The 114,145-nt window shown below is 43.5% G+C and overlaps 2 protein-coding genes and 1 pseudogene across 5 annotated transcripts; all 3 read right to left on the minus strand.

Moving 5' to 3' along the window:
- Positions 1-30,421: 30,421 nt before the first annotated feature.
- On the minus strand, positions 30,422-34,179 carry LOC124697989 (annotated as a pseudogene).
- Positions 34,180-51,130: 16,951 nt separating this feature from the next.
- LOC124702168 lies at positions 51,131-51,854 on the minus strand. Its single transcript, XM_047234285.1, has 4 exons — positions 51,679-51,854; positions 51,511-51,590; positions 51,359-51,421; positions 51,131-51,286 (listed from the first exon to the last, which is right to left on the minus strand). Exons 1-4 carry the CDS (start codon positions 51,746-51,748, stop codon positions 51,173-51,175), a joined length of 327 nt encoding a protein of 108 aa, XP_047090241.1. The 5' UTR covers positions 51,749-51,854; the 3' UTR covers positions 51,131-51,172.
- A 743-nt stretch (positions 51,855-52,597) lies between these two features.
- LOC124702167 (phosphoinositide phosphatase SAC8) lies at positions 52,598-62,240 on the minus strand. 4 transcript variants are annotated; one of them, XM_047234283.1, is made up of 20 exons: positions 62,042-62,240; positions 61,858-61,932; positions 58,981-59,108; positions 58,762-58,853; positions 58,569-58,626; positions 57,675-57,731; positions 57,561-57,594; positions 57,258-57,338; positions 57,069-57,175; positions 56,848-56,934; positions 56,675-56,752; positions 56,056-56,120; positions 55,797-55,895; positions 55,566-55,665; positions 54,155-54,263; positions 54,004-54,076; positions 53,825-53,918; positions 53,349-53,429; positions 53,136-53,202; positions 52,598-53,058 (listed from the first exon to the last, which is right to left on the minus strand). In XM_047234283.1, exons 1-20 carry the CDS (start codon positions 62,223-62,225, stop codon positions 52,931-52,933), a joined length of 1,797 nt encoding a protein of 598 aa, XP_047090239.1. In that variant the 5' UTR covers positions 62,226-62,240; the 3' UTR covers positions 52,598-52,930. The 4 variants fall into 4 exon arrangements, 3 of the variants coding, with proteins under 3 accessions (XP_047090239.1, XP_047090238.1, XP_047090240.1); XM_047234282.1 differs by having other exon boundaries at positions 57,069-57,178; XR_007002362.1 differs by lacking the exon at positions 52,598-53,058 and adding an exon at positions 53,661-53,724 and having other exon boundaries at positions 53,167-53,202; positions 57,069-57,178.
- Between the last annotated feature and the right edge of the window lie 51,905 nt (positions 62,241-114,145).

Genomic DNA, 114,145 nt, shown 5'->3' on the forward strand with positions numbered 1-114,145 from the left:
TTGTTTCCAAATACCGCAAACATCGCTTGTTTCATCGTTTTACTGCATCTTTACTTCCTGCAATATTACCACCATCTATACCACTTGTGTTTTACTATCTTTTCGCCGAACTAGTGCACCTATACATCTGACAAGTGTATTAGGTGTGTTGGGGACACAAGAGACTTCTTGTATCTTAATTGCAGGGTTCCTTGAGAGGACTATCTTTGACCTCTACCTCCCTGAGTTCGATAAACCTTGGGTGATTCACTTAAGGGAAACTTGCTGCTGTTCTACAAACCTCTGCTCTTGGAGTCCCAACACTGTCTACAAGAATAGAAGCACACGTAGACATCAGGCAGCTGCTGGCCTTGGTGGATCCGGCACCACCAGCACCACTGATGGGTACCGGGGCTCCGAGACGGTGCCAAGATAGACACGGTGAGATGCGAAGAGCATGACGCCGCCGTTCCTGGGGAACTTGGTGCCATTGGCGAAGCTGCCGGCGTTGTCGCTGACGAAGTCCAGCGAGCCGAGTCTCTGGATGAGACCAGAAACCACACGCTTGCTGGAGGCGGTGATGAACCCCGTCCGGATACGAACCGCTGCCGGCCCCACGGTGGGCACCAACTGTCGTCGTGGTGATACAACAGATGCCATGGGTAGGCTTAAGATGGGGCTGATGTGTACCGAGGGGAGCGGAGGAGGGTAGGATTAAGGAGAGGAGCACACGAACAAGACGATCTAGTCCAGCATACTCTATGTATTTTATTCTCAACAGGGAACTACAAGGTTTGAACTTAGCCTATGGCCAAAGGTTGAAGAACACGAGGAAGCAGAAGACTTGTACCGCATAAACTAGCCCAAAGCGCCCCCCGCACAAGGGGAACACCCCCTCCTTATATAGGGGAGAGGTGGCTTACAAGGGAAAGAAGCCTAGTGGAATCTTTGCCTAGCTAAGACTACTTTATAAAGCTTCTTTGGCTCAGGCGTGACGTTCCCTTCTGCGGCCCTTGTCTGGTGATGCCCCTTGGTCGTCCTATGGTAGTTTTGCTCGTCATCAAGCTGCTTTGGCTTCAGAGCTTCGTTTAAAGATGAATTGCTTACCTCCTCCGTGTCCTTTGGCTCTAGAGGGAATCTTTGACTAGGGTGCCGACATATCGCCGTTGAGGCTTTGCCGGATCCAAGTGGATTTGGCCGGAGTAAACCGGACTCGTGTCTTTTTATCCTCCCAGACATTGGTTTCCTGGGAGTATCTCCGGCTTAGATATCGCCGGTTCCCCTTACTCCGGAATACCCCTCCCGGTATACCAGGCCGTATCATCCAGTAATCTCTTAACCGAACTTCCATAATCCGGATTATCTTTTAATCCGGTTTACAAGTATCTTATCTTGGCATATTTTCCATAATCTTGACCTACCGGGGGTCACCCCCCCCGAAAGTTGGATATTTTAATTAATTGAGCTAAAGAGGATGGCCAAGTGAATGGTATCATCCCTTATCTAATTTCGGGAGGGGTATCACTCTAACATCATTATAATGTATCATGATTAAAAAAACTCTAAACATGAAACCAATCCTATGCATTTTAGAACAACTTTCAAGGCTGGGAATAAATTCCCATAAGAGTGGTCTTTGTTTTGTTTTGGCAAGAAAGGGATTTTGAAAAACAATATAGGCAACTATTTGGTTGTGAATCTGGAATTTTCCCTTTCAATTACTTGGCAATTCTGATTTATTTTTGATAGCTAAAAAATGACAAGTGTAAACTACGAGAACATAGTATTGCGAGAAAGTTGAGTACTTGGATTGGAAAGATACTTTTTGTGGGGATCGGCTAATCCTCATAAAATCAGTGCTAACCAGCCTACCTATATATATGTCCAAGTTATTGTTTATGAAGATGCCTAAGGGGTACGAAAAAATCTAGATTTTATTTGGTCATGTTTTTTCTAGCAAAGCGGTGGCCACAAAAGAAAGTATATACTAATATGCTTCTTTCAACATGATCTCTCACATTTAATATTCTAATATGAAAATTTCAAGTGTTCATTGGCAGAGCTGAGAGTTGAACAGAGGAATTAGAATAGTTGCTTCATGTCTAGTTATTTGTGCTCGTAAAATCTTTATTTTAACTGTCTTGATTTGATAAAGCTTATATGATGTTCTTGCACTTACTCTATGAATGCTAAGCTTTCGAATGAAAGGAGTGATGCATACATGAGACTAACAATTGTAAGTGAACTTGATTTCTCGTTGTCTCAGTTTAAACGGTGAGTTTCTTATGATATTTTAGTTTCTTGCTCAAGGACAATCAAGGTTTAAGCTTAGAGATGTTGATGGGTGTGAAAACAACCATATTTATCCGTGTTTACATCGTATTATTCAACCAATTGATGAAATCTCTCTCTAGCCTCGCTAATAATGACTAATTATTGCAAATATGTGAAAATCCTTGTTTTAATTGTGTGATACATGAAATTATGTTTTTATGGCGAAATCTGAAGCAAAAAAGAAAGAATCATGAGTTTCCAATACTAAAAAGTCAACTGGGGTCGAAGAGGTGAATCTAGTTGTGTTAACGGGCATGGCTTGTCCGTATCGCCCGCCTGTACCACCCGTCATGAAGGGGCCTATATATTTCGAGACTCCGGCCGCCGCACAGAGAGCCACCATTCTCGGATTACATCAGCAACACACCCAAGGAAGATCCAGCACTCCACCTCCACCATCGGTCATCATCCCCATCTCCATCTCATAGCCATAGCCATAGCATGTAATTGAGGGTACTATAGGGAACGATCACATATGCCTTTATCTTCAAACTAAGAAGGGATTACATCAAGGTGACCTTGTAAAAATATTTGGTATTGATCTAAGTAATTCTACAATGTTTTTTTCGTTGATCTTGTTATTATGAGTGAGTAGTCCTCACTGGTTGCGAGTTGATCAATGACTAGCCTCGTATCGATTATGTGCATCTAATTACATGAGAATATTGTTTGGTGATTCATAGGAGATTTCTATTTGTATCATTGTCTCTTACCTCAATCCGAGGACTTGTCAGGTACCCAAGGCCCCAAGGATTGATCAAGGTTCGAAGTGAGATGTGTTCCTAAACGGCGTCTACGCGCGAAACCCAGTGACATCAAGGGGAGTACAATATTTATTTAGTGATTCACTTGGGAATAACATTAACATCACTAATCTTAATGCGTTGGTCTGTATTTTACTTAATAGTCATTTATACCCAGTGACATCATGTTATGCATGTGGCTTGTCGAGGCTATACTATTTACGTATGAGTTGCTGTCGTTGCGTGTTCGATGAGTCTCCGGTGAGGGGCGCCTCACGGAGGAGAGAGAAGGGAGGGGCCATAGGGCGAGGAGTCACCGGGACAGGGTCACACGAGTTACCTAGCTTCAGACCTCGCAAAGGCAGCGAGATCCTACGTGATGCTTTAATTCTCTATAAGGCAACATATGTGCGGTTACAATGAGTTGTGTCTTACCCTAAGGGCTCCCGATCCGGCTTATAAAGGTCTGGATCTTGGGTTACATGAGGTAGAGATCTAGGCAGATACGACTAAGTCTAGACTATGTACATGATTCCTTGTCTTGCGCGTCACGGATCTGACCGCCTTTGGTCATGGGCCGGATCCGGTAGCTTCGCCTTCAGGACTGATCCTACCTTCAGAATCTCCGGCAACTGGGCCGCCCGGTGGGTTGTATGCCTCACCACCATCTTTAGGCCACCCGGGCTTGTCGGAATCAGGACCCCGTCATGGTATACCAAGTTGGCATATGCCCAACAGTTGCCCACAAATCCTATCTATTTTAGATCATCTACACATGAATATGCTTAACTTTGTCTTTATCCCATATATATGCATAACTGCAGGTGAAACTTCAACCTTGGCCGATCTCCGTTCATCGACATAACTCTAGATACAAAGTAAACTCCGGTAAACGTAAGATAGAACAAATTAGCAAGACTTGTAGACGTTCCTTAACCATCAGCAAGTGTTTCCCAAGGTTTGATAGACATAGGTCTTCTAGGAAAAAAACTACTATAGTGCATTTGTAATTCGGATCAAAGGTAAACTAACTAAGTGAAACATCGTGTGTTGCCCTAAAGATCAAATGAGGCTCAAAATATAGGTGTTGGGTAAAAAAAAATACATTTTCAGTAAATGGATGTTTAAATTATTGAATGAAGGAGTGTGGCAAGAGCTTCTACATAACAAATATCTTTATTTTAAACCATCCAAAGAAAACAAGTTTCTGTGGAAAATGTTTGAGCCATTCTTCGTTGAGTATCACGTTTCGCGGGTAATGCACATACAACTTATTAATGAAAAGGATGTTTTTGTTTGTGGTTTAACAGCTCCACGAGGCTTCACGGTCAAGTCCATGTATTTAGATATCCAAAATGATCATGCTAAATATTTAAAGATGAATATTTGGAAGATGAAGGTTTCATTGAAAGTAAAGATATTCATGTGGTTCTTACATCACAGAGTCCCATTAACAAAAAATAATCTTGCCAAGGGGAATTGGAATGGTAGTAGAACATGTCATTTTTGTGATAAAAATGAATCTATACAACATTTCTTTTGTGAATGCCCACTTGCTAAAATTATTTGGCACATAGTTCATATGAATTTAAGTTTGGCACCACCAAAATATATTATAAATCTTTTTGGTAATTGTCTTAAGGGAATTCCAAAGAAAGATCTAATTCAGATAGGATGGTTTTGCGTGGTACTTTGGGCTTTATAAAAAATATGCGTAATGATTTTGTTTTTAACAAAACGAGACCTTCATCATTTTTGAAAGTTATCCCTATGGTCACCATTGGATCCGTATTTGGTCTTATCTTCAACCACTGGAGCAGGGGAGATATGGAGTCTAGGTGTAACCGGTTGGAGACGATAGCTCGGTATTTATACAACCGGTAGGGTTGGCGGCTACATAACAGAAGAGAAGTGTCGACTCTATATAGTAAGTGGGATTCAAACTTTGCAATGAAGCATAAAGAGGCCATATACATCACTTTGATGAAGACGTGGGCTCCCATTTGGGAAAAATGAATTGCCTCATATGCGAGCTCCAACTTCTCTTCCTTCCTTCATCTTTCTTTATTGCTTAGCTTTGTTCTTCTTTGCGATTGTAAAGTTCAGGTCTAACGATACGCACATATTCCCTTCAACGCACACATGAAGTCGTCATGCCTATTACACCCTTCAATCTAAATTAATTGGTGCTTCAATATACGATATGTAATCTTAAGCTGCGCCAATTTTTTTGGGTTTTGATCCCTGTTGATCTAAGAAAAAATGGGTTGAAGGTTTTTTCATGGAAGTGGGTGAGGGGAAGAAAAGAATTGAATTTGCCATAGTTACACATTTGACAAGAAATAAACCTTACATACAGTCTTGAATAGATAACTTTATGTACTCCAAATACATCATACTACAAGGCATGATTTCATAAGAAAAAGAAGCAGTGCTCAGCCACCCCCAGAGCAATGGCAAGAGTGACCATACCGTGCGTTTATGCAAGAGATCAGGTACCAGGCCCCGACAAAGATTGATGTTAAGGTGCAGTATGGCCCTCTAATTTGCCCGAATTAATCAGGCACGTGGGCAACAGGGACGTTTTGAGTGTTCGTCAGCTCCTATCAATTCCAGCTTTAATTTCCTTTTCCCGTAGTATGGAGTATCATTGTTTGCTTTGTCTTTTGGATTCTGTCGTCGCCGTCAGACCGGGAAAAGGAGTATTTCTCCTGCAATTTCGAGTGGTGAGGCAACGCTTCGACAGCAAAAACACATGGACCCAAACTGTACGTGTAAATCAGTCGATGGTCCCTGATCTGGACTCTCTCGAGTGCAAAGCTAAGCTATTGGCTGGCAACACTTTGCCCTTCTGGTTTTGATCGAATTTATCACGCCGGCGCACATCATCGTGATCTGCGACGTGTTGCGTGTACATGTCATACAGCGCAGTGCTTTCGACCACTTGGATAGATAGTGCCGCAGCTTTCACCGCGACTATGATCGGGTCTAACTCGTAATATATGCATACAGACTCTGTTTCCCGACGAATCAGCAAATTGATCTCCTTTTTTCCAAACAAAATACCAGTACAACTACTCTAGCTCCTTCTAGAAAACGGCCCGAAACTAGATTTTTTTTTTCCAAATGGGTATCACCCGGCCTCTGCATCAAATAGATGCACACAGCCATTTATTAGAAATCTCAGTTTAAGGTCTTACAAACTTAGTCTTCACCGCTCACATATGTTGCTCACAAAGATAAGCCACCAAAAAACAGTAATGCCATGAGAAAATCTAATACATCCATGCATATTGTACTCTAAACATATTGTATCCTATCAGCACGCTGCCAACCACCCTGGCTGAAGATAGCCCGAACGGCCGCCATCGGTCGAGTGCATCCAGAGTCCATATGTGTACGCTGCTCCTCCGGCTGGAGAAATGACCACATGTGGATCCAATAAGTAGCCTTGTGAATAACCTGTAAAAAGAAACCACCTTCCGCTCTGTTAAACACAATATCATTACGACAATTCCAAATTGCCCATAATAAAGCACAAACTCCTACACGAATCCGAGCCTTTGTTTTCTTATCAATCATATTAAGCCAGTTCCCAAATAAGTTCTTGACATTAGCAGGTGGGGAAATACTGAAAGTGAAATGTACAAGTCTCCAAATTAACTTAGCAAAGGGGCATTTAATAAAGAGATGCTCAATAGATTCATCGTAACTACGTAAAGCACATTTCATAGATCCTGCCCATTTCCTCTTAGCTAAATTATCTTTTGTGAGTAAGACTTTCTTATGTAAGAACCACATAAAAATCCTGATCTTTAGTGGAACCTTTAATCTCCATATATATTTCTTAAGGAATACAGTGTGGTCATTCATTAGATCAACATAAAAAGATTTTACCGAAAATTTTCCATTGTCATTGAGCCGCCAAATAAACTTATCTTGCTCATCTGAAAGCTGCACCTCCATTAGGCGCTGCAACAAATCAACCCAAGCTGTCCATTTATCATGAGATAGTGTCCTTCTAAATCTAATATTCAGAGGTATAGATCCCATAACATCAGCTACAGTAGTATTTAAATTTGTTGCAGTATTATACAGAGAGGGAAATTGGTCCGACAGGGGACGTGTTCCCAACCAAGTGTCTTCCCAAAATCGGGTTTTCCGTCCATCACCAATGACAAACAGCCCCCGTTGGAAAAATTCATTCTTGACACTCAATAAACCCTTCCAAAAGGGTGAATCATTTGGTTTAGCCTCAACCGCCGAAAGAGTTTTATTATTAAGATACTTGTTTTGTAATAGCTCCTGCCACACTCCTTCTTCGTTAAGCATTTTATACAGCCATTTGCCAATCAAACACTTATTCTTAATATCTAAAACCTCAATTCCCAAACCCCCATGGTCCTTTGGTCTACATAAAATGTTCCATTTAGTTAACCGATACTTCTTCTTAGTTTGATCACTTTGCCAAAAGTTAGTTAACCGAAACTAGATGACTCCAGTCGTTTTCCGAGATTAAGCCGCCATTTTATATGATTCGAGCATATACTGATATCAGCCTAGCCTGGATAAGTAGTTCCAGGGTGCCCGACAGTGGTCTAGCTGGCCGTTATAGGGTCTAGCGATGGTTTAGGGTTCACACCTTGGAGCATCCCGCCGCAATTCCTCACCGTCATCCACATCTTTGACGAGCAGTCCACCTAGAAATGGTCAGCGGTTGCAGATCTGATCGCCGCCCGCTCGGTCCTAGTGTGCAACGAGGAGGCGGAACACGTCGACAGCGTCACTCGGAGCATGCGCAGGCCCGCATAGCCCTCTCACGCCCACGCGTAGGCGCTGGCAGCCTCTTCCCGTGCGGGGGCAAAGATGCGGAGGCGGAGAACTCCAACGGGCCATGCGCTGCCACCCGTGGAGTATGTGCCTCGTGCCTCGCCTTCACTGCCGTGCAAGCCCTCCCCCGTGGTGTGGATCCGTGGTGCGGGCCCACGGCATCCTCTCCCAGAGCAACCCGGGCCTTTGGCGCAATGGCTAGGACTTCGGCAGCAACGTCATGTTCCCGGCCCTCGATCACACGGAGGATGCGTTGCAGGTGTTCGTCGAGGCACGGGATACGGTGAGGGCGTATCATGGGACGCATCATTGCTGCAGTGCGTCCAGGTGGTGAAGAAGGAGCATGTCGTGCAGAGGGTGATCCTCGAAAGCCTTAACATTAAGCACGTATTCGTCCATCTGCCTCGGCCTTTCGTCGATGGCGACGATGGTTTCTAGGCTTTGTCGGTGAGCGCGACTTCGCAGATCTGCGACTAGGGTTAGATGGTCTGAGAATATAGCTCAGTATCTAGATTCTAAGATTTAAAATCTTATTTTAACAAGTGTTTGTAATGTACCCGATTATCCAGGATCCGCTAGAGTTAATCCTTACCATGAAGATGGGAAAGAGGAGTTTCACCGGTTGACCAAAATCCGCCGAAGCACAGTCAGGCTACTAACCGGAATTTTACTTGGTTTTCATGGGTTCTAGCGTAACTTGGTTTCCACCGAAAGGTCTCTCCCGTAAGAGTCTCCAATCTCCTTTCCCAAAAAATTAACACGGTGTCGTTAATCTGGTGCGCTGGTATATCTGGAAAAAAAAAGTACAATATTCACAGGGGCAGTCGGCGCCAAAGAGTGAGTAAAAAAAGAGCGTATTTCGAAATCTAATTAGAGTACATTCCCCAAAAAAAATACATTTTCTCATTAAAGCTGATGCACCGGTACACCATGGGCTGTTATGACCTCTTATTCGGACCGAATAATACGATACGTGTATACATGATGCCCACAATGGTTCTCTGTAATTGTCCGAACATGAACCGTAAACCCACTCTATCGCCTAATAGGCCTGGCCCAATTTGACGGATTTTTTTTGTTTGCTTTGTGTTTTCTTTTTACCTTTTTTGATTATTTTCTTTATTTGTCCTATAGTAATTTATTTATTTTATTTTCGTTTTCTGTTGCTTTTTTATTTTTGAGTGACTTCCCCATTTTCCCTATAGTGGATTTATGACGCATGTTACCCAATTTTTTACAAATTCTACCCACAAAATCCATCTAGGAAATTTTGGACATGGTTTTATACCACCTTAACGTTTTGCATGTTTCGTTAGGTAAGGCCATCATGTTTGTGGCACGGTAAAATACACGGAGGTGGTCATCCATGATCATGTTGAGCCTTCTTGAACTACATTATGTGTTCGCATGGAGTTCATAGGGAATTATGTCTGATAGAGGTACACATATGTTACTTCACGTTTTGTGCCCCAACTACATGAATTATTGGGAACCAATTTGGAGTTTAGTGCAACCTTTGGACCCCATACTGATGGAAATACAAAAAAAAAAGTAAACTAGGTATTGGAGAACATGTTGAGAGAGTGTGCTCTAGATCATGGGTCAAGTGGAATGAGAATTTACCTTATGTAGAGTTCTTGTACAACAACTATAAATCTAGTATCAAGATGTCAAGATCTGAAGCATTATATGGCGGAAAGTTTAGAACATTGTTGTTGTGTAATGATGTTGGTGAGCGTAGTTTATTTGGACCAGATTTCATCAAGGATGCCAATGCAAAAGTTAGATTGATTTGAGACAAGACAAAAATACTCCTCTGCCTAGACGCGCATGTATCTAGATTTAAAAGATATCTAGATACATCCATATTTAAACAAAGTTGAGTCAAATAGTTTGAATCGGAGGGAGTAGCATAATCTAGACAAAAGAGTTATGTTGATTCTAAGCATAGAGAAGTAACCTATAGGGTTGAAGATGGAGCATACCTCAGAGTTTCGCCAATAAGTAAGGAAAGTTCACACCTCGTTTTAGTGAACCATATAAGATTCTACCACTCAAAGGAGTGGTTTCTTATCAGCTGGAATTTTAAGAATTTTTGTCTCTCGTTCATGATGTATTTCACGTATCTTAGCTGAAGAAGTATCGCCCATAAATGATAGGCACAAGGTTGAGAGACACCGTTCCACAAGATGAGTTTTAATTGGAGAGTGATCTTACATATGAGGAGAATCCTATCAAGATTCTCGACACAACATAGATGATTACTCGTATCAAGACAACCAAGTTATGTAAGGTACAACCGAGTCACCATAGTGAAGAGGAAGCCACGCAGGAGCGAGTAGATGAGTTTCGAGAATACCACCCACACCTATTTGCTAGTCAATCCGGATTTCAAAAACGGGATTCATCTTAAGCGGTTAGTGCATCCCAGTTTTAGATTTGGGAATTCCAGCACGTATTCATCCATATTTTTTGAAAATCATTTTGGAGAAAATCATAGGTCAATTCTAATTACCCAAATAACTATTAGGCTGTAGATTATTTTGAATATTTATTTTGGACATAAAATGGTCCACAATGTCCTAAAAATTTATTTACCAAAAATTTCAAATTTATTTCGCTCGATTTGGAGTCGTACATCAAAATCTACAAAAGAATTCAGAGTAAAGAGGGAAAAAAGAATTAAGAAAAAAAAATCCAACCGACCTGGCGAACTGAATGGGCCGGCCCATCCGGAAATACGCGCGCGCGTGTGTGCCAGCCCGCGCAACCAAGGCAGGCCGCGCGTTGCCTTTTTTTTCCTTTTCCTTTCGTTCTTTTGTTTCCTTTCTTCCATCCTGATGTGTGGGCCCTCAATCGTTTATACCTCTGTCACGTACGGGAAGAAAACTCTCAAAAAAAAAAACGTAAGGGAAGAAAACCAACCCTGAAAATCGCGGTTTCTTGCTTCGATTTCCCCTAGATTTATGGTTCATTTTCTAGGCAGTTTTGCATATAAATAGCCTACGACCTTGCACACTTTTTCCCTCAATTTTCTTTTCGAAACCTAATTCCTTGAGCTTGGAATCAATCTCGCCGCAGCCACCATTGAAGCTTCTGAGGTTCATGTCTTCGTCGATTCCGAGTCTCCAAACCCCTCTAAGCTAGCTCATCAACTTTCTCGTCGCCGGAGTAAGAGACCACCATCTCCTCGTAGCCGCAAGGAGGAGACGTATTCAAGGACACCGTCATGACCGCTGCAAGGATCCGATCACCTTTGTCCACTTCGCCACCTTGGAAGATCGACAAGGAACCTCCAATTCGGACTGTTCAATCGCCACCGCGTTTGTCGTCGTCCATCTATGTTTTTCCTTCGGTAAGCTCCGAAATTTGCTCTCAGCCATCCTCACACTTTTGATTTAACAGTAAAAAAATGTTGTATTGTCCAATGGAGACCAAACATGTGGCAAGCTATTTCTCTCATTAAATTAGAACTTCTATTTTTACGAATCCGCTACCTACATAATCTTGCAAGTATTAGAGTTGTAATATCGATACGTACACGTATGGTGTAGTACACCACCGTACAGGTATCCTCCTCTTGTGCAAACCACGCGAGGGGTTTTTCCTCATCTATATAACACGAAACGGTTGACCGGAAAGGGTACGGCATTCCACCCAACAATCCTATGAATTTCACATGGTATCCGACCACAAGGTTATGTGTTTAAATCCTAGCCAACACAGTATTTAAAATAAATATTTGCGGCCTCCTCAAAAAGTAAAACCAATACGTGAGGGGAGATGTTGAATATAATTGCCTAGACCTCCTCCATCAGATTGGTTTTTTGGTTGAACTGGCTAGAGCATGCAATTCTGCAGCTAGATTGAGACAAGTCTAAATTTTTAAATAATCTATGTTGGTTTCACAAAATTGTATAGAACCGGAATCTGTTATAAAATTTCAAGTTTACTCTAACTAAATTTTCGTGAATTTCAAACTCTATATTTGAGTATTTTTGGAAAATTAAACTTAATGTATTTGATGGAGTTGATGAATTTTTTTTTTGCGTCGGATCATAAATTTAATTAGTCATGTAAGGAACCGGAAACTAAAGTTGCTTAAGCAATTTTTGAAAACAAATCTACAAAATTTGAGTTAAATTTTTATCACATTATATTTGCAATCTAAAAATTAATCCTTCACATTAAAATCTCTCTTGCATGCATTTTCAATGAAATTAACTTTTCAAAGTGTATAAGTTGTTAAGTAACCATGCATGCATATGTTGTTTGTCTTTTTATTGATTGTAATGCCATCGAAACGTATAAATTGCGAGAAGCGCAATTTCCGAGATTGAAACGAGTGTGTGAACAACTCGAGCGACCAATGCAAGTGATGTTCATAAGCTTCCTATTATTTTCTTATGCATGTGCATTTGTATTTTTTTTAGAGTTGATTGTGTATGGTTGTTAAATTTTATATACGCTATGTTATTGTTCCTATATTCCCACCTTGTTTGTCTATCTTTATCGACATCGTATTGTAGCTTATTAGACGCGGTGGGACTTCCAGCATCAAAGATGTTGAGATATAAGTTATTTATGATAATATTTTTTTAATGAATTGCCTTGGCAGATTGGGATCGGATCATCGAGTGTTGGTATGTTTGGAACCACTGTAACACCCCAACTTTTGCAACCTTGATTAATTATCCTGATTACAAAAATTAGGGGGAACAAAAACTTTTTCTAAAGACTAATTAGATGAATTGCCTTGATTGTTTGTTGTGATGAATTTGCCTTGATCTGTTGGTAGATGTATTGTCTTGATTTGCTTGTTGAGTTTTGTCTTGAGCCACCTCTTAGAACAACACCCCTAGTGGTTAAACAAGCAACTCACCAAATAAAACACATGTGTGGCTTAGGAAGAATTGTTTTCCTTCTTACTACATCAAACCTCTCTCCGGATGACAACATGGGTGTGCCATCTTGATTTTCTCTTTGTGGTACAAGATAGCTCAATCATCCTTAATTCACAACTTTGTGATCTCAATGCATGGATCTCATCTCGTGCATCTCCCTCTATAATTTCCACATCCCGCATGTCTCATTCTACCCTTGCATCACATATATTCAACTTGATCTGATACCCTATCCAATGATTCAACTCTAGATCACTTCCTTCACTTTTACCTCTTGTTTTTATTCAAGTTTAATCTTCACAAAACCAAGAGTGGGAATGATGGATACATTTTGTAGCCACCATCTACCCTTGAGAACACTCCTCCCTAAATTAGTTTCCCTCCTCAAAAATCCTACAGCTTTTCCTTCTCTAGTTTTGATCACAAAACTACTTCTAGTTTTATTAAAACTTTCCAAGATTTCTCTTCAAAGAAAACAAGGAACTGAAATGGGTTTTGTTTTTCATCCCATTTCTACCAAGTATTGATTTATAAAACAATACTCTCTATTTTGCTTTCCTTTTTACAAAAAGGCTTGTTATGGTATTTATACCATTTCTTGTTTTTTTTAAGATTGAGAAAACTCTACTTTACTTGAGAAAGTAAGTGGAACATTTTGAACTCCTATGTTCCAACTAGTTCTCTCTCAATATTTTCAAATTCCATTCCACTTGAGTTCATTACCAATTGTCCCCTAGACAATTGACGTGTTTCAAATACTTTTGAAACAAGTTCTATTCCAAATGACAACCCTTGCACATCTTGTGTACATCTCTAATCTACCCATTATGTTCCTTCATCCTCCAATTCTGTATCAAATGGATGATCATTCGATACTTTCAAACCACTCCCAATTGACCTCTTATTTGAAGAGCAACTTATATTTCATTATGCCTATCTCACTCCTCTATTATTTTCCATCATCACCTTGACCTCATGAATTGATGATGTATGTCAATATATTCATCCTTGTGAGTATATGGTTACTTCACTCACCATCTCTCCTAGCCTTGCTCTACCATTGTCTAAATCACCATCACCACCATCATCTCTTGGACACATCTTTTATCGAGTCAGAATGTCACCACCATCTACTTTAGCACCCTTGTGCATTAGTATCACTTTGCCTAAAATTGTATATCTTTTTAGGCCACCATTTTAGTAATTTGTGAGGCACTCAACCTTGGGTGTCATGCATGTGTAGCAATTATCTCTTGTTGATCACTTGTGCATGGCCAAAAATATGTGGCCGGCCATGCCATGGCACACATGCATCATGCCTCTCCATTTCCCTCTCTCTCACATAATTACTCCACCTTGGGAAGCCTCTCCTCCTTTGTCCCTTCCCAATGCCATAAATAAATTCAGCTTGGGTCAAATATCTCTTCCCCAAACCAGCCTCCCAACTAACCCAATCAATGAAGAGGCTACCTCCCAACCAACCCAATCAATGAGGAGGCAGCCCACCCCCTCTCCCTCTATATAAAGGGGCTTGGCAGCCCACCCCCTCCTCACTTGCTCTCACTTTTCCACTCCCCACTCTCTCCTCCACTCCCATACACTCTCCTCCTACCTCTCCCCACGAAATTGCTGCTCCTCCTAGCTTCATGGCCGGCCATGGCCATGGAAAGCTCACCAAGATGCAGCTCCTTCCTCCCTCAAGCTCATCCTCACCATGAGAGCCTCCCCCTCCATCTTCTCCCCAACCTTAGATGGTTTAATCTCCTCTTCTTCTCCCTCCATTGCTAAGATTGGATCTTGATGCAGGTGCATGTTGGTCCAAGCATGGAGAAGGTTGAGCTATCCTCAGATCTGAAGTTCTTGAGCAAAGTTCGTCCAAAACCTTGCAGTAATTTCTGTTTCTTGCTGTTTCAGATTCTGGTACGATCTTGTAAAATCCGCCAAATCTCGTGTGCGGATCCAAATCGAGTGGTTCAAAGTTCTGCAGATAGGTATTGAAAATATCTACAACTTGGCGTTGGTCTCATCCTCAAATTCGTTACGGATTTTGCATGATAAATAAAGTTCTGCAAACATGCAGAATCATTGTTTGTTAGATTTCTTCCGTTTTACAAAACCTTTTTGAGCAAACTCAACTTTGGGTGAAAGTCCTCTCCAGTACCTTCATTTTGGCGTTGGGGTCACTTCAAATGACCTAATGAAATTGAAATGGTTCACAGATCAAGATCTGGTCAGATCTGACTTTGTCGAAATAAATCAGGAGCTTGGAAACGAATTTTTGAATGAAACCATTTGGGTAAGAACCACCTTTTCAATACCTTTCAGATGCAGCTGACCTCATATTTTTATGAGTTGTGTACGATTTTTGGTGAATTAAACTTATTCTGTGTGTTCTGCAGACATGGCTTTTAGCTTTTAATTCATTAAAAATCCATTTTTGAACCTAATTGAGTGATTCCACTTCTGTAGGATTGCTGAATGTTTTCTTAATCATCTCAAACAAGTTTCAAACCTTTATCTGTTCTGCAACTCCATAGTTAAAGCAAATGGTGAAAACATACAAGTAAACTTGTAAATCCATTTGTGAGAGTTTCAGAAATAATTTGAACCCAAATCCAATTGCGTGTGATTCTCTGTTTAATTACCTTTCAAATGCCAGTGGCCTCATATTTTTAGGATGTTTCTACGATTTATGGCTTACAGATCTTGTTTTCTGTACAGTAAGATTCAAAGAAATTCCTAAAATTGTAGGTTTGGTATTTTTGGGTGTTTCCAATTGGGTTAGTCTTGTATTAGTACTGGCCATCTAGGAAAAATATTGTTAGTCTTTGTTCATGCATATTAAGTACTGTTAGTACTGTGTATGTGTGACATGGATTGTTGAACCAAAACTTTTTGGTTTGTTTAAAAACTTTAACCACCTCTTTGTATTAAAATTGTTCAACCAATGTTTTATTCTTGCAAAACAAAATCTCTGCAACTTAAACTTAATTCAATTGTTTGGCTTAAGTTTTCAAACGGTGTGGCATATCATTTACTTCCTATTCTTGTGTAGTGTTTTGTAAGCCTTATAAAATGGAGATGATGACTTCCCGCTTTTCCAAAAATGTTTCGAATTATATATTAAATGTTTGGGATGCCAAACTAATGCACTTGTCCTCTTTATGATGTTATCTACCAGGGGATACTTAGTTGTGCCATGGTGATACCGAGAGAGGCAATTGCTAAGTCATGGCACTCTCATACCTCTACTAGGTAAATAAATGGGGTTTTCTAAATTAAAACTCTTGAAGTTGTTTTGTGATATCTATAAGTCCTTAGTATGTTATCCCTTGGCTGCATGGTTAGTTGTTGATTGTTGAATGTTGTCTTGTTGGTGCAATGTGATTGATTGTGTTCCTTTTATATTTTCCGGCGATAGATGCGAACAATTCCGGAGAAGAAGAAGAAGTGGAATCGGACGAGGATTTTATTTATGTTGTTGGGATTCTTATATTGATGGAGTTGAAGAAGTCCAGGGACAAATAAGCCAAGGCAAGCCATCTTTTGATCTCTGATCCGGTGTCTAGTTGGATGTCATTTGTTGATGTTCAAAGCACCTTCATTCTATGTGTGTTATTATCTCTATTTATGTCATCTATGTGTGTTTGCAAGTGGGGTACTCCCTAGTGGTGATGCTCCACTATTTGTCCTTGTGTTATGGGATGCATGGTAGCATGGCCGTGCTATCCCACTTGGTTATCTTGTATGCTCAACTTGAGCATGTTCCATCTCAAGATAGTAACTTACACCACACCCACCCCATTTGTAGTATAGAGGTATCATTGTCATGATCTTGGTGTATTCTCAACTTGAGAGGAGTATGCCGTGTACCATCTTGGAGAATATGTTGGAGAGTGATACTCCACTATCTAAGTTGTGTAGTTAGCACCACAAATCCGAGAGTATATTCCTCCTTGTGTTGTCATAATACATGCTTACCTTAAGCAAGTATGATCCACTCCACTACCCCTTTATACCTCATCTATGGCGTGATGAATCTCATCTCGGCCGTAGTGCAATACTAGTTCAACTCATGAAACTATAGGTTGGGAACCCCTCAAGGTTTACCTTGTTGTAAATGTTTATGAAAACCTTGGGTGAGGCAACCTTACCCAAGCGTATGGTTTTTGAAAGAAAAGGACCTTGACAAAGATGGTTGGAAAAAGGAAAGTGTGGGTGTGACTTGGGTTTTTTGAGAAAAACGACACATGGTTCTCTCGTATTCGCCCGGAACAATTAACCCGCGCAACCACACTACTCCAACGTGGGCACGGGGCTTAGCTTGACGTTTGTTCTTCTTAGCATGAGGCACCGCACAACTATACAAGGGTACGGTTACCCCCGAGTCCGGGTTGTCGTAGTTGGAGACAATAGTATAACGGGAGGCCTTCGGGGCTGACCCGTCCGGAAGACACTATGGGTCTCCTGGCTTGGCGGTGGAGCCACGCTCAAGAGGAGGTGAGCTGCCACGGTGCCGGGGAGGTACATACTCCATAGGGTAGGACCTCTTGCTAAGTTGAATGGGCGAAAGGCTTCGACCGATTATCCGAGACTCGCATACTTCCGTATGACGAACCGGGGATGATCCCGGCGGATTTATCGGATCTTGTGGGGAAAGTGCGCACACTCGCAGAGTTAAAACTATTCGAATAGCCGCGTCCGCGGTCATGGACGGTTGGGATGGCCGTTACCGAGCCGTGTCGAGTTTTGGTTTTGAAAATGATTTCCAAAGGAAATGCGTGTGTTGGAAGTACCGGAAGGGTACGGGAAAGATGTTGTGCCGACCATGTGGAGATGGTTGAGGAAAAATGAAACAAAATTGGGTGACCCTTCCTAGTGTTTTCATGTAGAGGAACTCTTCTTCAATAAAGATGTAGAGATGTCATAGTTTATCTTTGAAGAATCTTCAATAAAGATATAGAGATGTCATAGACTTCCATCGCATCCGCATCAATTGAGATGCCAACGCTACCTCTTCTTTAAAGATATAAAGATGTCGTAGTCTATCTTTGAAGTATCTTCTCAATGGAGATATAGAGATATCATGAGTACACCATAGTGTCCGCATCACTTGAGATGCCGGCATGCTATATCCACAAGAGAAACCGATTCTCTTTCACATGCCGTATCCACAAGAGAAACTATTCTTCCTCTCTTGTCTCTTTTAGTTAGCATTGTTAGCACCTTTCTTGATGGTTTGCGAGTACAATTCAAATGTACTCACGGCTTTGTCCCCGGCTATTTACTTGGCCGGACTTGAAGGAGTTCGACAGATGAAGAAGGAGTTGGCGACGTCTATGCGAGCTAGGAACGTCTTCCCGGCCGCGCTGCTCGTAGGGTTATGGCGGATGACTTGGGTACTGCGCTGCTGAAGTGATGATGCTACTCCGATGTTTAGTTAGGCCCTTCGAGGCTATTATGTAAGTATTGGTCAGGTGACCATGTTGTAATTTTCTTATTCCGCTTTGTAATGGATGGTGTAATTTGATATCGGTTCGGTTATGTGTTCACGGCACACCGATCATGGGAACGTGAACGGTATACATAACGAGGTATTTCGGACAGCTAGTCCGGGGTCCCCACGGAGCTGGTATCGAGCTATCCCGACTGTAGGAAACCTTAGTTAGCATGGACGTTAGTTAGGAAAAAAGTACTTGGGAAAAACTATTTAAGAAACAAATTCTTTCTTTAGTCGGAAGCATAGCTTCTGCTCCTGCTATTTCTTCAAAGCTTCTAAATTCTTATCTCTCCGCTTTATTAAAATGTTTGAAATTTCTTACTCTATTGTCTCATCCACTTCAAAACCTACATACTGGACGATGTCCCAACTCAGACCGGAGACTCGACCTCAATTAGGGATCAATCCCTCGAGAAGACTCGTGTATCTCCAAACAACAGTTATTGAAGATTGGAAGCCGACTTAGTGTGCAGATAAAGGGATAATAAGATCATGCCTTTGGTTGTCACCAAAGTCTGTCAATGAGCTGACCTTGTTCCTCCGTGGACTTGCACCTTTTCGCAGTCGTCTGGGATCAAGTCCTCAGTTCTTGACTAATAATTTTTCGGCCAGCCACCAGAAGTTGTCAACTTTGGAAGTACCTCGACATCTACCCCTCTGAAGACCTCACGTCCCCGGGATGTTGAGACTGGAAGTTCTATGCAAATCTCGCCTTCACCTCGACATCGACGACTCAACACTAAGCCGCTTCACCACCAACTGCTTCGAGAAATCCTTGTTGAAGACGATGTCAACAAGATGAAGACGCCAACATATGTGACCAGCCCCAAAACTATAGGATGGATAGGACAAACTCAATCGCTTCGATTGAGCTACCCCCACGTATTAGGTATCCCTAGATACTTAGAGTGCCTTGTTTGGTGTGCTGATTGCTTGTAGTTCACTAGTGTGCTGCCTTGAGTGTCTTTTATTTGTTTGTTGTGTGTATGTTTTTCTAGTCTTCGCTGAAAATACCCTAGTGTGATGACCTAGCATAGGAAGCCTCCCAGGATGTTTTCACCCTCATCTACCTCGCCGATGGATTAATTGGGTAAATCAACGAAAGACTCTAACTCTAAACCCGTTGGAAGTTGTTTTTCAACCGTCAAGAAAACTAACCCGACCCCTATCTACGCTGACTTCCTTCAAGATCAGCCGAAGCATCTCCACTACGCCAAGAAAGAAGAAGCCCTACCTTCACGAGTGACCGCACCTCTACCGAAGACTTACTAACTTGGTCTAACCTTGGTATATAATCGCGCTAACCTCGAGGATATCTTTTTGAAAGCCCCCCCTAACACACCGTCTAACTAGATGAGAGAACATTAGCGTCAAAGACAAGCTACATCACATGGTTCATCTCGGTCCTCATCAAGTGAAGACTCTTGAAGATACCTCAAGAACTCAAGACTAGGTGCAACTTACCCGCTCACCAACCGGTATAAGTCAGCACCGACCCGCCAGCTGATGATTGACTTCGAAGACCTCTCGTTGCTGTTCCATATGGATACCAACTAGGTGTTTCATCAACTTACTCACTCACCGCGCGTCCTCTATGGTTTAGTTAACACCGTGAGTGCCTCTTGAAGTTGTGGTCCGCATGTCGCCCCGAAGACTCTTCAACTAAACAAGGAAGATCGACGACTTCTTCGAAGCCCCGCACAGGACCGCAAGGCAGAAGCTCTAAGTTTTTCCGAAAGCCCGATGAAAAATCTTAAGGGTGGAAGACTTCGTCTTCCACTAAAAGTTGGAGCTAACCACCAAATTTATATCTTTCTAAAACAACGTTGGAAACGTGGGATTGCACTAACTCCCCTCGAAGCTATGGACTACACATCAACCTCTGAAGATGTTCGCCTCAAGACGCGAGACTGGTGACTTCTCCAAGGAGCGCCCGACAAGACCCGTGGCGGAAGCTTACGCTTTTAACGCCCCTCCCCGTTGAACAATTTTAAGGGTGGAAGACTTCGTCTTCCACTAAAACCAAGCTAACTCTAAAGAGTTTTCAACCGTGCTCAAGCACCATTGGGTGCACTAACTCTCCCACAGTCTTGAACCTCCACTAGGATCGTGAAGAAGCTACAGATCCAACATCCGCACGGAGTAGTCAACCTCTTCATGAAGCTCGCCATCGGCAGGAATCCATCATGTCTCTCAGAAGCTGAAGTTGCGACCCCTCAACAACGGCACGCCGACAGAAGAATGGAGTCTAACTTTCGTTAAGCTTTACAACCCCTCTTGTTCTGCGCTCACTAATCTCGGGACGAGATTATTTTAAGGGTGGAAGATCTGTAACACCCCAACTTTTGCAACCTTGATTAATTATCCTGATTACAAAAATTAGGGGGAACAAAAACTTTTTCTAAAGACTAATTAGATGAATTGCCTTGATTGTTTGTTGTGATGAATTTGCCTTGATCTGTTGGTAGATGTATTGTCTTGATTTGCTTGTTGAGTTTTGTCTTGAGCCACCTCTTAGAACAACACCCCTAGTGGTTAAACAAGCAACTCACCAAATAAAACACATGTGTGGCTTAGGAAGAATTGTTTTCCTTCTTACTACATCAAACCTCTCTCCTGATGACAACATGGGTGTGCCATCTTGATTTTCTCTTTGTGGTACAAGATAGCTCAATCATCCTTAATTCACAACTTTGTGATCTCAATGCATGGATCTCATCTGTGCATCTCCCTCTATAATTTCCACATCCCGCATGTCTCATTCTACCCTTGCATCACATATATTCAACTTGATCTGATACCCTATCCAATGATTCAACTCTAGATCACTTCCTTCACTTTTACCTCTTGTTTTTATTCAAGTTTAATCTTCACAAAACCAAGAGTGGGAATGATGGATACATTTTGTAGCCACCATCTACCCTTGAGAACACTCCTCCCTAAATTAGTTTCCCTCCTCAAAAATCCTACAGTTTTCCTTCTCTAGTTTTGATCACAAAACTACTTCTAGTTTTATTAAAACTTTCCAAGATTTCTCTTCAAAGAAAACAAGGAACTGAAATGGGTTTTGTTTTTCATCCCATTTCTACCAAGTATTGATTTATAAAACAATACTCTCTATTTTGCTTTCCTTTTTACAAAAGGCTTGTTATGGTATTTATACCATTTCTTGTTTTTTTTAAGATTGAGAAAACTCTACTTTACTTGAGAAAGTAAGTGGAACATTTTGAACTCCTATGTTCCAACTAGTTCTCTCTCAATATTTTCAAATTCCATTCCACTTGAGTTCATTACCAATTGTCCCCTAGACAATTGACGTGTTTCAAATACTTTTGAAACAAGTTCTATTCCAAATGACAACCCTTGCACATCTTGTGTACATCTCTAATCTACCCATTATGTTCCTTCATCCTCCAATTCTGGATCAAATGGATGATCATTCGATACTTTCAAACCACTCCCAATTGACCTCTTATTTGAAGAGCAACTTATATTTCATTATGCCTATCTCACTCCTCTATTATTTTCCATCATCACCTTGACCTCATGAATTGATGATGTATGTCAATATATTCATCCTTGTGAGTATATGGTTACTTCACTCACCATCTCTCCTAGCCTTGCTCTACCATTGTCTAAATCACCATCACCACCATCATCTCTTGGACACATCTTTTATCGAGTCGAATGTCACCACCATCTACTTTAGCACCCTTGTGCATTAGTATCACTTTGCCTAAAATTGTATATCTTTTTAGGCCACCATTTTAGTAATTTGTGAGGCACTCAACCTTGGGTGTCATGCATGTGTAGCAATTATCTCTTGTTGATCACTTGTGCATGGCCAAAAATATGTGGCCGGCCATGCCATGGCACACATGCATCATGCCTCTCCATTTCCTCTCTCTCACATAATTACTCCACCTTGGGAAGCCTCTCCTCCTTTGTCCCTTCCCAATGCCACAAATAAATTCAGCTTGGGTCAAATATCTCTTCCCCAAACCAGCCTCCCAACTAACCCAATCAATGAAGAGGCTACCTCCCAACCAACCCAATCAATGAGGAGGCAGCCCACCCCCTCTCCCTCTATATAAAGGGGCTTGGCAGCCCACCCCCTCCTCACTTGCTCTCACTTTTCCACTCCCCACTCTCTCCTCCACTCCCATACACTCTCCTCCTACCTCTCCCCACGAAATTGCTGCTCCTCCTAGCTTCATGGCCGGCCATGGCCATGGAAAGCTCACCAAGATGCAGCTCCTTCCTCCCTCAAGCTCATCCTCACCATGAGAGCCTCCCCTCCATCTTCTCCCCAACCTTAGATGGTTTAATCTCCTCTTCTTCTCCCTCCATTGCTAAGATTGGATCTTGATGCAGGTGCATGTTGGTCCAAGCATGGAGAAGGTTGAGCTATCCTCAGATCTGAAGTTCTTGAGCAAAGTTCGTCCAAAACCTTGCAGTAATTTCTGTTTCTTGCTGTTTCAGATTCTGGTACGATCTTGTAAAATCCGCCAAATCTCGTGTGCAGATCCAAATCGAGTGGTTCAAAGTTCTGCAGATAGGTATTGAAAATATCTACAACTTGGCGTTGGTCTCATCCTCAAATTCGTTACGGATTTTGCATGATAAATAAAGTTCTGCAAACATGCAGAATCATTGTTTGTTAGATTTCTTCCGTTTTACAAAACCTTTTTGAGCAAACTCAACTTTGGGTGAAAGTCCTCTCCAGTACCTTCATTTTGGCGTTGGGGTCACTTCAAATGACCTAATGAAATTGAAATGGTTCACAGATCAAGATCTGGTCAGATCTGACTTTGTCGAAATAAATCAGGAGCTTGGAAACGAATTTTTGAATGAAACCATTTGGGTAAGAACCACCTTTTCAATACCTTTCAGATGCAGCTGACCTCATATTTTTATGAGTTGTGTACGATTTTTGGTGAATTAAACTTATTCTGTGTGTTCTGCAGACATGGCTTTTAGCTTTTAATTCATTAAAAATCCATTTTTGAACCTAATTGAGTGATTCCACTTCTGTAGGATTGCTGAATGTTTTCTTAATCATCTCAAACAAGTTTCAAACCTTTATCTGTTCTGCAACTCCATAGTTAAAGCAAATGGTGAAAACATACAGTAAACTTGTAAATCCATTTGTGAGAGTTTCAGAAATAATTTGAACCCAAATCCAATTGCGTGTGATTCTCTGTTTAATTACCTTTCAAATGCCAGTGGCCTCATATTTTTAGGATGTTTCTACGATTTATGGCTTACAGATCTTGTTTTCTGTACAGTAAGATTCAAAGAAATTCCTAAAATTGTAGGTTTGGTATTTTTGGGTGTTTCCAATTGGGTTAGTCTTGTATTAGTACTGGCCATCTAGGAAAAATATTGTTAGTCTTTGTTCATGCATATTAAGTACTGTTAGTACTGTGTATGTGTGACATGGATTGTTGAACCAAAACTTTTTGGTTTGTTTAAAAACTTTAACCACCTCTTTGTATTAAAATTGTTCAACCAATGTTTTATTCTTGCAAAACAAAATCTCTGCAACTTAAACTTAATTCAATTGTTTGGCTTAAGTTTTCAAACGGTGTGGCATATCATTTACTTCCTATTCTTGTGTAGTGTTTTGTAAGCCTTATAAAATGGAGATGATGACTTCCCGCTTTTCCAAAAATGTTTCGAATTATATATTAAATGTTTGGGATGCCAAACTAATGCACTTGTCCTCTTTATGATGTTATCTACCAGGGGATACTTAGTTGTGCCATGGTGATACCGAGAGAGGCAATTGCTAAGTCATGGCACTCTCATACCTCTACTAGGTAAATAAATGGGGTTTTCTAAATTAAAACTCTTGAAGTTGTTTTGTGATATCTATAAGTCCTTAGTATGTTATCCCTTGGCTGCATGGTTAGTTGTTGATTGTTGAATGTTGTCTTGTTGGTGCAATGTGATTGATTGTGTTCCTTTTATATTTTCCGGCGATAGATGCGAACAATTCCGGAGAAGAAGAAGAAGTGGAATCGGACGAGGATTTTATTTATGTTGTTGGGATTCTTATATTGATGGAGTTGAAGAAGTCCAGGGACAAATAAGCCAAGGCAAGCCATCTTTTGATCTCTGATCCGGTGTCTAGTTGGATGTCATTTGTTGATGTTCAAAGCACCTTCATTCTATGTGTGTTATTATCTCTATTTATGTCATCTATGTGTGTTTGCAAGTGGGGTACTCCCTAGTGGTGATGCTCCACTATTTGTCCTTGTGTTATGGGATGCATGGTAGCATGGCCGTGCTATCCCACTTGGTTATCTTGTATGCTCAACTTGAGCATGTTCCATCTCAAGATAGTAACTTACACCACACCCACCCCATTTGTAGTATAGAGGTATCATTGTCATGATCTTGGTGTATTCTCAACTTGAGAGGAGTATGCCGTGTACCATCTTGGAGAATATGTTGGAGAGTGATACTCCACTATCTAAGTTGTGTAGTTAGCACCACAAATCTGAGAGTATATTCCTCCTTGTGTTGTCATAATACATGCTTACCTTAAGCAAGTATGATCCACTCCACTACCCCTTTATACCTCATCTATGGCGTGATGAATCTCATCTCGGCCGTAGTGCAATACTAGTTCAACTCATGAAACTATAGGTTGGGAACCCCTCAAGGTTTACCTTGTTGTAAATGTTTATGAAAACCTTGGGTGAGGCAACCTTACCCAAGCGTATGGTTTTTGAAAGAAAAGGACCTTGACAAAGATGGTTGGAAAAAGGAAAGTGTGGGTGTGACTTGGGTTTTTTGAGAAAAACGACACATGGTTCTCTCGTATTCGCCCGGAACAATTAACCCGCGCAACCACACTACTCCAACGTGGGCACGGGGCTTAGCTTGACGTTTGTTCTTCTTAGCATGAGGCACCGCACAACTATACAAGGGTACGGTTACCCCCGAGTCCGGGTTGTCGTAGTTGGAGACAATAGTATAACGGGAGGCCTTCGGGGCTGACCCGTCCGGAAGACACTATGGGTCTCCCGGCTTGGCGGTGGAGCCACGCTCAAGAGGAGGTGAGCTGCCACGGTGCCGGGGAGGTACATACTCCATAGGGTAGGACCTCTTGCTAAGTTGAATGGGCGAAAGGCTTCGACCGATTATCCGAGACTCGCATACTTCCGTATGACGAACCGGGGATGATCCCGGCGGATTTATCAGATCTTGTGGGGAAAGTGCGCACACTCTGCAGAGTTAAAACTATTCGAATAGCCGCGTCCGCGGTCATGGACGGTTGGGATGGCCGTTACCGAGCCGTGTCGAGTTTTGGTTTTGAAAATGATTTCCAAAGGAAATGCGTGTGTTGGAAGTACCGGAAGGGTACGGGAAAGATGTTGTGCCGACCATGTGGAGATGGTTGAGGAAAAATGAAACAAAATTGGGTGACCCTTCCTAGTGTTTTCATGTAGAGGAACTCTTCTTCAATAAAGATGTAGAGATGTCATAGTTTATCTTTTGAAGTATCTTCTTCAACGGAGATATAGAGATATCATGAGTACACCATAGTGTCCGCATCACTTGAGATGCCGGCATGCTATATCCACAAGAGAAACTGATTCTCTTTCACATGCTGTATCCACAAGAGAAACTATTCTTCCTCTCTTGTCTCTTTTAGTTAGCATTGTTAGCACCTTTCTTGATGGTTTGCGAGTACAATTCAAATGTACTCACGGCTTTGTCCCTGGCTATTTACTTGGCCAGACTTGAAGGAGTTCGACAGATGAAGAAGGAGTTGGCGACGTCTATGCGAGCTAGGAACGTCTTCCCGCTCGGCTTGCTCGTAGGGTTATGGCAGATGACTTGGGTACTGCGCTGCTGAAGTGATGATGCTACTCTGATGTTTAGTTAGGCCCTTCGAGGCTATTATGTAAGTATTGGTCGTGTGACCATGTTGTAATTTTCTTATTCCGCTTTGTAATGGATGGTGTAATTTGATATCAGTTCGGTTATGTGTTCACGGCACACTGATCATGGGAACGTGAACGGTATACATAACAGGGTATTTCGGACAGCTAGTCCGGGGTCCCCACAACCACAACATAGGATTAAAAAGAAATAAATTGGTCTTCTTTTTTAATAGCTTGTGTGAGCTATTGTGTGTCTGTTGGTATGGATATGCCTAAGCTTCGTAGTTTGTGGTAAACCAAATTCATACCTCGCCATGATGGATTTGGTTTATCACAACCTAATAAGCTTAGTCACAAACCATATCAACCATATCAACAGACATATGGTAGCACACATAATTTATTAAACTAGTCACCAATCCTATTTTCTTGGAAACCTAGTCGGTGATCCCCACCAACAAAACACTTGATAACCCGATAATACCAATCAGTTTGTGCATTTTATTAATTAATGTTATTATTTTATAACAAAAATAAGCTAATCTTTCATGGTGAAATCTCACCCGTCTATAAGCTAACTAAGCAAGCTACAATACGGTGGCGACAAAGACAGACAAAACATGGCGAGAACATAGTAACGATAGCATAGTGTATACAAGATAAACAATCTACGCATGCTACTCTACAAAAATAAAAGTCTACATACATAGAAAAATAAATAGGAAGCTTATGGACAGCACTTGTCTTGGTTGTTGGAGTCGTTCACAAACTTGTTATTTTTTTTGCGAAATCGTTACAATCACAGTAGTTGCATTCCTGGCAATCTACACATTTTGATCACGCTGCAATCAATAAAAAGACAAACAACATGCGTGCATGATAACTTAATAACCTTCACACTTCAACAAATTAACTTCTCTGATTATTTAGAATAACCGATGATGCATGCAAAAGAGGTTTTAATGTAAAGGATCAATTTTTGATTGCAAAAATAGTGTGTAAAATTGTTTTCCAAAATCTCCTAAACAACTTTTGTTTCTTGTTTCTTGCATAGGTAATTAAATTAGTTATCTTATGCAAAATAATTCAACTCAATCAGATTTTTAAAATTAAGTATATGCAAGAATACTCAAATATAGAGTTTAAAATTCAAAAAAATAGTTATGGTAAACTTGAAATTGAATCATATTCTGCAAAATTTTCTGTATCCGCACATATTTTATTTACGGAAACCAAACGTGCTGATTCATATTCTACACAATGTTAAGGCAACACCAAGGTGACATGTGTCAGGGGTGTTTTAGCAACAACAACAAAAAATACAACACCACATGTCACCTCCCGAATGATTTTAGACATATTGCCCTCTCAAAGCAAGTTTAAGTACTTGGTTGTTTGTCTTGCAAATTGTGGTATTAAACTGATATAAGATGCAAGTAGTGAAAGCAAAAGTGTATATAACTCTGTTAAACAGAAATCCTGCCTGATATATGCAGAAACTCAATTCGGCTCCCAGGTGCGTATGATCCCTCTACCATAAAAACATATTTCCAAGTGTTAAAAAATTTTGACAAAAAAATTTACATGTACATCTCCATAACATTTGTATATTCGTCAAGTTTCACGAAAAAATGATATTTTTTGTAGTCTAAGCGAAAAAGAGAAAATTTATCTTGTGACAAGTCTTTGTTTCAGCACCGAATTTTGTCTTTTTTACACACGCCACATGACATGTCGATTTTTCATGAAACGACTTTGTGAGCGCGTAGCACATGAAGATGTACGTGCGAAATTTTTGTTTCAATTTTTTTGACATTTTAAAATGTGTCTAACATGTATTTCAAGATAAAGGGAGCATACACTCCCATGTGCCAAAACATCACTCCTGATATATGCCTCTACTCTGAACACTCATGAAACGCGATTACTAAAACACGTCGTTTAGGGTGCTTAATGAGTGTACCTTTCCTGTTGTTCAGGATACGTGGTCTGAATTTTCTTTTAGAAGAGTTGGGTCTAAGGCTACAGACCTGTAAATGAGTGAATGATTGTGAAGATGGCTGGTAGGTATTTACAAACCCAGTGCATGATTGCTTCTCTTGGATGTTAAGGTCTGAGTTTGTTGTCGGATGACTTCCTAGTTTTAGCTACCTAAACCGCCTGACCTTATCATTATCATGTTGTCTGCATACAAATACATGCTACTCCTTCTGTCCATAGACAGAAGTATGTCACGAAGTATGTCACAATCTACACACTACTAAATATCTAAATACATACAAATTTAGATAAATATGCGATATCCTTTCATGGAGAGAAGCAGTACCAAACACGTTTCAGCCAGAGATAGTAGACGGCTCTTGCACACTGCAGCAGAGTAGCAGAAGTAGAAGACATTTTTTTTAGATCAACAAGGATCACGAAGTAGAAGACTTTGCGTGACCATGTTTTTTTTTTTTGCGAAAATTCCACCGATCTATTAATAATCATCAACAGTAGTACAAAGAGACCTAAAAATAATAAAAATTACAAATAGGTCATTGGACCACCTAGCGACGACTACAGACACTAGCACGAGCCGAAGGCGCGCCGCCGTCCTCGTCCCTCCATCACCGGAGTCAGGCAAAGCTTGTCGTAGTAGAGCTTGTTGTAGTAGACAGACGGGAAGTCGTCGTGCTAAGGCCACAAAGGACCAGCGTACCAGAGCAGCAACCGTCGCCAATGATGACAACTGTAGATCGGAAGAGACTGACCTGAAACCACACCCGTGAATACGAAAACCGACCGGATCCTAGGAGATTCGCCGGGCACACAACTTCATGCATCCTCCACCGGTGCTAGACACCACCGGAGCGAGGATAGGGCGGGGGGACCTTATTCTGAGTTCAGGAAGTAGCCGCCGCCTCACCATCCTGAAGAAGACACTGAAAACAAACTAAACGAAGAACGGAAACCTTCCCGCCGGCGAGAGGCCGCGATCTGCCACGCCTCCAAGGCCCAAAGGCCACCGAAGACGGAGCAGATCGACAGCGTCGCCGGCGAGAGGGACAAAACCCTAGATCGGTTTCACGATCGCCCTGACTCCTGTGTCTCTCTTCCGTACCGGTTCGGTATTTGCTTTGCATGCATATAGTACTGCTCTTTGTGGAAAAGCCTGGTCAGCTTAGTCCATGCATGAAGGGGCAGAAGGGCATGTCCCGCACAGCTGAGCAGAGTAGGTCGGCACCGGAATCTGTAAGCAGCAAGTGAGAAATTGTGACGAGAGTGGGAACCCACTATTGCCGATGGAAAACATGGCACTATGACCCGATTCTGGAGGAGGATACACTTCAAAAGTTGAGAGTACCACAGAAAAAAAATACTAAATGTATTCACTAATGTAATTTTACCTCCGTTTCAAAATTAAGCATTTTTAAAAAGCTTTAGATTTCTAGAAAGACTTACATTTTAAAACAGAAGTAATACTATTTTAGTAATGTTAAAGTAAACTAGATATGGAACAAATTAAGTGAACCTACACGCTAAAACACATACATAAATGCAACTAGTAGAACGGGTCTAATGAGAATGCAACTGTAAAAAAAAGTTAATGAGAAAGTTTCAGCGACGGCGACCAAAGAAGGTTTACGGGGGGTCGGGTGGAGAAAAAAGGTCTTTCCTTCGTATTCTTCACTGAGTCCTTCCTTCCCCGTCACACAGAGAGTCGCTATCAAATATTCAGAAACACGAGTGGACGAGGAGAATGCGATGGACTGACGGTAGCATTGTGCTGTCGTACATGCGCCGGAACGACCTGGTTTAATACTTGCAGGTACAGCGCGCGCAGCCGCACAAGAACGCGTCAATTTCCTCATTCAAAAGAAGTTCAGTCAACAAACATGCTGCTTGTCTAGTGCCGAACTGCCAACGCCTTACGTCCATTGCTTAGCGCAGCTGTAGCGGTGCATTACGTTTGCACATGGGAAGAATCGGTCGATCCGGCTGCTGGAGCCCACGGTTCTTTCCAGGAAGCGCAGACAGACAGCCGCCAATAAGAGAAAAAGTTGTGTCTGGGAAAATTGGCAATCAGGTCACATATCCTGGCATATACCGTCTATAGAACGTTGTCTCTCTCTTGTAACTGGCGATATGTGCAGCCACGTCTTTCAATTCGACAAAAGACACATGCACTTCATTTGCTGGCATATACCGTCTATAGAACGTTGTCTCTCCCTTGTCCAGACAGTTCAGGGATACCAGCAGATCAAGCCAAGCCTTGTGATGAGCTGCAAGTGCTCTTTTACAATTGTACTACAAGCAGACCAAGCCAAGCCTTGAGGGGAGCTGCAGCTGTTCTGTTACAATGGTAATACGTCACAACTTATATTCATGGTGTATAGTACTATAGTCATGGATCCTAGGCGACTGGTCAGGGTGTTCAACTGTCAGGGCAAATCCTCCTGGGAAGTTGAAGGATAACCTATATGCATAATATGCTAGTGTTCCAGCTCAATCAGAATTATTTGTCTCTGTGTCACTTTGGTAGTAGACTACGTCTCCCGTGTCGCTAACATAGTGGTCGCTCTTCATACTCCGCGATAGCACCCCGAGGAGGTGGAATGGGAGAGGAGCCGACTTCTCCGGCTCTTTGTAGTACTTGCCAAGCACTGGTTTTGCTGCCTCGGTCTGCAGGTTACATTCGAACCAGCATCAAGTTAGCAGGGTGGCTCTAGATACGAGGTCATGTTGCTAGTACAAAATGACACACATGTTTGAGGAAAAAAAAGGCAAGAGGCGAAGAACAGGGGATATCGACGCTTACCGCCTCGACAAGATGGTAATGTGGGATCTGCGGGAAAAGATGATGAATGACATGGGTGCCAATGTCATGGTGGATTTTGTTGATCAGACCGTAGTCCCGATCAAGTGTTGTCAATCCTCCACGCAGATAACTCCATTCCTGTAAGTTCGGAAAGCGATGTTAATAAGCAACCAGGCAAGGATTGTTAAGCAGCTATAAATGACTGACTTAACTATTAGAAAAACTTTAATCTTTGATTTATGACATTCACCACTAGGATTTTGCTGACTGAAGGTTGCCTTCCTTAGTAATGGGTGGAAGGAAGCATTTGGCACTTAGGCACTTGAAAGCACGGATACGGCAGAAACTGCCGATCTGCCGTTCGGATACGGCGGGATACGGGGATACGGCGGGATACGGCGGGATACGCGAATTTTGGTGTATCCCTGAAATTCGAATTAAAAAAATTGGAAAAAATAAAGGGATACGGCTGGATACGTTTGGGATACGGCCTGGCCCATCAACACAGCCTCAGCCCAACACCAAACCAATTATTAGGGCACGAGCCACTCTGCCTCCCTGCGAGGCTGAAACGCTGCCTCCTGGATCGAAGCCGTCACTGCCTGGACTCGATGCCGCCACCGCCTGGACTCGACGTCGCCGCCGCCGCCGCCGGGATTCGACCGGCGACCGCCTCCTCCGGCACCGCAGGTAACCCAGCAGCCTCGGCAGATCCTCATCTACGTATCAGTCCTTCAATTCCTCAGCCTCTCCTCATTCCTCCACATCGATCCTAGGTAGCATGGCATCTGGAAGAGGTGGAGCCGGTAGCTAATCATCCGTGGGTGACAGTAAAGGGCATCCTAGGGCTGTAGATCCTAGATATCATCTACGGATGTGGAGAAGCTTGGTGGTGCTACTGCAGTGCTGCTTCCGCTGGTACCCGTGGAGGAAATTCAAAGTTTCATTGCAATTTCTGTTGCCATCTCAGCCTTGTTAGCTCCTATTTATCATATTCTTGCTGGGTATTTGACAATTGGGACTAGAATCAGTCAGGCACTTGATAAAAGAGACACCAAATGGGGCACTATTCTCTTTTCTGATCTCTTTCTCATTAAATTTTCTGTCATAACTTTATATTACATGGCATATATTTCTTTTATTTTATATATACTCGCCGTATCCCCGAATGGCTGTTTTTGGAAAATGCCGTATCCCGTATCCCCGTATCCGTATCCCCGTCTTTCCGTCCCCGTGTCCGTGCTTTTTAGCTTAGGCATAACAAAATATACCGTATTCTGAATAAGTACCTCACATGTTAATGTTATGACCAAACAAGCTAACTAGTATTACAAACCATAAGAACCGACGATTGCCACAAAATGAAGAAATGTTATTGAAGAGTATCTTTCGGCAGGGTGTGCACTTATGGTACTGTCCATTCCATTAGCTTTAAAATTATACTAATACTACTCCTTAACATTTTCTTTAAGAACACAGCTTTTGTTCAATTTTCTGTTTTCCACATGTAATATTCTACTTAAAACAATGAAGCAGGTTTTCAGTCATTTTAACAAACAATAAACGACTGTGGCATTGTATTTTGAACATTAACTAGTTATCCTAATTCCTGAAGCATTGTCAAATCATAAACCTGATTAATTGATGATATTTACCTTTCCACGATACCATGGAAGCTTGTCTTGATGACCATGATGATGCAAGTATGTGACAAAATCCAGCCACATGACAAATATCTGCACATGGATATGGATTCACCAAAATTAATCACATGAATTCTCCACTGCAGTGTACTTCGACAATGACTTTTATCTGAATTATCAGTTTGCCGAAATTGCACATGTGAATATTGTAATGGAAGGAATGGGGCTCTTACCGCATAAGGGATAGCATAGAGCTTTAGCATCTTAAGAGGCCCCATTGCAAAGGTCAGACCAGCGAGAACACCGATCATTGCCAGCCAGGATGCGGTTGATGTTAGCACATCCTTCTTCTCATTAGGTAGGAACACATCACTGCTTGGGTCGAAGTGTGAGCCTGTCTTTCCTGGGGTTCTGACAAACTGCATATAACAAGAATTCAGTAACATGTTGAACCACCAATTCATACATCGTGGTAAAATCAATCACTCAGCACTCTGTCTCACCAAGTATACGGGGAACGCAAGCATGGGAAATGGCAAGCTGAACCGCAACTTCTTTGTCATGTTATCCAGGCTATTGTAGAGCCTCTGAGGTAGCTGCAAATTGTGAAAATCCAAGGAGCCATCAAACACAATTCGTTCAACTCTGCTGCCTACCTGCAGAATTATGCATGCGTGAACTGTGAATCCACCGGAAAGCAAAGACCTACCGGGTGCCAGGACTCATCTTTCTCCACATGACCGTGGTTCTGGTGGTGCGTCCTGTGACTAATCCTCCTGCAATTACATTGAAGATGCCGCCTTCCTTAGCATCAACAACAACAATTCGTGATGAAAAGGAAAAAAAAACCATCCAAAATGCACTCATCATACCATCCATTGTATGGAACAAGAATGGAGGAATGGAGTATGTGGCCGACCACGCTGTTCAGCTTCTGGTTGCTGGAGAAGCTCCCGTGTCCACTGCAAACACCAAAACCAGGGGAAGAGTCAAAGCTTGCAGCTTTAGGCCAAGAAGTCCAATTGGGTACGGACAGTGAGCAACGGCCCGTACCAGTCGTGTCCGAGCACGAAGAGCGCCCAGAACATGGTGCCCTGCGCGGCCCAGTAGAGCGGCCAGACGAGCCAGCTGTCGGCGCGCGCGGCGGCGGCGGCGAGGCCGAGCACGACGAGCACGTCCCGCAGCACGTAGCCCATGGACCGCCAGGGGTCCTTGACCCAGCAGTGCTTGGGGATAGCCGCGCGGATCTCCGCTAGGCCGAACGGCGGCGGCGCTCCCGGGTTGAACGCCTCCGCGGGAGCGCTCCCGGCGGCCTCCTCCTCCCCGTCTCCCCGGAGGGAGCTGCTTTTCTCCTCCTCGAAGACGGAGGTGAGGCGGGCGGGCGCGGAGACGCGGAGCGCCCAGTCGCGGTGGATGGCGGCGGTCGCGGGGCGACGCGGCGCGGCGGCGAGGTGGGGAGGCGGCGGCAGCGCAATGGCGCCGCCGCCGCGGCTGCGCGCGCGGAGCGGCGTGAGGCCGCAGCGCTCGGGGAGGACGAGCCGGGCCATGAGGCCGCACTGGAGCCGATGGGTAGCTAGCTAGTACGGTCGTGTAAGTACCAGCAGGCACTGCCGCGGCGCTCGCCCGGGATGATTGTGCGTCCGGGTGGATTTGCGGTGGTCGGGATGGGCTAAGGCGAGGTTTCTATATACGCGGGGCGGCGTGTTGATCGTGCGAGCCGGCGGCCCGCGTTGATGAGCCGCCGCGGGGAGAGAGGAAGGTGCGCGTCGGCGCGGTGATGGAACTCTCTCTCTCTCTCTCTCTCTGTTTGGAGTTGGACCAGCCTTCAACGACCAAGTTAGCACACGTCTGAACACTGAACAGCCGTTCTCTCTACTTTGTCTTTGACTCTTTTTTTTTCTAAATTTAATTATACTACTCTTGGTCATACTAGTATCTGTTTTCCACTCTTGGAGTTCAGGAAAAAACAAACTGATGACCGAACAGATGAACCGACTGAAAGTCTTGGTCCACTGCTTTACCACTCGGTCTACACTTACTTTGAGCAATCTGAATCGGCAAGTGCCATTTCTTCGGTTATTTACATGTGCAATTAACCATAGGTCTATGCTACTGTACGTCAACAACAATGCCTCCATGCCCATAGCCATCGTGAAAAAGATCCGACTTTCGTTTTAGTGAAATACCTCACTTGAGTTGAAGTAAATCAACACCTTTCGGTTGAGCAACTGTCTTGCGATTTCCACTACCTTCAGTACGAAGCTTACCTATCTTAAAAGAAAAGATAAGGACAAGAGCAAAAACTGATACCGGTGGGTGCTAAACATTTGGCAGAAATAATTGCTTAATTAGTTTTTTTTTCCTTTTTTGTTGGCCTAGGTCTATGTATTTGCCCCTTCTGTATCGATATAAAAACAAAGCTTTTGCCTAGTTTCAAAAAAAAACATGAGCATAGGGATATTTCTTATCATCTCTCTGCATTGTTTGTTATGCGTCATGTCAATCAGTAGTGGATTGAATTTATATCCTTTCTTGTTAACCCTCGAGCTCGTTGGCATAAATTTATTAAGTGGTGGCTATAACTATTTCTTCTCGGCTAGCTTGTGCGAATGGCCACCTGCAAAAACCTTAGCACAACACTGATAAACAAGAACTTCAAGAAAAAAATGGTGCTTAGCTTCTTGGCAACAGCACCAGAAAATAGATTGATGTCTGCAAGTTTTTTTTTTGAAATGGGGGAAATATCGCCCCAGCTTCTGCATCCAAAGGATGCACACGGTTTTTTTTATTAGATTATTCACAACACCTTACAAGAGCAATACAGAAGATCAAAACTCGAAGCCACCTCGCTAAACCTACAGAGGGATGAAGGGGGTGACAATTCACCAACTTATATCATCCAAAAACCAAATGCCTTCCCAGACCACCCAATAGCAGATGAGAAGCACATCTAGTCAAGCAGACTCTCAGCATACGCCAACGCCCACGCCGTAGGAGTTGCTACCACCGTCTTCCTCGACTCCATCTTCAAGAGAGATCATCGCATCGACCATGCCAGGCCTGTCATCGATGCCTTCAAGTACATAAAATTGTTGTATCTATTTTAAAAGTAAGAGTATCGAACCACTGAAAGACAAGGAAATCCACTGATAGACGAGGAAATGATCTTTTGCTTCTTGTTGTGAGTTTACCAAAGGGGTGCCTATTTCGATTCCAATCAAGAGTGTGTTGAAGGTGTGTTGAAAGTGTGTGTGGGTGTTTGTGTTTGAGAGTATTATATTGAAATAAAAAAAGAGTAAAACAACATAAATATAAAATAAGGAGACGTGAATGACGGAACTGTAATAGGGTTTAAGGATTCTTCAATGAGTTAAGGATTCACCACTATCATGTAATAAAATTTTGTAGGATAATATTATTACTTTAATGTATAACTATGTGCGGGGCATCCCACATAAAAATTTACCCAATGCCTTGGTCACACATCCAACATCATCGATGCTAGCCCTCGACGTATATAAGTTGCCGCTGAAGTATGCTAGAAATCAAGGGTCGTCATGTGGTTACTGGTATGGGTATGCCATATCAGATCCTCAACATCGGCGTCCCTGGTACAAAACTCATGAAGGAATAGGGGAAAGCCCATGAAGAAATCCAGATGAAACCGAAGGTCTTACGTTATAAAAATTAGGAAAGCTAGGCCCATATCGGGTGAACCGACCTATGATGTAACTCGACCTCGAGGAGGACTCTGATACCTAGCCCGCTATATAAGGGCTAGGAGGAGCCACCGAGAGGGGGCAGATTCAACAATATGATACACCATGTAACCCTAGATTCATATAATACAATTTCGGCGAGAGCCTTGTGTCATACTTTTCGTCGGCTGCCTAGTTTGGCTGACCGGTTTGTTTATTCGCCAGTGTCCTCCTTCCTAGAAACCCAAGTCCATCATCATGGGCATTGACAAGGTTAAGCCTTTGTCATTGGCGCCGTCTGTGGGAAATAGGTCGACGAAACATACCGGCGGCGTCGAATGATTCTTGTCGAAGTACTCACAGCCTGGCAGGCGATGGATACTTCATCGGTTGTTGTGAGAGGGTGGTTAGCCGGTGAGCAGTCTTCTTCACCTCATCCTCAACAACATCATCTTTGGAAACACATGTTGCATCAGTTGAACCCGCGTAGTTCCACATTTAATGTGCTCTGGCTTGCAGAGGCTGGACACGCATTCGCACGAAGAAAGCCATGAGTTGGAGGCATGAGATCGAGCTCCTTACCCACCGTGGTCTGCGGGGCTTGGATCTTCTGCATCATCGGCTCCGTCTCCTCCAGCTCAGCAGCAGTCAAAGGAATGTCCCGGGACTTCAGCTTCTTCACTTCGAGCAACAACATCCAAAGGAGCAAGCATGTACATCTATCCATCGACCGGATCATCCTTGACATAGAAACACTTCTTTCACCAATCTTGGACAGAGTCTCGCAAGCGAAGGTCGAAGTAGCCAGATGGGCCCTTCGTATAAATATTGGCGCCTCTGACCTCATGGACGGCGGTCTGGGAGACATTGCGCTGGATGCAAAAGATGCAGCGCTAGAGCCCCGGTGGGGGTCAGTGCCAAGAAAACATTCACATAGCGTGACAAAGCACGCAATGCGGAGTATGGAATTTGGTGTGTGCTGATGAAGCTGCACACCGTAAACAAAAAAAGAAGTCCACGAAGAAATCCATGGACAGGAAGAGAGAGGCCGCACATGAGAAATTGGGAGGACATTACCCGGTAGCACTGTTGAGGGCGGGGCACAGTTTCCTCACCGGGCATCATCACCTATGTGGCGGCGGCAAGGAGCCCGGCAGCGTTGTTCGTTCCAACATGCCTTCCCTTCGGCTTGCCCATGGCGGCGGCGGTGCGAGGAAGGAGCAGCGAGGATGAACTGTGCAGAGGAAGCAAGAGCGGCAGTGCCAGGAGAACGAAGATGCGAAGGGATTTGCTCAGGCAACTGTTCGCATGAAGCGGATCTAGGGCACCATGTGTCCATCACATAACGGAAGTTACCACAGTAACTCCACGTGCCGCGGAAAACGAGGAAGTTACTGTGCCGCGGGCGGTCTTTTTGTTTCTCGCGCAGTCTTGGGCGTCAAATCAAGCGATGTGGCACACTCTACCGTTCGTCATCATGAGGCAGGCCCACAACTGACCAGTCATATCAAGCATCTTGCCAGGACGCAGTCGAGCACGCCATCTTCGTCAGCAATGACGTCATGGTTTGTTAAAATTTCAATGGAAGCAAGGGAAATCATCGGGTTAAACATCCTAAAAGATTACTCCCATCGGCAACGTTTGAACGAGTACTTTGTGAAAAGAATTTCCTTGAAGAAGCTTCTTTGAGCCTATGCTCGAGTATGCATACTCGACCATAACCTCGGGGCTACTCCCATTGGAAGCGCTGACCGCGCACCCGATAGAATTAATAGCGTCCAGGAGTACAAGTAAGCTTTTCATACATATTATAAGTATTCTTGTGTGCAGGATTTTTGAGCCTATGCTCAAGTACACATACTCGACCATATCCTCGGGGGCTACTTCCATCGGGAGCGCTTACCGCGCACCCGATTAAAATATTACAATTCTACTAGAAGTGAACGGACATACTTCGAGCCTATGCTTGACTACAAATACTCGAGTGTAGGTCGGGGGCTACTTCCATCGGGACCGTTGAACGCGTACCCGATAGAAAATAAAGAAGTGACAAGTACAAGAATCAAGCAGGAGATGACGAAAAGCTTCAAATGCATGTTCAAGTGGTAACACTTAACGAACATTACTTTGTCCTTTACTCCCATCGGGAGTGCATGCATTCGAAATAAGTTCAACCCGACAATTTTGAGTAATTCAAAAGCCAAACACGGCATCCGATAAATAAATAAATGCATGGGCCGCGTCTTCGTGAGCCTCCAAATGTCATGCTAGAGTATGAAGGTAAGACCATCAGGATTCCTTCTGTGAGGCCTGGCACCACCACAGACTGCGCTCTGCTAGAAATATTTGTGTCATCGTCGATGTGATGAAAAATCCTGATGGACGCGTCAGGTACCTTTAATTCTCATTTTCTGGATTCAGAACTCGATAAGTCCTCCGTGACAGATTCATATAATACAATCACGGCGAGAGACTTTTGTCATACTTTTTGTCAGCTGCCTAGTTTGGCTGACCGGTTTGTTGATTCGTGATACGTCTCCAACGTATCGATAATTTCTTATGTTCCATGCTACTTTACTGATGATACCTACACGTTTTATGCACATTATATGTCATATTTATGCATTTTTTTGGAACTAACCTATTAACAAGATGCCGAAGAGCCAGTTGCTGTTTTCTGCTGTTTTTGGTTTCAGAAATCCTAGTAAGGAAATATTCTCGGAATTGGACGAAACTTTCGCCCGTGGTCCTATTTTTGCACGAAGCTTCCGGAAGACCGAAGAGTCAACGAAGTGGGGCCACGAGGTGGCCGGGGGATAGGGCGGCGCGGCCCAGGCCTTGGCCGCGCCGGCCTGCCCCCTGGGCCCCTCGTGTGGCCCCCGACCTACCCTTCCGCCTACTTAAAGCTTCCGTCGCGAAACCCCCGAGTACCGAGAGCCACGATACGGAAAACCTTCCGGAGACGCCGCCGCCGCGAATCCCATCTCGGGGGATTCGGGAGATCGCCTCCGGCACCCTGCCGGAGAGGGGATTCATCTCCCGGAGGACTCTTCATCGCCATGATCGCCTCCGGAGTGATGAGTGAGTAGTTCACCCCTGGACCATGGGTCCATAGCAGTAGCTAGATGGTCGTCTTCTCCTTGTTGTGCTTCATTGTTTGATCTTGTGAGCTGCCTAACATTATCAAGATCATCTATCTGTAATACTATATGTTGTGTTTGTCGGGATCCGATGGATAGAGAGTACTATGATTATGGTGATTATCAATCTATTGTTTATGTGTTGTTTATGATCTTGCATGCTCTCCGTTATTAGTAGAGGCTCGGCCAAGTTTGTACTCTTAACTCCAAGAGGGAGTATTTATGCTCGATAGTGGGTTCATGCCTCCATTGAATGCAGGACGATGATGTGAAAGTTCTAAGGTTGTGGATGTGCTTGTTGCCACTAGGGATAAAACATTGATTCTATGTCTAAGGATGTAGTTGTTGATTACATTACGCACCATACTTAATGCAATTGTCCGTTGCTTAGCAACTTAATACTGAATGGGGTTCGGACGATAACCCGAAGGTGGACTTTTTAGGCATAGATGCAGTTGGATGGCGGTCTATGTACTTTGTCGTAATGCCCAATTAAATCTCACTATATTTATCATATCATGTATATGCATTGTTATGCCTTTCTCTATTTGTCAATTGCCCGACCGTAATTTGTTCACCCAACATGCTTTTATCTTATGGGAGAGACACCTCTAGTGAACTGTGGACCCCGGTCCTATTCTTTACATAGCATAAATTCTACTCGCAATACTTGTGTTTTATTATTTTCTTGCAAACATCTTCCACTCGATACGTTTAATCCTTTGTTACAGCAAGCCGGTGAGATTGACAACCTCACCTGTTTCGTTGGGGCAAAGTACTTTGGTTTTGTTGTGCAGATTCCACGTTGGCGCCGGAATCCTCGTTGTTGCGCCGCATCACATTTCGCCACCATCAACCTTCAACGTGCTTCTTGACTCCTACTGGTCCGATTAAACCTTGGTTTCTTACTGAGGGAAACTTTCCACTGTGCGCATCATACCTTCCTCTTGGGGTTCCCAACGGACGTGTACATCTACGCGCATCAAAGCAAATTTCTGGCGCCGTTGCCGGGGAGATCAAGACACGCTGCAAGGGGAGTCTCCACTTCTCAATCTCTTTACTTTGTTTTTGTCTTGCTTTATTTTATTTACTACTTTGTTTGCTGCACTAAATCAAAATACAAAAAAATTAGTTGCTAGTTTTACTTTATTTACTGTCTTGCTCTCCATATCGAAAACACAAAAAAATTAGTTACTTGCATTTACTTTATCTAGTTTATTTTATTTACTGTTGCTAAAATGAATACCCCTGAAAATACTAAGTTGTGTGACTTCACAAATGCAAATAATAATGATTTCATATGCACACCTATTGCTCCACTCGCTACTACAAGCAGAATTCTTTGAAATTAAACCCGCTTTACTAAATCTTGTCATGAGAGATCAATTTTCCGGTGTTAGTTCCGATGATGCTCGCGCCCATCTCAATAATTTTGTTGAACTTTGTGAAATGCAAAAGTATAAAGATGTAGATGGTGATATTATTAAATTGAAAGTGTTTCCTTTCTCATTAAGAGGAAGAGCTAAAGATTGGTTGCTATCTTTGCCTAAGAATAGTATTAATTCATGGACTAAATGCAAGGATGCTTTTATTGGTAGATATTATCCTCCCGCTAAAATTATATCTTTGAGAAGTAGCATAATGAATTTTAAGCAATTAGATACTGAACATGTTGCTCAAGCATGGGAGAGAATGAAAACTTTGGTAAAGAATTGCCCAACCCATGGACTGACTACTTGGATGATCATCCAAACCTTCTATGAAGGACTAAATTTTTCTTCGCGGAATTTATTGGATTCAGCTGCTGGAGGTACCTTTATGTCCATCACATTGGGGGCGGCTACAAAACTTCTTGATGATATGATGATAAATTACTCTGAATGGCACACGGAAAGAGCTCCACAAGGTAAGAAGGTAAATTCTGTTGAAGAAACCTCTTCCTTGAGTGATAAGATTGATGTGATTATGTCTATGCTTGTGAATGGTAGATCTAATGTTGATCCAAATAATGTTCCTTTAGCTTCATTGGTTGCTCAAGAAGAAAATGTTGATGTGAATTTCATTAAAAATAATAATTTCAACAACAATGCTTATAGGAACAACTCTGGTAATAACTATAGGCCATATCCTTCTGCTAATGGTAATGGTTATGGTAATTCTTATGGGAATTCTTACAATAATAATAGGAGTGTACCCTCTGGTCTTGAAGCTATGCTTAAAGAATTTATTAGTACACAAACCGCTTTTAACAAATCCGTTGAGGAAAAGCTTGATAAAATTGATACTATTGCTTCTAGAGTTGATAGACTTGCCTCGATGTTAATCTTTTAAAATTGAAAGTTATGCCTAATAATGATATTGATAATAAGATTACTACTACAGCAAATGCCATCCAAGTTAGAATTAATGAGAATATAAGATTAATGGCTGAACTGCGTGCTAGGTGGGATAGAGAAGAAAATGAAAAACTAGCTAAAGAGAATAATGTAGCTAAAGTTTGGACTATTACCACCACTAGTAATGCTAATTCTTCACATGTTGCTGCACCTCCTACTATCAATGGTAAAATAATTGGTGTTGGCAATGTTTCTACTTCTAGTGCAAAGCGAACAAAACTGCTCGAAATTGCTAAAACTCACTGAAACCGCTTGTGATAAAACTGCTGAAATTTTTTCCAACCTTGGGAACAATGATCCCATTGCTGTAGCTCATAATGATTTAGATTTTGATGATTGCCACATCTCTGAAGTTATAAAGTTCTTACAGAAACTTGCTAAAAGTCCTAATGCTAGTGCTATAAATTTAGCCTTTACAAAACATATTACAAATGCTCTCATAAAAGCTAGAGAAGAGAAACTAAAACTTGAAACTTCTATTCCTAGAAAGTTAGAAGATGGTTGGGAGCCCATCATTAAAATGAAATTCAATGACTTTGAATGTAATGCTTTATGTGATCTTGGTGCAAGTATTTCGTTATGCCTAAAAAGATTTATTATATGCTTGACTTGCCACCATTGAAGAATTGTTATTTGGATGTTAATCTTGCCGATAATGTTAAAAAGAAACCTTTGGGGAGGATTGATAATGTGCACATTACGGTTAACAATAACCTTGTCCCCGTTGATTTTGTTGTCTTGGATATCGAATGCAATGCATCTTGTCCTATTGTGTTGGGAAGACCTTTTCTTCGAACTCGTTGGTGCTCGTTATTGATATGAGGGAAGGTAATATTAAATATCAATTTCCTCTCAAGAAAGGTATGGAACACTTCCCTAGAAAGAGAATGAAGTTGCCTTTTGATTCTATTATTAGAACAAGTTATGATGTTGATGCTTCTACTCTCGATAATACTTGATTTGCACTCTCTGCGCCTAGCTGAAAGGCGTTAAAGAAAAGCGCTTATGGGAGACAACCCATGTTTTTACTACAGCACTTTGTTTTATATTTGAGTCTTGGAAGTTGTTTACTACTGTAGCAACCTCTCCTTATCATGTTTATGTGCCAAGTAAAGTTTCTATGTCAAAGTTGATGTTATATTTGGGATCACTGCGCAGAAACAGCATTGCTGTCTGTCACGAATCTGGGCACAGTTCTCTGTAGAAAATTCGAAAAAATCTGCCAATTTACGAGCATGATCCTCAGATATGTACGCAACTTTCATTAGTTTTGAGTTTTTCCATTTGAGCAATTCTGGTGCCAGCTTTAAATTCGTCTTTACGGACTGTTCTGTTTTTGACAGATTCTGCCTTTTATTTCGCATTGCCTCTTTTGCTATATTGGATTTATTTCTTTGATCCATTAATGTCCAGTAGCATTATGCAATGTCCAGAAGTGTAAAGAATGATTGTGCCACCTCTGAACATGTGAATTATTAATTGTGCACTAACCCTCTAATGAGTTTGCTTGAAGTTTGGTGTGAAGGAAGTTTTCAAGGGTCAAGAGAGGAGAATGATATACTATGATCAAGAGGAGTGAAAGCTCTAAGCTTAGGGATGCCCCCGTGGTTCACCCCTGCATATTTTAAGAAGACTCAAGCTGTCTAAGCTTGGGGATGCCCAAGGCATCCCCTTCTTCATCGACAACATCATCGGGTTCCTCCCCGAAACTATATTTTTATTCAGTCACATCTTATGTTCTTTACTTGGAGCGTCGGTTTGTTTTTGTTTTTGTTTTTGTTTGAATAAGATGGATCCTAGCATTCACTTTGTGGGAGAGAGACACGCTCCGCTGTTGCATATGGACACATATGTCCTTAGGCTTTACTCATAATGTTCAAGGCGAAGTTTCTTCTTCGTTAAATTGTTATATGGTTGGAATTGGAAAATGCTACATGTAGTAATTCTAAAAATGTCTTGGATAATGTGATACTTGGCAATTGTTGTGCTCATGATTAAGCTCTTGCATCATATGCTTTGCACCCATTAATGAAGAAATACATAGAGCTTGCTAAAATTTGATTTGCATATTTGGTCTCTCTAAGGTCTAGATAATATCTAGTATTGAGTTTTGAACAACAAGGAAGACGGTGTAGAGTCTTATAATGTTTACAATATGTCTTTTATGTGAGTCTTGCTGCACTTGTTCATCCTTGAGTTTGCTTCAAATAACCTTGCTAGCCTAAACCTTGTATCGAGAGGGAATACTTCTCATGCATCCAAAATACTTGAGCCAACTACTATGCCATTTGTGTCCACCATACCTACCTACTACATGGTATTTCTCCGCCATTCCAAAGTAAATTGCTTGAGTGCTACCTTTAAACAATTCAAAATGCTCCTCAATTTGTGTCAATGTTTTATAGCTCATGAGGAAGTATGTGGTGTTTATCTTTCAATCTTGTTGGGCAACTTTCACCAATGGACTAGTGGCTTCATCCGCTTACCCAATAATTTTGCAAAAAGAGCTGGCAATGGGATTCCCAGTCCCAAATTAATTAACAAAAATAGACACTCCTCCATGGTATGTGATTGTTGGACGGCACCCGAAGGATTCGGTTAGCCATGGCTTGAGAAAGCAAAGGTGGGGAGGAGTGTCATCTAAATAAAACTAAAATAAAAAGGCACTCCTTCATGGTATGAGATTGTTGGCAGGCACCCAATGATTCGGTTAGCCATGGTTTGTGAAAGAAAGGTTGGAAGGAGTGCCACCCAAAAATAAAATAAAATGGGAGCCGCTCTTTGAAGGTTTGCCTGGCAAGGGAGTTAGAGTGCCCACTACCATTCGTTGACAACGACAAACACCTCTCAAAATTTTATTTTTATGCTCTCTATATGTTTTCAAAATAAAAGCTCTAGCACAAATACAGCAATCGATGCTTTCCTCTTTGAAGGACCATTCTTTTACTTTAATTGTTGAGTCAGTTTACCTATCTCCCTCCACCTTAAGAAGCAAACACTTGTGTGAACTGTGCATTGATTCCTACATACTTGCATATTGCACTTGTTATATTACTTTATGTTGACAATATCCATGAGATATATATGTTACAAGTTGAAAGCAACCGCTGAAACTTAATCTTCCTTTGTGTTGCTTCAATACCTTTACTTTGATTTATTGCTTTATGAGTTAACTCTTATGCAAGACTTATTGATGCTTGTCTTGAAGTACTATTCATGAAAAGTCTTTGTCATATGATTCACTTGTTTACTCATGTCATTACCTTTGTTTTGATCGCTGCATTCATTACATATGTTTACAAATAGTATGATCAAGATTATGATGGCATGTCACTTCGAAATTATCTTTGTTATTGTTTTACACTGCCGGGACGAGCGAAACTAAGCTTAGGGATGCTGATACGTCTCCAACGTATCGATAATTTCTTATGTTCCATGCTACTTTATTGATGATACCTACACGTTTTATGCACATTATATGTCATATTTATGCATTTTTGGAACTAACCTATTAACAAGATGCCGAAGAGCCGATTCTTTGTGTTTCTGCTGTTTTTGGTTTCGAAATCCTAGTAAGGAAATATTCTCGGAATTGGACGAAACTTTCGCCCAGGGTCCTATTTTTGCACGAAGCTTCCAGAAGACCGAAGAGTCAACGAAGTGGGGCCACGAGGTGGCCAGGGGATAGGGCGGCGCGGCCCAGGCCTTGGCCGCGCCGGCCTGCCCCCTGGGCCCCTCGTGTGGCCCCCTGACCTACCCTTCCGCCTACTTAAAGCTTCAGTCGCGAAACCCCCGCATGCGAGAGCCACGATACGGAAAACCTTCCCGGAGACGCCGCCGCCGCGAATCCCATCTCGGGGGATTCGGGAGATCGCCTCCGGCACCCTGCCGGAGAGGGGATTCATCTCCTGGAGGACTCTTCATCGCCATGATCGCCTCCGGAGTGATGAGTGAGTAGTTCACCCCTGGACCATGGGTCCATAGCGAGTAGCTAGATGGTCGTCTTCTCCTTGTTGTGCTTCATTGTTTGATCTTGTGAGCTGCCTAACATGATCAAGATCATCTATCTGTAATACTATATGTTGTGTTTGTCGGGATCCGATGGATAGAGAGTACTATGATTATGGTGATTATCAATCTATTGTTTATGTGTTGTTTATGATCTTGCATGCTCTCCGTTATTAGTAGAGGCTCGGCCAAGTTTGTACTCTTAACTCCAAGAGGGAGTATTTATGCTCGATAGTGGGTTCATGCCTCCATTGAATCCGGGACGATGTGACGTAAAGTTCTAAGGTTGTGGGTGTGATGTTGCCACTAGGGATAAAACATTGATTCTATGTCTAAGGATGTAGTTGTTGATTACATTACGCACCATACTTAATGCAATTGTCTGTTGCTTAGCAACTTAATACTGAATGGGGTTCGGACGATAACTCTGAAGGTGGACTTTTTAGGCATAGATGCGGTTGGATGGCGGTCTATGTACTTTGTCGTAATGCCCAATTAAATCTCACTATATTTATCATATCATGTATATGCATTGTTATGCCTTTCTCTATTTGTCAATTGCCCGATCGTAATTTGTTCACCCAACATGCTTTTATCTTATGGGAGAGACACCTCTAGTGAACTGTGGACCCCGGTCCTATTCTTTACATAGCATAAATTCTACTTGCAATACTTGTGTTTTATTATTTTCTTGCAAACATCTTCCACTCGATACGTTTAATCCTTTGTTACAGACAAGTCGGTGAGATTGACAACCTCACCTGTTTCGTTGGGGCAAAGTACTTTGGTTTTGTTGTGCGGATTCCACGTTGGCGCCGGAATCCCTGTTGTTGCGCCGCATCACATTTCGCCACCATCAACCTTCAACGTGCTTCTTGACTCCTACTGGTCCGATTAAACCTTGGTTTCTTACTGAGGGAAACTTGCCACTGTGCGCATCATACCTTCCTCTTGGGGTTCCCAACGGACGTGTACATCTACGCGCATCAATTCGCCATTGCCCTCCCTCCTAGAAACCCAAGTCCATCATCATGGGCATTGACAAGGCTAACCCTTTGTCAGTTGCAGAACAAGAACTTCCATTTCTATTATTCTCTTGTCGATGGCCAACTATACCTTGGTATTTATCGAGCTAGGCCAGGCCAACAAAAGCCCATGCAACAAATCTAGGCCTAGGCCCGACCTGGCACAGCCGTTGGGCCAAAAAATCAGGCCCAGGGTTCACCCATCAGAGATAAGGCCCGTCAGGATTCAAGCAGCGTGCCGGGCTTCTTCACTAAATTGCAGAAAATCAAGGCCCAGGCCCATCCCGGTGGCATGGTCTGGCCTCAGGATTGGCCCGGGATTTTTGAGCTGGACTTCCCATGCCCAGGTATAGGTACAACTTTTGTCACCACTATGCCCACTAGCCTTGTCTTGCACATGCAATAACTTTCTCCATGCCCACAAATGAAAATAATATGGAGTCGACGCTCGTATAATATCATGAAGAAATTACAATAATTTGTACTATTAAAACTGAATACACTCGTGAAAACTGAAAAGTGATCCCGGGGGCTCTTTTGGGGCTCACCCAACATGTAACACACAATACGTCGGATAGAACAAGGACTTTTAAGCTAAACAATTCATCTTTATGGGTGGTATTGTCTAATAGTAGCTTGTAGCTACCACAATTACCGATGCACCACGAGCTAATCCTCTATAGCTCATTATGCATCACAAGTTCATCATCAGAGGAGGTAGTATATATACCACCTCCCAAAATATTGCATTCCATGCATGAAGTTTTCATCAATTCCTATTTAGTGGAATGGATATTAGACGGGGACATACTTTGTCGAATACCCACCATTACCATACATGGTGTGGTCCAACTAAAGGCCCATGAAGCCTCGAACGCAATAAGCAGCCGAAGCCCAGTAACCTCGCGTGCAACACAAGGACTAGCCCATGCATGGGTATCCGAACATGTCACCGACTAGGAGCCCTGAGACTTGGCCTCCTATATGAGGACCAGGAGGGATCAATGAGGAGGACAAATCCACAATACACAACCTACAGTGCACCATAGCCATCACAACAAACTTGTAACCCTAATCATCATCAATCAAGAGCATACAAGTAGTACATAGGGTTTTCCCTCTAGGGGCCTGAAGCTAGGCAAAACACATTCTTTGTGGTGTGTTGTTTTTACGCCGACAAATACACTAGCGCATCCTCTTCGGTAAAACCCAAGTCCATAACTCATGGACATTGATGTGGTACCCCCACGTCACTCCCAAAATATACATGACCTCAGCAGATCACGACCACCATCAGACACAGTTGCAAAGCAGCACCACTAACAGTGGTGCTTGCACAGCCATGTCCTAAGGGAGATCCTCCTCTCTGACCATGTCATGTTAGCATGGGTTCTTCCATGGGCCTTATTGTCCGCAAGGTAGTTTATAACAGCCACAAGTTTGCGAGGAGTGAAGAGAATCTCATTATGCACGAATGATGGCTCGAAGATCGTCTTCATCTGTCGGTAGTTCATAATGGGTGTGTGTTTTGTGCTTCGGGGTTTGCTGATATTGAGAAGACATTGTGTTAGTTGAACTCTGTATAAAAAGGGAAGGAAGGATGAACATGTTAAACAAAGCAGTGATGTGCAATATAACCATGAGGTACGGCTTCAGCTTCTCCTTGTCCATCATCATGGTTGTGCTCTCATTACAAAATGTCACTCCTGGAGCATTCCTAACCTTGCACGTGACCGCCCACCTCTTTCTCCACTTTCTGAGGTGGCATGTGAAGTCAAGAACATCATTGCGCACACTCTCAAGCTAGTTTTCTTTGAATCCATAGGAACAGTCGATGTCGCCCCTGACTTGCTCACAAGCCCTGTTGAGGACAAACTATGATAGATTTGCTTCCTACACCATATGTTGTTTGGGATGGTATATATTTGGATCAACTCTTGGGTTGTCAGGCACCATCCAAGCCATAGAAGGCTCATATCGGGAGAAGGCGGGATGACCTACATAAGATAAATGAACTATATTAAGCATGACAATCAGTTGCGCAGTGACGTCGACCTACATAAGACATCATGACAATGGTAAGCACAACATAGAAGGCTTACAGTTAGGGGAGTAGGAGTAAGCGCAGAGGTTGGTGAGCTGGATAGAGAAGAAGGCAACGCCACCATGGTTGTGTTCGACGGAGTGGAAGGCATCTGCACCATGGTCATGCTCCACGGAGTGAAAGGCATGATGTCCTACGAAAGATTCAACAATTAAACTGTGGAACTGGCAGTCTAGCACTAGCACATCAGTTATATGGAAATCATGAAAAAGGGTTCCATACAACCTAAATCCACCATCAAGGGTTGTTCCATACAACCTAAATCCACCATCAAGGGCTTAATGCAAAAGAGTTCTATACCACCAAAATAAGTTAATCCACACCGCACCAAACCCAACCATGATTTACGGTTCCATACAAACTCAATCTACCACATCTACGGATAGATCTACACACATTTACCATGCTTACAGATCTAATCTACCACATCCATGGTTAGAGCTTTCTTAAAGACATCGAAGGGGATCCAGCAGAACAGAGGCAGGTAAGATGGAGAAGACACGCTGGTGACGATGGACGTTGAGCTCCTCGTCATAGCCGGCGAAGAAGCTCCCGCCATCGCCTTGGATCTCGAAAGGGTAAGAGCTCGACTAGGGGGAAATAATGAATTTGGATTTTGGCGATGAGAGTAGAGCTAACAGGTGGACGAAATTATGACGGTTACCGGAAATCTCCCGCCGCTTATTTGGTGTACCGTCAGAGCTTTCGTCATCTCAGCCACTTGCAGTCGCTCGTACGCCACGTTCTTAGAATAGCATGCGGCAAGGGTGGCTTCCTAGAAATGACCGACCAGAGCCTGGCATGGGGTGCTTTGAGGGACGCGAGTGTCACTACGTGAACGTGGACTGGATATTTAATCAGACTACTCCCATGAGTGTTGCAGATAGCCATCGCTCCCATGGACGCGCTCCCAGGCCGGCGAGGGAGACAGGCACGTCGACATCCCCTGCACCGCACAATCGGGCATGCCGACCAAAACAAGGTCCCTGCATGTGGCCGACCTCGGAACGCAGCAGGGCTCGCTTCGTTCCTATCGTCTTAAGGTGGGACGGCTCGGAAATGTGCATGGGCGATTGATTTGGTTTAAAGCTCGATCATCTACTAACCGCTAGCACATGAGTAATCAACTAGCCAACTGATGACAGCGCCCTGCTGTTGTGTTGTCTATCCTTCCTAGAGCAAATGTGCTGACAATTTCTCTCCTTTTTCCATGGACGGAGACGGAAGGAGGTGGTTGTTGGTGCATGGACGGCGCGCGGGATGCTTTGTCCTGCCGCTCGGTATCTTGATCGGATCCACTAATAATTAAACACGGGCTAGTAAGAAATTGCTTGGAACGGCGGCTGTGGCCGGCAGCAGGACACGAGGTCCTCGTGTAAGCACTCACCCCGTATGAGGATGCGTCCGATATTCTTTTGGACTCCACTACAAAGCAAGTTTTCCGCGGAGCCAACGCATTCAGTAGCTGCCACGTGGCAGCAATCCAGCCTAAGAGCCATTATTCACCGTTGATTAAAAAATCCAATGCCAAGGTCATGTGCTAAAATCTAAATGTTCGTAAAATCAGCAATGAGTAATTTATATCAAACCAGAACATCGCCCACCTTCAGTCTTAAAGCTCAATCCGTTCTGACACAGGACGACCTGACCTATTCTTAGTATCGCACACATCACGACGTTATCGTAATTTAAACTCAGTTTAAACTGAATAGTGTGTACGACGACCGAATATCGACTAAACTAGAGGAAGTCAGAGTCAAGTAGAAAAGGAGCTAAACTGAGTTTGCATCAGCCGTGCCCTCATGGCTGCATCAATGGACAATTGGTCATCTTCTTCCAAAGAAAAAAAAAATCAATGGGCATCCAACCAGACAAGCCTCCAACCGATGGCTGGTAGGTGCTATACGTGGCCGCGAGCGCGCAGCTCCACGCACCGCCTCCTCGCTTCATTTATGCGATCGTCCGAAACTCAGCTCCTGAAGGTGACAAGTTAAGTGGATGGTCATCAGCCATCACAATCACAATCACACCACAGGGCTAACTCAGCTATGGACGCTGACAGCAGAAAAGCACTTGTTAAAGCCAAGGGCAACGTCTCGATCTCTCACATTTTAGCTTTTGCCCAGACACGCCACAACTTACTCGCTTTGGTATCACATCGCATATATCTCATGCTCTCCAGTTCCACCACCTCTTGCTCTCCATGGATTTCGTAATCTGCTGGGCGAGGGTTGCGAAGTTTTCCGACTCGCTCTCTAGCTCTGCAGATTCTTGGACCATTCTCTGTTCAAGATAGATGAACACTGTCAAGACCTAATCTCATCATCATATGTAAGTCGGGGTAAACTATTTTACCTCAAGTTTTTCCTTCCGCTCCAGGAGCTTTTCTTTTGCATGAGCCGCTGCCGCCGCAGCATCCTGCAGTGCAATTTATAAAGTTAGATAAGTAAATAAGCAAAAGACAAACAATTACTAATAAAGAACATACACGCAGTGATGGAAAATACCCCGTCGTATTTGTATTTAGTGAGGATCTCTTGCGTGCTTCTCATTCTTGGTTTCTGAACATCACTTGGCCCCTCCATCTCTGATAGCAGATAGTTCACATCGAGGTCAGAGAAGGTTCAGTAGTCTGTATCCCTCCAACTGCATGAAGGAAACGATTGCTCCCCTACCTGCTTTGTTTTTCCAATTGAAAATGGACCAAGACGATGTTTCATTCTTCGGATCATCGACATTTGCCATGGACTGGGTCGCCTAGGTTTAGTGCAGCGAAATTGTTTCGATTTATCCCGTTTCCTCCAGTCCGTATCCTTTTTGGTGATCAATCAAGGGAATCAATGCTATCAGAGGCAACAACCGCCAGCTACTAGATCCTGCATTCAGAAATTTCAGGTCAACCAGGCAGAGTATTTGATGCAGAAAACTGAAAAGAGAGAAGATGTCAAATAAATCTCAACGACCAGCATGGTTGCCAAAATCCAACATAATAAACAGACATTTATAGAAATCATTCACCTGAGACGAGAAATGTATGACTGGCACCAAGCAATGTGGGAAAGCCGCACCTTGATCTAAGGTGAATTCGAATTCACAATGCGGGTAGCAGCCAGCAAAGGCATGAAAGCGAGCTGTAGAATTTCTTTTGCTGGCTAACACGTTTGGCCATCTTGATGTGTGGCTTGCCACGAAAAGCTTGGCGTGCTTATTTTTAGGTAGCATGTGTCTGTTCTTCTTCGCTTTTATTAGCATGCTTGAACTGCATGCTGCCTAGGAGCACTGTGCAGGAAGCCACAAAGAAACCGTCCGGTATTGGCAAAGAACAACATCCTTAACATAGATAGGGCACATGAAGCTTTAATAAAAATCTGCGCAAGCAAGCGGCCCCAAGAAAATTGATCAAACCTAAACACACCTTGGTCTCAAGCTAGGGTAATGAGCTGTGACTAATAACCGACTATTGATAGAAAGATCCCCATGTGCATAGAGATTCTGGTCTTTTTTGCGTTATGCAAGATCCAACTACTCACCCTAGGCTGAACACTCTGGGCTAAGAGTGTCAGCCGAACTGTTAATTTTAAGTGGGTCGTTCTGTATTCACAAGATCACAAAATATAAGATATACAAACTGTGCAGTCAAATCCGTATTACAAATTAACTTTTAAAATTTACACTTACAGTACTACAAGGTGGTGTGTCTCTGACTGCACAACACATTTACACTTACAGTACTACAAGGTGGTGTGTCTCTGACTGCACAATACACTATGTACTAGGAAACTGGACAATCTAACCAGTTTACTGGACAGCAAGCCGACCTCTTTCCTTCTTTAATCATGATAATGGACAACCAACTTGCTATGAACTTAACATTCATCCATCCAACAACGAAGCTCTGAGGATTGGAGAAGAAACAAAGGTAACGAATTAGATCAGACCACACAACCGGGGCCTAGAACAAAGCTGCTTTCCATTTGCTTTCACCAAGGCTACCATTCCGGCTGTGAGACCAGCAAAGATAACAGAGGAGATGAGGTGTTGTGCGCTCCGTCCAACTGTAGATGAGGCAATATTAGTAACACATGTGCTAAATAGGAACCATTGGACTGAAGACGAATATATGAGGGCAGACCTTGACTAAGAGTGAATGTTGTGACAGTAATACCACCAACTATGATTGCTGACGCCACAGGAAGATACTGAGTTTGTTTCCAACAAATGCAAAATTAGAGATCAGAACTGCTTGCATAGTTACATGCTGGCTAAGAATAGAAAGTCTTGCAAAGCTCATCACAGAAATGAGAGGATGAACACGAAGGTAGGGAAAATGACCAACTCTGATTACCGGTTCGAATCCGATGATTTGAAAAGGAGAGGAACTGCTTTTGCTGACCATGTAGTAGCCACTGATCAGATCTAGAGCGTCCTAGAGTCCAAGATAGAAGTTTTCAAATAACCATACGTCAGCACAACTTTGTGTACTCCTAAAAGCAGGTGTTAGAAGTGATAATCTAGCAGAAGCACTACATCAAATGGCTGGATTTTGCACACTAAGTGCACTATAATTGTACAAAAAACTTTAAAGCAGTATCGCGTGAGCAGCAACCTTATAAAACATAAAGGAGGCATAGCATATCACAAGGAATTATTGCTACACCTCAACATGTGAAGCTTTGTTTCAAACGAATCAACTGCATTAGAAGCTCACTGAAGAAACACACCTAAAATCCACTCATAAACGTAGGGTTGTTATTCATGATAGCATAGATTGCACGATAATTCCTAAGAAATATCAGAAAAGATTATATGAGTGGAACTTACTTGTCTCACTCCGTCATGAAAATTGTTCAAATAATACCGTGAAAGAGCGCTCATGCCATCTTTAATTAATCCAGGCAATGTCTGCCTTCCATATCTGTGTTATTTGAGTTGGTCATGAAAGTTGCACAAAACAAAGTTGACTCAGGAAACATCGATGTAGAAGCTATGCTAGAAATTACCTCACAAGGTCTCCTTTTAAAGCATAAGAACCAGCATATTCAAGGCTTAGCTCATCCCCATGCTCAACCCACACTGCCAATCATGTATTAAGCATGAATGTGATGCATGTAAAACCATCTAATGCACCAGACAAACATCAGCATACCTTACATTTTTTAAATATATCATGAATGCTATCTGATTGAGAAATACTTTCAGCTGATGACAATGCCCCCATTCGCTGCAGCTGCAAGTCTAGAGATTTTCTTGCAAGGAAACTCTGGAAAGCAGAAGAAAGTGCACTCAAAAGGAATTCACCACACTAATATGAAATGATTCGGCACCATGTTCATCAGATCATTAAAAGTAGGATGGTATAAATCACATGGACATTTAGTTCGGCCCTTAAAATTGTACTACATCAACCATATGTGTATTTTATCTTCTTATTTTATCTTAGTCCAGTTTGGTGTTCATTCATCTTGATCCTTTTTTTGAGCTGAAAACTGTAGGGGGGGCCCCGACAGTAAATTTTATTAAAAGAGAACAATATGTACAAGATTGAGGGAGAGAATGTACAAAAGGGCTCAGCCCAGGGCATAACCCAAAGGAACTACAGAGTGTCTAGCCAGGCTATAAGGGGGGTGATCCTCGGTTTAGTTCTACGGGAATATTTGCTTTAAGGGACCATCTTATAGAAAAAATATTACCCTGGTATAGTAATGCAGAGATGTGAACCATAAGGCAGTAAGGCAGAACCATGCCAATAATTATGTTAGGGTTTTTTAAGTGCAAAACTGTCATTGAGGCCCTGCAAGCTCTTCATTCATTCTGAAAGCTAGGAGAAGGAGATACTTCTTGAAGGGGAGAGACCAAGTGGTTAGGCTAAAGCTAGCATTGTCAAAAATCTAAGCATTTCTTTGCTTCCAGATGTTCCAAGCGGCAACAACAAAGACCTCCACAAAGAAACGCTCGTGGAAGCGAGTCTTTGTGCCTCTGATAAGGTGATCAGAGTCAGCACTGGTGTCCCAGGGAATGCCAATATGACAATTCCCATCTATAGATCTTATAATGCTAATCACTAATACCCTTTAAGCATTTATTAGTCATATATCTGCACTTTGATGAGGCTATGACAGCCACATGATACAATCCTGATACCCCCTTTGAAGAAATCCTTGTCTCTTCAGCTTCTCGACTCCTTCTATGACTGTGTGATGTAAACCCACTGCAATGTGTAGGGAATCTTCTCGGTAATCCATTATATTAATGTTTAACTAATGTGGATTAATTGCAATAAATAGGGTGTGCTTGAGTTTTGCAATAGAAAACTGTCTAATACACAACTGTAATGGTGATGCTTTAATGTAAGAAACTCAACTTGATTAGAGTGAAAAGTCTAGTAGAGTGCAGTGGTAGGAGCACAAGGTTGCAAACAGTAGTCAGGTCAAGTGCGTGTGTGTGAAGTCATGGACTTGCAAGTTGTTAACTTTGTGTTCCAATGAGAATCTATACCAAATTACTGATATTGGAACAGAAATACTTTGTTTATCAAATTGGAAAGAAATAAGGTGGAACAGACCTGTGTAACATTTGTTCGGTCCAGGCAATCTATGCAGTTGGACCTAACGACGCCATTTTGGTCCAACAATATATCTCCTTTAGAGTTCATAAGAAAATATCTACTCCGCTGGCCCAAAATGAATCAAGAGCAAATTACTTGCCACAGTTAAACCTTGAGTAGCTTAAATGGATACTGAAGTAGTAGTATCAAGAAAAACGAAGGGTGATGTAATTGGTATTTAGAAGTTACCCTTGTTTCTGAATAGCTTCCTCGGTCGCATCATATAGAGCTTGCAAGTTATCAAAGTTACCTCCACCACAAATATGATGGAAATCAAAATGCACATACCTGTTAGAAAAGGACAACATTATCAGCAAACAAAAATTATATATGATGTAACACATAATTCCTGTGAGATGGTCAGTATTTCATTGCTTAGAGCTTTTCAAATAAAAATAAATAGAAAGAATAGCTAAGTATTTTCAGGAAATATAAACTCATAAAGCACCTGATATCGGGAAATTTCTCCATTTCAGCAGCAAATGCATTGCTTAAATTTCCTTCATCACCTTGCTGCAATAAAAAAGGTCAGATGAAGTATCATCTGTTTCTGCTGTTACGGCCTAAAACAAATTAATGCGTATGGGGTCTAGATTACTGCACCAAATACAAATCAGGAAAATTTGAGTGGCTACACGCCTACACCTCAATGTGCACCGTACCAGAAAAATGAACTTCCAAACAAATGGAGTTGAACAAGGGACCGTTGAACCTTTTTTCAAGGGTTAATATGACATTTCCATCTTTTCAAGAGGTAATATGACACTTTAATCTTTTCAAGAAGCTAAGACTACCGTCCTGCAGACCATTTTATTTTTTCCTGTTTAATTTTCAATTTACTAACCCAGGCTAGGACTGGAGCAAAGAAAGGACTGATATAATAACACAAGCGCAATTAATGTTCTTTACGGATAGACTGCACAGTCCGTGCTTGATCCTACACAAGTTATTCAATACTTGTGTAGCCCAAAATGTAAAGATCGTATTATAAATCAATATATCCTGAACTGGTTTGCTCAAACAATAGTTCACGACAATACAACATCAATATGAATACAAAAACTTACTTTATCAGTAAGATCAATAACTAGTGTATCTCCATATCTTTGTGAAAGATCATGAAAGTGGCGTTGAACAACTTTCGTCTGTGAGCAATAGTAGTTGGAGAGAGGTCAACAAGCTATTTTCAGTGAGTGGCCATTAGGCAGGAAAATTGATGTCAATGTGAACCTGTTCATACCATTTCTTCATGTTCAATAATGCTGGGTCGTGGTTTGTAGCTCAAATCCACTATTTGCTCCCAGAGAAGAGGAATAGAGCCACGTACCTAACAAGTGAGGTGTTAAATACTAAATATGAATGCCATCACATAACATAGCACTAATACTAGTATCAAGTTCTCGTCTGAATATGTCACGATCATCCACCAAAGAAGCTTATCCCAGTGGATCATGAAATCACCTGTATAAATGAGGACGTTAAACCTTCATACTCGACCAATTGTTCTGTCTCGACAAAATTAGCTGTGGCACCTTCGAGATTTGCACCCCTTCTCCACATTCTTGTCCCTGCTATGCATGAATGGATGTCAGTGAAATGTGAGTTCCCAGTTGATACATTCTGATCAAAATGCTACGAAAAATGCACAACCTAAACGCCTGTTGCATCTCCGAGAGAACAAATTTATTCTGACTGGTCCATCCTTCAAGGTAAATTGCTCTGTCTGAAAACGTAAAATAGTCAAGGTTGGACAAATTCCTGAAGCATATTCTCCTCCAGGTGCTTAAATACAAATATTGGGGACACCATGTGCATTTGCGCAATGAGAAGACATGCCCTCCTGGATACCATAGAGATGCCAATAGGCAAGCACACCATACACACAAGTAAGGAGTGCCAATATAGTTAATACTGTATGATATTTTCAGGGAATTTTTTGCAAATTTAGGATATTTCCTTGGATCAGTGGGGTGATGAACTCATCAAGCTGCAATATAACATATAAAAAGGTAAGTACATCTGAAAGGGACAGTCGGAAAAAGTTGTATTCCCTTCAAACAGGATTACCTTAGCTTCAATAAGCTCCTCCAGCAAATTCCTGTTCCAAACAAACCGTGGATCAGCCTGAAAAATAAACTTAACTACTTGAAGAGCAGTGAACATGAAAAAGGCCCTTTGATGAGTTGCCAGACTCTTTATAAGGAAAGACAAAATTGTCCAGGGCTATAACACAATCTGAAAAGCTTGTGCAGTTTGATAGTTTTAAGCGAGTCTGTAATTCTCTTGTTGATCTTTTCCGAATGCCATGCATATTATTGAGAATAAACAAAACTAAGACGCCGAAGGGTGCGCAGCAATACTCCAAATTTTCAAAAAACTACAGTGTGCATCTTTACTGCAGGTGGTAATGGCTTACCTGCCATCCAACCTGACACCCAGCGTCCACCAAAGGCAATATGTTCATAAATGGCCCATGCAAGAAAAAAATATCCTAAGCCGCTGAAGGAACCCAACATACTCCAATGCTGAAATACTATAGTGTGTGACTGTGTATCTTTACTCCAATGAACATTGCAGTTAGTGGTGATGGCTCACCTAACACCAAAGGCAGTATGCTGATAAATGGAGCCATGCAAGCACACCACGTTCATTTGGGTTATATAGCTATCTTTACGGTTTTAAAATTTTGCAATTTTCCCTTTTCTAAGCCTAGGTATATTTTTGGGCAAACTTCTTCACCTAAATATATTTGGTTCAGTTTTCACTAGGCAGTTGCACATTTCTACACGTAGTTACACACATATTTGTGTGCAACTTTAGGCTTCATGATGTGCAACTTGGTAGAGAAAATCATTTCTCATGTGACTGAGAAATCTCAGATCGGATGCTTTTACGACTGTAGCAGCTCAAGTTAATTCAGCTAGTCAAAAATTAAAATGTACATAATAAACCATCATTAACCTGCTTCCATAATGGTTTATGTACCCTCCCCGCAGCCAGCTTTGATGCCCTCTGCAAACTACAGATAACAGCTCATATGATATAGAACATGCACATAACAAATTTTATGATAATCATGCGCTGCACCAAACTGCATATTGAACAATTTTTTCAGCTGCCTTTTCCTTGAGACATGCATGAAAAAAATACTTACTTCAATGTCAAATCCCTGTCGTACGAGTAATAGAGTCCACAAGTAGTTTCTGCAATTCTCAAAAGAGACATGAAGTATGCCTCATCCCGTTTCTGCAGGCAGATGTATAATCAAGTTAAAATGCACTCCCACCAACCAAAGATACCATATAAAGATAATCATATTCCTGTTATGAACAAATTTATGTAAAATTGCATTGAATATTCATCTTTGACATACTTCGTCTGAAGTTAAATGCTTTATAGCCTCATTGCAGCATAAGAACTTCATCGAGTTCACATGGTAAACTGTGGAAGCTTGATAAGAGCCAGCATCCTTGCGAGAAGTGATGACAAGTACGTAGCTTCCTGATAAAAACAAAATTTGGGAATGTGGAACACCCGCTCCGGCAAAGAAAAAACTGATTTCGAAAAAATGTTCTTGGCAGACAAACTAGCAGTCATATAGTGGAAAGCATACAGAAAAGACACCGGAAAAACTAGAAAAGCGGGGTAATAAATAATAAAACCATCTCATTAAACTGATGGCTGCCAAGTCAGAAAACATTTTCCAAACTTATCTAGCACTGAAATAAGTTCAGTTAACCAAAGGAGCACCACTTGTGATAAACTGGTGCACCCTGAGGTTCATGCACAACTCTGGTAAACTTTACACCACAAAGTAGAGAGTTTGCATGGTAAGACCTGTATTTTGGGTTTTGTTTTTTGTTTGCCGTGGCTATTTTAGTCATCACAGTACCCAAGTCTTTACACTTTCTGGCAATGTGGCACTCAGACTATGCAGCGTTTTTGGGAGATCACAAACCCAATTCAGTCAATATATATTATAGAAGAAATCTAGCTGCTAATTTGTAGTTTTGTAAACACTATCCAGTAATATATATGTTGCCAAAATGGAAGTTTATATAGTACTAAAACTCTACAGATCTTACTTAAAAAAAAAACTCTACAGATCTTCATGCAGTTTTCATTGATGTCACAATCAGTAGCAGTACAGAGCCAGATGGGAATAAAAAAATACAAGCGGATAAATAGTCATTATTCAACCACAAAATGTTGCCTGACACCACCTCTGGATATAAACAAACCAGACGCAATCATTCAAGCCACAGGGAGAACACCAGTTTATAAGATTAGGGCAATTTAAAAGTTTAGAGCATCATAAGCTACATGTACTTTGATCATACGAAAAAGTGAGGTAGAAGGAGGAAAAACTCTCAATTTCCAGTAATATGAACCAAAGGAGTTTACAACTTCAGAAAAAACAAACGAAGCGGAATAGGCATGTAGGCATGTAGGTATAAGACGACACCAACAGGCCAGATAAATGCTTAAGGCCTCGTTCGGTTATTCCCTTCGAGGCAGGGAATGGTCTGGATTGGGGTCAATCTTGGTTTTTTAGCCAGACAGCGGTAAAGACACTAGAAAAATTGTTGCGTTCGCTTAGCCCCGGATGGAACTTTAGCCCGGCCCATCCCGCCCACATTCCACTGATCTGGTCTGGAAAAAAATTATCGCCACCCCACCCATGGAATAATTTCCACGACACTAGAACGCGCGATGAAGACGAAGGCAACACAGAGATTGGGATTAACAGAACGGCTGAAATCTACAAGTGCATTCGTGAAAGGGTTGAATGGGGGTTAGCGAGGATTGGGTTGTTGGACAGGATCAACCCAATCCATGCTTGGATCAATTCCAGATCTGGATTCAATCCCCAACAAACGAACGAGGCCTAAACAGAACTAGTGGGACACAACCACCGGGGGCAGAGCAGAGGCACGCCGCAGGCAGGCAGGCAAGGCTGCGGTCCAGGGCAAGATAACGGTTCTACAGTGTCCTAGAGTAAAACCGCTTGTTGGTATGGCTCAAATGTGGTGGAGCAGTCAAGCCTATGTTAATTTCCCTCGGTGCTAAGACATCTGAATGTCGAGGCATTACTTGACCCGAGTGGAAGCTCTATGTTAGTCGCTCACGATAACGGGTAGAAGCAGGTGGGCAGGTCTGCTTAAAGCCAAGGCACACGAAATTCATATAAATAGATTTTGTAGGGACACAGCAAAAACTAGAAAAGCGGGGTAATAAATAATAAAACATCGCATTAAACTGATGGCTGCCAAGTCAGAAAATATTTTCCAAACCTACCTAGCACTGAAATAAATTCAGTTAACCAAAGGAGCACCACTTGTGATAAACTGGTACACCTGAGGTTCATGCACAACTCTGATAAACTTTACACCACAAAGTAGAGAGTTTGCATGGTAAGACCTGTATCTTGGGTTTTGTTTTCTGTTCGCCCTGGCTATATTTTCGTCATCACAGTACCCAAGTCTTTACACTTTCTGGCAACGTGGCACTCAGACTACGCAGCGTTTTGGGAGATCACAAACCACAAAATGTTGCCTCACACCGCCTCTGGACATAAACAAACCAGCTGCAATCATTCAAGCTACAGGGAGAACACCAGTTTATAAGACTAGGGCAACTTAAAAGAATAGAGCATCATAAGGCTACATGTACTTTGATCATACGGAAAAGTGAGGTGGAAGGAGGAAAACCTCTCAATTTCCATCAATATAACCCATTCAACCAAAGGAGTTTACAACTTCAGAAAAAACAAAAGAAGCGGAATAGGCATGTGGGTATAAGACGGATAAATGCTTAAACAGAAGCAGTGGGACACAGCCACCAGGGCCCGGGCGCAGAGCAGAGGCACGCCCCAGGCAGGCAGGCAGGGCTGCGGTCCAGGGCAAGATGACGGTTCTATAGTGTCCTGGAGTAAAACCGCCTGTCGGCATGGCTCAAGTGTGGTGGAGCAGCCAAGCCTATGTTAGTTCCCGTCGGTGCTAAGCCATCTGAATGTCAAGGCATTACTTGAGCCGAGTGGAAGCTCAATCGGTAACGGGCAGGTCTGCTTCAAGCCAGGCACGCGAAATTCGTGTAGATTTTGTAGTTTTACTAAAGATATATCGAAAAGGATAAGTGGCTTTGTGAAATCTGCTTTTCCTAAAAGCTGAGGGAATAAAGCTGGTGCTGGCCTTTTGATCAAACCCGCCAGCGCGCGCAGAAATGGTGACGGTTGCACTGACTCACTCACCTGCGAGCATCCTGATCATTCCGGCGACTCCGTGTATCCTCGAGACCTTGCAGTCGCTCCCCGACGCGGCTTCCTCTGCACGCGAACAGATGATTTCTCACGAGTCGGACAAACGAGGCCAATCGAATCCAGACTAGGACTTCGCCCGGCTACGCTGGCTGGTGGTTGGGGGATGCGACCTGACCTGGGGAGAGAGCGCGGAGGGAGCCGTCGGCGCGGGCGACGGCGAAGGCGCCGCCGCCGTCGAGCGAGCGGAAGACGTAGCGGTCGCGGAACTCCCGCAGCTCGAGCTCGCGGCTGCAGGACCCCGGCCGCAGCGGCTCCTCGGCGAGCAGCGGGGCGTCGTCGGCGTCGGCGTCGGTGGCCATCGGCGAGGCGGGCTCCGTCGCCGCTCTGGTCTGGTCTGGAGTTCGATCAGGCTGGTTTTTTCCCCCCGGATCCGAAACGGGGATCACAGCGTGAACAGACGATGCTGACGTGGTGCCACGCACGCGTGGTCCAGCCTCGGCTTTATTACTAGGTGGGGCCGCGAGGGTGGATGGAGGAAAACGGTGTGTGGGCCCCGCCGCCAGCGCCAGGTGTCTCTCCCGGCGCCAGGCGTTTTCGGCGTGACTCGCGCAGACAGGTTTTTTTTTCCGTTTGGAGACGGGCACGGGCGTGCGTGACTGGTTCTTTGTTTTGCCTTTCCGAGATCCGCGTGACCCGTTCTGATCTGCTGCGGCCACCCTCGGCCGGTTCAGTTCGGATTCCCAAAAGTTCGCACGCAAATCTCATCTCCTCATTTTATCTCTTCAGGCCCTAGCGGCTAGCGTCAATGAGCCCTTAGTTAAATCCGCATCTTTTCGTACCCGGAACAATAAGAAAATTGCTGCGAAGCTATCCACCCTTAAACCCTAACTAGAAGGGCCTTGCGCGCGTTGCTGCGCCGTTTTTGCTATTTGTGTAATCTTTCCTATTGTGCCCATAATGAGTACTAAGTAAAATTGTTGAAGTAAAATACAAATTTTTTTCTCAAGAACAACAATGTATGTCTTTGACAAAGAATTGCAGTTAGGAAATAATTTGATTTTCAGTTTCAATAAAATTCATTGACCGAGCACAGGGCTCATATGGTTCTGGAGTATAGTTGAGAAGGTAATAACGCAAGCAAAGATGGACAAATAGAAGGAAACCAAATTTATTAACAAATGTTTACTCTTTGGTAAAGGATATTACACATAGAAATCTTGATACAAACATCTGAGATACTTTCACAGTCTCGACTATGAAACGCAAAATTCAAAATATTGAGTCACTCACAAACATCAGAATAAAAACTGTCCTTATCAGTCGAATAAATCAATCATTTCCCTTCTTATGTGTACACGCATCAAGGGCAAACCTGATGGACCACCTTTTAATTTTGTGCTTATCTATATCATAAACCTGAATCAAAATTATATCATGGACATAAGGTGCACCCCCATATCAATGGCATCTAACCAAAATATATAACATACGTGAGACAGCAAAGTACAACATTTTGAATCAAGTTATCCGTAGGGGATGTAAAGGTCGCCCCTTTCAAGTATGAAGACCATAACTATTTATACAACCATAAATAATATATGTTTATTTGTAAAAACGTGAGATTTTAATCTGAGCTCCTTGGTCATTATTGCCTCAGACTTGTATACATTTTTGAGCTCCAAGAATGCAAAATTCAAAAAGAAAATACCATTCGGATGAACACTCAATAGCTCTCACGTTGAGCTAAACATATGCTTACCTAGAAATATTAGTAGCCTAGGTATTTTAAATAATTAAGACTGAGGGCGACAAACAAATTCAAATAATCGATTTGGTACTATCAACATTCATCATTATTTACATAGGCATCCCTAGTCAACTACACCAGCGACGTCAAAGGCTCAAACAAACCTACAACTCACTGGAATGTACTACAGTATCAACATTCACCTCTCGGCTAGAAGGTGTCATTGTTAATTCTAACAAGCTGCCTGAAATCGTTGTCGATACGCACAGAGCTCCTCCAGAAGAGTTTCTTGTTGCAGGCGACCGTGAATCCGTGATACGGACCACCTGCCGGGATGGCTCGGTTCTACAGTAGCACTGAAGCCCGCGCACCACCAAGTCGAGTCGGCTGCACGTGCTGCAGCCCCAAGTGAGCACATCAGGCCAGCTGACCAGCCGCAGGAACTCCAACAGGTGAGCAAGCGACTGCCATGGCGGACCAGCTGCAAAGCAATTTGACTTGATTTTTTCTCTAGGACGACATCCCCTGACGCCCCTCGTAGAGCTAAGCACCTCATCCCGTTGCACAAACACGAAGCCCAGGTCCTGGCCGCCTCTAGTCACCGCAATCTCGGCCACTTGGGAGGCGCTAGAAATCCCCTGCTGCCTGATTCGATCCTCTTTCCCCAGTGCCGCCGTCTGGAGGCCATCAGGCCACGCTGAGGCTGAGCTGCTGCTTCCAGATCGATAGATGAGGCCACCTCATAGCCTCCTCAAAACTGAGGCGGGAATTGAGGCGGAGGAGGCCCGGCCACATCGGGTAGTGAGGAAGGGTCGGGGTAAGAGGAGGCAACAGGGGGGATTGGGATTGTTTTTGCAGCGTCGTGGCAAATGGCGGTGTCGCCGGCAACCGGAGGTAGCAGCCTCGCGCGGCAGGTGGGGTTGGACGCTCACCGCTCGAGCGGCATCCTTGCAGGCGCCGAGTGTCAAGATGCGGCGTTCTTCATCAGTCATCACACATCGGGGTTGCTTCTTTGGAAGCCGCCGCGCGCACTACCAGCAGTCCAGCACCACTACCACACGTGCTTGGTGAAGCTGGAGCCAGTACGGGGCCACGAGCTCTGTCCCAACTGCGGCCACCACCACCGGCTACTGCCGCTCCCTCGCCGGATTCGAGGCCCCACAACCACGGATGCGCCATGGATGTCACATCCGCCGGTTCATCGGGGTCGGGGCGCCTTCACCGCCGGAATAGTTTGCCAGATGGCGGTGCCGCCGCCTCGCCGGCATCCGGGGACCGGGGTAGCAGCATTGCGGAGCAGGGGTACGGTATTGGGCGGAGGGACAAAAGAATATCGGTAGAAAACAATCAGTAGAACGTATCTTTTTCCTTTACGTGGGTCCCACGATAGTGACCTGCAGATTAACCACAGGCTCGTCCAACCCTGGGAGCTTAGAGCTCTTAGGGATAACCCTTTACTTATTTTTTTTCCTATAAATAGATGGGCAGCCATAGATTCAATCTACTAACAAAGAGGTTCTTGCCCTCGCCGTCTTCGTCTTCTTCATCCTCCTTTTTTTTTCAACGTTGCTACTCCATGATCATGTTTTGTAGGGCTTTCCCCCAAGTGGCAGCTCCCCTTTTCTCGTGGTGGCGGCGGCCTTCTTCGGTGGCGTTTCGGCTGCACCGTGCTGCCGCGGCCCTCCCCAGCGAGTCCGGCGCCTCTATGGTGATGAGGGGTGCGCCCCCCTCCGGTGGGCTCCTCCAGATACGCATATGCATCCACACGGGCGGGAGGGTGAGGTACAAAATCGACGAGACCAGTTTTGATCTGTTTACCTCTGTCCATCGCGTTGCTTGCTACCGAAGATGTTGACGACGTTGTCGAAGATGTTGACGATGCCATCGAGATCAGCTCCCTGTCGCCTCTAGTCCCCACGGACGGCGCCAATTGACAAGGTATTAACTTATCAATGCCTACAAGTTGTAGACTTGGGTTTCGCGGAAGTAGAGGGCAAGTAGATCTCGAATGTTTCTGCCGAAAAGGTGCTCGACTGCTTAAAAACTAGGGTTATGTTGACAATGAGATTGATCCCTTCTTTGTCCCTCGACTCCCCCTTATATAGGAGGCGAAGCCGAGGGTTTCATATTACAGAAGTTACAAAACGCCGGGAGACTCTTTGAGTTCATCCCGTTAAGTTACAAGTCTCTTTATTCCTAATCTATCTCTATTTACCATAGTTGATACTTTAGTGGGCTTCCGGGCTTCATAACCTTCGGGTCATGGGCCTTCAATAAACTCCGGGTACCTTCCTCGGCAGGCATCCGGGATGCCTATGTTAGTGGCCTCGGGTCCGTCGGTAGCCTTCGGCAAGGGTTGGGCTAGGGCGGCGTGGCGGCGCTAGCGGCTGCTGCCAGGCACCATGGTGGTGTGGCAGTTGGGGGCTAGTTGGTCGAGGGCCCGGTGTCGGATGCGGGATTGAGTATCTGATCTGGCCGGCGGTTGTTGCGTGGTGCTGCCGGTGGTGGCCATGACCCTCACCATCTTCGATGTTCCTCTCCTTTGGGTGGCGGTGCATAAAGCCAACAGTTTTCTACCTCATCCCCCACCTTCTACGGCTGCGTCAGGGTTGCGGTGATAGCCAGGCAAAAGTCCTGCTCGGCGGTGCCCGTTCCTGATCACGGCGACACCTGCAGGCGTCGTTACCTTGCTGAAGGCATGGTCTTGGCCTTCACCATACATTCCTTCTCCTCTGATGTCGGGGGAAACCCTAGGTAGGGTGCAAGGACCAGGCGGCGGCGGCGCCAAGGTGTCGTTATCTTCTTGAAGACATCTTCTAGGCCATCGGAGAGGGACCGATGCGGCATATGGAGTTCGGGGTGGTGTTGTGCTACAGGTGTTGGTCGCGGCCCAAGGCTTGCGCTTCTGGGGCGCAATGTACGATGTGGCAGACGCTCCGTTCGGTGTCTTCCCATGTCTGTCAAGATCCTCCCTTCTTCCCGCCGACTCCTCTTGGCACATGAGGGGAGGTACGTTGGTTCGGGTTGACTTGGAGTCGAGGTCAAGCTTCGGTGTTGTCTTGCTTGGTTCGTTTTGTGGTCCTAAAGCCATGTGCTCATATTCTCGCCATTCGTGGTAGAATATTGGGAAATGAGAGTCGTTTATCATCGAGTGTGTTGAGAGCATCTCTAGCAGTAATCGTAAAACACGCCGGAACCGAACTTTCCCGGCCAGTTTACGGGTTCGGGCCAAAAGTGGCCCAGATCTATGCCTGAATTCGCGGTTTGGCCCGCAAACCGAGTTCGGGGGCCCGAGAAAATCTCGCCCGGCCCATATTTAACCAGATCAGGGAGGGGAGCTCGGTTCTGAAACCCTACTCCCATCCGCAACTGCACCGCGAATACCCTCCCACTTCAGCGAGGAATTCCCGCCGCTCCGTCGCTCAATCCGCTCCGCCGCGACCTTCACTCTGTTCCCCATGCTGGCACAGGAAGATCTGGTAGGGGAGGCGGCCGTATCGGCGGCGCCTCGTCCGCCATATTTCCGCTCGGAGGCGGAGCGCATGAAGTGGGTGCGCTCCGAGAGAGCGCGCAAGCGGTCAGCACGAAGGTGGACGAACTAGGGGCTCACACCCCCGAGGAAACTCACGCGCTACGCGAATAGCAACGAGGGGTCTTCATCCGGCGACTCGTGTCGCCCGCCGCTTTCGCCTTGACAACAGCGACAACGAGGACGACGCACCGGCGCTTCACCTCAGCAGCGAGGACTACATCCACGACGACGCGAAGGAGGCGACGGTGATCCAATATATCACCGTCATTTCGGAGGCGGAGGCGCGTGTGCTTACGCCGCGAGGAGCAGGAGAACATGCGCTGGGTCATGGCGTACGAGGCGGCGCAGGCGGAGGCGCGCGTCCGCCGCGTCAAGCTCGAGGTCATCGCCCTCGACATGGAGTAAGACTCCTCCAGCCTCCACCTACGTCGCCTAGCCGTCCCCCGCCGTGCGTAGAGGCCCCGGTGACCATCCCGGGGTCAATTTTTGGTCATAGTAGTCGCGTGGCGGAGGATTAGTAGTTAAATTTTTGATTTTATATGTAAATTAAGTTTGTATGTAAGCTCAATCGGAGCATCGAACTCTTTACATTTCGCAAGTTTATCGCCTACAATTTCCCGCGAAAATTTGATTTCATTTTTTCTGTTCGTCCATTCAGTTTCTATTGTGCGCCACACCTAAAATCAATGAAACCCTAAAGTTCGAGTGGATGAACTCGCCGTTTTTAGTTTCGACGAGTTCAGTCACTGCTAGGGATGCTCTGAGGGTGTGTTGTTTGTCGCTTGCCATTGTATCGTGGAGTGGTGGTGTATTGTGGACTAGAGTTATAGTCTTCTTGGCGTTGTATCGGCCGTCTTGGCCTATCTTCTGTATGATTGATACACCTTCTAGGGTGTATTCTCGGAAAAAAGACATATCGGCGTCACACTCTCATGGCCACAACCATAGCACAATCTTCAAATTTGTAATTTAGCTTAAAAATGTTCTTCGTATTCAAAAAAATTACACATTACATGATTTTATATTTAAGGGATTTCTATTTTCGTGCCCTCAGTTCCTTAGTTGTACTCAGTTTTCCCCAGCTCCTTAGTTTTTCCTCAGTTTTACCCCCAAACGTTTGTCTGAAACCCGCAGAAGCAACTCAGACGGCAGGATTCCCGTTTAGTTGACCGTTCGTCACGTGTGGGGCCGCGTCGTGTGGGGCCGCGTCGTGTGGGCTCGCGTCGCGTGGGGCTGGTAGAAAGGGACCGCGTGGGACAGGACGAGAAGCGTTTGGTTGCACGTGAGCGGGAGCTGGGTTCTGTCTCTCTCGGCCCCAAATTGGCATTATTTAGTGCACCTTTTTCCCTCTTTCTCTCTCGTCCTTTTCACCAAATTAGTATAAAATCTAGAGAAGCTTGCATTTCGACTTTCTTCAATTATTTGTGCCTTTTGGCCCTCGTTGTTTGCCCAATATGGCAGCAAATCTAGTACTCCCTCCGGTCCATATGTATGTAGTTAAATCTAGAAGCAAATCTCCAGGATAATGTACGATAAATTCACGATCATAGTAAATCAAGAAAACTAAGTACGGCCAACAAAATATAGTAGACTAGGGATAGATAATCCCTAGATAATATGGATAGATAATAGGCTGCATACACGGCAGCCAACATAGTAACGAGGTTCTTCACGAGCACCATCATATTAACATAACAACAAGGGATCCCTAGCTAACAACAAAGGGATCCCAACAACAAACTAGGAGGCGAGCAGCAGCAGCAGCACACGTCCGGGGACTCCGCCTACCCCATCCGGCTCGCCTCCACTTGTTGCTCTTGCTCCCCTTGGGAGCCTTGGGCTTGAGCGGAGGCATGCGGCCGGCGGAGATCTCCACCCGCTGCAAGCTGCGGAGGTGCATGCCGAGCGCCCGTGCTTGGCGCGGAAGGAGTGGACGTTCACCGTCGTGCCGACGTTGGGGAAGGTGTTGCCGATGTTCTCGGCATGCGTGACGAGGCAGTTGAAGTCCGTGGCGCCGAGTCTCCCGGTGCGAAGGGGCACCTGTACACCTCCTTGGCGAAGTAGGAGATGTACTGGCCGACCTGCGAGCCTCCGCGAGACTCGGCGAGTCTTGACGTCCTCCTCCTCTTCGTCGCTGCCGACGTCGCTGCCGGACATCCGATCCATATCAAACGGAAACTAGTGAATGAGTTGCAACGATGACTAACGTACATGATAACAAAGTTAAGAAAAACAGAGTCGGCCTCGATTAGAGTGGACATGATTATATATCTACAGGGAAGGTGTTAGCGAACTAAAGCTCATGCACAACAGATTTGTACACAGCAATGGTTCGCCGAACCCTCCCTCGTAAAAATTTGTGCCCAACCATTCATCATAGGCAAAGAAACGATTCTAGATCTGAACTAGATCTAAACTTGAACACATTCGAGATTATTTGCAAAATTAAACGGTTGATATCTTTTGATTAGTGCATAAAATAACTGATTGAGATCCCATGATTACTTGCATAAATTAACTGATTGAGATCCAATATTACTTGCATAAATTAACCGAACAGCCGAACCCCAAATCTTAAACGAAATCAAGAAGTGATCAAAACAAAATGGAATAAAATCGGCGCAAATATTAGCCCAATACTCATCCATCTACGGATCCATCTACACCAGCAAAAATAGGGTTCAAAAAGGAATGGGGAACAAAAAAGGAAGCAAACCGTAGTTACCTCGTTCCATGGGTCCTCCAGGGAGGTGTCGTAGGGGTTCGGGGGCGGGACGTACGGCACGGGGTCGTAGGGGTCGACCCATCCCGCCGGGATCCGACCGCCACCGGCGGCAGCAGCCGTCCGATGCTGCCGGCGGCGGCGGCGGCGGCGGAGGCGTCGTCGTCCGTATAGGGACGGCGCCGAAGATGGAGGCGTCGCGCTTGCGCCCACCTCGACGATGGGATTGGCATTCTCCTTGTCCATCTCTACGGCGGAGGAAGAGGAAGAGGGAGAGGGAGAGGGTTTTTTGCTTTGGAGAAGATGATGGGACGTGAGAGAGTTGGCGATGCGTGAGCGAGTGAGAGTGACAGAGAGAGTGCGAGGAGGCGTCTATAAAGGCGAGGGGTGGTTAATGCGACCCGCGTCCTACGCGTGCACCGGTGCACGTCTGCACGTCTTGGACTTCGCAACGCGACACGCGTCCACGATTGCACGTCTCGACTTCTCCACCGCGACCCGCGTCTACGCGTCAACAATTGCACGTGTCCTCGAGTCTAACCCTGGAAATTTAGATATACTCGGGTATACCCTCGAGTCTTATACTAGCATTTTTTGTGTGCTCAATTTTCCCCTCGAGTGCTAATACCGGCTAGTGCAATATACTCAGTTTTACCCTCAAGTGGCTGGTCAACGAGAGTCAACAAATGGGATTAACTAGTTAAATGAGTCATTTAATGTGCAAAAAAATCCTAAAAAGAGTGGCACTTACTCATGGAGTCTTTACCACAAATTGCCACTTCTCAAATCATAGATAAATCATAGATAAATCAAGTTTTACCACAAATTGCCACTTCTCAAATCACCTAGTAGCTATGAAGGTGCATGGTTTTCCACAACAAGCCCTTCCCAAAACAGCTTCCCCCAAATCATACTTTGTCTAAATGAGGCCACAATTCTCACACTGATGTATATTGGTATTGCAAATAGTTTGAGGTAGGCCAAGATGGGTTTCATTGTACAAAACACACATTTTCCATTTTTCAAATCTCAAATTTGAATCCCTTAGTCTGTTTACTACTCGGGTGCCCTTGGTTTCTTGATAGTACTCGGCTTTGCCCTCTCTCTTCACAAATTCTCGCGGACGTGCATCATCGCCCTGATTGGTCTAGCCCATGTCACGCGGATCGTGCCCGCCGACCGTTGATCGTATGATATAGGGAACGGGCGAGGATAACCCCTCTCTCTCTCCGTTGGCGGTTAATTAGCTTCCACCCTCTAAGTATGCTGAAGGGCGGTTTTCACGTATTATTTTTCACGCGCTAAAAATTATAAACTATTTTAGGCGTTACTTTTCACGCAAAAAAATGATAAACCATCAACAATTTGTTGTAGCCATTACTTTTCACGCAAAAAAATGATAAACCATCACCGATTTGTTGTTGCCATTACTTTTCACGCAAAAAAATGATAAACCATCAACAATTTGTTGTAGCCATTACTTTTCACGCAAAAAAAATGATAAACCATCACCGATTTGTTGTTGCCATTACTTTTCACGCAAAAAAAAATGATAAACCATCACCGATTTGTTGTTGCCATTACTTTTCACGCAAAAAAATGATAAACCATCAACAATTTGTTGTAGCCATTACTTTTCACGCAAAAAAAATGATAAACCATCACCGATTTGTTGTTGCCATTACTTTTCACGCAAAAAAATGATAAACCATCAACAATTTGTTGTAGCCATTACTTTTCACGCAAAAAAAATGATAAACCATCACCGATTTGTTGTTGCCATTACTTTTCACGCAAAAAAAAATGATAAACCATCACCTAATTTGTTACAAAAGCTGGTTTCAGTGAGACCTAACCAAGTTTGGCATACATGATGGCATACCTATAACAACAAGGAATATCTAAAAGGGAAAGTTTCAGAAAATTTGAAATTTAGGGTGAAATGATGCCATACATGATGCTTGTTTTTCGAGGTTTTGACACTGAAAATCAATTGGGTATTATAAAGGGAAATAAAAAGTTCGAAAAATGTAAAAACGAAACAATCTATCTATCTATGTATAGAAGATCAGCTGTATGAAATTTGAGGTTATTTAGAGAAGGTAGAAAAAATCACCTTGTTAGAAAAGTCTGGTTTCAGCGAGACGAAACGGCATGCGCTTAAGCAAAGTGATTTTTTCGAACATCTCCAAATGACCACAAATTTTCCATACATGATGCCATACGTGTAACAACAAGGAACCCTATCTAAAAAGTGTCAAAAAAGTTTGCCCAACCGTATAGCTCTATCAAAAAGAACCTCACCATGGCGCTAGTATAATTTTGGGATAGTTACAAACTTTCGTTACCTAACCTTCAACATGAAACTTGTTTCAAATTCATTTTGGCCTACGAGAAACAAATCCCAACTTGATTCGAGCACCACGGACTCCAAACGATGCCGATGCCGATATCGGCATGGTCGAACGGCTATGCTCGCCGCCATCTGCTAGGTCAACGTCGGGATGCACCCTCAATCCCGTCCCCTCATTCGATCACCGACACACCAGGAGATACCGCCGAGGCCAATGCCGAACGTACATGCTCGATGCCAATGCCGAACATGCATGCACGCCGCGCGTGGGCACGCGCCACGCCGACCCGCTATCGTTGGGACGCCACGGACCGCCGCGAGGTCTTTCCCTTCGCCACCACACTCTCCTAGCACCCACCTATACACGCCGGAAAGGAGAGACACTAGTTTTCTCTACATTGCTCGTGTTCGTGTCCGACACGGTCGGTCAAAGTTTTGACGTAGTCTTCGATGTCGTCGACCATTTCTTCTCTTCTTTGCATGGTTAAACGCGTCTAGTTCATATCTATCTAATGCGTCCGGTCTCGCCTCATGCAGTTCATTGTGGACGTCGATCTCATCTCGGCACCCCGCATGCCACCTCCTCCGTGCCATCGCTGTAGAGCTCCATTTAAAAATCTAATCCTACCCGTGTATTGCCCCTTGTATCGGCGTCATGGCCCCACTTGTCATTCGATATACCGAAGCCCCACTCGTTCGCGTTTTGGTCGGGGATACGGCGATGCTTACGGTCAAACAAAGATGGATGGTCCGACGTGTCTTTGCGGGCTCTACGTGGCCCCACTAGTCAGAAGATAACGGTCAACCGTCGGACAGCCGGCCGTTACATCACGTGTGATGGTTTCAGACAAAAGTTTGGGTAAAACTGAGGAAAAACTAAGGAGCTGGGGAAAACTGAGTACAACTAAGGAACCGAGGGCACGAAAATAGAAATCCCTATATTTAATGTCTAGACCTAAGTTTTAATAATCTAGAACATTTTTTATGGAATCGTGAGAGTAAGAGCATATCTAGCAGAGCCCATAAACGGGCCAAAACCGAATAATAACCGCCATTTTACGGGTTCGGGCTGAAAAATGGCGCCGATCAGTGACTGTAAAAGGGCCAAAACCGAAAAACTTTTTTCGGGCCGAGACCGAAAACCCAAAATGGCCTGTATTTGTAGGGATCGCTCGAGCGAACCGAACGCTTGATCTGTATCTAGGGTGCGCTGAAATTCAGCTGACGCAATTTCTCCCTCTCTCCCTCCCAGCGCCGCCACCACACTCCGCCGCCGCCGCACCGCCCGATTCGCCCGAGCCCCGCATCCCAGAGCTAGCGCAGGTCGCCGCGCACCCCGCCCGCAGTTCCTCACCCAACTCCGGGTGCCGCTGATGACCCACAAGTATAGGGGATCGCAACAGTCTTCGAGGGAAGTAAAACCCAATTTATTGATTCGACACAAGGGGAGCCAAAGAATATTTGTAAGCCTTAACAGCGGAGTTGTCAATTCAGTTGCACCTGGAAACAGACTTGCTCGCAAGAGTTTATCAGTAGCAACAGTTTTATAGCAGTAGGAGTAGTGAAATAACAGCAGCTATGTAACAAAGACAGCAGTAATGATTTTAGTAAACATCAGGATTAAAATACTGTAGGCACAGGGATGGATGAACGGGCGTTGCATGGATAAGAGAACTCATGTAACAATCAAGGCAGTGCATTTGCAGATAATAATAAAACGTTATCCAAGTACTAATCAATCCATAGGCATGTGTTCCGTATATAGTCTGCGTGCTCGCTATAAGAAACTTACACAACATCTTTTGTCCTACCAGCCGGTGGTAGCCGGGCCTCTAGGGAAACTACTGGAAATTAAGGTACTCCTTTTAATAGAGTGCCGGAGCAAAGCATTAACACTCCGTGAACACATGTGATCCTCACATCACCGCCTTCCCCTCCGGTTATCCCAATTTCTGTCACTTTGGGGCCTCGGGTTCCGGACAGCAATATGTGTATACAACTTGAAGGTAAGATCATAAAACAATGAATATCTTCATGAATCAATAACATGTTCAGATCTGAAATCATGGCACTCGGGCCCTAGTGACAAGCATTAAGCATAACAAGTTGCAACAATATCATAAAAATACCATCTACGGATACTAGGCACTATGCTCTAACAATCTTATGACTATTACATGATCAATCTCATCCAATCCCTACCATCCCCTTCAGCCTACTGATACGTCTCCAACGTATCTATAATTTCTGATGTTCCATGCTTGTTTTATGACAATACCTACATGTTTTGCTCACACTTTATAATGTTTTTATGCATTTTCCGGAACTAACCTATTAACAAGATGCCACAGTGTCAGTTCCTGTTTTCTGCTGTTTTTGGTTCCAGAAAGGCTGTTCGGGCAATATTCTCGGAATTCGACGAAACAAAGACCCAATATCTTATTTTTCCCGGAAGACCCCAGAACACCGAAGGAGAGTCGGAGGCGGGCCAGAGGGCCACCACACCATAAGGCGGCGTGGGCCCAGGCCTGGCCGCGCCAGCCTATGGTGAGGAGGCCCCAGGCGCCCTCCTGCGCCGCCTCTACGCCTATAAGACCCCTTTCGACCTAAAAACGCGATACCAATTGACGAAACTCCAGAAAGACTCCAGGGGCGCCGCCGCCATCGCGAAACTCCGTTTCGGGGGACAGAATCTCTGTTCCGGCACGCCGCCGGGACGGGGAAGTGCCCCCGGAAGCCATCTCCATCAACGCCACCGCCTCCATCATGCTCTGTGAGTAGTTCCCCTATGGACTACGGGTTCTAGCTGTAGCTAGTTGGTATTCTCTCCCCCATGTACTTCAATACAATGATCTCATGAGCTGTCTTACATGATTGAGATTCATCTGATGTAATCGGTGTTGTGTTTGTTGGGATCCGATGGATTGTTACTATAAAGTTTATTAAATTATTGTTGCTGCAATCTTGTTGTGTTTAATGCTTGTCACTAGGGCCCGAGTGGTATGATCTTAGATTTAAGCTCTATACTTATTGCTTAGATTGTATCTACAAGTTGTTTGCACATGTCTATGTCCGAAACCCGAGGCCCCGAGTGACGACAAGCTCGGGATAAGCTGGAGGGGAAGGCTTAGGTATGAGGATCACATGTTTTCACGGAGTGTTAATGCTTTGCTCCGGTGCTCTATTAAAAGGAGTACCTTAATTTCCAGTAGATTCCCTAGAGGCCCGGCTGCCACCGGCTGGTAGGACAAAAGATGGCGGCTGAAGAACTGGGGAACTTGGAGTGGGAGAGATCCAAAATCTCCCAGCAAGATATCAATATGCTGAAGAAGCTTGGCATCAGCGGGAAGCAAGACGCACTGCGCTTCCCCAAGGAAGAAAGCTACCCAGCCCCGCCGATGCAATATCGGGTCAGTTTCGTCGACCACCTCATCCGTGGCCTTTCCACCCCCATCCATGATTTCCTTCGTGGTTTGCTTTTCATGTATGGACTACAACTTCACCATCTTACTCCCAACTCCATCCTCCACATTTCTATTTTTATCACATTGTGTGAATCTTTCCTTGGGGTCCAGCCTAACTGGTCCCTATGGAAACGTATCTTTCTTTGTCGCCGTAATGGCTCTTCCAGCGTCGCCTACAACATAGGCGGCGTTGTGATCTGCGTCCGCCCTGACGTCGAATACTTCGACGTCAAATTCCCTGATTCAGTTCAAGGGTGGCGCAAAAAATGGTTATACATCCGCGAGGAGAACCATGGCTCTGTTGAAGACAACATTCCTCCTTTTGACGGTGCCGAGAAAATATGTCGCCCCCGATCCTAGGATGCAGAGGCTACCAATGCAGAAAAAGCGGCGACAGAGGCCCTGATGACACGCATCCACGAGCTCCAAAATACTCGTGGACAAGAATTGTCGGGTATCCAAATCACAACATATTTCCTTAGGATTAGGGTGCAGCCTCTTCAAGCTCGCAAAAACCCCCTTTGGATGTATGCTGGCGATAAAGATGTGGATCGCCTGTCGACGGATTTATCGGTCAAGGACTTGGATAAACTTGTCCGAAAGATCTCGTCGTTGAACAAGAAAGACAACGTTCCGACCTCTTGTGGTGTGACGCCGTATAGCGCCACCAACGCACTCCCACAGGTAATATATTGTTAGCATTAGTTTTGGTCACGCATTTTTTTTCTTTTTGTCTTTGTGCATACTTCTTTTTACTTCAATTGCTCCATGACGATATATTTTCTGTCTTTAACAGGGTCATGCGACTGCGTCGCCTCTTCCTCCCCTTCCTGAAGGTGGAGAAGTCGAAGAAAGGGTTGTTGTCACCAACGACAACCAGGGTGTGTCTCGCCCTGAGAGTGAAGCCGCAGGTTCTCAAAAATCTGCGGCATCCTCTGAAAAGGACGCTGAGGCCGAGGCAACTTCTTCGACACGCTCTCCTCCTTCAGCTGCTTCTCCCAGGAGCAAAAGGAAGAGGGACGAGGTTGTTGACACCGGCACCTCCAAAGCCGGTGCTGCCCGTGCCGAAGAAACTGCGCCTGATGCTAGGAAGAGAGCTTTTGATCTTTACGAAGCTGCTCTTATCAGCTCGTAAGTTTTTGATGCACCATATTTGTCTCTTCTCGATACCTTGTCAACTTGCGTTCTTATCCTGTCGCTTTATTTGCTGTAGTGGCGATGAAAAGCAGGATCCACCTATTGACGCGACTGCTCGAACGAGCACGTCTCGTACTTTAGTTGTCTCGGAGACTCATCCTGATGGCGACGAAACTTCGCCTCCTCAACAAAACGTGGAGCATCCAACGCCAGCTGTAAGCCCCCAAGCTCCTTCGCCGAAGAGAGCTAGGGTAGAATCAGCCAAAGAACCAACCTCGTTAGTTGGTTGTTCCTCGACTCCTTTGATGGAAGAGGTAAGTTATTTTCTTTTTTCCTGTATTGATTTTACTGCTTTGAATTTCCCTCTCTTTTTTCTTCTTGATGTCGAACTTTTTCTTCTTCTTATATTGATCCTTTTTGCATGGTGATTTCTTCAGCCTTTCATGAAAGAGCTTATCCGCTTCGGTACCCAATCTATCGGGTACCGCGAGTATGCCGCCAAACTTGAAGGTACCCTCTTTTTTTCTTGTCTGTCTTTTCTTGTCGAGTATATTCTGTCACTATTTTGTGCTGCAGTACTTTACTTGTCTGTCTTATGATGGCAGAAAAACTTGCGGAAGCCAACAAACGCGCTGACGCTCTTGCTGTTGAGTTAGAGCAAAGCGAAACAGCTCGCATGAAAGCTGAAGCAGATGCTGCTGCCGTCGAAGATCTTCAGAAAAGACTCGACGACGCAAAAAATGCTCTGAGCGAAAATGTAGCTCAGCATTCTGCTCACGAAGAAGAAATCCTTAGTCGACTGGAGTCGCAGAGTCGACGTTTTGTTAGTAAGTGTTCACACCCTTGCTGCTTTCTTGCATCGTCTTTGTTCCCTTTTTCCTTTGATCCACTCTTTTTTATGCTTTAAGCAGGGAGAACAAATCAAGAGTATGAGCTGGAAAATCCTGAAGGTGACCAGCTCCTTGATGCGCTCTCTCTTCTTGAAATCCACGGCACTGAAGCCCGTGACGGCCTTGCTGAAGCTAAGATTGGCTTGTCGCGGCTTTTTCCATATTTTTTTCAAGAAGAAAGAGGAACCCGCAATTTTTGTTGATCTCGCCAAGTGCTTCACTTCCCAAGAAGACCTTGGACTCCAACTTCGCCAAGAAGGGTTAAAAGTTGGTGTCGAAGGTACAATTGCCTTGGTTGCTGAGAGTCAACAAAACGTCGACTGGTCAAGTGTTGGCAACACGGAGGAGATCGAGACGAAGAAGTGGCAGTCGCTGATTAAAGCGGCGAAGCCCAAATCGAAGAAAATCCTTGCCACCCTTGGATACAAGCCAGCTCCTACCCCCAGTTCTTCGAAGCCGGAGGTCAAGTAGACCACCTTGCTTTTTCTTGTAGTTTTTTCTCTCTTTTGGCGCTGTCGCCTTAGTATCCTTGGCGGTGATTGCTTTAGTAGTTTTCTAGGGATCATTCTTTTGTAATAGCCATGTACATACTTTGAGAATGAATGGAAATCTATCTTTTCTTAATGATTGATATCGAAACTTTATTTTTTCAGTTGATTTTTGACAATTATACTGCAACTCCTCGTCCTTCCGAGGTTTTTCCTGCTTCATCACGTTTGGAGAAAGCGTCACGTCATTTGTCGAATTTACTTGGAGATTCCTCGAGTAAAAGCTCGAGCACAAGATTTGGAAGAACTTCGCCGGCAGCTCCAATCCACGAAGAAGCAATCACTTATGCTCATGGAGCAATCTCGAAAATCCTCTGAGAGGGAAAAGGTTGCGCTTCAACAGGCTCAAGATGCTATAGCTGAAAAGGAGACCGCGGTTGGTGAGGCTGCTGCAGCTTCTTCTCGAGAGAATTTCATGCTTCAGCTGCTGACGGATGCTAGCTTGGATATGGCAGGCATGCTTCATTAACTTTGTCAGACTTCTTTTTCCTGTTGCTTGTCTCCTCTTTTCTTGCTGATTCTTTCAAAATAGGTTCTTTCTTGGACACTGCTGCTGAAGATGAGCGTGTCGAAGCTCGCTCCAATGCGCTTCTTAGACTTGCGCAGGATCATGGTTCTAATTTTTGGGGCACACCTGATCGTACTCGCCAGATCGTCAGGTTTCAAGATCGCGCGCTTCAAGTCCGTGAATTTCTCGACTTCTGTACAAGAACCTTGTCTCTGGTCTATAGTACCATGTTTCCACGTAACAAGATGCCTTCTCTGATGGAAAAATTTCGGGATGCTCCTCGAATTCATGGCTTTGTGCGGGCCCAATTGGTTCTTTGGCGCAAGGTTTGTTATGATTATGATAAAAGTCTGCTACCCGAAGTTAGACGTGGGTCAAGTTGTTCCTAAGTGCCTTGCCAAGATGGCGAAAAGGAGGAAGAACTTCAGCAAGTATGACGACATTGTGGCCCCTGTTGCAGAAGACATGATGGATGAGCTTCTTCGGATGGACGCCGAGTTCTTCGTGAAGGGTAATTATGCTGAACATAGCACTCGTGCTATAAATAATGAGCGGTCGATGATAGATAATATATTGGGCAACCCTTGAAGGTTTACTTCTCAAGAATTGTCACTAGATTTTTGTTTTTCATTGTCAAGCCCCCGGGCGTTTTGGTGGCGATGTTTTTCTTTTTATAATGCGAGGTTACCCAAGGCAAGATAAATTATATTGAGTGTACTATTTTTGTGGGCGCGAGCCCCCGAGCTTTATGTTGATCACTATTTTGCGCCACCTTATTATTTTGGCGAGGTGTTTTGTGCCAAGGCGAAATATTTTGCAAGTTGTATTCGTCGACATTGTGTATATATATATTTTATCCTCTGGGTGCAAGCCCCCGAGCCTGACGAAAAGATATATAACTCCACTATTTTTTATTATATTGCAGCACCGCGAGCCCGCCTCATTAAAAACCTTTCCCGGCCCCACTCGGTGCCCCAAAAAAGGAAAAGAGTGCGTCTGAAAACTCGCGGGCGTTTCAGTACATTGTATGTTTACAAAGGAGACTATATTTCGGCTTCTAAGCGTAAAAACGCCTGAGCTGCGCCACGTTCCAAGGATTTGGCTCTCTTCTTGTCCTTGATTCTGTATGCTCCTCCTTCAATTACTTCTGTGACGATGTAAGGTCCAAGCCATGGTGATTCGAGTTTTTCGTGACTTTTTTGATTGAGTCGTAAAACCAAATCTCCAACTTGAAAAGATCTTGGTCGCAATCGTCGGCTATGATAGTTTTTCAGGTCCTGCTGGTACTTGGCGACTCGTGACAGCACTTCATCTCGAGCCTCATCGAGTGCGTCGACATCATCCTCCAAAGCTCTTCTGGAAGTTTCTTCATCATATTCTGTAACTCCTGGAGAATCATATATGCTCTATTTCTATCGGCAATATTGCTTCAGCTCCATGGACCAGAAAGAACGGTGTCTCATGTGTCACTGTATTTGGTGTTGTTCGGATGCTCCACAATACGCTTGGCAACTCCTCTGGCCAAGTATGTCGAGCTTTTTCCAACGGTCCTAACAGGCGCTTCTTGATACCATTGCAGATGATACCATTGGCTTTCTCGACTTGACCATTGGTCTGTGGATGTGCGACAGACGCAAAACTCAATTTAATGCCCACTTCTGCGCAATACGCTTTGAACTCCTTGGACGTGAAATTACTGCCATTGTCTGTGACGATGCTATGAGGGACTCCAAATCGAAAAACAATGCTTTTCACAAACTTGATTGCCGACGCGCCATCCGGTGAATTTATCGGCTTTGCTTCTATCCACTTGGTAAATTTATCGACAGCAACGAGCATATACTCATATCCACCTGGCGAAGCTTTGTGTAATTTTCCCACCATATCGAGACCACATTGAGCAAAGGGCCAAGACAACGGGATTGGCATCAATTCTGCTGCCGGAGAGTGAGGTTTTGCGGCGAATCTATGGTACGCGTCGCAAGTTCGCACTATTTCCTTCGCGTCCTCAATTGCTGTTAACCAATAAAATCCTGCTCTGAAAACCTTGGCCGCAATAGCTCGACTGCTTGCATGATGACCGCATATTCCTTCATGTACATCTTTCAGGATTATCCTTCCTTCTTCGGCTGTAACGCACCTCTGGAGCACACCTGAAATACTTCGCTTGTATAATTCCCCTTTGACCACAGTAAAAGCTTTAGAACGTCTAATTATTCGCCTTGCTTCAACTGGATCATCGGGTATTGTTTTCCTTAGGATGTATGATATATATGCCTGCATCCATGGAATTTGCACCATCATGACTAGCTCATGCTCCTCTTCTTCTTTTTCCAATGAATATTTTGTAACACCCTGATACGTCTCCAATGTATCGATAATTTCTTATGTTCCATGCTACATTATTGATGATATCTACATGTTTTATGCACATTATATGTCGTATTTACGCATTTTCTGGAACTAACCTATTAACAAGATGCCGAAGAGCCGATTCTTTGTTTTCTGCTGTTTTTGGTTTCGAAATCCTAGTAAGGAAATATTCTCGAATTGGACGAAATCAACGCCCGGGGTCCTATTTTTGCACGAAGCTTCCAGAAGACCGAAGAGGAAAGGAAGTGGGGCCACGAGGTGGGGACACACCATGGCGGCGCGGCCCAAGCCCTGGCCGCGCCGCCCTAGTGTGTGGGCCCCCCGTGATGCCCTTTGACCTACCCTTTCGCCTACTTAAAGCCTTCGTCGCGAAACCCCCAGTACCGAGAGCCACGATACGGAAAACCTTCCAGAGACGCCGCCGCCGCGAATCCCATCTCGGGGGATTCGGGAGATCGCCTCCGGCACCCTGCCGGAGAGGGGAATCATCTCCCGGAGGACTCTTCATCGCCATGATCGCCTCCGGAGTGATGAGTGAGTAGTTCACCCCTGGACTATGGGTCCATAGCGAGTAGCTAGATGGTCGTCTTCTCCTAATTGTGCTTCATTGTTGGATCTTGTGAGCTGCCTAACATGATCAAGATCATCTATCCGTAATTCTATATGTTGTGTTTGTCGGGATCCGATGGATAGAGAATACTATGTTATGGTGATTATCAATCTATTACTTATGTGTTGTTTATGATCTTGCATGCTCTCCAGTTATTAGTAGAGGCTGCGGCCAAGTTTTTACTCTTAACTCCAAGAGGGGGTATTTATGCTCGATAGTGGGTTCATGCCTTCATTGATACCAGGACGAGTGACGGAAAGTTCTAAGGTTGTGTTGTGCTTGTTGCCACTAGGGATAAAACATTGATTCTATGTCTAAGGATGTAGTTGTTGATTACATTACGCACCATACTTAATGCAATTGTCTGTTGCTTTCCAACTTAATACCGAAAGGGGTTCGGATGATAACTTCGAAGGTGGACTTTTTAGGCATAGATGCAGTTGGATGGCGGTCTATGTACTTTTTCGTAATGCCCAATTAAATCTCACTATATTTATCATATCATGTATATGCATTGTTATGCCCTTTTCTATTTGTCAATTTCCCGACTGTAATTTGTTCACCCAACATGCTTTTATCTTATGGGAAAGACACCTCTAGTGAACTGTGGACCCCGGTCCTATTCTTTACATCGCATACAATCTACTGCAATTGTTCTTTACTGTTTTCTTCGCAAACAATTATCTTCCACACAATACGGTTAATCCTTTGTTACAGCAAGCCGGTGAGATTGACAACCTCACTGTTTCGTTGGGGCAAAGTACTTTGGTTGTGTTGTGCAGGTTCCACGTTGGCGTCGGAATCCCTGGTGTTGCGCCGCATCACATTTCGCCACCATCAACCTTCAACGTGCTTCTTGGCTCCTCCTGGTTCGATAAACCTTGGTTTCTTTCTGAGGGAAAACTTGCTGATGTGCGCATCATACCTTCCTCTTGGGGTTCCCAACGAACGTGTGAGTTACACGCCATCAAGCTCTTTTTATGGCGCCGTTGCCGGGGAGATCAAGACACGCTGCAAGGGGAGTCTCCACTTCTCAATCTCTTTACTTTGTTTTTGTCTTGCTTTATTTTATTTACTACTTTGTTTGCTGCACCTAAACAAAACACACAAAAAAATTAGTTGCTAGTTTTACTTTATTTACTGTCTTGCTCTCTATATCAAAAACACAAAAAAATTAGTTACTTGCATTTACTTATTTACTTTTTGTTTATTTCATCATGTTTCCTCCTAAGTACACTCTAAAAGACATACCGGTAGGCCGAAGATCTATAATTGGAAGAGATAATATAGAAGAATTTTTCACTCATATTAGCACCGCTGAAGATTTTGAAGATAGACACTTGGTAGAACTTGCTCCTACTTATGAAATTGCTGTTGCTTCTTTAGTACACATGCTAGAAACTAAATTTGTTAATCTCAATCCTATAATTCAGCACATGTTTTTTACACTCTCTGATATGGAGAAAGGAGAAGAGAAAGATTTTGTCTTAGAAACTCTTCTAAAAGAATTTGGTGGTGTAGCAAGAGAGGCTAGAAAAGTCTTAACTAAATATAAAATGCTTGGTTTTTACACCAACTTTGCTAGTATCCTTAAGAAGATGGACATGGATAGAATAAGGTACACTAATAATATTAATGATGGTGGGGAGATCAAAGCACCAATACCATGTAAACTCCTAGCTATGAATGATGCACTAGAAAATAACTATGCTTGGCTTGTTCCTGAAAATTTGTTCGATGAGAATAGCAAGCCCAAGACTAATGAAAAGGGAGACGCTGAAACCTATGTATCCAATATACTATGCTTGGTTGAGAAAACTCCAAACCTCGCTGAAGATGTTTCATCTCTTGATAATACTTGATATACACTTTCTGCGCCTAGCTGAAAGGCGTTAAAGAAAAGCGCTTATGGGAGACAACCCATGTTTTTACTACAGCAATCTTTGTTTTATATTTGAGTCTTGGAAGTTGTTTACTACTGTAGCAACCTCTCCTTATCATGTTTTTGTGCCAAGTAAAGTTTCTATGCTAAAGTTGATGTTATATTTGGGATCGCTGCGCAGAAACAGCATTGCTGTCTGTCATGAATTCTGGCATAAGTCTATGTAGAAAATTCGGAAAATCTGCAAAATTACGAGCATGATCCTCAGATATGTACGCAACTTTCATTAGTTTTGAGTTTTTCCATTTGAGCAAGTCTAGTTCACCTTTTAGGTTCGTCTTTACGGACTGTTCTGTTTTTGACAGATTCTGCCTTTTATTTCGCATTGCCGTATTTGCTATGTTGAATGAATTCCTTTGATCCATTAATGTCCAGTAGCTTTGTGCAATGTCCAGAAGTGTTAAGAATGATTGTGTCACCTCTGAATATGTGAATTTTTAATTGTGCACTAACCCTCTAATGAGTTTGCTTGAAGTTTGGTGTGAAGGAAGTTTTCAAGGGTCAAGAGAGGAGTATGATATACTATGATCAAGAGGAGTGAAAGCTCTAAGCTTGGGGATGCCCCCGTGGTTCACCCCTGCATATTCTAAGAAGACTCAAGCGTCTAAGCTTGGGGATGCCCAAGGCATCCCCTTCTTCATCGACAACATCATCGGGTTCCTCCCTGAAACTATATTTTTATTCAGTCACATCTTGTGTTCTTTACTTGGAGCGTCGGTTTGTTTTTGTTTTTGTTTTTGTTTGAATAAAATGGATCCTAGCATTCACTGTGTGGGAGAGAGACACGCTCCGCTGTTGCATATGGACAAATATGTCCTTAGGTTTTACTCATAATGTTCAAGGCGAAGTTTCTTCTTCGTTAAATTGTTATATGGTTGGAATTGGAAAATGCTACATGTAGTAATTCTAAAATGTCTTGGATAATGTGATACTTGGAAATTGTTGTGCTCATGTTTAAGCTCTTGCATCATATACTTTGCACCCATTAATGAAGAAATACATAGAGCTTGCTAAAATTTGGTTTGCATATTTGGTCTCTCTAAGGTCTAGATAATTTCTAGTATTGAGTTTTGAACAACAAGGAAGACGGTGTAGAGTCTTATAATGTTTACAATATGTCTTTTATGTGAGTTTTGCTGCACCGGTTCATCCTTGAGTTTGCTTCAAATAACCTTGCTAGCCTAAACCTTGTATCGAGAGGGAATACTTCTCATGCATCCAAAATCCTTGAGCCAACCACTATGCCATTTGTGTCCACCATACCTACCTACTACATGGTATTTCTCAGCCATTCCAAAGTAAATTGCTTGAGTGCTACCTTTAAAATTCCATCATTCGCCTTTGCAATATATAGCTCATGGGACAAGATAGCCTAAAAAACTATTGTGGTATTGAATATGTACTTATGCACTTTATCTCTTATTAAGTTGCTAGTTGTGCGATAACCATGCTTCTGGGGACGCCATCAACTATTCTTTGTTGAATATCATGTGAGTTGCTATGCATGTCCGTCTTGTCCGAAGTAAGAGGGATCTACCACCTTAATGGTTGGAGCATGCATATTGTTAGAGAAGAACATTGGGCCGCTAACTAAAGCCATGAATCATGGTGGAAGTTTCAGTTTTGGACATATATCCTCAATCTCATATGAGAATAATTGTTGCTACATGCTTATGCATTAAAGAGGAGTCCATTATCTGTTGTCCATGTTGTCCCGGTATGGATGTCTAAGTTGAGAATAATCAAAAGCGAGAAATCCAAAATGCGAGCTTTCTCCTTAGACCTTTGTACAAGCGGCATGGAGGTACCCCTTTGTGACACTTGGTTGAAACATGTGTATTGCGATGATCCGGTAGTCCAAGCTAAGTAGGACAAGGTGCGGGCACTATTAGTATACTATGCATGAGGCTTGCAACTTGTAAGATATAATTTACATAAATCATATGCTTTATTACTACCGTTGACAAAATTGTTTCATGTTTTCAAAATAAAAGCTCTAGCACAAATATAGCAATCGATGCTTTCCTCTTTGAAGGACCTTTCTTTTACTTTTATTGTTGAGTCAGTTTACCTATCTCTCTCCACCTTAAGAAGCAAACACTTGTGTGAACTGTGCATTGATTCCTACATACTTGCATATTGCACTTGTTATATTACTCTACATTGACACTATCCATGAGATATACATGTTATAAGTTGAAAGCAACCGCTGAAACTTAATCTTCCTTTGTGTTGCTTCAATACCTTTACTTTGATTTATTGCTTTATGAGTTAACTCTTATGCAAGACTTATTGATGCTTGTCTTGAAGTACTATTCATGAAAAGTCTTTGCTTTATGATTTATTTGTTTACTCATGTCATTACCATTGTTTTGATCGCTGCATTCATTACATATGTTTACAATAGTATGATCAAGATTATGATGGCATTTCACTTCAGAAATTATCTTTGTTATCGTTTTACCTGCTCGGGACGAGCAGAACTAAGCTTGGGGATGCTGATACGTCTCCAACGTATCGATAATTTCTTATGTTCCATGCTACATTATTGATGATATCTACATGTTTTATGCACATTATATGTCGTATTTACGCATTTTACGGAACTAACCTATTAACAAGATGTCGAAGAGCCGATTCTTTGTTTTCTGCTGTTTTTGGTTTCGAAATCCTAGTAAGGAAATATTCTCGGAATTGGACGAAATCAACGCCCAGGGTCCTATTTTTGCACGAAGCTTCCAGAAGACCGAAGAGGAAAGGAAGTGGGGCCACGAGGTGGGGACACACCATGGCGGCGCGGCCCAAGCCCTGGCCGGGCCGCCCTAGTGTGTGGGCCCCCCGTGATGCCCTTTGACCTACCCTTTCGCCTACTTAAAGCCTCCGTCGCGAAACCCCCGATGCTCGAGAGCCACGATACGGAAAACCTTCCGGAGACGCCGCCGCCGCGAATCCCATCTCGGGGGATTCGGGAGATCGCCTCCGGCACCTGCCGGAGAGGGGAATCATCTCCCGGAGGACTCTTCATCGCCATGATCGCCTCCGGAGTGATGAGTGAGTAGTTCACCCCTGGACTATGGGTCCATAGCAGTAGCTAGATGGTCGTCTTCTCCTAATTGTGCTTCATTGTTGGATCTTGTGAGCTGCCTAACATGATCAAGATCATCTATCTGTAATTCTATATGTTGTGTTTGTCGGGATCCGATGGATAGAGAATACTATGTTATGGTGATTATCAATCTATTACTTATGTGTTGTTTATGATCTTGCATGCTCTCCGTTATTAGTAGAGGCTCTGGCCAAGTTTTTACTCTTAACTCCAAGAGGGGTATTTATGCTCGATAGTGGGTTCATGCCTTCATTGATACCAGGACGGTGACGAGAAAGTTCTAAGGTTGTGTTGTCTTGTTGCCACTAGGGATAAAACATTGATTCTATGTCTAAGGATGTAGTTGTTGATTACATTACGCACCATACTTAATGCAATTGTACTGTTGCTTTGCAACTTAATGCTGAAAGGGGTTCGGATGATAACTCTGAAGGTGGACTTTTTAGGCATAGATGCGGTTGGATGGCGGTCTATGTACTTTGTCGTAATGCCCAATTAAATCTCACTATATTTATCATATCATGTATATGCATTGTTATGCCCTTTTCTATTTGTCAATTGCCCGTACTGTAATTTGTTCACCCAACATGTTTTTATCTTATGGGAGAGACACCTCTAGTGAGCTGTGGACCCCGGTCCTATTCTTTACATCGCATACAATCTACTGCAATTGTTCTTTACTTGTTTTCTTCGCAAACAATCATCTTCCACACAATACGGTTAATCCTTTGTTACAGACAAGCCGGTGAGATTGACAACCTCACCTGTTTCGTTGGGGCAAAGTACTTTGGTTGTGTTGTGCAGGTTCCACGTTGGCGCCGGAATCCCTGGTGTTGCGCCGCATCACATTTCGCCACCATCAACCTTCAACGTGCTTATTGGCTCCTCCTGGTTCGATAAACCTTGGTTTCTTTCTGAGGGAAAACTTGTTGCTGTGCGCATCATACCTTCCTGTTGGGGTTCCCAACGAACGTGTGAGTTACACGCCATCACACCCGAGGGTTTTTCATCCTTCTCCTTCTTCTTTGGTTTTGTCGGCTTTGTGGATCTCTCGCTTATTTCTTCCCAAAACACGCCTGGCGGAATTGCGAGACACTGCGACCCGATGTTTGCAAGAATATCAGCTTCATCATTGCTCAGCCTACTGATGTGATTTACCTCGCATCCATCAAACAACTTTTCGAGCTCATTATACATCTCCTTGTATGCTATCATACTCTCGTTGACTGCATCACATTGATTCATGACCTGCTGAGCCACCAACTGTCAGTCGCCTGATACGTCTCAAACGTATCTATAATTTCTTATGTTCCATGCTACTTTTATGACAATACTTGAATGTTTTATACATACTTTACAGCATTATTATACATTTTTCGACACTAACCTATTAACAAGATGCCGAAGCGGCGATTCTTGTTTCTATCGTTTTTGGTTTCAGAAATCCTAGTAAGGAAATATTCTCGGAATTGGACGAAATCAACGCCTAGGGTCCTATTTTTACACGAAGCTTCCAAAAGACCGAGGGGGAAAGGAAGTGGGGCCACGAGGTGGCCAGACACTAGGGCGGCGCGGCCCAAGCCCTGGCCGCGCCGACCTAGTGTGTGGGCCCCTCGCGTCGCCCCCTGACCTACCCTTCCGCCTACATATAGCCTTCGTCGCGAAACCCCCTGTACCGAGAGCCACGATACGGAAAACCTTCTAGAGATGCCGCCGTCGCGAATCCCATCTCGGGGGATTCAGGAGATCGCCTCCGGCACCCTGCCGGAGAGGGGAATCATCACCGGAGGGGCTCTATATCATCATGCCCGCCTCCGGATTGATGCGTGAGTAGTTCATCCTTGGACTATGGGTCCATAGCAGTAGCTAGATGGTTGTCTTCTCCGCTTGTGCTATCATTGTTTAGATCTTGTGAGCTGCCTAACATGATCAAGATCATCTATTTATAATGCTACATGTTGTGTTTGGCGGGATCCGATGAATATAGAATATTATGTTAAGTTGATTATCAATCTATTATATATGTGTTGTTTATGTTCTTGCATGCTCTCCTTTGCTAGTAGAGGCTCTGGACAAGTTGATACTTGTAACTCCAAGAGGGAGTAATTATGCTCGATAGTGGGTTCATGCCTCCATTTAATGCAGGACAGTGATGAGAAAGTTCTAAGGTTGTGGATGTGCTGTTGCTACTAGGGATAAAACATCGATGCTTTGTCTAAGGATATTTGTGTTGATTACATTACGCACCATACTTAATGCAATTATCCGTTGTTTACAACTTAATATTGGAAGGGGTTCGGATGATAACTCTGAAGGTGGATTATTTAGGCATAGATGCATGTTGGATAGCGGTCTATGTACTTTGTCGTAATGCCCTGATTAAATCACATAGTAATCATCATTGATATGTATTGAATCTTTATTTGTCAATTGTCCGCCTGTAATTTGTTCACCCAGCATGTTAGTTATCTTATTGGAGAGACACCTCTAGTGAACTGTGGACCCCGGTCCATTCTTTTACATCTGAATACATTCTACTCGTTTTTACTTGTTCTTTGCAAACAAACACCATTTTCCACTCGATACGCTTAATCCTTTGTTTTCAACAAGCCGGTGAGATTGACAACCTCATCGTTACGTTGGGGCAAAGTACTTTGATTGTGTTGTGCAGGTTCCACGTTGGCGCCGGTTTCACCGGTGTTGCGCCGCACTACATTCCTCCACCAACAACCTTCACGTGCTTCTTGGCTCCTACTGGTTCGATAACCTTGGTTTCATACTGAGGGAAACTTACTGCTGTGCGCATCATACCTTCCTCTTGGGGTTCCCAACGGACGTGTACATCTACGCGCATCATCGCCAAAGATTTTTAGTCGGGTTGCACCACAAGCTTTCGCCATCTTTATCCCATGTATGAGAGCTTCATACTCTGCCTCGTTATTAGACGCGTTTGGGAACGTCATCCGTAGAACATACTTTAATTTGTCGCCTTCAGGTGATATTAGTATCACGCCTGCTCCAGCGCCTTCTAACCTTTTGGACCCATCGAAGTTCATAGTTCAGGTTCTCGATAAATCTGGAGGCCCTGTATTTTGTAGCTCCATCCATTCTGCGATGAAATCTGGTAAAATTTGCGACTTTATTGCCTTTCTTTTTTCATACGTGATGTCCCGAGGGGAAAGCTCTATTCCCCAAAGGGAGACACGACCTGTAGCTTCTTGATTGTTTAATATATTTGATAGAGGAGCCTCATTGACCACTATTATCGGGTGCGCCGAAAAATAGTGTCGCAATTTTCTTGCTGTTGTAAACACTCCATACGCTAACTTCTGGTATTGCGGGTACCGCTGTTTTGAAGGCGATAATACTTCACTGATGAAATATACTGGCCTCTGTACTCCATGGAGTTTTCCTTCTTCCTCCCTTTCGACTACTAGAGCCGTGCTAACCACCTGAGGTGTGGCTGCGATGTATAACAGGAGGGGTTCTTTCTCTTTAGGCGCCACCAAGATTAGTGGTGTCGAAATTGTGCGCTTGAGATTCTCGAAAGCTCTATCTGCTTCCTCGTTCCATTGAAATTTCTCTCCTTGTTTGATTAATGCATAGAATGGCAGTGCTTTTTCTCCCAGCCTGGCGACGAATCTGCTTAAAGCTGCGACTCGCCCCGTCAACTGTTGTATTTCTTTCAACTTTGTCGGCTTCCTCATTGTTACGATGGCCTGGATTTTTTCTGGATTGGCTTCAATCCCTCTTGCTGATACTAAGAACCCGAGAAGTTCTCCTGCAGGAACACCAAAGGAGCACTTTGTCGGGTTCAACTTAAGGCAGAATTTGTCGAGGTTGTCGAAGGTTTCTTTCAAATCCTCGATCAGCGTTGTTCCCTTTTTTGATGTTATGACGACATCGTCAATGTAGACTTGTACATTTTTTCCAATCTGTGTTGCCAGGCATTTCTGCATCATCCGCTGATATGTTGCTCCCGCGTTTTTCAGACCAAAGGGCATTGTTCTATAGCAGAACACGCCGTAGGGTGTTATGAACGTTGTCTTGGCTTCATCATCTTCTTTTAATCTGATTTGGTTATAACCGGAGTACGCGTCCAAGAAGGAAAGACGTTCACATCCTGCCGTGGAGTCGATGATTTGATCGATCCTTGGGAGGGAAAAGTGATCCTTTGGACAGTGTTTATTGAGACACGTAAAGTTGACACACATGCGAAGGACTTTTGTGTTTTTCTTCGGCACCATCACTGGGTTAGCTACCCACGTGGCTTATGTAGATATCTCTTTAATAAAACCAGCATCTTTGAGTCGATCTATTTCTGATAGCATAGCTTTGCGGTTTGGTTCCGAAAAATGCCGCAAAGGTTGTTTGATTGGTCTCGCTATAGGATCCAAGTTTAGGTGGTGCTCGGCAAGTTCCCTGGGTACTCCTTGCATGTCAGCTGGACACCATGCGAAGATTTTCCAGTGCTCACGGAGGAACTCGACAAGCGCGCTTTCCTATGCGAGGTCCATATTTGTTGCAATGGATGTCGTTTTCTTCGGGTCTGTCGGGTGGATCTGCACCTCTTTTGAATCCTTGGCGGTATTAAAGGTTGGTTCCCTAAGTGGCCTCCCTGTATCTGGCAGCACATCATAATCAGTGAGCCTTGGCGCCATATATTCTGCTTGCATCTCGAAAGTTTTCGACAGTCGATGAAAATCTTTGTCGCACTTATAAGCCAACGCGAAACTTCCCTTGATTGTGATTGGTCCCTTAGGTCCAGGCAACCTCCATAATAAGTACGTGTAATGAGGTACCGCCATAAACCTGGCATATGCTGGTCGTCCCAACAAGGCGTGATATTGCGACGGGAAATCCACAACTTCAAACTCTAGGTTCTCTATCCTATAGTTTTCTCGGGTCCCAAACTGAACGTCGAGATTGATCTTGCCCAACGGATAACTTGGCTTCTCTGGCGTGATCCCGTGGAAACGTGTATCAGCTGGTTTTAGATTTGCTAGGGAAATGTTCATCTTCCTTAATGTATCTGCATACATAAGGTTTAAGCTGCTGCCACCATCTATAAAGACTCTCGACACGTCAAAACCAGCAATTACTGCGGGTAAGATAAGTGCAGATTGCCCTGGTCGAGGAACTTGCTCCGGGTGATCCGCAATTGTGAAGCCAATGTCCTGTCCTGACCAATTTAGGTACTCGACTGTTGGTGGAGGCATCTTCTCTGCCATGAACACTTGCCGCGAGATTACTTTCTGCGCCCTGTTAGATGGCTTAGCTTTCTGAATCATCGAGACTGCACCATTGGAGTTAGGGTCAACATATGGAGGTGGGTGTGGTGCTGCCGCTATTCTAAGCTGGTGTCGATTTTCGCCCATAATTGCGGGAGGAGGTGGGAGGTGGATCTCACTCCTTCGCCCCTGGGGGTTTCTGTTCATCGCTTGGGCATTGGCGATCCCTGCGGCTCGCAACATTGCTTGGAAATTGCGACAGTCTTTCTGGAGATGTCCTGACTGCCTTTTTCCATTATTGTCGAGATAAAAGTGCATCTGACATGGTCCGTTCATCATCTCCTCGGGAGACACATATGGTCTCTGAAACCTTGGTCCACTATTTTGTCTGTTACCACGGAAGTCACCTCTGTTGTCGCCTTGTTGCTCATTACTTCTTTGGTAATCATCTCGACTATTCCCTCCAGAGTTTCCTCGGAAACCAGCTGATATGTGGCCAGGAGCATCATTATTGTAAAACTAGCGAGAAAATCGCCTTCGATTTTGGAAATTTCGACTACGGTCCTCCTCTGGTGACCGATGTCGCTTATTGTGTATAGCATCCTCTTCATCTGCCCATTTGTTTGCTATTTCCATCAGTGCTGATATTGTTTTTGGGTTGGTCCTTCCTAGGTCCTCGACGAAATCTCCTCGTCGAATTCCTGCCACGAATGCATCTATTGCCCTCTCGTCAGATATGTCTTCTGCCGAGTTTTTGATAATGTTCCACCTCTGTATATATTTTCTCATTGATTCATCGTGTTTCTGTCTACACGCCCTCAGCTCTTCCAATGACGCGGGTTTCTTGCAGGTTGATCGGAAATTCTTCACGAAGATATCTTCAAAACTATCCCAGCTGTCGATGGAACCTGGGGGAAGTTTCTTTATCCAAGATCGCGCGGCTCCACTCAAGTGTACTTGGATGCTCTGCATGGCTATTGCCCTGGTTCTGCCTATCAACTTCACCATCTCGAGATAATCAACGAGCCAATCCTCGGGATCTTGTAGGCCGTCGAATTTCTTGAAATTTTCAGGTAACTTAAACCCTTTTGGGACTCGAGTTTTTCGAACTCGTCTCGTAAAGCACGGGAGCCCGCACATATCTTCATCGACAACTTCTGGTGACTGCCGATGTTCTCTTCTTTCTTGTCGCGCTCTATCCACCCTTGCTTGTGCCGCCGTATCCCTTTCTCCACTTGTTCTTGGTGGATCTTGCACTGCTGCTGTGGGTCGTGGACTATTTTGCCTTGGAGTTCCTTCGGGAGGTGTGGCTGCGAACGTTGTTCCCATGACTCCAACTCCTGCCATTGCCATGTTGAACAATGCTTCTCTCGGGTCCCCGGGAGGTGGTCTGGATGCAAGGATATAAGCTTGCGTTGCCATGTACCCAGCTTCCGGTGTTTTTGGGATGATATTTCCTCTTGTATCAATTGTCATGAAAGACATGTCGAGATTTTGGATTATATTTCCTCTCTCTTCTTCAGGTATATTTTGCAGCCGAGATCTTGCTCTCCTCCGAGCTTCTCTATGACTATCTCCCGAAGTTGCTGACTGTCGACTGAGCTCTGCTCGTCGCCTGCTGGACGCGGAGGCTGCCTCATTTCTTCTATTCAGGGATGCTGTCTGTTTTTCCAGCTCCCTGCTCACACGAGCAAGTCTATATTGATACGCTTGTAATTATTCTGCAGTAGCAGTGGTGGTCATTGGTTCTGAACCATCCATGGCTCTTGCGGCTCTATCCCACACTGCCTGCGGGAGCTGAACTCTTGTACGTGGATTGGTCCTGACATATTTTGTGCCTAAACCTTTTCTGAGATCAGAGGGATCAACGTATGGATTTCCCAAATCGTCGAAATCCTCTGACGTCTCCGGTTGTGCTCGGTTTGTCTCCTCAATCACGTAGACCTGATGATATTTTGAGTGTTGAATTTTATCAGGATTGGTGACACCATCATAGAGATTGGTGAAGACCTTTCCAATGGCAGCAGACTTGTCGATGAAGTTGAAGCTGTCGACGCTGTCGGAGTCGCTGCTTATAACAGAGTCCGCAGACGACTCGAAGGATGTGTCGCTGAAGATCTTGGCGAGCTTTTGGCTTGCCTTGGTGTCGACGAAGCGTGGCGACGAAAACTCTTCATCGCTCGATGAAAAGTCAGAATCGATCGCTGAAAATTCCGACGAGATCGGAACTTCGAGACGATAAGATCCTTCCTTGTTGACGCCGAATCGGAAATCTCCGAACGTCATGACGATGGGCTCCTCCAGATACGCACATGCATCCAAACGGGAGGGCGGGTGAGGAATAAAATCGACTAGATCAGTTTTTTCCTGTTTACCTCGATCCATCGCATTGCTTGCTACCGACGAAGTCGACGATTACGGACGTGCCATCGAGATCGAGATCCTTGCAACCTCTAATTCCCACAGACGGCGCCAATTGACAAGGGATTAACTTGTCAATGCCTACAGATTGTAGACTAGGGTTTTGCTAGAAGTAGAGGGCAAGTAGATCTCGAAGGTTTCAGCCGAAAAGTATTCGCTGATTGTAAAAACTAGGGTTCTGTTGACAATAGATTCGATCCTTTCTTTGTCCCTCGATTCCCCCTTATATAGGAGGTGGAGCCGACGGTTTTCGTAATACACAAGTTACAGAGTCCGAGAGGGTTTCATACCCGTCCCGTAAGATTACAAGTCTATATTTCCCAATACAATCTATCTTTCCTTAACACTAATTGGGCTTCCCAATCTTCTTATCCTTCGAGTCCTGGGCCTTCAGTAAACCCCGGGTACCATCTTCGGCAGGCCCATTGGGGATGCCTATGTCAGTTGGAAACAGAAAATGCTTCATATTGTCTTGAATAATTTGATACTTGGCAATTGTTTTGAGCTCTCGAGTAGATCATGTCTAAGCTCATGCACCTTGTAGTTTAAACCTATTAGTGGAGAACTACCGTAGAACTTGTTGAAATTGGTTTGCATGATTGGTCTCTCTAAGGTCTAGATATTTTCTGGTAAAAGTGTTTGAGCAACAAGGAAGATAGTGTAGAGTTTTATAATGCTTGCAATTTGTTCTTATGTAAGTTTTGCTGTACCGGTTCATACTTGTGTTTGCTTCAAACAACCTTGCTAGCCCAAAGCCTTGTACCGAGAGGAATGCTTCTCGTGCATCCAAAACCTTGAGCCAAAAACCTATTCCATTTGTGTCCACCATAACTACCTACTATGTGGTATTTTCTGCCATTCCAAGTAAATACTTCATGTGCTACCTTTAAACAATTCAAAAGCTATTATCTCTTATTTGTGTCAATGTTTTATAGCTCATGAGGAAGTATGTGGTGTTTATCTTTCGATCTTGTCATTTACTTCTGACAGACTTTCACCAATGGACTAGTGGCACATCCGCTTATCCAATAATTTTGCAAAAAGAGCTGGCAATGGGGTTCCCAGCCCCAATTAATTACAACTTTCACTAATAATTCTCTTCACGTGTTTTGCTCTGATCTATCAGTAAGCAACTTAATTTTGCAAATAGACACTCCTCCATGGTATGTGAATGTTGGAAGGCACCCGAGGATTCGGTTAGCCATGGCTTGTGTAAGCAAAATATTGGGAGGAGTGTCAACCATAAATAAAACTAAAATACATTTGTAAACAAAAGAGAAGAGGGATGATCTACCTTGCTGGTAGAGATAACGTCCTTCATGGGAGCCGCTCTTGAAAGTCTGGTTGATAAGGTAGTTAGAGTGCCCACTACCATTCGTTGACAACAACAAACACCTCTCAAAACTTTACTTTTATGCTCTCTATATGATTTCAAAACTTAAAAAGCTCTAGCACATGATTTAATCCCTGCTTCCCTCTGCGAAGGGCCTTTCTTTTACTTTATGTTGAGTCATTTTATCTACTTCCTTCCATCTTAGAAGCAAACACTTGTGTGAACTGTGCATTGATTCTTACATACTTACTTATTTGCATTCATCATATTACTTTGTGTTGACAATTATCCATGAGATATGCATGTTGAAAGTTGAAAGCAACTGTTGAAACTTAAATCTTCCTCTGTGTTGCTTCAATGCCTTTACTTTGAATTTATTGCTTTATGAGTTAACTCCTATGCAAGACTTTTGATGCTTGTCTTGAAAGTACTATTCATGAAAAGTTTTGCTATATGTTATCTATTTGTTAGCAACTATAGATCATTGCCTTGAGTCACTTCATTCATCTCATATGATTTACAATAGTATGATCAAGGTTATGTAAGTAGCATGTCACTACAGAAATTATTCTTTTTATCGTTTACCTACTCGAGGGCGAGTAGGAACTAAGCTTGGGGATGCTGATACGTCTCCAACGTATCTATAATTTCTGATGTTCCATGCTTGTTTTATGACAATACCTACATGTTTTGCTCACACTTTATAATGTTTTTATGCGTTTTCCGGAACTAACCTATTAACAAGATGCCACAGTGCCAGTTCCTGTTTTCTACTGTTTTTTGTTCCAGAAAGGCTGTTCGGGCAATATTCTCGGAATTCGACGAAACAAAGACCCAGTATCTTATTTTTCCCGAAAGACCCCAGAACACCGAAGGAGAGTCGGAGGCGGGCCAGAGGGCCACCACACCATAAGGTGGCGCGGGCCCAGGCCTGGCCGCGCCAGCCTATGGTGAGGAGGCCCCAGGCGCCCTCCTGCGCCGCTTCTTCGCCTATAAGACCCCTTTCGACCTAAAAACGCGATACCAATTGACGAAACTCCAGAAAGACTCCAGGGGCGCCGCCGCCATCGCTAAACTCCGTTTCGGGGGACAGAATCTCTGTTCCGGCACGCCGCCGGGACGGGGAAGTGCCCCCGGAAGCCATCTCCATCAACGCCACCGCCTCCATCATGCTCCGTGAGTAGTTCCCCTATGGACTACGGGATCTAGCTGCAGCTAGTTGGTATTCTCTCCCCCATGTACTTCAATACAATGATCTCATGAGCTGCCTTACATGATTGAGATTCATCTGATGTAATCGGTGTTGTGTTTGTTGGGATCCGATGGATTGTTACTATAAAGTTTATGAAGTTATTGTTGCTGCAATCTTGTTGTGTTTAATGCTTGTCACTAGGGCCCGAGTGGCATGATCTTAGATTTAAGCTCTATACTTATTGCTTAGATTGTATCTACAAGTTGTTTGCACATGTGAAAGTGCATGGAGCCCCCATGTGTGGTTTTGGTAATTAATGACAATCTCTATGGACTAATGTTTCCATTGAGTTATATTTGTAGGAGTTGTCCATAGGCAATGCTTGAAACATATGTTGGCTTCAAGATTGAAATAAGGAGCAAATGAAGATGATCAAGTGTCAAGTATGTCTTGAAGATGAAGATGAAGTGAGCTCTCAAAGTTAACTTCAAGACATCAACGAAATGAAGTGCAAGTTCAAGATGAGCCAACTCAAAGAGATCATATGCTTGAAGCTTGCCAAGAAGAAATGAAGTGCAAGTTCAAGATGAGTCATCATTGAAGAGATCCTTTGCTAGACTCTTGCCATCCATATGGTGATCATGGATATGTGAAGATGCGCGGAACAAGAAGCTCTCCCATGGTGGATTATGGGGGAGCAATCCACAAGACTTCGTCAAGCAAGCACAATCAAGAAAGGCGTTCCATCTTGTTGCGGTCAAGATCGTCATCATCGAGCTCAAGTGGAATGCGCAAGTTTAAGGTTTTCTCTTGATAGGGTTTCTTTCTTACCGGTCTCATGGTGTAGTTGGAGACCGGTTTATAGTTTAGTGTCCGTACTATCAAGAGGGCTCTCGAGTGAGTAACTCGATCGTATCGTTCGGAGAGAGCGCAAACCTTTGCATCCTTGCATCATATTTCTTGGTTGTTATTTGGATCTTATCCATGTGGTGATTTAGAGCTTGTGCTTATTCTCATGACAAGCTCTAGTTCATCGAAAACGGATTCCGCATGAATCACTTGTTGCGTTTTCGATATTGGAGTTTTTCTCGGTTTCTCGTATTGAGAGGTTTCACTCTAAAATACATAGAAAAACCTACCCCACTTGTTCTTAAGATTTTCACTCTTTGTATGGTAGCTCTTGTCATCCTCTTTACAACAAAGTTGGTTTCACCTAAATCCAAGTCTCCTATCTCAAGTTGTTGCATTTTCCATATTGGAGGTTTTACCGGTTTGCCTTTTATAGATAGGTAAAACCTTTATTCATTTGATTCTATCCTCCTTTGCTGGACTATGATGTTTCTATAGATATTGTTGTAGAGCTCGTTGTTGTGATTTCAACGAGCCCAAGATCATCGAAATCGGAGTCCGGATGCAAAAGTTATTGAAGTTTTCGTGAAGCAGTTTTTTTGGGCGGAAGTTGGCCGGAAGTTCCGGTGATCGGAACTTCCGCCCTACTTCCGGTGAACTTCCGGAAATGACGATTCTGCACACAGAAAACATACCGGGAGCATTTCGGGGGCGCCCTACTTCACCCGGAAGTTGGCCGGAACTTCCGGGGGGCGGAAGTTCCGCCCCAATAATGACCGGTAGTTCCGGTTTTGACGAGTTTTGTGCATAACGGGCAGATTTCTCTTGCCCTATTTAAGGGGGTCTTCTTCCCCAAAGTTTCCCATCCGTTAGAGCTCCTTTTTGCCTCCATTGTTGACCTTCTTTGAGCTTGCTATCTCCCTCTCCCTCCAATAAATCTTGCATCTATTTGAGAGAAAGATAGAGGAGATCTAGATCTACATCTTCACCAATCAAATCCCTCTATTTGTGAGGGGAATCCACTAGATCTAGATCTTGGAGAAATTTGGTGTTCCTCCTCCTATTTGTTCTTCCTCTCTTATTCCCCCAATAGATTTTGTAGCTTTGTTGGAATTTGAGAGAGAAGGACTTGAGCATCTTTGTGGTGTTCTTGCCATTGCATTTGGTGCATCGGTTTGAGTTCTCCACGGTGATTCGTGGAAGTGAAAGCAAGAAAGTTGTTACTCTTGGGTTCTTGGAACCCTAGACGGATTTGAGGCCTTTGTGGAGATTTCTTGGGAGCCTCCAATTAAGTTGTGGATGCGTGCCCCAAGCTTTGTGTAAGGCCCGGTTTCCGCCTCGAAGGAAATCCTTAGTGGAACCGTGACCTAGGCCTTTGTGGCGAGGGTCACCGGAGAGTTAGGTGAGGCGCCTTCGTGGCGCTCGGTGTGTGGTGTGAGTACCGCATCTTGGGGTGAGGCCTTTGTGGCGTTGGTGTGCATCGAGCAACCACACCTCAAGGTGAGCCTCTTGTGGCGTTCGGGAGCACTAAGCCACCGCACCTCTCCACCGGAGATTAGCACTCGCAAGAGTGTGAACTCCGGGATAAATCATCGTCTCCCGCGTGCCTCGGTTATCTCTATACCCGAGCTCTTCACTTATGCACTTTACCTTGTGATAGCCATCGTGATTGAAGTTATATATATCTTGCTATCACATAAGTTGCTTGTCTTGCTTAGCATAAGTTGTTGGTGCACATAGGTGAACCTTTGCTTAGAATAAGTTGTTGGTGCACATAGGTGAACCATAGTATATAGGCTTTGGGCTTGACAAAGTAAATTCTAGTTTTATTCCGCATTTGTTAAGCCGATCTCGTAAAAGTTTTAAATCGCCTATTCAGCCCCCTCTAGGCGACATCTGTGTCCTTTCAATTGGTATCAGAGCAAGGTCTCTCATTCTTAGGCTGCGCCGCCTTGAGAGTAAAGATGTCGGTTAGGGGATTAGATCACAATAACTTGTTTATATTTGATGGCACAAATTATGATCTATGGAAAATTTATGTGCTTAATATTTTGCGGGGTATTTCCCCGAACATGGAGCGATTTCTTGACATGGGTTTTTCTTCTCCTAAGGATCCCCAAAATTTATCTTATGAGGAGAAGAAAAACTCTTGTCTCGATGCTCTTGCTTCTCATGTGTTTTCCATTGTTGTGAGCAATGTAGATACTTCTTCAATCATACCTTTTGGGAGCGCTCATGAATTAGGGACAAAGCTTCGAGATAAATATGATGTGTCCAATATCATTGAGGATGATTTTATTGCTTCCACTTTCGGCCGTGATGAGTTCTCATCTTCATCCACTTCACCAAAGTGTGGTAAGACACAAGGTAATGATATGGTGAGTGGTGTAGAAAATTGCAATGTTGATATTGAGCTTACTATTGATGATTCTTCATCTCTATCTCATTGCAATGCTTCATCTTCGGACATAAACACATCTAGCACTAGAAATGATTTACATGATTTTGTTGATAGTCCTTGCATATCATGTGTAAGTTTCTTGAATAAATCTCATGATGATATGCTTGATTTGTCTTGTGGACATGATAAAAATGCTTCTATTTCCTCTAGTTGTTGTGTGGCTAACAATGTAGAGGAAACCAAAGATTCTATTGGTCAAGACAAGATCTTGAAAGGAGCCTCAAGTAACTCCTCATCTTTATCTCACGGTCCTCATATATGCCTTATGGCCAAGGGTTCCACGGTACCTCCTACCATGGAACCTAATATTTCTCGTGGGGATAAGGATGAGGATGAATATGAAGAAGATGATTGGGTTGTCTCTCTACGCGATAAGGGTATGAGTGTTTTCAAGGTTATTTGCAAAGATAAAATTGCTTGCTCTCACTTCTTTGAAATCTTGACTACCGCTATTGAGAGCCAAAAACTTATTTGGATGCATGAGAACATGATGCGCGTAGATGTACACGTCCGTTGGGAACCCCAAGAGGAAGGTATGATGCGCACAGTGACAAGTTTTCCCTCAGAAAGAAACCAAGGTTATCGAACTAGTAGGAGCCAAGAAGCACGTGAAGGTTGTTGGTGGAGGAATGTAGTGCGGCGCAACACCAGTGAAACCGGCGCCAACGTGCAACCTGCACAACACAATCAAAGTACTTTTTGTCCCAACGTAACAGTGAGGTTGTCAATCTCATCGGCTTGCTGAACACAAAGGATTAAGCGTATCGAGTGGAAGATGGTGTTTGTTTGCAAAGAACAGTAAAAACAGTAGAATGTATTCAGATGTAAAAGAATGGACCGGGGTCCATAGTTCACTAGAGGTGTCTCTCCAATAAGATAACTAACATGCTGGGTGAACAAATTACAGGCGAGCAATTGACAAATAAAGATTCAATACATATCAACGATGATTACTATGTGATTTAATCCGGGCATTACGACAAAGTACATAGACCGCTATCCAGGCATGCATCTATGCCTAAATAATCCACCTTCGAGGTTATCATCCGAACCCCTTCCGGTATTAAGTTGTAAACAACGAGATAATTGCATTAAGTATGGTGCGTAATGTAATCAACACAAATATCCTTAGACAAAGCATCAATGTTTTATCCCTAGTAGCAACAGCACATCCACAACCTTAGAACTTTACATCACATCGTCCCGGATTAAATGGAGGCATGAACCCACTATCGAGCATAATTACTCCCTCTTGGAGTTACAATTATTAACTTGGCCAGAGCCTCTACTAGCAACGGAGAGCATGCAAGAACATAAACAACATATATGATAGATTGATAATCAACTTAACATAGTATTCTATATTCATCGGATCTCGCCAAACACAACATGTAGCATTACAAATAGATGATCTTGATCATGTTAGGCAGCTCACAAGATATATAACAATGAAAGCACAAGCGGAGAAGACAACCATCTAGCTACTGCTATGGACCCATAGTCCAAGGATGAACTACTCACGCATCAATCCGGAGGCGGGCATGATGATGTAGAGCCCCTCCGGTGATGATTCCTCTCTCCGGCAGGGTGCCGGAGGCGATCTCCTGAATCCCCCGAGATGGGATTCGCGACGGCGGCGTCTCTGGAAGGTTTTCCGTATCGTGGCTCTCGGTACAGGGGGTTTCACGATGGAGGCTTTAAGTAGGCGGAAGGGTAGGTCAAGTGGCGGCACGAGGGGCCCACACACTAGGCCGGCGCGGCCAGGGCTTGGGCCGCGCCGCCCTGGTGTGTCCCCACCTTGTGGCCCCACTTCGTCTCCCTTTCGGTCTTCTGGAAGCTTCGTGTAAAAATAGGCCCCTGGGCGTTGATTTCGTCCAATTCCGAGAATATTTCCTTACTAGGATTTACGAAACCAAAAACAGCAGAAAACGACAAGCGGCACTTCGGCATCTTGTTAATAGGTTAGTGCCGGAAAATGTATAATAATGATGTAAAGTATGTATAAAACATTCAAGTATTGTAATAAAAGTAGCATGGACCATAAGAAATTATAGATACGTTTGAGACGTATCAAGCATCCCCAAGCTTAGTTCCTACTCGTCCTCGAGTAGGTAAACGATAACACAAATAATTTCTGAAGTGACATGCTACCAACATAATTTTGATCAACATTATTGTAAAGCATATGAGATGAATGGAGTGATCTGAACAAAAGATTGCTAACAAATATAATGACTAAACAAATGAATCATATAGAAAAACTTTTCATGAATAGTACTTTCAAACAAGTATTAATAAGAGTTGCATAAGAGCTAACTCATAAGCAATAAATTCTAAGTAGAATGCATCGAAGCAACACAAAGGATGATTAAGTTTCAGCAATTGCTTTCAACTTGTAACATGTATATATCATGGATATTTGTCAACATAGAGTAATATAACAGGTGCAATAAGTAAACATGTAAGAATCAATGCACACAGTTAACACAAGTGTTTGCTTCTAAGATAGAAAGAAGTAGGTAAACTGACTCAACAATAAAGTAAAAGAATGGCCCTTCGCGAGGGGAAGCATGGATTACTATTTTTGTGCTAGAGCTTTTTGTTTTGAAAACATAGAAACAATTTTGTCAACGGTAGTAATAATTCATATGTGCTATGCATAATACTTCCTATAAGTTGCATGTCTCATGCATAGAGTACTAATAGTGCTCGCACCTTGTCCTACTTAGCTCGGAAACACGGATTCTCATCGCATAACATATGTTTCAACCAAGTGTCGCAAAGGGGTACCTCTATGCCGCTCTGTACAAAGGTCTAAGGAGAAAGCACGCATTGGATTTCTCGCTTTTGATTATTCTCAACTTAGACATCCATACCGGGACAACATAGACAACAGATAATGGACTCCTCTTTTTAATGCTTAAGCATTCAACAACAGTTAATATTCTCATAAGAGATTGAGGTTGTATGTCCAAACTGAAACTTCCACCATGATACATGGCTTTAGTTAGCGGCCTGATACGTCTCCGACGTATCGATAATTTCTTATGTTCCATGCTACTTTATTGATGATACCTACATGTTTTATGCACACTTTATGTCATATTTATGCGTTTTCTGGAACTAACCTATTAACAAGATGCCGAAGTGCCAGTTCCTGTTTTCTGCTGTTTTTGGTTTCAGAAATCCTAGTAACGAAATATTCTCGGAATTGGACGAAATCACCGCCCGGGTTCCTATTTTGCCCGGAAGCATCCGGAACACCCGAGAGCCGCCGGAGGGGGCCCCGTGGGCCCGAGATGACATGGTGGCGCGGCCGGGGCTGGGCCCGCGCCACCCTATGGTGTCGTCGCCTCGTTGACCCTCCTGCGCCGCCTCTTCGCCTATTTAAAGCCCCTCGCATCGAAAACCCTTACGGAGGAAGCCACGATACGAGAAAAGTTCCAGAGCCGCCGCCATCGCGAAGCCAAGATCTGGGGGACAGGAGTCTCTGTTCCGGCACCCTGCCGGAGCGGGGAAGTGCCCCCGGAAGGCTTCTCCATCGACACCGCTGCCATCTCCACCGCCATCTTCATCACCGCTGCTGCTCCCATGAGGAGGAGTAGTTCTCCATCGAGGCTCGGGGCTGTACCGGTAGCTATGTGGTTCATCTCTCTCCTATGTACTTCAATACAATAATCTCATGAGCTGCCTTACATGATTGAGATTCATATGATGATGCTTGTAATCTAGATGTCATTATGCTAGTCAAGTGGGTTTTACTTATGTGATCTCCGGAGACTCCTTGTCCCACGTGTGTAAAGGTGACGAGTGTGTGCACCGTGTGGGTCTCTTAGGCTATATTTCACGAAGTACTTATTCATTGTTGAAGAGCGTAGTGAAGTGCTTATTTATATCTCTTGATGATTGCAATGTGTTTGTATCACAATTTATCTATGTGCTACTCTAGTGATGTGTTATTAAAGTAGTTTTATTCCTCCTGCATGTGTGTAAAGGTGACAGTGCGTGCACCATGTTAGTACTTGGTTTATGCTATGATCATGATCTCTTGTAGATTGCGAAGTTAACTATTGCTATGATAATATTGATGTGATCTATTCCTCCTACATATGCATGAAGGTGACGAGTGTGCATGCTATGCTAGTACTTGGTTTAGTCGTTTTGATCTATCTTACACTTAAGGTTACTTAAACATGAGCATTATTGTGGAGCTTGTTAACTCCGGCATTGAGGGTTCGTGTAATCCTACGCAATGTGTTCATCATCCAACAAAAGTGTAGAGTATGCATTTATCTATTCTGTTATGTGATCAATGTTGAGAGTGTCCACTAGTGAAAGTGTAATCCCTAGGCCTTGTTCCTAAATATTGCTGAGTTACTACTGCTTGTTTACTGTTTTACTTGTGTTACTACTGCTTGCAATACTACCACCATCAACTACACGCCGAGCAAGCTATTTTTCGGCACCGTTGCTCTTGCTCATATATATTCATACCACCTGTATTTCACTATCTCTTCGCCGAACTAGTGCACCTATTAGGTGTGTTGGGGACACAAGAGACTTCTTGCTTTGTGGTTGCGGGGTTGCATGAGAGGGATATCTTTGACCTCTTCCTCCCCGAGTTCGATAAACCTTGGGTGATCCACTTAAGGGAAAACTTGCTGCATGTTCTACAAACCTCTGCACTTGGAGGCCCAACACCTGTCTACGGGAAAGGAGGGGGAACGTAGACATCAAGCACTTTTACGGCGCCGTTGCCGGGGAGGAAAGGTAAAAGGTACTCACACTCCGGACCTCGGCTACTAAGCTATTTTCCGGCGCCGTTGTAAGTACTCGAAGCTATTTCCTTTAGACTCTGCAATTGCGACATTTGGTTTCTTGTTTACACTAGTTAGGCATAATGGAAAACAACAAAAATATGAGAGATCTTTATGAACTTTATCTTGAATTAGGACATGATGCATTTGAAGAAAGAATTAAGAAACCCATGGAACTTTATATGCATGCTAATGGGAATGTTATTACTATGAATGCTTTGAACACCATTGTTGCTAATGCTATGGAAAATTCTAAGCTTGGGGAAGCTGGCTTTGATGAGCATGATATTTTTAGTCCCCCAAGCATTGAGGAGAAAATTTACTTTGATGATACTTTGCCTCCCATTTATGATGATTATAATGATAGTAGTCTTTTGTTACCACTCTGTTATGGAGGATAAATTTGATTATGATTACAATATACCTCCTATATTTGATAGCTACTTTGTTGAATTTGCTCCCACTACAATTAATAAGAATGACTATGCTTATGTTGGAAGTAGTAATTATTTTATGCATGAGACTCATGATAAGAATGCTTTATGTGATAGTTATATTGTTGAGTTTGCTCATGATGCTACTGAAAGTTATTATGAGAGAGGAAAATATGGTTGTAAAAATTTTCATGTTACTAAAACACCTCTCTATGTGCTGAAATTTTTGAAGCTACACTTGTTTTATCTTCTTATGCTTGTTACTTTGCTCTTCATGAACTTGTTTATTTACAAGATTCCTTTTCATAGGAAGCATGTTAGACTTAAATGTGTTTTGAATTTGCCTCTTGATGCTCTCTTTTGCTCCAAATACTATTTCTTGCGAGTGCATCATTAAAACTGCTGAGCCCATCTTAATGCTATAAAGAAAGAACTTCTTGGGAGATAACCCATGTGTTATTTTACTACAGAAATTTTTGTTTTGTTGAGTCTTGGAAGTTGTTTACTACTGTAGCAACCTCTCCTTATCTTAGTTTTGTGCTTTGTTGTGCCAAGTAAAGTTTCTATGTCAAAGTTGATGTTATATTTGGGATTGCTGCGCAGAAACAGCATTGCTGTCTGTCACGAATCTGGGCACAGGCCTCTGTAGAAAATTCGAAAAAATCTGCCAATTTACGAGCGTGATCCTCAGATATGTACGCAACTTTCATTAGTTTTGAGTTTTTCCATTTGAGCAAGTCTGGTGCCATCTTAAAATTCGTCTTTACGGACTGTTCTGTTTTTGACAGATTCTGCCTTTTATTTCGCATTGCCGCTTTTGTTAAGTTGAATGAGTTTCTTTGTTCCATTAACTTTCAGAAGTTTTGTGCAATGTCCAGAAGTGTTAAGAATGATTGTGTCACCTCTGAACATGTGAATTTTTGATTATGCACTAACCCTCTAATGAGTTTGCTTGAAGTTTGGTGTGAAGGAAGTTTTCAAGGGTCAATAGAAGAGGGTGATATAATGTGATCGAGAAGAGTGAAAGGTCTAAGCTTGGGGATGCCCCGGTGGTTCATCCCTGCATATTTTAAGAAGACTCAAGCATCTAAGCTTGGGGATGCCCAAGGCATCCCCTTCTTCATCGACAACTTATCGGGTTTCTTCTAGTGAAACTATATTTTTATTCCGTCACATCCTATGTATTTTACTTGGAGCGTCTCGTGTGCTTTTATTTTTGTTTTTGTTTTGTTATCTTAGTTCTCTGAATAAGTTCATCCTTGTGTGGGAGAGAGACACGCTCCGCTGTTTCGTATGAACACATGTGTTCTTAGCTCATAATATTCATGGCGAAGTTTCCTCTTCGTTAAATTGTTATATGGTTGGAATTGGAAAATGCTACATGTAGTAATTGGTAAAATGTCTTGGATAATGTGATACTTGGCAATTGTTGTGCTCATGTTCAAGCTCTTGCATCATATGCTTTGCACCCATTAATGAAGAAATACATAGAGCTTGCTAAAATTTGATTTGCATATTTGGTCTCTCTAAGGTCTAGATAATATCTAGTATTGAGTTTTGAACAACAAGGAAGACGGTGTAGAGTCTTATAATGTTTACAATATGTCTTTTATGTGAGTTTTGCTGCACCGGTTCATCCTTGTGTTTGTTTCAAATAAACCTTGCTAGCCTAAACCTTGTATCGAGAGGGAATACTTCTCATGCATCCAAAATCCTTGAGCCAACTACTATGCCATTAGTGTCCACCATACCTACCTACTACATGGTATTTCTCCGCCATTCCAAAGTAAATTGCTTGAGTGCTATCTTTAAACAATTCAAAAGTTATTACCTCTTATTTGTGTCAATGTTTTATAGCTCATGAGGAAGTATGTGGTGTTTTATCTTGTCATTTACTTCTGACAGACTTTCACAATGGACTAGTGGCTTCATCCGCTTATCCAATAATTTTGCAAAAAGAGCTGGCAATGAGGTTCCCAGCCTCAATTAATTAACTTGCATTAATAATTCTCTTCACATGTTTTGCTCCGATTCATCAGTAAGCAACTTAATTTTGCAAATAGACACTCCTCCATGGTATGTGAATGATGGAAGGCACCCGAGGATTCGGTTAGCCATGGCTTGTGTAAGCAAAAGGTTGGGAGGAGTGTCATCCATAAATAAAGAAAAACTAAACTAAAGTACATGTGTAAACAAAAGAGAAGAGGGATGATCTACCTTGCTTGGTAGAGATAACGTCCTTCATGGGAGCCGCTCTTGAAAGTCTGGTTGATGAGGTAGTTAGAGTGCCCACTACCATTCGTTGACAACAACAAACACCTCTCAAAACTTTACTTTTATGCTCTCTATATGTTTTCAAAATCAAAGCTCTAGCACAAATATAGCAATCGATGCTTTCCTCTTTGAAGGGCCATTCTTTTACTTTTATTGTTGAGTCAGTTTACCTATTTCTCTCCATCCCAAGAAGCAAACACTTGTGTGAACTGTGCATTGATTCTTACATACTTGCTTATTGCATTTGTTATATTACTCTATGTTGACAATTATCCATGAGATATACATGTTACAAGTTGAAAGCAACCGCTGAAACTTAATCTTCCATTGTGTTGCTTCAATGCCTTTACTTTAAATTATTGCTTTATGAGTTAACTCTTATGCAAGACTTATTGATGCTTGTCTTGAAGTACTATTCATGAAAAGTCTTTGCTTTATGATTCGGTTGTTTACTCATGTCATTACCATTGTTTTGATCGCTGCATTCATTACATATGTTTACAATATGATCAAGTTTATGATGGCATGTCACTTCAGAAATTATCTTTGTTATCGTTTTACCCGCTCGGGACGAGCGGAACTAAGCTTGGGGATGCTGATACGTCTCCGACGTATCGATAATTTCTTATGTTCCATGCTACTTTATTGATGATACCTACATGTTTTATGCACACTTTATGTCATATTTATGCGTTTTACGGAACTAACCTATTAACAAGATGCCGAAGTGCCGGTTCTCGTTTTCTCGCTGTTTTTGGTTTCGAAATCCTAGTAACGAAATATTCTCGGAATTGGACGAAATCACCGCCCGGGTTCCTATTTTGCCCGGAAGCATCCAGAACACCCGAGAGCCGCCGGAGGGGCCCTGTGGGCCCCGAGATGACATGGTGGCGCGGCCGGGCTGGGCCCGCGCCACCCTATGGTGTCGTCGCCTCGTTGACCCTCCTGCGCCGCCTCTTCGCCTATTTAAAGCCCCTGCATCGAAAACCCTTACGGAGGAAGCCACGATACGAGAAAAGTTCCAGAGCCGCCGCCATCGCGAAGCCAAGATCTGGGGGACAGGAGTCTCTGTTCCGGCACCCTGCCGGAGCGGGGAAGTGCCCCGGAAGGCTTCTCCATCGACACCGCTGCCATCTCCACCGCCATCTTCATCACCGCTCGCTGCTCCCATGAGGAGGGAGTAGTTCTCCATCGAGGCTCGGGGCTGTACCGGTAGCTATGTGGTTCATCTCTCTCCTATGTACTTCAATACAATAATCTCATGAGCTGCCTTACATGATTGAGATTCATATGATGATGCTTGTAATCTAGATGTCATTATGCTAGTCAAGTGGGTTTTACTTATGTGATCTCCGGAGACTCCTTGTCCCACGTGTGTAAAGGTGACAGTGTGTGCACCGTGTGGGTCTCTTAGGCTATATTTCACGAAGTACTTATTCATTGTTGAAGAGCGTAGTGAAGTGCTTATTTATATCTCTTGATGATTGCAATGTGTTTGTATCACAATTTATCTATGTGCTACTCTAGTGATGTGTTATTAAAGTAGTTTTATTCCTCCCTGCATGTGTGTAAAGGTGACAGTGCGTGCACCATGTTAGTACTTGGTTTATGCTATGATCATGATCTCTTGTAGATTGCGAAGTTAACTATTGCTATGATAATATTGATGTGATCTATTCCTCCTACATATGCATGAAGGTGACAGTGTGCATGCTATGCTAGTACTTGGTTTAGTCGTTTTGATCTATCTTACACTTAAGGTTACTTAAACATGAGCATTATTGTGGAGCTTGTTAACTCCGGCATTGAGGGTTCGTGTAATCCTACGCAATGTGTTCATCATCCAACAAAAGTGTAGAGTATGCATTTATCTATTCTGTTATGTGATCAATGTTGAGAGTGTCCACTAGTGAAAGTGTAATCCCTAGGCCTTGTTCCTAAATACTGCTGAGTTACTACTGCTTGTTTCTTGTTTCTTCGTGTTACTATCTGCTGCAATACTACCACCATCAACTACACGCCGACAAGCTATTTTACGGCACCGTTGCTACTGCTCATATATATTCATACCACCTGTATTTCACTATCTCTTCGCCGAACTAGTGCACCTATTAGGTGTGTTGGGGACACAAGAGACTTCTTGCTTTGTGGTTGCGGGGTTGCATGAGAGGGATATCTTTGACCTCTTCCTCCCTGAGTTCGATAAACCTTGGGTGATCCACTTAAGGGAAAACTTGCTGCTGTTCTACAAACCTCTGCACTTGGAGGCCCAACACTGTCTACAGGAAAGGAGGGGGAACGTAGACATCACGGCCCAATGTTCTTCTCTAACATATGGATACTCAAACCATTTGATCGTGAAGTCCACTTACTTCAGACAAGACAAACATGCATAGCATCTCACATGATATCCAACAAAGATAAAGTTGATGGCGTCCCCAGAAAACATGGTTACCGCTCAACAAGCAACTTATAAGAATTAAGACACATAACTACATATTCATCACCACAATAGTTTTTAAGCTATTTGTCCCATGAGCTATATATTGTAGAGGTAGAGGAATGAAATTTTAAAGGTAGCACTCAAGTAATTTACTTTGGAATGGCAGAAAAATACCACATAGTAGGTAGATATGGTGGACACAAATGGCATGGAGTTTGGCTCAAGGTGGTTGGATGCACGAGAAGCATTTCCTCTCAATACAAGGTTTGGGCTAGCAAGGTTGTTTGAAGCAAACACAAGTATGAACAGGTACAGCAAAACTCACACAAGAACATATTGCAAGCATTATAAGGCTCTACACTGTCTTCCTTGTTGGTCAAACACTTTACCCGAAAATATCTAGACTTAGAGAGAACAATCATGCAAACCAAATTAAACATGATCTACGGTAGTTCTTCATTAATAGATTAAACTACATGATGCAAGAGCTTAAATATGATCTATGAGAGCTCAAACAATTGCCAAATTTACCAAACCATATGCAGCTTTTTTCCAATTCCAACCAAATAGCAATTTAACGAAGCAATTAGCTTTCGCCATGAACATTAAAGCACAATTAAGAACACAAGTGTTCCATATGAAAAAGCGGAGCGTAATATCTCCAATATAATAATGGCGGGATCCAACTTTATTCAAAACAAAACAGAAATAAAAACAATACGACGCTCCAAGTAAAGAACATAAGAATGTGACGGAATAAAAATATAGTTTCACTAGAAGTGACCTGATAATGTTGTCGATGAAGAAGGGGATGCCTTGGGCATCCCCAAGCTTAGATGCTTGAGTCTTCTTAAAATATGCAGGGATGAACCACCGGGGCATCCCCAAGCTTAGACCTTTCACTCTTCTTGATCATAGTATATCATCCTCTTCTCTTGACCCTTGAAAACTTCCTTCACACAAACTTCAAGCAAACTCATTAGAGGGTTAGTGCATAACCACAAATTCACATATTCAGAGGTGACACAATCATTCTTAACATTTCTGGACATTGCACAAAGCTTCTGAAAGTTAATGGAACAAAGAAACTCATTCAACATAGCAAAAGCGGCAATGCGAAATAAAAGACAGAATCTGTCAAAAACAGAACAGTCCGTAAAGATGCATCTGGAAGGGGCACTTAACTTGCTCAAATGGAAAAACTCAAAACTAATGAAAGTTGCGTACATATCTGAGGATCACACACGTAAATTTTCAGATTTTTTTGATTTTTTTACAGAGACTTATGCAAGAATTCGTGACAGACAGCGATGCTGTTTCTGCGCAGCAATCCCAAATATAGCATCAACTTTAGCATAGAAACTTTACTTGGCATAAAAACATGATAAGGAGATGTTGCTACAGTAGTAAACAACTTCCAAGACTCAACAATACAGTAAATAAAAAGAAACATGGGTTATCTCCCAAAAAGTGCTTTTCTTTAACGCCTTTCAGCTAGGCGCAGAAAGTGCAAATCAAGTAACATCAAGAGATGGAGCATCAACATTATCTCCAGGGGCGTGGGAAGTTTCTTCCACAATGCATGTTATCTTATCTATGTAAGTTTCAGAGGCCCCCTTTTCATTACTCTTAGGCTTGCTATTCTCATCAAACAAATTTTCAGGAACAAGCCAAGCATAGTTATTTTCCAAAGCTTCATGCATCCCTAGGAGCTTCATCGGGTATTGGCGCCTTAATTTCTCTACCATCATTAACATTATTAGTATACTTAATTCTATCCATATCCATCTTTTTAAGGGTACTAGCAAAGTTGGTGTAAGAACCAAGCATTTTATATTTAGTAAAGACTTTTCTAGCCTCTCTTGCTACACCACCAAATTCTTTTAGAAGAATTTCTAAGACAAAATCTTTCTTTTCTCCTTCCTCCATATCAGAGATTGTAAGAAACATATGCTGAATTATAGGATTGAGATTAACAAATTTAATTTCCAACATGTGTACTAAAGAAGCAACAGCAATTTCATAAGTAGGAGCAAGTTCTACCAAGTGTCTATCTTCAAAATCTTCAGCTATACTAACATGAGTGAAAAAATCTTCTATATTATCTCTTACAATTATAGACCTCGGCCTACCGGTATGTATTTTAGAGCGTACTTAGGAGGAAACATGATGAAGTAAACAAAAAGTAAACTAAACAAGTAAAGTAAAGACAAGTAACTAATTTTTTGTGTGTTTTTGATATAGAGAACAAGACAGTAAATAAAGTAAAGCTAGCAACTAATTTTTTTGTGTTTTGTTTAAGTGCAGCAAACAAAGTAGTAAATAAAATAAAGCCAGACAAAAACAAAGTAAAGAGATTGGAAGTGGAGACTCCCCTTGCGGCGTGTCTTGATCTCCCCGCAACGGCGCCGGAAAACGGTCTTGATGCGCGTAGATGTACACGTCCGTTGGGAACCCCAAGAGGAAGGTATGATGCGCACAGTGACAAGTTTTCCCTCAGAAAGAAACCAAGGTTATCGAACCAGTAGGAGCCAAGAAGCACGTGAAGGTTGTTGGTGGAGGAATGTAGTGCGCCAACGTGGAACCTGCACAACACAATCAAAGTACTTTATCCCAACGTAACAGTGAGGTTGTCAATCTCACCGGCTTGATGAAAACAAAGGATTAAGCGTATCGAGTGGAAGATGGTGTTTGTTTGCAAAGAACAGTAAAAACAGTAGAATGTATTCAGATGTAAAAGAATGGACCGGGGTCCACAGTTCACTAGAGGTGTCTCTCCAATAAGATAACTAACATGCTGGGTGAACAAATTACATGCGAGCAATTGACAAATAAAGATTCAATACATATCAATGATGATTACTATGTGATTTAATCAGGGCATTACGACAAAGTACATAGACCGCTATCCAGCATGCATCTATGCCTAAATAATCCACCTTCGAGGTTATCATCCGAACCCCTTCCGGTATTAAGTTGTAAACAACAGATAATTGCATTAAGTATGGTGTGTAATGTAATCAACACAAATATCCTTAGACAAAGCATCAATGTTTTATCCCTAGTAGCAACAGCACATCCACAACCTTAGAACTTTCTGTCACTGTCCCAGATTAAATGAAGGCATGAACCCACTATCGAGCATAATTACTCCCTCTTGGAGTTACAAGTATCAACTTGGCCAGAGCCTCTACTAGCAACGGAGAGCATGTAAGAACATAAACAACATATATGATAGATTGATAATCAACTTAACATAGTATTCTATATTCATCGGATCTCGCCAAACACAAAATGTAGCATTACAAATAGATGATCTTGATCATGTTAGGCAACTCACAAGATCTATAACAATGAAAGCACAAGCGGAGAAGACAACCATCTAGCTACTGCTATGGACCCATAGTCCAAGGATGAACTACTCACACATCAATCCGGAGGCGGGCATGATGATGTAGAGCCCCTCCGGTGATGATTCCCCTCTCCGCGGGGGTGCCGGAGGCGATCTCCCGAATCCCCGAGATGGGTTTCGCGACGGCGGCGTCTCTGGAAGGTTTTCCGTATCGTGGCTCTCGGTACAGGGGGTTTCGCGACGGAGGCTTTAAGTAGGCGAAAGGGTAGGTCAAGTGGCGGCACGAGGGGCCCACACACTAGGCCGGCGCGGCCAGGGCTTGGGCCGCGCCGCCCTGGTGTGTCCCCACCTCGTGGCCCCACTTCGTCTCCCTTTCGATATTCTGGAAGCTTCGTGTAAAAATAGGCCCCTGGGCGTTGATTTCGTCCAATTCCAAGAATATTTCCTTACTAGGATTTCTGAAACCAAAAATAGCGAGAAAACGAGCAAGCGGCACTTCGGCATCTTGTTAATAGGTTAGTGCCGGAAAATGTATCATAA

Source organism: Lolium rigidum, chromosome 3 (genome assembly GCF_022539505.1).
Source record: "Lolium rigidum isolate FL_2022 chromosome 3, APGP_CSIRO_Lrig_0.1, whole genome shotgun sequence".
Classification (NCBI taxonomy): domain Eukaryota; kingdom Viridiplantae; phylum Streptophyta; class Magnoliopsida; order Poales; family Poaceae; genus Lolium; species Lolium rigidum.

Bases quoted from the DNA above. Each gene is read 5' to 3' on its own strand.
- LOC124702168 (XM_047234285.1), bottom strand. From the start codon at position 51,748: ATGGCAAATGTCGATGATCCGAAGAATGAAACATCGTCTTGGTCCATT. The intron at 51,422-51,510 runs GTATTTTCCATC...ATTGCACTGCAG, and splicing joins CTAAATACAAATACGACGGG to GATGCTGCGGCGGCAGCGGC. The intron at 51,287-51,358 runs GTAAAATAGTTT...TATCTTGAACAG, and splicing joins AGCGGAAGGAAAAACTTGAG to AGAATGGTCCAAGAATCTGC.
- LOC124702167 (XM_047234282.1), bottom strand. From the start codon at position 62,225: ATGGCCACCGACGCCGACGCCGACGACGCCCCGCTGCTCGCCGAGGAG. The intron at 61,933-62,041 runs GTCAGGTCGCAT...GTTCGCGTGCAG, and splicing joins CCTCCGCGCTCTCTCCCCAG to AGGAAGCCGCGTCGGGGAGC. The intron at 53,430-53,824 runs GTAAGTTCCACT...CTTGGACTCTAG, and splicing joins TTCATGACGGAGTGAGACAA to GACGCTCTAGATCTGATCAG.